At 40.7% G+C, this 121,591-nt stretch overlaps 5 protein-coding genes and 1 long non-coding RNA gene across 13 annotated transcripts; 1 reads left to right on the top strand and 5 right to left on the bottom strand.

The window, feature by feature from the left end:
• Window positions 1-4,973: 4,973 nt before the first annotated feature.
• Window positions 4,974-10,839, bottom strand: pdrg1 (p53 and DNA-damage regulated 1). The gene is made up of 5 exons (XM_071494793.1): window positions 10,696-10,839; window positions 9,449-9,524; window positions 8,602-8,676; window positions 6,277-6,357; window positions 4,974-5,613 (listed from the first exon to the last, which is right to left on the bottom strand). The coding sequence occupies exons 1-5, from the start codon at window positions 10,777-10,779 to the stop codon at window positions 5,531-5,533; spliced, it is 399 nt and encodes a 132-aa protein (XP_071350894.1). The 5' UTR covers window positions 10,780-10,839; the 3' UTR covers window positions 4,974-5,530.
• Window positions 10,840-12,956: 2,117 nt separating this feature from the next.
• LOC139630039 (uncharacterized) lies at window positions 12,957-16,522 on the bottom strand. Of its 2 annotated transcripts, none has more exons than XM_071493076.1 (4): window positions 16,284-16,522; window positions 15,914-16,001; window positions 15,501-15,568; window positions 12,957-15,419 (listed from the first exon to the last, which is right to left on the bottom strand). In XM_071493076.1, exons 1-4 carry the CDS (start codon window positions 16,394-16,396, stop codon window positions 14,075-14,077), a joined length of 1,614 nt encoding a protein of 537 aa, XP_071349177.1. In that variant the 5' UTR covers window positions 16,397-16,522; the 3' UTR covers window positions 12,957-14,074. The 2 variants fall into 2 exon arrangements, with proteins under 2 accessions (XP_071349177.1, XP_071349178.1); XM_071493077.1 differs by having other exon boundaries at window positions 15,914-15,998.
• A 4,508-nt stretch (window positions 16,523-21,030) lies between these two features.
• LOC139630038 (cytosolic 10-formyltetrahydrofolate dehydrogenase-like) lies at window positions 21,031-45,662 on the bottom strand. Of its 2 annotated transcripts, none has more exons than XM_071493075.1 (23): window positions 45,474-45,662; window positions 39,911-40,049; window positions 38,647-38,881; window positions 38,406-38,571; window positions 35,897-35,998; window positions 33,491-33,580; window positions 32,457-32,594; window positions 29,681-29,806; window positions 29,497-29,588; window positions 28,990-29,137; window positions 28,765-28,884; window positions 28,046-28,173; window positions 26,835-26,985; window positions 26,628-26,698; window positions 26,080-26,185; window positions 25,907-25,994; window positions 25,694-25,787; window positions 25,505-25,604; window positions 24,395-24,493; window positions 23,385-23,550; window positions 23,167-23,272; window positions 22,851-23,050; window positions 21,031-21,545 (listed from the first exon to the last, which is right to left on the bottom strand). In XM_071493075.1, exons 2-23 carry the CDS (start codon window positions 40,035-40,037, stop codon window positions 21,490-21,492), a joined length of 2,709 nt encoding a protein of 902 aa, XP_071349176.1. In that variant the 5' UTR covers window positions 40,038-40,049; window positions 45,474-45,662; the 3' UTR covers window positions 21,031-21,489. The 2 variants fall into 2 exon arrangements, with proteins under 2 accessions (XP_071349176.1, XP_071349175.1); XM_071493074.1 differs by lacking the exon at window positions 45,474-45,662 and adding an exon at window positions 41,151-41,287.
• Window positions 45,663-75,324: 29,662 nt separating this feature from the next.
• LOC139630213 (Krueppel-like factor 15) lies at window positions 75,325-90,757 on the bottom strand. Of its 2 annotated transcripts, XM_071493418.1 has the most exons (4): window positions 90,562-90,749; window positions 87,618-88,770; window positions 87,299-87,524; window positions 75,325-77,099 (listed from the first exon to the last, which is right to left on the bottom strand). In XM_071493418.1, the coding sequence occupies exons 2-4, from the start codon at window positions 88,528-88,530 to the stop codon at window positions 76,931-76,933; spliced, it is 1,308 nt and encodes a 435-aa protein (XP_071349519.1). In that variant the 5' UTR covers window positions 88,531-88,770; window positions 90,562-90,749; the 3' UTR covers window positions 75,325-76,930. The 2 variants fall into 2 exon arrangements, with proteins under 2 accessions (XP_071349519.1, XP_071349518.1); XM_071493417.1 differs by having other exon boundaries at window positions 87,299-88,770; window positions 90,562-90,757.
• Window positions 89,755-97,186, top strand: LOC139630214 (uncharacterized). The gene is made up of 3 exons (XR_011693132.1): window positions 89,755-90,007; window positions 92,477-92,650; window positions 96,039-97,186. It is a non-coding gene; the product is annotated as an uncharacterized lncRNA (long non-coding RNA).
• Window positions 97,187-97,320: 134 nt separating this feature from the next.
• On the bottom strand, window positions 97,321-109,297 carry LOC139630212 (zinc finger protein ZXDC). Of its 5 annotated transcripts, XR_011693130.1 has the most exons (12): window positions 107,236-109,297; window positions 106,648-106,800; window positions 106,227-106,305; window positions 103,059-103,189; window positions 102,718-102,888; window positions 101,490-102,277; window positions 100,936-101,023; window positions 100,646-100,812; window positions 100,346-100,447; window positions 99,444-99,946; window positions 98,885-98,935; window positions 98,000-98,087 (listed from the first exon to the last, which is right to left on the bottom strand). XR_011693130.1 is itself a non-coding variant. In XM_071493414.1 (11 exons), the coding sequence occupies exons 1-11, from the start codon at window positions 109,226-109,228 to the stop codon at window positions 98,001-98,003; spliced, it is 3,810 nt and encodes a 1,269-aa protein (XP_071349515.1). In that variant the 5' UTR covers window positions 109,229-109,297; the 3' UTR covers window positions 97,321-98,000. The 5 variants fall into 5 exon arrangements, 3 of the variants coding, with proteins under 3 accessions (XP_071349515.1, XP_071349517.1, XP_071349516.1); XR_011693131.1 differs by lacking the exon at window positions 98,885-98,935 and having other exon boundaries at window positions 97,321-98,087; XM_071493414.1 differs by lacking the exon at window positions 99,444-99,946 and having other exon boundaries at window positions 97,321-98,087.
• Window positions 109,298-121,591: the final 12,294 nt, after the last annotated feature.

Genomic DNA, 121,591 nt, shown 5'->3' with positions numbered 1-121,591 from the left:
ACACAGGGCATCTCAGAGTGGATGCATGGACATCCATGAGTACATGAGCCCTGAGCTGCCATTTGCCTGACTGTTTTCTCTGATAACCTACGATCCAGACAACTAATGACTAAAATCCTTCATCTGGTTCGAATACAAAGTTGAAAATGAGCAAGGTGTAAAAAGTGTATCTTAAAATGTAGCTTAAAACAGGATGAAAGTAAATTTTTAACTTTTTTCAGTCTTTATTGAAAAACATTCAAGGGAACCCTAATGCTGACACATGCACATAGGCGATATGCTGTCATTAAAAGGCGACCATATGAAATGGACCTTAAACATGATTAAGATCACTATTTCTCTGGTTTGAGATTTGATGGAAACATTTGGGGTGGAGGACATTAGGAATGGAGAACTTTTTGGACTCTTGATGTCAATAATCCATGCCTTTAGAAGCACTGAAAGCTGCCAGATCAATTAATAATGACTAGGTTTAATGTGATAGGGGTGACATGAAGAGACATGAGGAGACAAGGCCACAAAACATGATCAGCTGACTGGTTTATATATTGTCTTAATAAGTCACACAGTACACAGCACAGAATTTCTCAACCTGATTTCTTTCTTTAAAAAAACATAGTTTAATTGCAACTAAAACAGAAACTGACATTATTCACTGTAACCAAGTTACTACAGTGTGTAATCGCATCGTCCCATTTCCAGTAGAGTCTTATTTCTCCTGATACACTGGTTTCATGTGTTCATGTCAAAGCCCTGATGGTGGAGAGGTAAAAACAGCTGAGTTTCAAGAGCAGGATGAGACACACACAACAGTTATGTTCAGAAGATCATCACAGAGCGTTGTTAGGTTGCATCAAGATTTTTTTTAGCATTTTTTTAGATTGTTAGATTTCTGGATTGTTTTCAAGTGTTCATTTGCAGAAAAGTTTATTCACTCAGTTATTTTGGCATGGGTGTCAGCAAAATTCATTTAGTCTGTATACTTTGGCACTAAGAAAATCACTAATGAACTGATAAACGTTGAACAAAAATACACAGCTGCTCTTTAACCCAGTCTGCTCTGAGGGAGTGATATGGCGCATGTTCTGTGTATTTCTCTTTTAATTGTTCTGGTTATTAACTGGTTGTTTTAGCTGCATTTTTCAGAGCAAACTTAAACAGAGGAGGTCAGTGTCGGTAAAGTGTCTGTGTTATGCTGTTATGCTGGCAGACTGACAGATTTCATGACCCTGCTTGTTTTACATTTTAACAGAATCACCGTGCAATTCTTGCTCTGCCAGGAAATACATTTCTGTGTTGAGTTTGAGTGGCACATTTTACTGTAGCTGGCGTGCAGTTTGTAATAGAAGAAGGATTGAAACCAAAGTGTGTTGTTCAGCAGCCTGTGAGGTGAGGACCTCACAAGAGATTCTAGCTCCCTTCACTCTGCACAGCTTTCCAGTTAACTTGGAAATCTGACCCAGCTGTGGTATTTACACACAAGCCTCAGACTGGTGGAGAGGCACAAACTCTGGAGAGATGAGAAGAGAAGTCCGTGGCAAGCTACAGATGCACAAATATAAACTTGATGCAAGAAAGTTCAGATTTGTCTGACTTTGACCTGAGCTGCCATGATCTCTGTGGGCAAAGCCAATCACCACCAAGCACTGAGAGATGGTCCTCCATCTTGTCTTGTGTTTCTGAATTCACAGAACTATACAATAGCAAACACAAAATATGTCTGCCTGGCAAAATATCAGCATGCAGATTCATCAACCATGTTGTTACAAAAACACTGTTTGAGTCTCTGAAATTAAACTGGCAGCGACATTAGCATTGTAGCTAATACTGTTTAGTTAAGTGCTGTGGGAGTGTTAAATACTGTACCAACCAATGCCAACCAGTAAAGTTTGTCAAGCAGCTTTTTCTGGGGCTGAAAAGTTAAGCTATCATGGAAGTGCTTAAAAACTGCAGTTCTTTGAATGGAGTCTTTCCTTTGGCACTACATTTTTCTTGACCTCTGAACTACCGTATTCCTACGTGCACTGCAGCCGCAGGTCAGCTGAGTGAATCAGAAAGAACTAAACTTCACTTTGTTTTGAAGTTAAAGCGCTGACTATGCTTAACTTAAGCAACCCCACGTCAAATAACCCGAAATATCACTTAAAGATCTTTCACAAAGGAATGTGCCATCGTGACTGTGATTTGGAGACAGAGTTTTAGCCATTCTTTTACCCATTTTCTACTTATTTTGTCGCCTGGAGGAGGTTTGTGTCTCACTATTTAAAAAAGCATTTGCAGAGATCCTTCATCTCAGTAAAGCTTGTGTTCTACCGCATCCCAAAGGTATTCTACTGGATTGGGCTGAAGTTCACTGAACTCACTGTCAAGTCTTTTGAAACCAGTTTGAGGCAACTTTTGCTTTGTGACATGGGGCATTATCTGAGTTCAGATAGCCTTTGTGTCACCTTAAACCAGTCTGGCCAGTCTCCTCTAACCTCTCTCACCAGTAAGGTTGTGTTTACTCCACAGAGCTGTTGGTCACTGGGTGGGTTTTCAGACTCTCTCCTTATTTCATCATGGTTTGAATTCCCATTTACCTCTGCAGCTCTGCAACAGTACGCATTCTGAGGTGTCATAAACAGACAATAAATTACAGTAAATCATTACTCCAGCTCTGCGAGATTGGGATGACATGTGAATGACAGTGAAATGAGATCTTTTCTCTAGAGAGCCAATAAATATTTCAGTCTTGCAGCAAGAAGGAACCATAGCCATGCACACATACACAGCTAATATGACAACAAAACCTATCCACAAGTGGTTTACTCTTGAGTTTTGTAATCAATAACAGAGAAATTAAAGTTCCCTCCCAAAGAGTGACAGCTGTTGGAAGTGTTCATAATGCATCTTGTTAATCCAACTGTTACAGCAGTATCACTGCTTTCTGGCACACACACAGGTGTCAGACCTTCAGACTGTGATTGATATGTTAATGTAGCTCAGGCATAATTAGAGCCATATATTGATACATTATATACATCTGTCAAAACCCACTTTAATTACATATAGATGTAGATTCACCCCTTTTGGGTGTCATTAATTTTACTCTCTTACCCTCGTAGTTTAGTGAAGGCGAACAACATCACTGTGTAATCAATCATCATTTTATAACGTCTCTATTTATAGTTTCCCAGGGGGAAGACTAATGCATGACTGTGAGTATGTAACCCTCTTAACATAGCACCGTAGCATGTCTTGTTTGGTATAATTGTCAAGCATTTGAGATGATCAGCAGGTTCCCGTCCTGTGACTCATAAATTCATCACTCAGAGCTGGTCCCAGGTCTGAGAGAGGTGGCACGCAACTGAAGTCTGATAACTGAGCCGCCACCACAACCTCCGCGCACACAAACAACCTACTAACATACCTACTCTGTGACTGTGTCCCTCCCTTTCTCTTATTGCCTCAGGCCGTTCATGTCTTCTCATGCTCAGTGGCATTTCAGACTGAGGTACCAGACCACAAGACACCTATTGACAGCTTATTCTCACTCGTGAGAGCACAGTGGTTGTTAATCACCCTGATTGTGACTAGGGATGTACGGTATGTCTTGTTTAAAAAAAAAAACACATTTACACAGAGACAACTAAAATAAAAGATGAAGCACCATGGCTGTACAGAAAATGCAGCCAAAATGATTGAGATATAAATACATTTATTCAAAGATTCATAATGTTCACACACTGAAAACATTGACATCTTACAGAATACAAATAATTTCTACTATTTAGCAAATCTTCCATGTGTTTGCTACATTGAGGACAATGCAGCAACACTTCCAGAGAATTTAAAGACTAGTGGTGAGGCTGGGGGGGCAGATGGTGAATCAAGGCTGTGTCTCTGCTCTGCACTTTCACTGTACTGCCATCTTGTGACCACGAACCAACTACATAGCCCAGTCTGACTTTTCACTGGACCCCAAACATACAGGAGGTCAGCTCAAGCTATTCAGTCCTACTGTTCAACCCCACAGAGCAATTTATATTTAAACAAAAAAAATGTTTAAAAGAAAACTATGGTTACTGGTTAGTCCTCTGTTCTGTTGGTTATTACATCGTACTCAACCGGAGTAACTGCTGAGATCTGGGAACATGGTGACATTGCTAAAAAAGAGTCCAATGGTACAGGAAACATAAGTAAGTGTTGTACGTAACACTCTTTACACTTAGAATGAAATTTGCTTTTCGGTTATGCTATCTGAAATTTATGATTTGGAACTTCATGTGGACATGGCAAGCAGTAAGCTTGCTATGTGTGACAACCCTGCCCACTTCATTTGTGGCTCTTAGTGGTTTTTCTCTTTTTCCCTACCTGCTTAGGAGGCTGGGCCAGAAGAGATGAGCCACATCTGAGCCCACATTCTGAAAGTTATAAAAAGGGCTGGAGAAATCAGATTTCTCTCTCTCCTCCCAGCCAGCAGGACTGTGGGTTTGATTTTGGTTTAGGTTTTGGGTTAGCCTTAGTTTGTTCCTCTGAATATATATATTTCACACTGCCACGCATTCATGCACTCACCACACCACTGATCTACTGACTTACATGTGTTACCTTGGTTCTTTTTAGTTATAATAAATTCAATTTTGCTTTAAACCTTATGTATCTGTGTGGTCTCCCTTGTTTTGTCATGAATTGTTGAGCCTGTTCATGACACTGGGACACTAGCAGTCAACGTGAAGCCAGTGACCACACAGTGCAAAAGCTATGGTTAAAACAGTCAATGACAAAAGAACTATAACATTAAACACAGCAGGACAAAGACTCTGGTCTGATTCTCAACATCACTGTTGCTCTGGGTACAATGTAACTATATTGTGGTAACAGTCCTTTTAACATCTGTAGTTGTGTTACACCATTGTGGGAGAGTTGTGATCAGGACTGTATTAATATTGCATATATATATATATATATATATATATATATATATATATATATATATATATATATATATATATATATATATATATATATATATGTCATGAAGCATTATATCAAGTATTTTCTTGGCGGGATTAACAAAAATAAGCTGTTCCTGTATTCAAATAGCCATGAGCCAGTTACAGTTATAGCCCATTTGTGTATACTAAATTCAGCTACTAGACTCACATTGGTCTCTCACTTGTTTGCCTGGTCTTTTTATCCATTTACAATTTCTCCATTGATCCAGTAGATCAATATCATATAAAATCACACAGGAAGTGATACAGAATCTTGCCAGCCCTAATTTGAGTGAACATTCACCAAATGATAGGACAGAGAAAACCTAAATGCTCTTCCTACATTAAACTTACGTTTTGTATCTTCTACACTGAGAAAACAATTTTTGAACAAGCCTGCATGAATAGCAGGTTTGAAGATGTCAGCTATATGGATGCTTATTGCTAACATGCTAACATTATAGTACCGCAGTGGCAGGTGAAGCTCTTAAGCAACTTGTTAACTAACAAGTGCTCTTGTCCAGAGAACTATGAAGAGGTTTGCAGATCTGGTGTCATCTCTTTAAAAGGCTGTTCACAGCTTTGATTTCATCAGTGGACAGAGGCGACAGGTTGTAGCCTCTCAGCTCAGGTTTACCTGCAAACAGACAGACAGACACATATCAAGGTCGCCTTTTAGAGCGGCTGCACGTCATATTCAGTGTGGTGACAGACCAGTTTTGACTACAGCTATAATGAAGTCCTAAGGACGAATCGTTCACAAAATGGTAGCATTTAAAATGTTTCCACTTGCATTTTATGGTATCAAAAATTGCCATTAATACTACATTAGAGCTAAAATACAAACCACAGTTACCTTGAATTTAATCAGACCTAACAAACTGCACAGTGAGCTTTGTCAAATTCTGCAAATGGATTAACATCAAATACACTAGACACACAATAAGCACAGTCAGTCAGATGTTGACAGTTTACTGGAAGAGACTCAAAATGCAGCACAGTGTCTGTGTCTCTGGTCTATTCACCCATTCTTGTTTTCATATATGTTTTGATGAGCTTTTACTGGTAGTAGTTGTGAAAGAAACTAAAAATACTGCACAATGTCAAACACTCTTTAGTCATGTTGTTATGGTTCTCAGACTTTTATAAGGTCAAAGTTATGAGTTAAATCTTGCTGTTGGGGACTTTTGGTTCTTGAAGAGTTAAAATGTATGATTTGATTCCTGTGTCATGTGACTCTCTGCAGTTTGAATGAGCTTGTTCCACGCGACTAACTGCACAGACAAAGCGCTCTTCATACCTTGCATCTCATTGAGACGATTGACTTTAGCTTTCAGTTCTTTGCGAAGGTCGTTTATCTCCTTCTCCAGCTGCTCCTGGTCTACGGATGAACAAAGACCAAAACAGATCACGTGATACAACTCAATGCAAAGGTTTTTGCTGATTTTGAAGTGAAAAGAAGTGAATACAACCACTGCAGCCAGCAGACATTAAAAGTGACCTTTTTTTTTTTAAGTTCCCTCTGTGTAAAAATACTCTGCTGTTATTATTTTCCCTGTGAGTTGATGGGCTTGGTTAGGTTATATGAAGTATAAAATCCCTGGCTGTCTGAATCCATTTCAGTGTGTAACAAGATGGTTAGCAGAGGAAACATCACAGACTCAGCATTTTTAAGAGACTGTGTCACTGCAGTTCCAATGTGGAAAGACACAGTTATGGCACTGACTGCTGTTTTCACTCATGATATGTCTTGTATTATATAAAAAACATCATATGGACATGTTTACAGGGTTAAAAACTTTAAATGTTTAAGCATGGTTTCTTTTTATTTCATTAACATACAAAATAGAAACAAATACACAATGGTTGTGGCTAATGTAACTGCATTGGTATCTTCTATTTTTTTTGACGATGAATTTTCTAACTCCTCAAACTTTTTGGTAATACAGCAACCACGGGATTCTTTAAGCACCTGACTGAGGTTCTGAAAATGAAGCTAACTGATGCCTACAAAGCAGAGGAATCTATAAAAGATATCAAAGTGTTTCCAGTCCCAAATGTCTGTTTGGCAGTAAAGGGGAACTGTGGAATTAAAGGACTAAGATGACTTTCAGATAAACTGCACATCTGCTGAGCAGAAAGCAAAATAAAATCCCAGTAGGCAGGAAGGTTCAGCTGAGATGAGAGTGGGGGAACGCTGTTCCACTGTGACGTGTGGATGCACAAACACGGTCTACATGGAGGAGTCATCAGAGGGAAACTTTACCTGTCACCTCATCACAAAAGTCAATGTCTCAAGTATGTGAAATGATATGTGGATAAGCTAGATTCATTTTAAAAACAGATGCTGTGGACAGATGAAGTTAAAACTGAGTTCTTTGGGGCACCAGCAGCTCACCTGGTTAAGCGTGTACTATTGATTACGCAGCTATCTGTTAAAAGTCCCATATTGTACTGACCCATCTGTTGCCTCTGACAAATAAGTAGTGCACCTGTGAGTTTTTAAGTTGTGTGTATGGGCTGGATAAGCTGCAAAGGAATTGCCCTTCTGGGGATTAATAAAGTTGTCTGAATAAATTAATCTGAATATTAATACTGTGAAAGTATCAAAGCCTCAGGCCATAGAGAAATGCACACAGCCTGTATTCAGAAACTGAGCCTTAAAACCAGCCGTCAGGACTTCTGTATCTTTGTGATGTCACAACAAAGCAGTCACTGCCCTCAGCCATTGGTTTCTCTGAGTGTTTACATGAAATCTGCTATATTTTTCTTTGATCACTCAGAAAACAGTCAGCCAATCACAAGGGGGCCTCTGAGCCTATCTTCTGATTGGCTGACTGACCCATTGTTACTAGAGCTCCAGAGAGAAGCCTGAGAGAGGAGATGTAGAACTACACTGAGATGGTTTTTGGTTTTTAAAACCACAAATATATGTTCTCATATATATCAACGCTTAAAATAAAATACAGGAAAAGTGTAAAATATGGGACCTTTAACATGGGGTTGTAAACATTATGATTTGTGATTGTGTGTCACATCAAATACTGCATGGATAGAGGGATGAATGTATTCAACTAAACATCCAGAAACTGACACTGAGAAGAGACTGACTTCCCAAACAGACCTCAAAATCCACAATGAAATACTTCAAATAAACAAACGCTGAAGCTTTTGAAGCTGCCTCCACAGTCCCCTGACTTCATCATTGAAAATCTGTGAATAGATCTTAAACAGCATCCTAAACACACTTCAGAGTTTGAAGTGATATGCAAGACAGAGTGGGTGAAAATTTATAAATCAAGAAAAGAAAAATTCTTAACCGCAACAAAAAGTGTTTGCAAGCTGTGATATCTGCCAACAGGGGGGTACACCGTACCCCAATCCATTTATTACATTTATTTTATTTTATTTTATTTTTTTAACATTTGTGACAAACAAAGTAACAATGCATTAACATTTGGAGAAATACTCATTTTAAGGTTTGCTGCAGGGGTTCTATTTACGTCTTTTTCCTTCAAAGATCAACAACACATGGAATCTGCATATGAGAAAAATAATTTATCCTCAGTTTGATAGTAGAAATATATCTGCCTGATATATTTCGATATTAACTGGTGGTTCTTACCTTTCTGAATCATCTCTCTTGTCTTTGATTTGGGAAGTTTAATGAACATGTTTCCAAAGCAAACCTTCACTTTCTCTGCAAATGACAGAAGTAGGAAGTCTCATTCCATGTACAGTGCATCTAAAACCAGCATTCAAATTATACACCTGACTCATCTCAAGACACTAAACTGTTGTTTTCACTGTGGAATTACTGTAATCAGTGTTTACATAACCTAAGCCAGTAGAGTGCTGTAAGCATTTTACCACTTTCAGTTCCCTCGACCTGAAGTCTATGGGGTTTTTTTTGTTGATGGGTTTTTGGGTAGAGAGCTGAAATAAGGTCTGTGGGTAACACAAGCAACACATTTTACTCTATGACATAGAATAGGTCTGTTAAAACCTCAGCTGTGGTTTCTTTAAGCTTTTATGTCTCTCCAAAAACGGCGGTTGCTAACGAGTGTCTAAACAAGGCTAAATTAAACATCATCACGCCGAACATGATAAACGATCTACTCACCAGTCCGCCTCGGTTGTAAATTACTCGTAACTTTGTAAGAAGAAAGGCTTTCATAGAAGTAAATCAAACTACAAGTTGTAAGTTTAGTTGTGTTGATGTTAGTCATGTGACTGTGGTGTAGTTCATACATAGCCAAACATTAGCTTTTTATTTCTGGCAATCATAGGCTTCAAAAATCATCTGTAAAGATTATCTTGCTGAAAAAAGGGGTAGGTATCATAACCTTTGTTTTTCACTGAGTTTATTTTCTACAGTATTCTAAAAATTTGTGTAAAAACCCCATTGGCTTTTTGTCGAGGGAACTACGGTGACGCTAAGCAACGAGAGCCCAGTAATAACCGTCACTCACCTGAATCTGACATTTCCATTTTCAGTGCGTTCAAGGCCTCTCTGTTCCTGTTCCTCTTTGCGTCCAGGTCCACAATCTGAAACGTCATCAGACAACATGATTTCTCCACATTAGGCAGGAGGTGATGTTACAACATCAATATGCTTTTTCATCATGGACCCTTCACACACCCTCCATAAATGATTTGAATCCCTCCTATAAAATCTTCAGTAGACAGTAGACCTGCTCAGGGCTTAGGACTTATGACACTGAGTGAACTGCAGATTTTATAGGAGGGGTCCAGATGGGGACTTTTTGTTGCATCTCTCTGTCCCTATCTCCTGAAAAAGATCATTAGTTCCAAGATCTATTAACATTATAAACATAATGTGAAGAATAAGCATGCACATTAACGCCTGCAAGCATGCTACTCCTTGTATAGGCATGACCACACTTAAAACATTTCTTTATAGAAAAAAAAGTTTATATGCATACCTTATGTTTCTTGTTGTTTTACCTTTACATCCTTGCAATTTTATATCCTCCTCTTTTTAACCTTTTTATCTCAGTGTTTGTCCTTATGATCTCAGATCCTTATTTGCATTTGACTTTACTATTTGCTTTTTTCTCCTTTCTTTATTATTATTTTTTTAAATTTATTTATTTATTTATTTATTTTTATCATTATATTACATTTTTTTCAGTGTGATTTCTCACTTGTGATCCATGCCAAAGATATATCTCGTTTTCCGTCCTGTAGATGTGACAGGACTTATTCTTTTGGCTCCTGTTTGTCGATAGCTGATCACTACACAGTGAATACTGAGTTATCAGAAAACCTCAATATTCAGTCTTAGACTTGGAAAGACCGACTAAAGAAATCCTCCGTTAAAAGTGACATTTTCTGTCTGAGGGCAGTTAAAACAAAGATTAACTTTCCCCCTCAACGTGAAACAGCTAGTAGTTTGGTTTAGTAGTAACTAAATTGGTAGCTAGGCTTAACAAATCCTAACACATTATATTCCTCTCGAATATTTACAGTATTTACGGAACTACTGGGCTGTATTCTGTTACTTTGAAGAGGCGTTGCATTTTTTTCGGTTCAGTGTAACGTTATTCTTTTCCCATTATTACAGTTACCACTGTTGCCTTGGCTGCTAGCTTGGCTGCTAGCTTAGCTGCTAACACTCTCAATTAGTTCTGTAAGCTGATATTTCCATCCTGCTAAGTGGTCGTGCTCTGCATATTACACACAAGTATTTATACACCTGTTGTTTAGTGGTGAGGACATCCTCCGCTCCTTCCTCAACTTCTGTCAAATACTCCATCACACGCTGGGATACAGCGTCCATGGTGGCTGTGCGCTATGAAAATACGTCCGGTCTGAAACAACGACTGGAGCGGATACAAGTGTAACAAAGCACTTGCAGATTATATGAAAGTGAAAGAAACCTTTCTTGATCTATGCTGTATTCCCATAGTGTATATATTTCTTGTTGTTGTTGTTGTTGTTGTTGTTGTTGTCGTTATCATCTCATGTTCCACCGTCTCCCTCTCTCCACACTGACTACAACTCCCAGTTTTGTGTTTTCCTATCAAAAACAGAGTGCCGTTAAGGTTGTTGTGCCTAATTCTCAGCCTGCTCATGTTTACTTGTTCTTTTCTATTGTTCCCTTTATTATGATGACCTTCTACTTTTTTCTGTATTTTGTGCAAGTGTCTTCCCTTGGTCTCTCTGTCACAGTACTGCTGCCACTTTTTGCCTATTTCCTTCCAAATGATGCTCTTTCCCTCTGACTTTGACAATCTCACATAAAAGTCCACCCTTGCTCTCTTGCCTCCTTTGCTACTTTATCTACTTTTTTGTTTCCTGGTATTCCTGGTATGAGCTGAAATCCACATGAAAACCACCTGTTTCCCCTGATTGGCTAACCTTGTTATTGTTAACAATATTTCATAGCACAGGTCCTGATGATTCTTGGCTGTTCCTGTCATAATAGATAATAATGCTGACACAGGGTCACTACATATGAGTATTTTGCTTGCTTTAACATTTTCTGTCCATTGTACTGCTAAAAGACAAGCACACACAGTATATACACTCAAGTAATTTGAAGTTCTTATCTTTATCTCAAGCTGGAGGCTGGGGATCACCACTGCTGCACCTGGCGCCTCTGACTGTGAATCCTTTGATCCATCTGTAAAAATCTGTAAATGCTCACTGTAGTTTCTTTTGGTGTGATGATGATACTCGTTAAATAGATCTATTGTTCTGTTCCTATTCTTTATACTAAGGAGCTTCATATCTACAACTGCACATTTCATTTTCAACACTGGTCCTTCAGGCCACAGCACTGTTGAACAGAATTCAATTTCTTTCACCTTCAGTTCTTTGGCAGTACCCTGTCCTGTTTTTTACCCCTCTCCCAGCAATCCTCTTTGTTGGGTGACTATCACTGTGCACAGTGTAGATGTCTAGTAACAAAGAAACATGAAGTATATCCCTAGGCAATATTATAAGCTAATATTAACCTTCACACCTCTGTAAGAAAGGGAATCTATTTTGATCTGGATCATATTTCATAGGTTCGGAAAATGCACATGTAGCCTTCAGTGTATTGAGACATTTTACATTATGTGATTTTCATCCCATGTAAAAACAATCATTTCACATTTAATATAACATTTAAAACAGCATTTCACTAAATAAATTAACATTTAGCGTTGTGGCTTTTGGAAATATATTTTACATGTGAAAACATGAAATTCACATGAATTTTCTAATTACTTGTTTCACGTCACTTGGACATAAACTGGATTTTTTCATTCAGATTCCCTGAAAAACAGGCCTTGCTTGAGTCAGTATATATATATTTCAGTGTCAGCTTTGCAAAATATTCCCAGATTCTTCCTCCAGAACTGCTCAGGCTCAGTTCAGCTGCATGGTGACCGTGAGTGAACAGCAAGATTTAAACACAGCTGCTAATTTTAAAGTGGAATGAGTTCCAAACTCTGAGCTGGCCACTCCCTGGTCCTGTACCACTGAATGAATTTGTTCAGCCAGCTAATAAAAGGTCCCATATTTCACTCTTAACAATGTTTTATTTGAAGTGTTGATATTCATAAAAAAGATATATATTTGTGGTTTTAAGAACCAAAAACCATCTCAATGTAGTTTTACATCTCCTCTCTCAGGCTTCTCTCTGAAGCTCTAGTAACAAGAGAGTGGTGAGCCAATCAGATGAGTTGTGGAAAAAGTTCTGGTCCTCTCTTCTGATTGGCTGACTGTTTTCTGAGTGATTGTATAAAAACTATGATAAAGTGTCTTATCTTACAGCCTTATCTTATTAAAAGTGAGGGGGGCAGCAGGTCCTTCTCATATCTTGCATTTCCACAAATGTAAGTGATAAACCAGTCAACAAAGAAATCAGCCATAAACAAACTTGTGAGGAAGACAGAAGAACAAGGCCTACACCACAATCTTACCACACTTTTTCAGTGACTTTGAAAAAATTACACTAGTCAGTCATAACTTCTCAGTGACATTTAATAACTTTCATGATGCTTTCCTTTTTGTTGACAGACCGAAACAAGAGTGATGGCTCCAGCGTTCACATCACTAGTAAAACTGGCAGTGTTGAAAAAGCTTTCGTACAAACATTATACATAATTACTAGGTTAAATCAACACAACTTTGTTAAGACCTAGTATATGACTGGGCCACGCTGTAGGCTATTTAACTTCTGCCAAGGGTCAGCTGGTTTCAGCTCTTTATCTGTTTGCTTCTGTCCTACTCTCCGTGCTCACATATACAGTGTTTTAATACAGACAAATACACAGCAAAACAGCTCTCATATGCATGTTTTCATACAACAGAACAAGTTTGAAATAGTGACTAAAACGTGGTTCATTAAGACTACATGTAAACCTGAAGTCACTTCCAAGCTGCTGCTCTGCTGTTAAAAATCCTGATTTTACAACATCTGACAAAACCACCAAACACATAAGTTATAGACAACAGCTGTGTTGGGATTTCAGCTGTATTTATTGTAAAATGATCACTCAGAGAGAAAGTTAGAGACTCACTCACATCAGCTGCCGTGTGATCCACATAAAGAGGTGTGTCTGTGGAGGGGAAGTGGGAAAAGTCACTTGATTTGCCACAAGGTTCTATCTTTAAAAAAGTTGGGAAATCTAGCAACATAAATGCTGAGTTGGCAGCACTGCTTGTTTGCCCGAAATAATTTCAAAAGAACAACAACCAGTGGTGTAACTTCATCACTCATTCAGTGACATTCACGTTTATAGGACTTTGCATCGCTGTTGCACTACAGCCAAAAAGAAACGAGAAGATTTTTTATAAAAAATATCCATGTGCATGAGATTTCTGTATAATCAACAGTGCATGTAAATGCAGGATTAGTTTATTAACTACACAGCACTGGATTCAACATAATTATGTAAATATAATTAGCTGAGACAAATAAAGAAATCTGGCAAAACATCACCGTCTCTAATGAGAAATGTAAAACAAACCTGCTAAAATCAAATGAGAAAATAAATCATATTGAATCATAATCAAACCTCCAAAGTGATGACTGCAGCTGTGGTGTACAGGTCACACTTACAATGCTCAAGTTCCTGTTATCAAACAAATTCAAACTGCTTTGGCCTGTCTGGCCTGTTATCAGGAGAATAACTGGACCCTTGTAAATTGTCCATTATTGCAGTGACAGCATCAGGTTTTATTTCTGGTTCCTTTAACTCAGCTGTCCTCTTTCGCTCAGATCCTCTTCTCCTGCACTCAGAACCACTCCGTCTTTTCTCTGATCCATTTTGTTGTCTTTCTGCTCCTCCTCTTCTCCTCTGCTCTGAACCACTCCTTCTCCGAACCCCCCCTGTCCTGTGGTCCATCAGATCCCCCCACGCTCTGAAACAGTCCCTCTCTGTCCTTCCAACACATGAGTCCCTGGCAGTGGAATGAGGTTTGGTGTTAGGACCTTGAACCGGGTTGCGGAGGTTTCCTGAGGCTTGCATCCTCCTCAGGTGGCTGTTGGCCCTCACAGGGCTGCTGAACCTCTGAGCCTGCAATACTGCGCTACTGTCTGATGACTGCACCCGGCTCTCGCTGTAGCTCCTTTTGGGGAGCGACATAGGCCCCCTGCGCTCCAGCATGGGACTCAGTCTGGATGGACGGGTGTGGCTGTGGGTGGAGCGGCAGCAAGACGTGCTACAGGTTGAGTGGCGGCTGCGGTACAAAGTGCAGGCACAGCCGGAGAGCAGGGTAGAGTGACTGGCCAGGGAAGAGAGGAAGGTGAGGGGGAAGGCACGCTGACACTGGAGGATACACTTTGGGGAGCTGAGGCGCGATGAGGCGGCAGCAGGTGACCTGTGGCAGCTGGATACAACATCTGTCACAGCTGACTTCCCACTCTCTTCCTGGACAGACTGGATCTGACGCCACTCCAACTGCAGCAGCCTCTCCAGGTACCTTTCCAAAGGTCCCACTGGCCTGGGCCGAGGGGCCCCCACGCCCTCCGTGTTGTAAAAGACAGCCAGCTGACTGAGGCTCCAAGAGTTAAAGGGTGGAGGAAGGAAGTCTGGGAAGTCAAAGCCACCACGGCCCCGTCCTCTGTGCCTCTGGCTGCGAGTGAAGCAGTCTTCAGCCTGTGGGACGTCTGGCCTTAGCTCAAGCTGTGGCGGACCCCGACCAGAGGACAACACAGGAAGTCTCTCAGACTCAGACAAGTCAGTGTCGCTGTCACCTTCTCCATGGCCACTCAGACTAGCTTCCTCCAGTTTAGGTGAGCGTCTCTCCAGCAGATCAGGGCTTGAATCAGACCGGCTGTGGCGAGGGAAGGTCGGTGTGTGTCTGCTCCCTCTAAATCCTGTGTGCTTCTGTTCTCTGTGGCCAGAACGCTGAACCTTTGGCTCCACCCTGTCCTCTGCAGGGGGCCTTGGATGGGAGTTTGGCTCTAAGGTTCCCTGAGCACTAGACCAAGAAGAAGATTGTATTATCCAAACACTCAGGCAACATGGAATGACATAACATTTGCACAAACAGCAGTCCCACCTGTGTTGACAAGTGTTGCGTTTGGTCAGGGGGATGTGAGGCTTCTGCTTTCTTCTTTGTTGCAGCCTCTGTGATTGCAGAGAGACACTGTTACACCTGCTAGTTTCTACTTAGTACTTATTACATGTCCATTCAACACTTAAAACTAAAGGTGGAACTAACGACTATTTTCTTGATTAATCTTATCTCTGAACTGTCTGGAAATCGAGGAAAATGCCCTTCACAGTTTCCCAGGTGACATCTTTAAAATGTTTTGCTCAAAACCCAAAGTTATTCAATATATAAAAATTAGAAAAGCAGCTAATCTTGATATTTGGCATTTATGCTTGGGAGATGACTGATTACCCACCAGTTGTTAACTTTTCTAATTTAACTACCGAATGAATCCACTCATAGTGTCAGTACACACTTACTCTCTCATGATGATTGTTTTCTTGACTCGGGACCGTGTGCTGTGGCTGCTGTGGCTTCCTTTGTGACTGCCGTTTTCCCATTTTGCTGCTTGAAAAAAAAAACATGTATTATGAATTAAGTGCAACCACTGACCTACAAAAAACAACCAGAAGAAAATACAAATGAAATATAGAAACAATGAGACTCTCCGTGGTCTCCGGTGCCGCCGACACGACGGTGTCCTTTGTATTTCCACGCATGACGCACAAATACATAACGTGTTGGGACCACAGCGCAGGGATACACTCACTGGCGGCAGTGAATCGGCAGTGAAACAGGCGTCCCTGCTCCCACCATGATCGAGTCGTAAATAATAGAAGGTGACGGTACCTGGCCAAGTTAGGCCTGTTGTTGCTCCACGCCGCCTTCTTCCGCTCCCTCTCCCTGATAAAAACCCTCTCCACGCACTGTTGTGGCGCCCGCTCCTGCAGAATTGTGCCCATCCCAGCCAGTGACACGGAGGATGGGCTGTTGACGCGAACACGGGGATCGGAGGGTGAAATGAAAAAAAAGCGCAACGCTGTCTGTCGGTGGAGATCTGCTGGTGATTCAGCCGCTGTCCAGCAGAGCGCACACCAGATCCACACAGTGCGATCTGCTGAGGATGAGGAGGAATAAATGATCAAACAATATACGTACGAGTCCGCTCCCCATAGAGCAGTTTATATAGAAATCTGAAGATTTTCATTTAAATAAATGTCTGTTAGGTCACTAACACCGAATATAGAATAATATGATGGTGACTGAGCCTGTGGTCCATCGCTTAAAGTATCGCAATATTTACATAGATTTTTTTTAATTACATTGCTGTATTAAGAAATTGATATCGGTCGACATTCTGTAGGAAGTTGCTGCTAATGTAAACAGCTGCAGCTTCACATTGAAAGCAGTCACAGGAAATGTGAAAAAAAAATGTGAAAAAGTGTTGCATATGTTCAGTCAGTCGTTCATCAGTGTCTACAAAACAAGGTCTGTAACAAGGTCACCGAATATCGTTCCCATCAGCCTCAGCTGCACTTTGTGTTTAGCACTAATTATGAAATATGAAAATATCTGTCCATATTTATCCATCTTAAAAATGAACAGTATGACCTCTGCTGCTGGTGTGACTCAGGATTTTCTGTCATGTTTGTGTGTGAATGTGAATAATTCACCTCCTCCCACTCACGGGTATTATCATCTTTTATTTACACTACTATTGTTAGAGTGATACACTGTGAGCAGAGCTGGACACTGGGCAAACACACAACACAACACATACAACAAGTTGTGCACACAGTGTAGAAATATCCTCACTATAATGGTTTCAAAATGCAATTAGTCCTGTAGGAAGGACTCACGTGCTCTGGAAATGTAAAGCAAATGTTGGAGTGGCAGTAGAGCAGTTACAGGGGGCGGTAGAAGGTTGGTTCTCCCAAATTACAACAAAAATGCATGCAGATACTTTTGAGGTTTTTTTCCCACTTTCTTTTTCTTTTGATGGACTGAGTCTTTAATAGCCAATGTAAACCTGCCATTGTGGTTAAAACTGTAGATTTCCAAAGGCAGTTCTGTATTTGGTTTATGACCACGTAGAGAAACTTCACTGCTTTTTTCTTGTCTGCCTCATTATACAGGTGGTCCAAGATTGAAATCTGGAGTTGTGCATTTAAGTCAACAAACAAAATGTCTTCAGGTTTATACTGCAACTAAAAACATTTCATTTTCATTATTTTTATAAAACCTAAACAGGACGAAACTGATGAAATATTTGTTTGTATAGTCTGCTGTTTTAATGTGGACATGCAGTACTTTTCATTATTATTGTCATTATTCAGAAACTGTCACTATACAGATGTAAGACAATGTGACACAGTGCATTAATTAAACTGAGCACAGTCATGTTACCATATAAAAACTCAAAGGTCAAGGTCACTGTGACCTGACAAAAATGTTTTTGAGCATAACTCATTAGTTCATACAGTAATTATGACACAATTTAACACAAATGTCTAATAGGATAAAATAATGGAGTGATGACATTTTATATCCAAAAGGTCAAAGGTCAACTTCACTGTGATATCAAACTCTCACTTAGCCTCATAACCCTTTAAAATGATAATACACCAACAGGCTGAAGATATTTCTTTTGTGAACTTTTATCCCAAAAGTATAAAGTCAGTGTTGTCTGAGTTTAAGGCAGGTCAGCAGGGTCAGTGAAGTAGGACTGGAAAGATGAGAGAAATAAAATTCTCACAGACAGAATTTTACCCAAACTGATGTTTAACTGGTGTTGAAAATGAAGCATTTTCTGACATGAACACTTGTTCGTCAGGTGCATGTGTTTAGGAGACTACTGTTCTTTTTCTGCCCACTTTGAAAATATAATTATAATTTGAAAATGAACCTGGCTTTGTCACATAATTGATTTTACTTAATCATTAAAAGTGCAGTTAAACCCTGCACTGTGTACAGTTTCAGAGGACACAATACATGGGATGCCTTCATTTCACAGTAGTGAATGAGGCTGACTCTTTTTCATTATCCAAAATCTGCCAATTGTTTTCTCAATTATTGGTTTTGTACATACAATTTTATAAAATAGTGAAAAAAACACCTGTTATGGTTTAATAATATTTCACAGCCCAAAGTGATGACATCAAAACGAAGCAAAAAATTACTGAAACAATTAGTCATTTATCAGAAACATTGGTGACATTTCTGTCAGTCAACTAATTAATTCAACTATTTGTTTCAGAAATTTGTAGTTGTAGGAGGAGTTATGATTCCATGCATCCTGTTGATTTCTCCCATATTTGTTTGAGGTGCTTGTCTCGTCATGCTCCTCATGACTGTGTCTCTGCTGGTCTGTGTCTGTACGTCTTGATCTGATGCAGAGTGAGATTCATGTATTTGAAATACACAAAGAGGGATAAAAAAAAAATCTGAAGAGGTCAAAACTCCAGGAACACTTGAGGTATAAAAACCATGTTTTTTAAACATATTGAAACCGATTCTGTCCATTAATGACATGGGAAAAAGTCATCCATGCCTTTTTCACAACTTGTCTGGACTATTGCAGTTCTCTTTACTAAGGCCTCAAGCTGCAAGGATGGTGACTGGTACAGAAAAGCACGAGCACATCACTTCAGTCTTAGCCTCCTTCCACTGGCTTCCTGTTCACCTCAGAATTCAATTTAAGATCCTGCTTATCACCCTATAACCCTTAATATTGTGTATTTGGTGCTTGTCGTTTTCTTGTCTTTGTTAGTGAGAAAGAAAAGCATTAGTCAAACTCAGGTTATGTCTATGATTGGATAATCTGACAGCTCCTTGCTTATAATCCTGTTGAATCCCTATGAAGTAGCACTAATGTTTTTTTTGTTTGGTTTTTTTTTGGCCACTTGCGGGCATCAAAACAAGCTGTATATACAACGTTGTCATATTGACACTTCATCAAGTTGTTATGATAAACATACAGTATTAGCAAATGACATGTAGTAATGTAAGCATTCATTTGGAGTAGAGTTTCTGGCCACCTGAGGAATGGAAGTCCAATATTCACTTTCCTTTCAGCTCTGATTTGGTCTCTACTGGCTGCTGGCCTTCAAAATATCTGGCTCTTCATCTGCTACATGCTCATTTACTTTCACAAACCAGTCAGTAACAAGTTCGTCAGCACTGTTCGCCTGTTGTTTGGTGCTTGGTAGGTTGTATACAGTAGGTTTATCAGGTTTATTCACCTACACAGCTTTCCACTGTTGTTGGGAACAAGGTTTGTTTGAGTGGTGAGAGTGAACAGTAAAAGCTGAAAACTCTAAAACAGCTGAGGGAAACTGCAGAGCTGTGCTCAGCACCATGAGACATGCGGTCACTTGATCCATTGTTAGTAAAAAATATTGATTGCTGCAGCTTTAAAGTATTTTTCACTGTCTGTGTTGAAACATTGCTTCATCCACCTCCTCACAATACATTAACCTAGATGTTACTGTATCCCCCATCCAGTCCTTAAAATAGTGGCTAAAGACCTCCTATGAAAGAACCAATAAGACACCCTTGTTTTTTGTTTCTTGTCACAGTAACACAAAAAGAAATATAACTCATCATATATCATATGCAGTAGCGATGATTTCCCTTAAGCACATTGTGTTCACTGTGTCCCCAGTCGCCCAGCAGGCCAACATATGGTGTGCACTGTCAGGTGATGGTGAAGGAGGTAACCCTGGACTCAGCATATACAGGACCTCAAGAAACACTGGCATCTGCCCCGGACCCTCCACATATAAGCACATGATCCAGGCAAAGATGATGTGACCACTGTGTGGTTTCAGTCCCCCGCTAAACACTGTGTTTTTTCATATCTTAAGTCATGTTTTTAGAATAATCAGGACTGTTTGAAAATGAAGATTAGCTGTAGTCAATACATCAATCAGTCATGATATGTGGAAGGCTTGTAGTGCACAGTGCAGCATTGTCAACAAGCCATTAATGACTCCATGACAAGGGTATTCTGTTTGTTTATGGACAATAAAACCATCACACTGACGAGCAGAGCAGCTTCTAGCACAGCAGAAACTTGGTGGTATCAACGGACACAAGGCAAATTGGATCAAAACTTCCTTCATTCTACAACAATAAGATCCCATCTCTGACTGACCCAGACTGTTTTGCTTCACACACACTCACTGTAATTGTAATTTCCTTGTACAATTTTGTTGCATAACAGTAATTAGTTTGGATCTTGCAAAGGGGAAGGATGTGTGAACTGTGTGTAACCAACTGATTCAAGTTTTAGAATCTAGAGTTTACATTAGTGGTTTGTATTAATAATTCAATAAACATACTTAAGCAAGATCCAACATGATAATGCACAAAAGTGCTAAAAGAAGATTAATCTGCCAACTAACACACTAACCTCCCATAGACCTGTTTTTATGCTCAGTTAACTGTCCCCTGGCTGCAACTTTGTATTTAACACACAGGTATGAGAGTTAACGCTCAGGAAGTGTATCTTCCAAAGTGTTAAAACTGTTCCTTTAAAATGCATCATGAAAAACATGTCACAACAACAGCAATAAAGAGGTCCAGAGCAGTGGGGTACTCAGAAGTTTTCACTGTTAACCAAAACTGATTAGAAATGTTACATTTCTTACGATTTTTCTGACCTAATGTAAGCCATATTACAAATAATTCAATCATTTAATCGCTTTCCATTTTCTACCTTGTAACTCAAACACACTGATAACAAAACTGTCTCAGAAGTTACTTGCGCTACCTACAAACATATCATTTGCATATTTCCGGACACTATTTATTACAGCATAACTCAGGTGTGTGTTTTGGGAGGACTGAATGTTGCTGTGTTAGACAAATCTAAGGAGTTAAGGCTTTCATTATAACAGTCTGTAGTCACTAGAGAGAGAACGGCTCTTAGGGCATGACTACAGGTGTGAGCTGATTTCATTGAGATGACAATCACTCCATGTCAGTGTCCATGCATAAATCACTGCACGCAGGAAGCTGATGTCCTCATTACTTCTGTCCTCTGTGATGGAGCTTAATACTCAATGGTCACTGCCTTTGTCTTCAGGTATTCATTGAGAGCGTCTTGTCCTGTTGGAGTAACAGAGAGACTGACAGTAAGATATTAAGGCAGGCTGGTGCATGCCGTCCTGATGCTGGTAGCTTTTGTGGTTCTACTTTTAATGTAACACTCACTGACAGAAAATGCTGGAGGGATGATTCAATTATTATCAGCTCAAATTATGATGAAAATAGTGAAAAGGTCCCAGCCTTCTTATATGCAAAGGTGAAAATGGCAGTGGTATATGTATTTCTTGTTTCAACAATAAAATTTAGCAATAGTAGCAGTAAAGCTAATGCTAGATAATGATGCTACGGTAGCTGCTGGACTTGAACACAGATTGAAGGCTATGAATCTGAACGGTAAACCATCAGTGGTGGAAGAAGTATTCACATCCTTTACTTGAGCAAAAGTACCAATGCAGCCACATAAAAATATAAGTAAATAGGTACTAAGAGCATGAAGTAGTTGAAGTATTGCAGTAAAAGTATTGGTGTGGTCCCTCTGACTGATAAATTACTATGTATGACATCATTAGATGATTAATACTAAAGCAACATTAATGCGTATATTGCATTTTACTGCTGTAGATATTTAATGTTGAACTACATCATGTCCTGTGGGCAGCGCCAAATCGCAACAAAAGTTATCTCAAGGCACTTTCCAATTGGAGGAGGTCAAGACCTCGCTTCCAAGTATAGGAGAGAAAGACACCCAACAATTCCCAATTAATAATACTGGACCAGTAGACTTAGTATGGAAGATCACCCATCATGCAAAGCAATATGAATGTGAAATGTCAAAAGAAGGAGTAAGAATAATAATAATAATAATGAAGATGATGATGTTCATAGAATAAGTGTCAAAGTAAATCAGCAGCCTCTGCATTTTAAAGTCTGTCTTACTCACATATTCAAATGAACATTGAAAAGAAAAGGTTTCTCTCTGTAATATTGTAAGGTCCTGACCTTACTCTGTAAAGGGATGTTATGATCTGGCGCTACACAAACAAAGATGAACTGAACTGAACTGAATTAAATTATTGTTTAATGTAATCATTGATCTTATCCAAACTGACTCTATGAGATCCCTCGAGGTCTTAATTCCCGCCTGAGTGCATTTTATCAGCTTTTTCAGCCCTTTCAGTCCTCCCACATTTCATATGAAGATAGTGGCATAGTCATATCTACCATAAATCACAGTTTATATGATCAAAGTCTGTGAACAGCTATGGAGGAGGATATTTAGATTCAGCCAAATCCCCCACTGAGTTAATACATACATGAAACATGACAGCAGTACAGCTACATAATAACAGCAGCAGGTTTTCTTACCCAGATCTTTGCCAAAACCAGACTGTTTGAAGCCTCCGAAGGGCGAGGCCACATCGGTTTTGTTGTAGGTGTTGACAAAAACTGTGCCGGCATTGAGCCTTTCACTGACGTACAGAGCTTTGCTGATGTCCCGTGTGAAAACACCTGATGCCAGGCCGTACTCTGTCGCATTGGCCCTTCTCAGGACATCGTCCACTTCACTGAGAGGGGGAGACAGAGACGAGACATGGCAGTGGGAGAATCAGAACAGAGAAGAACAGACTCAAGGCTAGTCCTATGATGAAACGCAAATTCTGTGAGCTTCTGTGAGCCTCACCCGCCCTTGAACTTGGAGACGATCATGACAGGGCCGAATGACTCCTCTATAGCGATGTACATGTGGTCCTGCACATCAGTGAACACTGTGGGCTCAAAGAAGAAACCTGGACGGAAACATGTAACAGGACAGCATGTTATATAGACCCACTCATCCGTCATATCAGAGATGGACCACACTGACTGGTTGAAATCTGAGACTGACTTCTGTAGTCGTACCTGGTCGCTGTATCTGTTTGCCTCCACAGACCAGGGTGGCACCCTCCTTGACGCCGGTCTGACAATACTCCACCAATTTGTCCAAGTGGGCTTTGTGGTTCTGAGGACCGTGGTCAGTGGAGCGGTCCAGTGGATCACCGATTTTCATCTTCTTGACCTCCTCAACCTGAGAGTCAACACATCCAAAATTTGTCCAGCTGAAATTACTTTAAGTCATGCAGTTCACTTTTTTTTTTTCATAAAACATTAGGGAAAAAAAGGTCTTTGGGGAAATATCAGAACTGCTCCGTTTCCAGCAGCTGAAAGAGCGAGTCAGTGGCAGGCTGAAACTACGACTAAACAAACTTACAATCCACAGAATGAATGTGTGTTGTTACTTGACAGTTTTATTGGTCTCTCTAAAACTGCTTGAAGACACAACATCAACGGCAGAGGTTATTCTGCGGTCCAGACAGGTCTGAATACTTTCTTAAGTGACTGCATATTAATTTGTCTTTGAAGCATATAAACTAAAATAATTTATTTTAGTTTGCAGGAATTTACTTTAATTCTTAGAACATTATTATGATAATGGTTATTATTATTATATTGCTGCTCTTTCCCATCCTGCCTGCTTCTTAATTACATTAATTGATTGATAGTGCAGAATACTGCTACTGGCATTTGTACTTGTTCTCTGTTACTGTCTTTTGGACTGGGTCTAAAGTGGATAGTTATCCACAAGTTAATTTGGCTTGGTGATGACGTCTGGTGCAGACGGGCCCATTTAGAGACCGATAGTAATGATCATATGAGCATTTAAATAGGATAAAGACACATTCACAGGTGCTGCAGCTGACCAGGTAATTATCTATCTAGCTAATCAGCAACAAGCTAAGGTGCAGGACAATGTGTGTGTAAGTTAGACAAGGAGGAGACTTCAGCAGGAAGCTTAATGTGAGTTGTTGGCCAGAGTCTGTGGCTCCTCAGAGGTATGGGAGAAAAAAACAAGAAGATAAAAAGACACATACCACTTTCTTCACAAACTGGTCATGAATGGTGTCTTCCACAAACAGTCTGCCAGCCGCGATGCAGTTCTCTCCCTTATTGAAGAACACTGAGCTCATGCCCTGGAACACACACACACACACACACACACACACACACACACACACAGTAGTTTCACCTCTGTATCTATTTAAAGCTACAATATTTAAGGTCCCACTGCACCGTGCCGGCCGAGCTGATATACCAGCTAGACATATTAGAAAACAGTTAAATGGCAGCTTTAAAGAAGACCTATTACGGCTATTCTTAGTGTTCATCATTTTATTCTTGGTGTCTGCTAAAATAGATTCACATGCTTCACTGTTCCAAAAACACATTATTTCTCTCTTCACGAGCTGGACTGGAGCAGAGACAAGTCGGAAGGAGGGAACAGGGAGAAACTGAAGAGAAGTGCTGCAATTCAAGCAGCTCATCAATGCAACAGACTTCTCATGACAATATTCATAACCTGGAATACTTTTATAAAAAACCCTTTAGACTGTTGTATCTGAGCACTCTTTTAAGGAATGTAAATACTGGAGGAACAGACAGACAGTTAGAGTTCACAACCAAACATAGGTAGTCAACACCGCTTCATCGTCCTGCTGGTTCATGATGCTGGACAGGCTGGGAGTCTGAGGCCCCTGTTCGGCCACATTAAGTGTAAACTACAGAAATAACCGCTGTGAAAATAAGGCATCTAACTGTGCACAGTTTCTGAGGCAGTCCTCGTTGAAGTGCAGGGCTCACAGTAAAATGTTTGGAGCCATGGAAAACATGAAGTAGATTTCTCCAGGCATTCAGAACACTGTGTCTTTTCAGCATGGCTAATAGAAGTAGTTGCTGTGCCTTGTGTGTGGGCATGCCAAGCTCGCAGCACCAAGAGACGTATTGCCATCAGGAAGTACGGACTGGAGCCCCAACGAGGCTTCATACAAATGAGAAAATTGGGTTTTGCGCTTTGGTGGGAACTTTGAGCCCTGCAACTCTGTCGACCATTTACGTGCACAAAAGGCTATAGAACACACTTAAAGAGAGGGAAAAGCACAATAGGTCCCCTTTAAATGTGTGCTATCTGACTAAAAAACTCTTACCATGCGCACAGCCTTGTCCATGTCGCAGTCACTGAAGATGATGAGAGGGGATTTTCCTCCGAGCTCCAGAGACACTTTCTTCACGTTACTGACTGCACAGCTTCAGAGGAATAATAACAAATATACATAAAGATGAGCAGCTATGTTAGAATCAGTTCTGATGAGGTCTTGTAAATTTAGTTTACTCACCTCTTCATGATGTGTTTCCCAATTTCAGTGGAACCTGTGAAGCCCAGTTTACGGACATCAGGGTGGTCAGACAGACGCTGACCCACCAGAGCACCTGTCAGAAAAGGATGAGGTCAATAACTCACATGGCCTCAGCCTCGCACAAAAGTTCCTTTCATGCTTTGATGAGCTGATTGTATTTACTGCGTATGGTTAATCTGGGGATGATCTTACCTGACCCAGGCAGAATATTAATGACACCTTTAGGCAGTCCTGCTCTTGCTGCCAACTCAGCAAACTTCAGAGCCGTCAGCGGAGTCACCTGGAAACAAACAAAACATTTTTAATCCACGATCCATGTAATCCATGCATGAAAAGAGCCTGACTGCCAGAGAGTGGAGGCTGACCTGAGCAGGTTTGAGGACGATTGTGTTTCCAGCTGCCAGGCAGGCTGCTGTCTTCCAGGCCAGCATCATCAGAGGGTAGTTCCAGGGAATCACAATGGCACACACCCTGAGAAGAAAGAAAGGGAGGCTTTTACTAATGACTCATAATGACTAATCATCTTTCTCTCTTCATTTTTGTATTTACATTATATGGGAAAAATACATTAGAACAAGTATGTAGCATTTCTTGCTTCTGATCAACATTTCTTTCCTAGGATACAAATTATATTCATCTTTATTGATCCATATAGAGAAGTGTATCCTGTGCATTTGACCTGCACAACTTTTTAAGAACACTGGTCAGCCACAGAGCTGCACTCCTGCCCAGCACATGGAATCTAGTAAGTTATAGTTTTACAGCACACTAAAAGTTGTGTCCAATAAGATTTTTAATATATAATCTCAAATAACATGTGTAATGTAATATAATCATTTTCCATCTACTCAACATGTGATTAAACAACATGTTAGTGATTTATCACACAGACATGTCAGTGACTCATTCTCACCCTATTGGCTCCTTCTTGGTGAAGGTGAGGTTACGATTGGGTCTGGCCTGGTTGATGGGGATGGTGCTACCCTGTGGAAAGAGAACATCATTTATTTTGATGTTATTTATCCATATTCTATTCTTTAGTAGCCATATACTGCTATCGTTTGGGCGGTAGCAGTCATTTATGAATGACAATGGCAGGCTTTAAAAGCTTGTTTCTTACTTGGATCTTGTCACACCAGCCAGCAAAGTAGCGGAAGGTCTGGATGGACATGCCCACGTGAGTCTTGAGGGCCAGTGTGTAAACAGCTCCGGAGTCGATGGCTTCGATGGTGGCCAGCTCTTCCTGGTGCTGCTCCATAAGGTCAGCCAGCCTATGCACAGGGAGGCAGTGGGTCTCTTACATCATGAAACATACTTGATAATGTCAGAATATAAGACAGGGACTGACAGTGGCACAGAATGACCAGATATGCAGCTAAATATAAATGCAAAGCAAAAATAATACTAAATACTAAATAAATACACTTTAAAGCACGAAGAGGCCTTTATGATTCTGTTTAGTTAATCCAATATGACCACATAAAGTACATATGTCTGACTTGCAGGCAGGTGTCTGTTCAGATTCAATTTATGTTCAGTCCCCTGACATCTTAAAGGCACCCAGTGGAGTTTACATTCACTGGTTCTCTCAAAATCATCCTATGTGGAACCTTGAGCTCTAACAAACATATTAAATTATTTTCCTATCTATTTATCTTATAAAACATCTTTCCATATTTTGAAACCTGTACTGTTTTTATCATGGTTTTCCAGCTTTGTCTGCTAACAGTCTTCTCCACTGTCTTTCCTGGCATGTTGCGACATTTCTTGGTGCATTACCACCAGAGGAAATGTGTAACTGAATGTGGGATGTGTACTGAGCATGTCCATGAGTCCTTGTGCTAATGTGAGATACAAACAAAATGGGGATCCGCAAACCATTGTCACATAACGTTATTTAAGCTCCGTAGTGAACCTTTAAAAATGGCTCCAGTCAACTGTTAACCAACCGTCGTGGCCAGATGAGCCTATTGACAGGCCTTGTTGCAGGGGGGGCTGTAGCTAAAACATTTAATCCAAGTTGGATTCTCACACAGGATACAAACACAAAACAGTTAATAATCTATGACTCATCTTGGTTAATGTTGTATTTACTACTGCAATGATATTATCCAAGGTTAATGTAAAACTTAGATTTACATAAATAAGTAAGTAAGTATTTCTCTAGAACATTAAATATTCATGACTTAGTAAATAAGAGCCCTGTCCACTTCAAACCACTGAGAGTAGCTCAGAGAAATAAAGAATTTGAGATACTTTTTATGTGATGTATGTCTGTGTGTTCATGTAGGAATCCTGTCACTCAAAGTCAGAAGCTGCAGAATTACTGACTTGTAGATGAGTCTGCCTCTGTCTCTGGGGTTCATTTTTCCCCATTCTCCCTCTTCAAAGGCCTCCTTAGCAGCAGCCACTGCCTTATCCACGTCACTGATCTGGGCCAGAGACACCTCACAGATGGCCTGTAGGAAAGACACAAAGTGGAGCTTCAACTTGAGAGGCAGTTCACATTGCACAGTGTAAATATTTATACAGTATATATTTATATATTTTTTACATTTTCTATATTTTTTGCACGACATTCCCCACATCTTTATTATTATTGTAAATATTCCACATCTTTGTTGTAAATATTTTATTTTAATTTTTTCAATTTTACCTTTAATTTTACTTTAAGTTTATTTGTGTTACTGTTTCGCACCAAACACAACATTCCTTGTATGTGGACAACATACTTGGCAATAAAACTGATTCTGAATCTGATTCTTCCTGTGGGGTCAGTTCAGTAAGATCACAACGAAATACTGGTAATGATTTTTCTTTTTTCTTTTTTTTATTTGAGTAGCAGTGATGGAGCCTTCTGTGTTTTCGATTAAAATCTTGCTGAAGTCACTCTGTAAAACCTGCATTATATCAAAGTTAGTTACAGCTGAAAGATTTGTTGACCCTGGAAAAATAAAGATGGGGTTTAATAAAAAACATTCTTGGCCTCATACTGTAAATGTGTTTTTTGTCATCATTCTCCATCAGTTTTTTTTTTTTTTATTCCTTACTGTGCCATCAGTCGGGTTGATTGTCTTGTAGGTCTTTTCTCCCTCTGCATGGACAAACTCTCCATTGATGAACAGCTGATGAGGCATTTTTATGGTCATATTGTTGATGTTCTTCTCCACCTGTGGAATTAAACAGTGTACATCAGCTTGGTGTCTTCCCTTGGTCAATCAACAGTCAGTGTCAGTTGGTTACTACAGTTCTCTATGAATTTCGATTGCACCTACATAGTCAACAACCAGTTCCTCTTCATTGTCCTCCCCCCTGAGCTTCCTGACACACATCTGGATGAAGTCCTGGAAGGTGGTGTTCATGTAGATGTCCTCATTCTGCAGCTGGCAGCTACTGGCCTGAAGCTTCACCTCCTCTACGAGCCTGAAGAGCAACAGGGTGAGAGTGATGATGCAGAAGAGAGAAGAGGAAAATGAGGAATTGAGAGTAGACAACAGACAGAGAAGCATCGAGCAAGGTAAAGCAATATGATGGAGTGATGATAAGTATCAGGAAAAAAAAACATAACTTTTCAACTTTTTATTTGAAGTTGGAAGCACTAAAATTCTGACTCATTACTTTCAGATGTTTGTAATTATGGTAAATATGGTGATCTGAGAATTAAGCTTTATACTGTACAATTGCAGTTCTGGTTAACAGCACCACACTTTAACACATTGTAATCTAAAATAAAAGAGGAACAAGAACAACAGTCCTATCTGACATGCTTTATCATTCATTACCTGACCACATCCATTGAAGCCGCTCCAGACTTGAAGAAGTCAGTAGAGTCTTCAATAGAGCTCACATTAGTCAGGATGCTCTGCCACACTGCCTGTGAGGGAACATAGTTAAAAGTCAGCATGAGACAAAACACACATTTGGTTGTCACCTTCTCCGTTAGATTTCTGAGTGAGAAAAACCTACCCTCATCTTTTCAGCAAAGGTTTTCTCCTCCTCATTGAGCTCCACAGCAGCACTGCTCCCTGAGGAAAAGTACTGTGCTGCAGAGATCATCTTCCCATCCTCAAACTGCAGATTCTTCACCAGCAGCTGCAGAGACAGACAGAGAGAGAGACATGGACAAAGAGTATGAAATGATCAGAACAACTCAACAAAAAGAGGGATACCAGTTTCATGCAAACACAACTTAAACAAAACATGACATCAACAGGGTTATAGTCTCACCCTGTGTTCATTTACAGCAGGAGTGCTGGAAGAAAAACATCTGTATTTCAGAGCTAATGAGAACTTATCTAACACCTTACAGTGTGCATACATGATAATTTCTTATACATTTGAGTGAACTGCAGATGTGTACACTGTATACAGAGTCCTCTTTCCTGAGCTGTCCAGAGTCTGAAAACATAAATAATATTTACTGTAAGGTGTAATAGAGAGGGTAAAGCTGACATGGGGATTGTTTGTTTGTTTTTTTTTTTAATATTATTTTTTTGGCTTTTTCATGCCTTTATTGTATAGGGCAGTTGAGAGAGACAGGAGATGGGGAGGCAGAGAGAGGGGGAATAACACGCAGGAGAGGGCCGCCCAACATGGGATTTGAACCAGAGGCACCTGCAGTGAGAACTATAGCCTCAACACATGGGGCAGGTGCTCTACCAACTGAGCTAAACACCACCCCAAATGGGGATTGGTTGTGAAATGTGTGAATAGGACATTGAAGTTTTGAGAGTGTTGCAGCATATTTATTAAAGCAGAGACACTACACAGTATTTAACAGCTGCAGACAGACAGCTGACAGTTAGGTTGCAGAATGGTCACGCTTCAGTCATTCAGCGTCTTTCTGACAGAAAGATTAACCACTGCTGCACTAGACATCTACAGACTCATACAGATACAAGACTACCAGCAGGAAGCTTACCGGACCAAAGTAGAGGACCAGAGTCTGCAGCGGCTGCTGGATTTATTATACAAACCAGAGATTAGACTGCACAGGGCAGGTATGTTTGTTTGTGCTTAAACTCCGGTCAGTAAAACACATCAGAAAACACGTATGTTAGAGTTGGTCAACAGGTTTGTATTCACTTCATTCAGCAACATTAGCTACTATCTCCTATTAACTATTAACTATCAACAGGCAGAGTCATGTGAGAATTACATTTCTGGTCAATTTCCAAAATAAAACTTCATGAAAAATGTATATACCACATCATCTTGGCCCTGGATTAGAGACTGACAATGTTTGGGAAGTCGTGTGGGATTTTTTGTTCTTTTTTATTCTCTTCTGTCTGCGCTGGCGGCCACCTGACCACTGCATGACGTGTGCGAATTGAGGAGGCCTGCTGGAGCCACCAGAAGTCAGAGAGGCTGCTCACTGCTGAGCCCATAAATCTGACATTACAGCACTTTATTTCCCTCTTCTAGCTCACTAGCTTTTCGCCACACACCTGTCTGAGCTGCTGAGTGGAGACTCGAGGCTTCTCTGAGCACAGGAGTATTGTTGTGGGAGCGGGATGTTGTCACCCTCTACCCTGGATCACTAACAGCAAGACTAATTTAATTATTAACATTAACAACAACAGCGAAGGCTGCACTGAAGTGGAGGAGTCGATTAAATGCACTTATAAAGCATGTGTTAATTAATTTGTTTGAACACTCTTGATGGGATGTCCCATATTCTGACTGCATTTTGGATCTCTCTCTCTCTCTCTTATCGTATGCGGTTCACAAAGATTGATTGTGAGAGAAAGTGAAATCATTGACCTGGAGGGGATGAACAAAGTTACACAGTAAACAGACCCTAGATCCATTGTGTGTTTAATATAGCTTAAATAAGCTGGGCTGTTTCATTTGTGAACCCAAACTACAAACACTGTGGAAGCAGCAGTAAACTGCATTTGGAATTACAAGATGATGGGTCCACCCACATGGGGCTAATGCCATGTTCATGTCATATCAGGGTCTCTATAATTGTAAGTGTCTGACTTCATGTCAACTTCCAAGTCAGAATTACACCTGGGAAACCCTGATTTCTCTGAAAGCTCTGATGTATCTGACTTGTCACTTACATAAATGCTTGAAAACCAAACAGATGTGGTCGTCTCATGTAAGCCAAATGCCATCAATTTATGTAATTAAACCAAAATACAGTGTTACAAGAGTTGACGTGCTTTGTTTGTGGTAGGATATCAGACAGTAGAAGTCAAATGATCTGTCACATGAGAGCGCGCAGTGGCCAGAAACCATTTGCCTGTCCCATCTGTGGAACCAGATACAAAGTTAAATGTCACAATGAAAGAACACAGAAGGACTCACACTGGGCAAAGGTCTCACAGCTGCTACATCTGTGGAAGAACAAGAACTTTGACGAAATAAAATACAGTATTAAATTGGCAAAATTACTTAAAGGAATAGTTGAATAGTTTACAGAACATTGATATGACTCATGTCTTTGCATTAAGGATGGAACTGCGGCTAGAAAGTGTTTAGCTTTGCATAAAAAATGCAAGCAGGGGAGAACAGCCAACCTGACTCTGTTCAAAGTTCAAGAAAATAAACCTACCAACATCTCTAAAGGTCAGTAAATAGCATTTTGTACCTTTGTTTAATTTGTCCACGAATAAGAATGCCAAAAACTGTTCATTTACACTTCAGTTACGGGTTATAACTTTCATGGGGTGACAGTAGCCATGCACTGTGGCTTCTTGAAGTCTTGTTGAAGAGTAACTGTTGTTTGACTTACTGCATTGCCATCATTGCCAAACAGCACCAGGCCTGCCTTGGTGACTATTCCAGGCCGGCTGGCTCCGGGGATCTCCAGGGACTGACCATTAGCTGTGGTGCCTTTATCCATCAGGGTGGAGCCGTAGAAAGTCACTTTCTACAGGAACAGAGACACAGGGCAACACAGCTTTGGTGGAGAAAATATCTAATTGAACTCATCAGTTGCTCTTTCTTTGAAATAATGGAGATAAGATAAAATAAGACACAATTAAATGGTTAGTTCAATAATGACAGGTGTGTCAGACAGATGTCCTCCCTCTGAATAGAAACAAAAGGTGTATTTTATGATACTAATAAAGTGAAATATAAATAAAATAAATAACTTTACTTATCACTGCATAATGTCACTCTTTAATTTACACTGGCATCTAATTTCCTTCCTTAATTGGTAGCAATATCCATATCAAAGTCACAATCACCTGAAACAGCATCTTTCAACTATTTTAGCATATAGTAAATTATGTGTTTAGCAAACTTGTAATGATGATGGTAAATCACCAGAAACAAGTAATTTCTCTTCTTATAATCACACCCGGCTTTATTTTATATTTTGTGCTTTAATGAGGGATGCCTGTCCTATCAGGCATTTTTTGTACACCAGGGGTTTCGGACACACTGGTTCACTATGTTGATGATTATTCAAGAATATAAGAGCAGAGTTTGTTCTGAAAGGATGTTGAGCTTTGTTTTTGATGTACAAGCTTAAACCACAGTTTTCTCAGTCGGCAAAGTCAGTCTTGAATATTATACTATGAATTATATATACTTTTATAATCATATATGATATTAGAGCAGCTCTAAAAGTGTGTTACATGATGATATCACAAGCTGATCATTCGTCTAGATTCTACTTCAAAATTATAAAACACTTATTTTTCATGCTTGAAGATTTACTTAATTGTCCATGTCCAGTGATAAGAGCAGAAAATACAATTGCTGTAACAACTGAGGATACAAAAATACAGTTCAGTGTCACAGACAGTGTGCTGTTACCTGCCCATCAACCTCTGCCCAGGCCCCGGGGACTTTGTCGTTTCCTCTGATCCAGTTGTGGAGAGCGTCAGCAGTTTGGTTCCAGTCAATCTGTCAACGAAGAGCAAAAACTGTTATGACCCCCTCTCAAAAATCTGAATGATCCTCATGTTTCAGTGAGCAATACCAAATGCTGACCTCAGTTAAACATTTTAACTGTTATTATTTGCCAACAAATGCCACAATTTCTAGAGAACACACTCATTCATCATACCCATAACCAACCAATACCAACATAACTATATAAAGTATATTAAGATGCTATATATAATTATAATATGTTTTATGTTAGCATAAATGTGTAGCGTAATATTACAACCAATATTTTCAGCACCTTGTTCTGAATTTTTGTTGGGGCAGGCCACCAACAGAAAGCAGTGGCGGGAACCCTATTGTATTCACGAAGATTTTATTTTTATTCTTCCACTAGTAGAAGTGGTACCACACCCACACACCCAACTCACTCACGCACTCATACGCACACCTACACATACACACTTTGCACCCACACCAGACATAGGGTGGGGAGAGGATGGCTTGATGGGCCCCCCTGTCTATCTGTCCCTGGTGCCGTGTGAACTGTGCGGGGATCCTGCCACGTGGGGGAAGAAGATCCATTGCGGGGATGTCGCGGGTGGCCCTGGCGGGGGTGGGCGGCCTCCTCTTCCTCTCAGAATACCGGGCCACCGCGGCGGGGTGGGGTCTTTCCCGCTGGGTAGGTGGGGGCTGGGGGGGTTGGGACCTCTCCGGTGTGTGGCGGGCTCTCCGCCGGGGGTGTGGGCGGGCCTTCAGTTGCTGGGTCCATTTGGCTATGGGTCCGGCCTGGTTTCGGGCCACCTGTGCCTTTGGTCCGGGGGGGGCGGTGTTACTGCAGCCCCCACATCAATTACCCACCACATCCAATGACAAATCGCTACACACTTGCATACACACATGAACACATACACATACATACACACACACCTACCCCTTCCCTCATACACACACACACAGACAGTTTCACACACACACACACACACACACACACACACACACACACACACATATATACACATACGCATCTAATGGTTAAGAACTAAAGAGTGACCATAAATGTGGATATTGTTAGCTATTGTTATTGTTACTGTGGTTGTTTTTCTGTTGTTGTGTTGTTGTTGTTGTTTTTCCCCCGTCTCCCCACTCACCCATTTTCCTTTTCCCCATATTCCCTCTGTTTTCCTCTTCCTGTCCACTCTCATTCCTGATGCGGTCCGGTTGTCTTAATAAAGCTAAAATATGCGATAGGAGGAGTATCCCACACTCCTCCTTCGCAGAGTAAATCTGCCCCAACAACACAAGGCATCCAGACCACTCATACTGCTTGCCAATGATATTGGAACAGGACAAAAAAAAAAGAAGTGGTACCGCAGCAAAGTTATGCAAGTGAAATTTTCAAGGGGAGGTATAGAATGTCAAAAATGTCACATGTCAACTCGCAGGTGGTGCTGTGATGAACCTGAGGGCAGGAGGGCAGCTTCTTGTGTCGCTGATATTAGTGGAGCTATCTTATGAAATGATAACATTCTGATGAAAACATTGTTTCATTTCATAGCTGAATTATACAATAAAAAAAAACAAAAAACACGAGGATATTTATCACCCATGTGTTATCAATGAAGTTAGTTTTTTTAGAAAAGCCTAGTGTTAACTGCAGTCGGTTTCTCTCAATACTGCAGTTGTCTTTTCTTAAGTCCTTATGAAGTGTCCTTCACATCTTTCCTTGACCTCATTGACATTTTCCATTGAGGTCAAGGAAAACTGGCTAGGAAAGGAGATTATTCTGACTTTTCAGCGGCAGGCTATATCTCCTCAGTGGCCCCCTCCAATTATTGCCACTTGTGGCTGAATTCATTATTATGAATATGTCCCTTTTACCAGGTACTTTAAATGTAGCTGCAGCATTAAATGTCATCGTAATTTTCAAGGAAATACATTTTTTCTCACAAATATGGAATTATATACAACAGGGTTTTAAAGGTTTTGACATCAATGTGGGAAACTACTGCTAACATGCACTTTCTGTGACCTCACAGTTCCTCAGTCACAAAAAGTCTATTATGGTCAAATGTAACCTTTAAGGTCATTAAAACTTTAAGCAACAGGTGAGCATGCATTACTTTCACTTTAAAAGCCTGTGTTCATCAGGTCTGTCTTTGTTGTTCCCCTTAAATCAATTCATGTCTGTTTAGAAATCATCAACACAAAGGACTCCACAACTGCACTGTGGTACACTGATGAATGCCACACACTCTATGCAAACTCAAGATACATGTTTTTTAGACTAAGCATCAGTGGGAAGTGATATGTCCAGATGCGCTTTTCTAGTACCTTAGCATTTTCTTTCTTCTGGATGCACTCATATGTGGCTCCCTCCTGTGGCTGGGTGATCCTTGGTGCCTTCCCTTGTGCAATCAACCTCACTGCTTCCACCTGAAACCAGAACAATGTAGTTCAGTTCACTGAGGCAACACATCTGTGCTATCTGCATGGACTTTGCCATCAAAGTGTTTGTCCTGTTGGGAAATGGGCTGCTGGAATCTGAAGATAGAGAAGCAGGAGGATCCATAACATGAGACAGTGATTTAGTCACGTGTTAACTTTTCCTATGTGTCGTCAGTAAAGATTTTTCGAGGGAGATGGTAGGGGCGCATTCCTGGATCCACCTATTAGTGTTGTTATTAAAAAGGGAGAGAGTTGCACATAAATTGGACCATAAATGACCCCCCCCCCCCAGTAGTTTTGAATGCTACTTCAATTCATATTTATTTTTCACAACTATCCATTTTGCAACCAAAAATCAATAGACTCAAAGTGGTGTTGCGTTATCCATCACGTTGAACATAACTTTTGTTAATGTTTGATTAGTTATCCATTAATCTATGTGCTGACTGATTTCAAAGTCTGCACTGCTACTTTACCCAATAATATAACAAAAAATAAAAAGCAAAACTTGATGTTTACTATGATAAATTACACAACTTGTTTTGAGAATTTGTTGATGAGTAGAAACCTATGGCTGGTCAGATAAACTAACACATTTTTTTTTTAAATGTGACTGGACATTAAGTTTGAGTAGCTCTTGGAAAATTGTTAACTGAACTCATAGACTGTTCTCCTGTAAAAAAGTAACCACAGGTCACCTGTGCAAGCAACTTATCATGACCCATAGTAACCTCTACCGGCGGTAGACAGGAGCAAAGTAGGAGGTTGGTGGCAAAGTATATATAGAAACAGAGTCTAGATCAGGCAGAAGTTGGGGTGGATGGATGGTTCGACAAACCACAGGACTGTCACACAGGAGACCGCTGTTATCATCTGATACCAATAAATTCCTATGCAAATTTCTTTATCTACAACCTTACTTGCATATTTATTATTTTAACTATGACGATGAAGGTCCTCTAACCTTAAGGAAGAACTTATCTTAACCTATACCTTGATCTTTTCCGAAATGTAATCAACTAGTTTGCATGACAGGGTTGTATTTGGTCATATTATTGTCGCCATGAAGACAAAGGTCCAGTAGGCCTGTCATTAGTATGGTGCTCCTGGAGTGAACCTGACAGCCAAGTGGTGAGGGCACAAACCACATGGGCACTAGTGCTGAGCAGGTGGTCCCTGGTTCGCCTTGCAGGAGGGCAGACTCTTTCCTGCATGTCATTCTCCTGCTCTCTGTCCCATTTCCTGTCACTCTCCATTGTTTTATAAAAATAAAAGCTTACAAATGCCAAAAAATGACTTGGCTCCTGAGGGTCATATCCATGGGCTAGGACAAGCAACTGATATGGTTGTTCAAACTAGGTTACTTGTTTGAACTTGCTATTTCAAAAGCTGCACTAATCAATATTTTGACATCAATGATGTCAATGTGTAACTCATATTGACAAATTCAGTGAGAATCACCACCTGAGTCAGCAAGTCTCTTCTGCTCAGAGTGTTTTTGTGTCTTTAAGCTCATTGTTTTGGTTTTTGGTTTTACTGTTTACTGTTTTGATTCAGTCCAGCTGTTCTTATCAACCTCAATTCTGGACGCAAGCAGCTGTTTTCAGTGAAGAAGCACAAGTAACCCACTGTGCACTAACTGTCCAGCACCAAACAGCAAACAGAGAAAGTTACTAAAGACCTAGTGAATATAGTGAAGCACTTTGTGGAGAGTGAATATTATATATAATATAGTTAGATTTGCTCCGTGGCCAAAAACATGATTCCAATTGAATGCTTGCATGCCTGTTGTGTAAATAGGCAACAGTTGGCTAATAAAGTCATTCATAGTATGTTACATGTGTGTGATTTTCATGTTGCTGTGGAGTTCCTCCCTCAGTGACCAAAACAAAAAGAAAAACATGATAACAGTTAATGCAACTTTAAATGTCTATTATGTAAGACAAGAAACAAAAGTGCAGCTACATCAAACGGCTCCACAAACAGACTGAGCTCTTGATTTTAAAATGTGTCACCTCACAGAGTGCCAGGTGACCTCTGAGGAGAAATAAAGCACGTTAAAGTTTAACTATGGCAGGTGAGAGCACAGACAAAGGTTTGTAAGAAAGCCACTCTCTCTTATCTTTACACTGAGAGGGTCTTTGGTGTGGGTTAATCTGAGACGTGATTTAGTTTGCAGTGTTTTGTGGTTACACCACACACACATACTTGTGCATCATTTACAGTATGTGTATGAAATGTGTTTAGAATATGCATGTTCACCTCCATGGCTCATGTCACTCTTGACACGTTCCACTTTAAGCAGCGAGCTTGGCCTGCACCAACTCCTCACCACCTTCATTTAGCTTATGATTGTTACACCCATAATACCCTAATGCCCCCTCACCATACTTACTGTGCCTTTGACACCTTCTGGGAAAAGGAATCTCTTGTAGATCGTGTTGACGGTGTCATTGGGTTCAACTTCACACTCCCTCTGCAACAGGATTGGTCCAGTGTCCAGTCCATCATCAGCCCAGAACACTGTGAACCCACCTTTTTTGTCACCATGGATCAGGGTCCTGTGCGGTCAGAGACAACAGGTTAAAAGACTGGACATGTCACCACGCCTCCCACATTCTGATGGCATCAATCACCAGTTGATTGCAGAGGCACCCCTGTGGAGAGGCAGCAGGGAGGGGTGGTAGATGATGGAGCCATGTTTGGGGTGGTCGATGACCTCCATGGGTATAAACTGGGAGCAGAAGGGCAGGACATTGAGCTCGGCACCCGTGGCCTTGTACTGAGCCACCACCTCTGGGATGGCCTGGCCCTTTACACGCCAGCGGGGGAACTTGAAGACGGCTACGCCATCCTTCTCGGCCTCAGCGGCTATGGAAAAAAAAAGAGAATGATTCTAAGACTTTTATATTGTGCTGTGCAAACATGCTTTTAGTAACAAAGGTACACAAAAACTAAAATCAAAAACTTGTCAGTTCATTGCCAGAGTAGTGAGTCATGTTGTGAATTTTAAATGATTAATCAGTTATCAATTCTGGTATCTTTAAACTGTGAAATTTAAGATATATATGGAATATGGTCCTCAGGACAAATGTGATCCCAAATTAATGACATTCTGCAAAACTGTGCAATGCTTTATCACATGTGGGATGTAAAATTTCAAACACTGGATTTTCAGTTTCACATCCACGTTTCACTCTCTGCAACTTAAGAGGCCGTACGTCAGATTTCAAAATGTTTTCAGCTTCCAAGGGAAAGCGTGACAGAAAACAACAACTGACATGAGACCAAATGAAAGCTCATGAAGATGAGTGACAGCTGCTGTGGTAGAATGTTGAACCCTACCTCACTACTAATCCCAGTTCTTGCATGGGCTGTCCCCATGAATTATCTGTGTAGCTGCAGCGGCCCTGACATGTAGTTACATCTTTGCAGGCGTACCACAGCTACAGCATGCAACAGCTACAGAGGCTGTGCCGTGGCCATGGGTATGTTGTAAACGCTTAAGGCAGAAGTTTAAATAGATCTTAGCATTTTTATTGTTGTTGATTGTCCTGATATAAAGATGATGATCTGATGCTATTACATATACAGATAACATGCTGCTGATGACACACTGAGCTTGGACACCATTACTTATGATGATGCAACTCTTGCAGGAGAGCTTCTTAGATTTTTTTTTTCTGTGTTTAGACAACCTATGTGGCAAAACCAGTGGTGTGACAAGTCCAAATTTCATTCGGCACCATTATGTGTTAATTGCTTGGAAACTAATACTCAGTATGACCTTGGTGACAGAGGAAAAACAATATTTACATTCCTAGTTCACTGTAACTGGTGCTGAAGCCATGTATTTATGGCAAAGCCAAGTGGGGAGGTCCCAGTCAGTGAAGTTCTCACCTAGTGGGTCAGCCTTGCCATCCTTGTCAGGGATGGTGAAGACTCCTACGATGGTGTGACCATCCTTCCTCAGCTCCTTGTACACCTCCTGGCCGAACAGACTCTGACCAATTACTGCAATCTTCATCCTCACACCTCACTGTGGAGCATTAACACACACCAGGACAATTAATATGAGGAATCAAAGTACATGGATTACAGCTCATATAACAATAAAAACAACATTTGACATAAAAAGTTAGGGCTTCTAACGTTCAAGGTTATCTTGCAATTATTGTTTTATACCTGCAAGTACTTTGCACTAACATATACACTGACATATACTATAACTGAATAGTGTGAATATGTTGCAGTCTTTCTTTCACCGAAGTACACATGAACTGTATTCAGTCAGCAGACTGACTTCAGAATACACAAGGTTCAGACAGGACAGAGCACATCTGAGCTGACCTGACCTGAATGCATTCCAGGATCAAGCTCTGTGAGTTTGGGTTCTTTCGAAAAGACACAAAGAAGTTTAAAATACACACACTTTATGAAAGCATGCACAAGTGTGTGTAGGTCCAAAGAGCAAATGGAGCAGCTCTATGTACTCAGTCTGCAGATTATTAGGAACACTTTTCTAGGTCTAATGAAACAGCCCTGCAGTAAAAAATAATTGATAATTTAAAATCCATCTATCAGAGTTGCAGATAATTATTAGATAGTTATTCTCAACATAAAAAAACACTAATATGATCACAATCATAAATATATACGTATACAATACATACACATCACATATTAAATACAAAGTACAGTACGTCCTTCCTTGACCAAACAGTAAAACTGCTCTGTAACCGTGACTGTCTGACAGTTTATTGACCCTGAGCAGAGAGGGGCGGGGCCCGTCCTCCACTGCAGGTGTTGGCCAATCACACGCACAGAAAAGTTGAACACGTTTGACAGCCCATTGACAACACAGACAACTCAAGTTATGAAGATTTACTACTAACTAACATTAACATTAACACTCATATGTAATCGCCACCACACTTCACAGAGCTGTGTGCAGCTGTAACGTGTTGACAGGGACATCACTCTCCACTAAATGTTGATGCAAACGTCAAGAATCTCCTGCTGCAAACACAAGCGATCGGTGTGTGTGTGGCAGAAGAGCAATCAGCAGTACATGCACATGAGTAAGCTCTGGTCCAAAGAAACATGAAGCAGTGGGACAAGCTGAAGTTTGAGCGCTTACCACCGCCGGCAGACCCAGTGCTCCTCTGCGTGCCTGGAGAGAGCGAGCGGGCGCAGGATGTGCCTTTTAATTTCCTCCCATTGGCCACACACGCAAGCGGCCCAGTTGCATAACACGCAAACACTGCACAGTGATTGGACAGTGCGGACTGCGAGGCCACAGGGGTCCACCTATCAGCTGCTGAGGTCTCTACGCGAAGCCAATCACGCGGAGACGGGGGAAATGTCAACTGTGATGAATCACTTCATCTTTACAGTAAGGGTGGATCTGTGTGTTGTTCCTGCAATATGCTGATTCAATTCTAACCTTTTCATTTAAGATTTCAATTTAACTTTACTTTGGCGTTTTTGCAAATGTGGCACAATACGAAGTTGTCGGTGAATCTTGAATTTTTTTGTCCATAATTTTTGTTTAGAAATAGAATTTCTGCACCACAGTAATTCTATTTTAATTCAAATTCTATAGGTCTAAGTTCTATTGTTGAAATGATTTGATTACACACACTGTTCCCAAAGAAATCCATGCTAAATAAATAAATGAAGAAATAAACGTTTTTGTATTTTGTCTTTCACATTCCTTCAATACTTTCTATGAATTTTGAATTAATTAGTTGGTAAAAAGAAATGAAGGTTAACGTAATTTAAAACTTTAAAAACGAAAGTAAAAGAGGGAGATATATGACTGACAGACTGAATGGATACCTTTATTGGTTTAATTGAACATATAAATAAAATCAAACACAATGAAAACAACCAATCATAGTCCACACACGGCACACACCCAATACCGCAGACAGAGGGACAACAATACAGCAATCAGCAGCACAGACAGACCTACTTGTGCTACTGGTAAACTGCTCAGTGCACAGCACTGACTAAAAGAGGTAATTGCTAGTTTTAGCAATTAATGTGAAGTAGCCTAGAGATGTGTACCAATCTAACACTGTCTCTATTTTATCTAAAATTACCCTGGTGCCAAATGGTATCGACTCTTCTTTCTGGGAAATGTTTGAGGAAATTATTACAGACCTGTGAAATAAAGTGTACTAATTTATAAGATTCAAAAGACACAAAATAGGCTGATGAAAGTAGGTCTTGTAAATTGAGCTTGGCTCCTCCTGAAACCTATGTTGCATTACTACAGTAGAAATACTTTTATATGGCGTATTTGTTTAGCACCAAATCATGAGCAGTGGAGAGGAAAAACTCCCTTTTAACAGGAAAAAACAGCTATTTAGTTATATTGGGTAATGCAATCATAACTGTGTCTCCACACTGTCTTATCTTTGTATTGTCTTTAGACTCATCAGCTGTCTAAACATTAAAGTAACTTCTGCAGTGAGACAGATGCTGGAGCAGTCCTCAGTTACAGCAGATCATTTAACGGCCGTAAACTCTAAAGAGGTTCACTGTTGTCCAAAGATTAAACTATGACAAAACTTTCTGATCCATGATAATTGTTGCACAAACTGTTTGTTAATCTGTTGGAAGTCCTGGCACCACACACTAAGTCAAATGTGTCTAAGTCTGTTAAATGTGTCTGTTAGATTACTGCCATAACTGCACACACACACACAGACACACACACACACACACACACACACACACACACACACACACACACACACACACACACACACACACATACACAGACACACACACACACACACACACACACACACACACACACACACACACACTCACACACTCATACACTAATGGTATGGTTGAGCAGAAATACTGAATGTGACCACTGAGAAGACACAGACTCTTAATTTCACTAATTCACAGATGAAGCTGAATTATTAAAAAGTCAATAAGCATTTTTGAGGGGTGATGTGGTTTTTGATGCTGTTCCTGTTAAAAATAGTGAGAAAGGTCAGAGGACAGGGAAGGTCATAAACTATGATTCATGCCAGTTTAAAGAATTTTTCATGTAGAGCTAAAGAAAAGCAGTGAATGTGCCTTTGACAGCAGAGTTTGACTCAGCAGTAACACACTAAATGCAGTGGTGCACGAGACAACAACCTCCAAATAAACAGGGAAAGCACAATGGTACAAAATCCAGCATCTTGAAATTCTTTAGGAGCAGATCATCATGATCCAGTAAAGGTAAAAAGATGTGTGTGTGTGTGTGTGTGTGTGTGTGTGTGTGTACCAAAGATTTATCAGTACTGGTTGGTTCTGGTCCTCAGTAATCAGTCAAGTTAATGATCCACTCAGCTCACAGTAACCTGACTCTCACACTAGCACTGCAGACATGGTGATTGGATGGTTTCAGAGTATGTGTGTGTGTTTGTTTATGTGTATGTGTGAAAGCAACGTGTGTGTAAGCAACATTTATGCTTAAATTTTGGTATTATTCATTTTTTTGTAAAAAGTATTTTAATACCACGTCATCTGGTCATTTACTGTCTAATACTCGAATACTAATGAACTGTGTCAAACTGGATCTCATTATAGGAAGTTATGCTTTTGTCATTCCTGTTTTCACACACAAGAGGTCACACTCCACCATAAAACAGAGCTCAGGCTGCAGATCCTGGATCAAGGAGAGCACTGGTAAATGCTGTACATTCAGCTGGCAATTTATTTGTCACACCTAGCTGAAACTACTGCAGTCTAACACAGCAGCCGTGTAATAAATCACACCTTCCTGACGGTACAAATGTTCACTTTTCACTGACATTGTTTCAGAGAGTTATTGATCATTTTATAGAGGATGTAGTTTGTAGTGCTGTTGTACCGTGTTCCATTATACAGAGAGTTGTTTCTGTTATTTAGCCAACTGATTCTCAACAGGGGGGAAAAAATAATAGAAACACACAATACACTTAACTGCAGCCTCCAAAGTGATTGACAAAATAGTTTCAGCTCAAACTGAACATTGTAACTGTCATGAAGGTAGAATTTATTGAGTATATTAGACTGCATCAATTGTGGCTTGGTGCACCTAATAAACTGGTTCATGTCCATGAACTAATTTATTGATTAAGGGATTACTCAAAATTACAATTTACAGTATGCTTTAAAGAAGTTTTATATAAAGAAGTGACATATATAGTACACAACATACAGTATTTAGCTTCATATGCAATCTATTTTTTTACATATATTTTATAAATACAACATTATAAGAAATATAGATAGCACAAATACACAAAAATATGACATGAAATCTAAACACTGCACACCTGAGATATTAACATATGTGATAATTGGATCATAAATTCAAAGAAACAAAATTGGAAAAGAAATAAAAATAAAAATAAATGGTCAGCCCTGATTATTATAATCATGCTCATAATTTCCAGGGTTGGTTTCGACCAAATCACAAACTATGTGTTTTTTTATCACACACGCTCATGTCATTGCAAAGAAAATACAACAGCTTGAAGACCAAGCTTCCTCTCAGTATCTATGGTTCTATCTCATTTACCTGTTTTATTGGGTCGGTAGAAGCAGAAATAGACTAGAGCAAGTAGAAATGGGACATATATGATCTACAACCTGCTAGCTAAGATCTATTGTGGGTTGATTGAAAATGCAGCCAGCTGCTGATGATCTATTTATTTGTTTGCCTTTTTTAATTTTCTCTGGGTTGCTTTATTTCAGTATAATGATTTGTATAACTAATCATTGAAGTGCAGGAATAAATGCACAATTATTGTATAATAACACAGTTTGGTCCCACAATAGGGTGATCAGTCAACATTTTACCTCAAAAACAAATCATATATTATGATATTGGATTTGACCTGTGGTGCTGCAGGAATTTGACCCCACAGATTCTCCCTGTTATGTAACTGAATATGCACACACAGTGTTCTCTCATAAAGCACACCTTCTGTCTTCTGTTTGACTAGTATAATCAGAAAAACACAGATAAGAATAAATATCTCAACCAAGTCTTTTGGAAAATGTCGATTTTTTTTTCCATCAGGAGAAACGTGTAATCACAACCAGCCCAGAGCTATTTTCACATGACTAAACATAGCTACACTGTTACACTAACAGATCAATTTCCACAACAGTGGAGCAAACTCTATCTGCTGATGACTGTGTGATATTGTTAATGGCTATAGCTAGTTAAGAAGGTAATTAAACAGCTAGTAAGGGAGAGATATGGACTAATGTAAAACATCACAAACTGAAGAAACATCTTTTGAACTGCCAAAAATTAGACTATTGCTCATGTTCCCCCTCCATTTCTCTGTGGGTTGACTGTACATACGACATGTTGGCAGTGAAGGAGACGCTTTGTACCCTGTTGTGCAGCCAGGGGCTCCACAGATCCATCATGCAGATTATAATTATAACTTACGTGCGCGCGTGGGTCGATCCTGATTGGTTGAGCATTCTCTGGTGGAGACGCTGTGTATCCTGCAGTCTGAGTGTATTTTCACACCAAACTCAGACAGCACACTGCTCCACACTGAGATTCACTGGCTATAAATACATGCTATGTGGAACGTGTCCTCCATCAGCTTTCCTGGAATAACCTGAAACACACACACACACACCCACACACACACATTCTCTCTTTCATACTATACTTGCACACAAGCAGTGTTGAAATTTCTAACTCAACAAACATCAACTCAAGCTTAATTTCTCTTTAGTCAACAATCGCTCTCATTGAATGGATCAGTGCCAGTTAATAACTGCAGCATTTGAACTATTCTTGATGGCGATGGGGACAACACATACTTCAGCGAGTGAACATGCATGAGTGAAGGAGTGCATTATTTTGGTACTCTATGTGTGTGTATGTTTGGTCCACATGTTTGTGTGTTGCCATCCCGTGACTTTCTGTCTAAAGCCTGGTCCAGGCCAGCCATGTTCACCTTGGCACTGGCTGCTGTACTGACAAGGCTGGCAGTCACTGAAAGCACCATGAGGTATAAAAATAATATACAGCCCATTTAATAAAAATTCTAGGACATTGCCAGGGGTTCAGACCAACAGCTCATCCAGTCACAAGGGCAATAGAGACAAGGCTGGGTGGTGAGGGTGGGTAACTTCAACTCGCACTGAAATGAGATGAGACAGTAAGAAATCCTTTAAGTAAAACTGCTGAGTGAAACTCTTTGTAAGCTGCACCAATATCGCACATCCAGGTCGGTTTACCAGTCAGACTTAGCCAGTGAAAACAGTCATATAATGTCTTCTGTGGCTCCCGTGGAGCTTCGAAAAGTCGGACAAAATAACCCTGATGATGTCATCACCTGGCTCTCCAATTGCTAAGTTTGTCTGTCTGCTGTGGCCGACACTGATACTGCGAGGGCAGTGAGTGAACCACAACAGTAAAATTATGGGACAGACAGCGAAACAATGAGCTGCAATTTTTACATTTTCCCATTGTTTTCACATTGTCATTTGATATATTGTTTGTACAAAAATATATACTTTTACAGGGGCTTGAAAGTATTTGGAACCTACTGAACATAAGAATCATGGTGGAGAAATTCCTATGAATGTTCTTTCTGTGACTCTGGGTCAACATTGGGTTCTGTTGTAGCTGCCATGAATCCAAGCTGACTACAGCTCACCATCCTCCACAAAGCAGAAAACTACAAACTTTATAACTTCCTTTCAAGAGGGGAGTGTTTGGTGCTTTATTGGTGGTATTCCTTTTGGGGTACAAATTTTTTTGCAACATGTTTTCACTTCCTAGGAGAGGATACACCGGGTCACCTCAGTCAGTCTGATACATGTCTCCTCAGTGTACCCTCTCATGTCCCCTCTTTGCTGAGACTGTGTAGAGGACACTGAGCTGTCAACCTCAGCATGCGTGGCTCTCCAGAGAGCTGCTGAAGAAACAGCAGCCAAGCATTCCTGGCCTGCATGATGACTGTTGTTGAAACACTTGGCCTTTGCGATGCAAAAATAGGGACAATTACGAAAATACTCCCCATCCCATCATTACTCCCTCAATTCTCTCTGTGTTGCAACAAGCTAAGCTCAACCAGAGGGTTGCTCAAACAACTCTAGTTGATGCAGCTAAATTTACTGTACAAATGATTTCTATTTACAACCTGTATAAAGCCATGCCGTGTGAGTAGGAGCTGGTTCCACAGGAGAGGAGCCTGACGGCTGAAGGCTCCGCAATATTTTCACTTTTCACAATATTTTCACATTAGTGTCTTTATTCACTTAAACTCCAGAACATAGACTTTTATTCGAGACCGGCTTGTATTAGATTCAGGTCTTTATTTCTAAGTCCCTCTGTTTGACAGGTAAGTGGTATTTTAGTGTGAAACCTTGATTTCAGATGCTCCCATTTGCTGTGTTATGTTACATGTTAATACAAACTCAACAATTCCTTAAAGCCCTCTAGCATTTCAGCGAACCTTTATTTCTTTACAGGATGTTTATTGCTGTGCTGCATCAAGAGTATTGTGTCATATTTTCTGGCATTTTTGTTGTTTACATGCTATTCAGATCTACTAGTTCTTTTTGCAGTTACTGAGGACTTCAGGAAGATTTAGCAAACTCTGGAGTGGTGGTGCACTGTTCTACTCTGCAGCCACACCTGAACAAATATGACCTTCATGGTCAAGTCAGCAGAAGAAAAGCTTTCTTGTGTCCTAGCCACAAAAACCAGCATCTGAAGTTCACAAATGAACATCTAAACAAGCCTGATGCATTTTGGAAACAAGTCCTGTGGACTGCTACTTTGAGCATGATCGATCATATAATAACCATATAAATACCAGCAAATTCTGGAAGCAAACATCACACCATCTGTAAAAAAGTTGAAGTTAAAAAGAGGATGGGTCCTACAACAAGATAATGATCCGAAAACACACCTCAAAATCTACAATGGAATACCTCAAGAGGAGCAAGCTGAAGATTTTGCCATGGCCCTCACAGTCCCCCAACCTAAACATCATCTGTAGATAGATCTCAAAAGAGCAGTGCATGCAAGACGGCCCAAGAATCAGAAATAAAAATGTAATCTTGCCGAAAATATATATCAAGAAATGTTTAGAAATTTACCTTTATGCATTTTGGTGATCAGTTCATCATCTGCTCACTTAACTATTCACAGCAACAGACATTTTAAGCAAGGGTGCATACCACTGTTAAAGTAACCAAACAGTGTGGTGCATGATGGCTCACCTGGAAGAGTGCAGGTTTTAAAGTCTTATATTTAACCACAGCAGTCCAGGTTTGAGTCTGATTAAATCTTAACTCTTTTATCTTGACATTAACCCAGTCAAGAGCAGAATGTTAATATCTCACCCACTGTGAGTTGCTATGTAGCTGGGGACCCTTGGCTGGAACCCAAAGCAGGCAGTCTGTTACCTTCGACAGGGCTCTGGGATCCTTCAGGAGGCATCGTCCGTTACCAAGGTGGCGGTTCTGCCAGTGTCGCTGTGGTTTCAACTTTGGTGAGGTCTGCCAGCAGACTGTCTTTCTTGGGCACTTCATAGGCTTCTCTGCAGGCCTCTCTGCAGGCGGTCATGGGCAAATTGTGTTGTCTGCCTGTGTCTCTTGCGGGTTGATGAGAGATAACGCTTTAATTACAGTACCTAACTTTAGATGTCTTTAGAGGAGCATTAGCATTAGCCAGATGACTCTAAAACTGGAAAAAATTGTCAAAAATGAAATCATAGTAAAAAATTTAAAAGTTACAAAAATTTTCTGAGGCTCCTCTCCTGCTTGATTTGGTTGATTCGGTTGGTTTTGACTTGGTTTATAAAAATAAAAGGTTGTGCATGCATGTTATTTGGAGCACATGGCAGAAGACAAAACAAAGAACACATGGACAAAAATGACAGTACAAATGGCAGAATGACACTGGGCCAAAAGGAGTGACTGTAGTGATCGCAACAATTTTATTGCCTGGGGTTAGGGTTAGGGTTATGGACAATACAAACGTGGATTTCAAATTACATCCTTCCAAACCTCAAATTAATCATAATACAAGTGGTTAACTGATCAAACAACATAACAAATGTTTCCTAAAGCTAATAATAGATAAATGTGGGTTACACAGGAGTCCTTTGATCATAATTATCATAATAAAAACACTGTGAATATCTGTTACCGTGTGTGAAGGATGCTGACAGTATAGTCATATGAAAGATATTTCATGTCTTAAAACCTATATGTTACATTTCAACTATTCTGGAGAATAGAGTTCTGGGCTTTACCTATAACATAGAAACATTACCTAAGTTACAGAATAGAAGAGTTGGAGAGTTAATTTTATAATTTGTCACAGATCTTTGTCTAAAAAGAGTAAACTGCTGGTTAATACTGTCTTGGATTACAGAGTCAATCAAGAACTACTCATTGTTCTTTATTCTAATTAGGTTTCATTATTGCCAATTAAACAGAAGGACTTTTTTGTTTGCATATGTCAGCTGGTTGAAAAATGGAAAATAAAAGGATCTTTTCTACTAATGCAAATCTTTTCTACACATGCACAAACTTGAATTTTTTTAGGTTTACAAGGTTTGATTTACAACTTCAAACCTATTTGTGAACATCACTAGCTCAAAGTCACTTTGACCCTACTTTGAGCCCACATGTATGTCCCATATCTGCTTTCTAACTGTTCTTACAGTATATCACAGGCTACTGTGTTGTTTCATGTGGGTGCAGTGTCATCCATCATGTTATCACAAATACCCGTCCTCTGTTTGCATTGACACACAGAGGAAAACAGCTTAATAAATCATCTACCACACTCCTGGTTGGAAGTTGTGAGTTTACAAAGCCTAAAATAACAGCTGGACTGTGGTCAGCTGCTGGATTATTTCAGTCTACATGTCTGTGGACGGAGGCTTTACTCAGAGCAGTTTTTGGACTGGAATCTGGTCTAAAAAAAATGCGCTGGATCTAGCCTCACTGTGATGTGTTCTTTCTGTTTATTTGCTTGGCAGAGCCCATGAAACCAACCCAAATTTCCAAGCCCCAGATCTGGATGTTTCTCCAGCTCACCTGGGGCTTCTTTTCTGACCCAGTACTCCACCACACTCTTAGCACATGTTTGTTACTGACACTGAATGTATCATGAATCCTGTCTGTTTGTCGATCTAAAATGGGTCTCAGATGATGAAGAATGTAGTTTGAAGTTGGAAAGAGTGCAGTGCATTGTGCAAGCTGTGGGTGTGTATACAGGGCCACGCTGTAAATCAACACCACAGCATTAATTGCTGGACAGGGATTAAACGCTCAACCACCTGCAGAGTCTATGAAGTGTGAAGTCTGGTGGGTCCAAAGAGGCAGAAGTTCATTTAACATCTGTGCACATAAATGAGCCTTTGGGACACGAAGTGATTTGCAGCCTTCCTCTGGACACACTTTCTCAGAATCTTGCGGAGGCTGGAACAAAGAGGGACCATGTTTGTTGTCAGTTTAGCTCTGTTCTCACATGAAAGCAGTCTGGTGGATTTATGGCACCTTAGCACAGGCAGCCATGTGCTGGAGGCATGCTGCATCATGTGGATGTGAACACTGAGCAGGCTTTCACTGCCTTGGCTTCCTATTTCACATAGATGAGATGCTCATCGAGTCCAGCTTTGAGTTACCTGTCCTCTGTACAGAATGACCCATCTGCCTCATCCAGTCTGATGTGTCATTTGGGAGACTCATTCAAAGCCTGTCTCAGTTTCAGTAAGTCTGTGGCCCCACAGCTGGTCGCAGTCAAACCTTGCATGAATGTATGATTTAAGGTAAAGATTCAGGCAGTGTGATATATTTGACAACAGTTTACGTTGTAATGCATCTGACAACAAACCTTTCGCTTTATTCACATATAAACACAGATCCAGCTTTCTTCACTGAGCCAGTGTGCTGAAGTGAATTCAGTCTGAGCTGAAAAGAAATAAGGAAACCATTACATTTACATTCCCTACTACATACAGTATGTATGAAGAGCCTGTATAGATGTTTGTTACTGTAATGCACATGTGCCTCAGGACTTAAGCTTTAAGAGATTATTAGTGTGATGTTCTTCAGTTGATACACAAGTAACCAATATAGTTTGTTGTTTTGTATCAACAGAAAGTAAAAAAAAATGTATGCCAACTGTCCAACTGTGACCTTGAAATGCCATTGTCACTTGAACTTCACAAAGGAAAAACTGAATTTAGTACTTTATTTTTTATTTTTCTGGTATCTGTCACACTCACATTCCAATGCAGTGTTTCATTTAAAACAAGTCCTTTCGATGAGCACATGATGCAGAGAGGTGTCTACAGGGCTGACCCTCAGGGCTGACCCTCGCTATTATTTCATTAATTGAAACAAATGGCTGCTGCTTATTTTAAGGCCCTGTGGTTCATGTGCTCTCCACAGTGCATTTCTTTCTTACTCAGTAATATGGATGACTCATCTGTCTTAGACCAATTTCATCCCTTCAGGTATGGATGTGAAACAGCAGAAGGAAAAAAACAATGTGTTTTTTTACCCTCACAATTTGATGTTGGCATGCATCAGCTGTAAATATAGTTGAGATGCTTCAAACAGAGATTCAGCCATTACTTCTTTTTAGGGCATGAGCGTGGAAGAAACTGACACATTAAATGTAAAAGTGGTTAGTACTGAGAGAGAAAGTTATATTACAAGTGATCAGATACAGATTGAACAGACACTCCAATCATCCAACTGATTCATAGGTCATCTCTCCCAAAGCCTGTCATTTTAGCCCACACTGAAGACAAAACACCAGATGTGGCAAGATCAAGAAACTTAAAACTAAAGAGTTTGAAAGAGTAGATTTAAACAGATTAAACAGAACCTTCCTGTCTGAACTGTGGAACTCTCACAGAGTGATTTTGTGGTGTTGCAGCAGGCTTTGTACTACAAATGTTTGCACTTTAAGCTTTCCCTTCTCCTGGCTCCTGCCAATTGCTAGCCATGTTGCCTGCTTCCAGCAGTTCTATAGATCATGTAGAAGAGTACTTTATCTGACCTCGTCACTCCACACAGAATACACCTTTAAGTATCATCCATAAGATATTCATGAAATCAAGTCCCCAGTTTCTGATTCTAATTGTGGTCAGAATTTCTTAACCAACAGCCATGCATTAAAGTGTTTATGCATGACAAAGCAAGACAGTGATTTTTGGGTAGAAATGATGGTAACTCTGAAAAAAAGATCCAACCTGAATTATCCTTTAAACCTGTTCATAGAACAATTAGGAAGTAACATTCATTTCTAACTAATTACAGGTAGTTTACAGGCATTTACAGGTGGAAGTTATGGTGGAGGTGGATTTTAATGCCAAACAAAGAGCACAACGACTGTGGAGATACTTATAGTGAGTGCATAATAAAGCAGCAGCTCCATGAACACCATAAAGAAACAAAAGTGAAATTAATTAGAAAAAACATCAATCCTTGATTAAAATGGCTGCTTCAGAGAACACATCTGGAATAAAAACAATAAAGAAACTGATTATCTGTGGAAGTTATATTTCATATAGAAATAATAAATGAATCAATTTACATTCACAAAAATAAGTGCAAACAGGAATGCAGACCTTACACCTTCACTTAGGTTGTACAGACACAAGAACAAAGAGTGGGAAGACTGGGCAGGTAAACACTGAAGAAAAAATGCTGCTGTTGCCTCTAAACTTGCAAAAAGACAAGATTCTGACTGTTCTTTGTAAAAAAAAAAAAAGTCAGTCTGTCAAAATCCAATTTTACATGTATGAATAAGTCACTGATTCATACATTGTTTATGCAAATGAATGCTGACATGTGCATGTATCAAAGTGCATTTACCAGTTACAAACTCTTCTCAGTGCCATCAATCACACAGTACAAACAGCCTTGCAGGGTAAATGTCTGGTGACAAGACATGACATCATACATCAGGTTTCCATGGTGAAACGTACACAAGGTACACTAGTCTATACAACCAGCAGATAATACACACACTGTTTTCTACCAAGCAGACTGACAAGCTGGTCTGTCTGTCTGTGGAGTGTCACTACAGACCAACATAAACCCAATTTAGTAGGAGTTTTTAAAGCAGCAATTCATCATGGTTGCAGGTTGAGCTTGGTTAGCTGTCCCCAGTCGCAGGGCCGACTGCATGCATAAAGGGGAAACAGGAGAGTGGTTATCTGCTGGGACAGAGAGCCCAGTCAAGTGGAAGACAAACCACAGGGTTTGATATCAGTGGTAGTGGGGACGATCCCACTGCTCGGGCTCAAACAAACATTGTTGATGTTGAAGTGGCACAACAAATCTCCATCTGTTTCCTGAAAAGGCATCTGTACATTTAAACCAAATAAGTGACTGTATAGTATTTGCTGGGGAAAGCCAAGTCTGCCTGCGCCCTCTCTAAATATGCTACTAGAGATCATGCTGAAGCCGGCCGCCATGGTGACCACACACTCTCTTAAAAATCAGGAAGACACAGAGAGGGTCCAGAGGAGGAAAGGGGGAGGGTGAAGAGAGTTGGATCCAAATCTTAGGAACTGATGGCGAGCATATCTTGCATCTGTCATTTTGGATAACTTAAGATCAGTGGACAACATGCTAACTTATCCATTTACGTTAGCATCCCTAATGGAGGGACTTTCATGAGTGTAGTGTTATGTGTTTCACAGAGACATGGCTAAAGGAAGAAACTCTAGATCCCATTGCTTCCTTTGATGGCTTTTAGATGGTTCAGGTGGACAAGAATAATCTGAGCAGGCTTATTTGTTTATTGTTAAAGCTTCAGTAGGCAATCATTTTTGTCTTATTGCTGAATGTGTCACTATATTCTGACAGTCGTACATGAAGCAGGTAATTTTGGAAAAAATCTGGCTCCTCTGGCTCCACCTACAGTTTGTAATGCAATTTACAAAAATCCACCGCTCCCAGTTCAATATCACCAATCAGACCCTGGTGTAGTGTTGGCTGACTGTCAATCACAGCTCATGCACACGCTGCAGACAGGTTCACCCACCCCACCCCCACCCCCCACCCCACACTGCCAGATGCGCCTACTACACAGCCCTGGCTTCTGCCCGCCCATCGGCATGTAGAAGCAGCTGAGGGGATGTGCTCTTCCTCCGAGGCCTGTGTCTCGGTCTCAAAACTCTGTCCACATCAACAGGTAAAATGTTACATTTATCCAAGTGAGTAAAACACTGCAGTGAATGCTAACTGTCACTCATCAGTAACCTAGGCTCTGTAAACAAGCTGTACTTTCAGAAACATCACAACCTTACTATTATCCCAAAGTTGACAATTGCTAAATAAGCGCTGTGTCTTGACTAAAGTTTGAAGTCAATATCTAACGTTATCTGACAATAGAATAGGCTAGTTGTTACTTCCGTGTGTTCCATACTTTTTGGCGTCTCTGGTTGCCGTGGATACAGTGCTCATCCACCCAAGCTAAGATGCATGCACGCTCTCTGGCCTGCACTACCCTCCTCAGTAGCCAGGGGAGGGACTTGGGAGACAGTTTTGGAGCTCAGCGGAAAGTGGGGAAGGGACCTGAAACTTGTGTCAGTTCAAATTTTCTGTCTAAGTCCTGGATTTTCGCAAACCTGCCGACTGCTGCTTTAAAGTGGGACCAATATGTGGTGACAAAGATGACCGACAAACCCACCAGGCAGACATTAAATTAGTTGGTTGATTAAATATAACTTTATGTTAAATATAATGTTGTTTGTCATATGGGGGAGTCCACACCCACTCACCAGGACAGTTACTTTATTATATGATGTATCCAGATCATAGATGAAGACAAGATGATTTGAGGTTTGCTTGAATCTAACCAAAAATATCAATCCATGTTCAGTATAGGAAGCTGATAACAGAGACATGTAGTCATGCTAGAATTTATCTCCTTAATCCCATTCCCCATGCATGATAGATAGAAAGACCTATTGACTATAAGGACACCCACACATTTCCTATTGGTTTGCCTTTTAGAGGAGGCTCCAACTGCCCACACTGCACTTCAAAAAGCAAAAAAACAACCGAGATGCTGAAGGAGGAAATACTTAATCTGGAGGAAAAAGTCTTTGACTCTTTAGCTCCCCCTACCTGTACATATGCTTGGTTTACAGTTTCTGCTATCACTGCCATGTCGGGACACAGACCTGTTAAAAAAACAAAGGTCAAGAAAAATGTAAATAATATTTGTTGCTAGCCGTTACCAAAAGTATCACAGTAAACCTAGGACTTTTATTTTGAACGATTTCATTAGGGCTGCAGCTATCGATTATTTTTGCAATCGAGGATTCTATCAATTATTCCATCATTGAATCGAGTTATCAGGTAAGAACTACTTTTGTCTCATTAAAGAACAATAGAAAATATAAAAAAGGACTAATTAGTTTCCTTTTAAGAAAAATCAACATTTTTATTGATTACATTGCATTCAGTATAATCTGTCAAAACTAAACCCATGCGGTGCATTAAAGTGCCATATTACATTCTCGGTTTCAAAGAAAACATTTTTGAAATGCAAAAACAAATACATAAAAAATAATTAAGTCATTTCATGTTGTCAAATTGCCACAAGGCAAAATAAGACATAAATAAAAAAATGAATAAAATAATAATACATTGCCTCTGTGAGTTGGTACAGCTTAACTTTCAGAACTACAGGTTTTAAACTAACTACAGCTCAGGAACAAGGTAAACCTTTACTGTCTTATTGGAACACTTTGTGGCATTTGTGAGGCCAAAAGGTGAGGCCAAGAGGATTGTGTCTCCTGGATGAGGCACATAGTGTCTGTGTGTGTGTGTGTGTGTGTGTAAGCCTTTAAAGGAGTATGTTGTGGTTGCAATGAAGAAAAGTGAGCATATCAACATGCTCAGAACTGAGGCTTGCCCTGCGCTTTAATGCAATGTTTCCTCCTTCAGAAAACAGACGCTCTGATGGTATGGATGTTGCTGGAATACAGAGCAGGGACTCTGGATGGGGGATGTCCTCCAAAATACATCAAGACCTCCTTTGGTTTAACTGCAGCTCCTCATCTTCGCCATCATAGGGCTGGATTCTGATGATGATCCCAGTATATTGTTGAGAAATAATATTACACCCTTGACATGTGTGACTGGGTCATCTTGTGCTGTACTGGAGGCTCCATGTTCACTTCAGTTGGGCTGAGATCAGATAACCAAAACTTAATTCAAGAGAGACTAATCGTGGATGTTTCATTCACCAGTTGTTGTCTGACTCACACTGAGTGTGTGGCCACACAGTGCTCACTGCTGCAGCAGAAAACCAGGAGGGCATCGCCAGGAGCCCCACCTCCTATTCTTAAGATACTGTTCCATTAAAAAATCGTCCTTTACAGGAAAGTAGCAGAGATCTTTATAAAAAGATTTAAAAAAAAAAAAAAAAATCAGGTATCTCAACATGATAGAGAGGGATAAAGCATAAAACATGTGGGATGTTTGCCTTATTTCTTTATTCAGACCCAGTTTTAATTCCCTGCTACAAATAACAAGCTGACCAACAACCTGTCTCTGAGGAAAACAAAGATTTCTCTTAGCGCTCTCACAGGAGGTGGGACATCGAGGAACACAGCAAAATTAAATGTTTCCTCCTGATTTGATTTATACAGAAAACTTTGCTTTGCATTGTCATGTTAATATCAGGACCAGCTTCTGTTCCAGCTTTTCCAGAACCTTTTGTGAATACATGCACACACAGACTTGAGGCACAGTCCGTAGCACCATTTACAAGGTACTAAACCCATATCTGCCGTATGTGGCGTTTCCCACTCATTCCATCGGTCCCTGCAGTTCGTTTCCCATGAAAGCTGAGCGAGATCCAGGGACTGTCCTCACGCTCACTTTCACTGGTGCATTTCTCCCTCACATTGACCTGTGGCTTCCTCCATGGAGTCAGTCTGGGGCTTAGAGAGGAAAACACAAACATCATTATAGGTCCAATGTTGTCCAAGTCCTGAAGTGAACTTGGAGGAAAAAGAGCTCCTTTCTTCTCAGTGCCTGATTGATCTGCAGGGACTTTAAAGATGTGGCACCTGGAAACCTGGGAAACAAAAGCACCTCGATGCCTGAGGGCCTCCTGCTGGGCCTCTTGAAGGGGCTAATGTGGTCACAGCAGTGAGCAATGAGGCTTAATTAGATCTAAGAGGCTATATTTCCACTGTCAAGTTTTTTGGGGTTTTTTTGTTTTGTTTTTTACCTTTTACCTTACCTTCAGTGTTGCTTGAATCTGTCACAGTGAATTTACATTTTCCATGACTGGTTTCAAACTATGAAGTTGATGCAGGTGGCTAAGAACCACTAAATATATTTCAGTGAAGCTGACTGGTATTTAATGCAAATGCAGAATGGCCACCAACATTTATACAGCACTTTACATTGTGGCTCATAACTGAATGAAATGACAACATGAGTTGTTTCAGTAAATGCCCAACAGAAACACATGTTTATGTTTCACTGGAAATATTAGAGATTTTCATTGTGGTCTCAATGTACACATATCTACCAGTAAAAAGTGTTACAACACCTCCAGTTGTTACTGACATTTACAGTGTTTCTTACATGAAAGCATCGAACAAATAACTAAAGATTTGTTTAAAAAAACAAAACAAATCATGAAATCTTAAAGCCTCATTTTCAGTCAGATTCTTGACTCATTCAGTACTCAGCATTCTTTCTACAATGGAAATGAAACATTGTATGGAAAGTTTGTTCCAGTGCTGTTACAGAAGTTCACTTGTCACAAAATTGTAAAGGAACATTTCTGCAGCTAGCTGTGCTCCAAGTGCTTCCTTCATCATCTCCAGACTACAAGCACATGAAACTGGACAAGATTCTCCTCCCTTTCAGTTTGTGGACTTGCATTACTGGACCTGCCATATGCTAATATTAAAGAGGCCTTCAGCACTGCTGTCTCACCTGACAACCCAGCGTAAGCAGCGGTGACGGGTGGGGCACAGAGCCTGATCCAGATTTTTCAATGTGGAAGTAAGCGTAGATGTGCTTACAGCCTCAGTTTTTGATTTTCTTTCACTCTTTATGTGGGAAAATCATGTTAAACAAAATATTCATCAGTATTTTTACATAGTTTACATGTCTGGAGAGGAACTTTAAGAAATACGGGCCAAAGCATGTCAGTGACATAATCAGTGAGTTGGTTCACTCACAAAGATAGTCTGATGAGTGGTTGCCAGCCTTTTGTGCTTATTACCCTGTTTTTTATGGCAACAAACTTCATGTTATGTTCCGTCAGAGAGCCCAGAGCCTTGTAACAGTAAGGTAAGTCTCAGTTCTACAATTAAGCTATTTTCAATGTGCTTGTTTGAATAATAGTACTACATTCTATCAGTGCTGCCAGCAACAGTGGCCAAAAATAAAAATACATCTTCGCCAAAGATATTTGTAACAAGCAAAAAAAACTGTATGGGCATTCCTTCACACATTGCAGAGAAGAAACCCTTGTTTGTCCCCCTGGAGCCCCCATCCAACCTCAACCCCCACCACACACACACACACACACACACACACACACACACACACACACACTTTGCTTTCTGTTATATAACCAGAACCTCATTATCACACACATGGTTTTAAAGCCAGGGGTCCCACTTTCCCAGGAGCATTGTCTCTTACATAGTCTAGCATGTAACACACATACATGTACCATGGAGACAGAGATAGAGTGTGAGTGTGTGTGTGTGTGTGTGTGTGTGTGTGTGTGTGTGTGTGTTTGTGTGTGTGTGTGTTTGTGTGTGTGTGTGTGTGTGTGTGTGGGTGTGTGTGTGCATGTGTGTATGTGTGTGTGTGTGTGAGAGAGAGAGAGAGAGAGAGAGAGAGAGAGAGAGAGAGAGAGAGAGAGTGAGCTTTCCTGCTTACTTTCCTTCCAGGAAGCATAATGTGCTTTCTTTACAAACTCATGAGGTCACACACAGAACACAAACACACACCAGTGGCAGATAAATGTTCCTTTCCCCACTCTTTATCTCTCTCTCTTTCTCCTGTTGTATTTCACTGACCTGGATTTCCTAATGTCACATGTTGAAGTTGTTTTGTTCTCCAAATACCCTTGTGAGTGTGAAGTGGAGGGAGTGACAACAATGACAAGTCATACACACACGAACACACTTCAGCGTGACAACCTCTATTTTGGTCTTATATGAGCTGCAAACATATTTTCAGGCCCGAGAATGTGAAAGTCACACATCATATAGTAAAGGGTAACTCTCACTCTCTCTGTCTTTCTCTCTCTCTCTCTTTCTCTCTCTCTCTTTCTGTGTGTGTGTGCGTGTGTGTGTGTGTGTGTGTGTGTGTCTGCTGGCTCACTGACATCTGTAAGCTTAACAACACCAGAGCTGGCAATGTCATTGTGATCAGATGATCAGTTGCAGAATTAAGTTGAAGTGAATTTGATGCTGAAAATTATACTGTGATCTAAAGTTCAATAGTAATTTTTTCCTAACAAAAAATAACACAGTTTCATCAAACATGTGAAAACAACAGTCTTCAAGCATGTAGATATTTTGTCCTCAAACTCCACTGCCAGCTCTCCTGAAGTCGATCACTGTCTCCTTTGTTTTGTCCACATTGAGGGCAAGATTGTGAGATCTGCACCATGTGTCTCTACCTCCGTCCTATATGCCAGGCCAGTTTTTTCCTAATCCATTATATGTTGGGCCAGAACATAATCAAAGGCTAATTTTAAGAAACTGATTGATAAACATGCGACTTAAATTTACTTTATTGTGTTGCCACAGTCACATATATGCGTTTAACTGCTTCAGTGTCCCCAGATTTAAATGCAGCATTCTGGGCTTTCAGTCATGAACAGACTTCCCCATTCAGCCAAGGTCAGCCAAAAAAGGACGATTTGATGGTTTTATTCTTTCAAAGCCTTGCCTGTCACTGTATTTCATTCACCTTCTATAAAAATAAAGACAACGCTACATCCACACACAGATTTACAGTGTCCCACAAACTCCATAACTCCTCAGTGATGTCAGTCTCTTAAACAAAAGTCAAATGGCCAAAATGTCCCAAAAAGGGGCTACTAATGTAACCAAAAGGATTTGTGTGTGTGTGGCTGTGTGTGTGGCTGTGTGTGTGGGTGAACAGTTGGTGGCAGTAATTTGCAAAGAAACATAGTAATGTGCCAAGAAAGGCAAGTGAGAAGAAGACTCATAGCCAGTAAACACTGAGGTGTGCAGGTTGGGTAGGTGGATGAGTGTGTAACTTATCTGACTACCATGCTGGAGATTTGAGTTAGCATCTTGTCTCAGTCCGTGATGCCTTTTTTCCACAGTAATCACAGCCTTTCCCTAACTGTAAACATGTGTATTCACTTTGTATTTGCCATATTCTGATATTGTAGAAAGAATATGGAGCATTTAACTGCAGCTTTATTTTCATTATTGATTCATCTGCTGCCATTCATCATGGTAGTTCTACACTGAATATTCAAAAACACCATCACTGAATGGAAAATGGTACTGGCAGAAATTATATAATCTATCTGACATTAGGGTTAAGAACTGAAGACTGCTAAAACCTACAAAGCCTAGCAAACTACATATAAGGACTAACTTTCATTAAGATACAGGGATTTCTTGGCAGACAGAAAAAAGAGCACATTGAAGTGGGAATATGAACAAATGCCACAAGAACACAGACTTACTGGCACCTGTCAGTAAACAGTTACGCTGTAACATTTGGAAAAGACAGACAGTGCGGATGAAAAATGTTGGTGAAATGGTCATTCATTTAGTCATTTAGCAGACGCTTTTATCCAAAGCAACTTACAGAAAGGGGAACAATCAAGGTTAAGTGCGATAAGAAGTGTTAGCGCAGCAATAAGTGCTAGTGAAGATTTGTCATGTAGTGCTAGGAGAGAAGGTGCTCTCTGAAGAGCTGGGTCTTCAGGAGTCTTTTAAAGGTAGAGAGGGACGCCCCTGCTCTGGTAGGAAGTGGTAGTGCGTTCCACCAACGGGGGACAACGTGAGAGAAGAGTTTGGATTGCCTTGAACGAATGGGTGGCAGAGCCAGGCGTCGTTCATTAGAGGAGCGCAACGGTCGTGAGGTAGCATATGCCTGTACCAGGGCATTCAAGTAGGTAGGTGCAGTACCAGAGACAACTTTGTAGGCAAGCATTAGAGATTTGAACTTAATGCGGGCTGCAACAGGTAGCCAGTGGAGCTCGATGAGCAGCGGGGTGACATGTGACCTTTTGGGTTGGTTGTAGACCAGGCGCGCTGCCACATTCTGGAAGTGGTTGCACTGTGCGGGCTGGGAGGAGGGCATTACAGTAGTCTAGTTTTGAGATGACCACAGCTTGTGTCAGGAGTTGAGTAGTATGTTGAGTTAGGTAAGGTCTGATTTTTCTGATGTTGTAAAGTGCATAGCGGCATGAGATGCCCGTGTTAGAGAGAGTAGAGAGGAGGATGCGATGGTTAACTGTATCAAAGGCTTGCTTGTCTTAGCCTCGTCCATCTTCACCGAGGGCAGCTGAACGCTACGGTTGACGCTTACCCTGACGCTTAAGGGACCACCCCTGTTTATATAGTTTCATGGAATTGAACGCGGCTGTTCTCGTGTATAGGCTGATTGCGACTAGCGTAGACCGCCCTCTGTCGTTGCCGTGAATGGTTTTTCAATTGAGGTGCAAATTGCTCATACCTGAGTGTTCTGATCACCTGTAGATGACCGAAACTCGCAGCTCTTATTGTTCACTTGGCCTCAGTTGTTTACAACGCACAGAGTTGAATTCTGAATGATTCCAGAATTCAGAAGGATTCAGATTTAGACTGCCACAGAAATATTCAGAGATATTCAGACCGCCCCAGTAATGTAATGTAATGTAACTATGCTGAATACTCTGACCGCCACAATCAGTATAGTGTAATGTTTATACTTTTTCTTAATACTCTGACCGCCCCAGTCAATTTAGTGTAATGCTTACACTTTCACTCACTCAACGCACCAGAAGGACCTTGTCCCACCAGAAGGACCTTGGTGAATGGAAAAATGGGGCAACACAAAGTGCTTCCAAATAAAACTGTTGACAGTGAAGTATGTACATTATTAGTAACTGGGACATTCTTTGTGTGGACACATTGTTTTCTACCATATGTTTTTGTGATTTGGTTGCTAGTGTTATCCTTGAAGTGCCAACTGCGTCATATTTTGTCCCAAAGTCAGTGTCAGATGCTCCAAAGTGAACACTGCACAAGGCCAGGACTCTGGCAATGCTGCAACCTCAGTGGCTTTATAGGTCCTCAGCAGTAGGAAGTCAGCCACAGCATCTTATATACAGCCCATAATCTCAGAGTCTATCACAGACAGAGACAGAAACATTATAGACTGACAAAAGAATAAAATATGTGTGATGCAGAGGGATGTTGAGCAAACATACTACTATTCATTAGTATTTGACACCTGTTAACTGACACTGTGCAGTACACAACTTTTATTTTGACATTAATGAATTCATTTTTCACACAGGGAGATTTCATGCACCACTTCTGTTCCTTTTCCTGTGTGAAGTGTTTGTGTGTGTGTGTGTGTGTGTGTGTGTGTGTGTGTGTGTGTGTGTGTGTGTGAGTGTGGTTGGCTCAGTGCCAGAGTGTCAGTGAACACACACATCAGCGTTTGTAAGCTTGGTATCATTGTTTGTGCATGATTGGATGAATCATCGGTCATATTAGAACTCTGAAGAGGAAACACAACAACAAACCGCAGTCTGAGGAGCTCTGAAAGATATTCTTGCCATCTTCATAAGGAAATTTGGTACATGAAAGGTACTGTTAAAAGTACCAAAACAGTTGCATCTTCATAGCAGCCAGTAGTCCCTCCCTCATAGGATGCCAAATTGTCCAAACAACTGTGGTTTCGGCCACAAGTCAATAGCTTGGAGCCTTGTGAGAAACCCAGCTGCCTCACAAGGTTACTCCATGAGGCATGTGGCCACCATTGTAAACATGTCCTGGATTTCTATGGGTGTGCATGTGTGTCTGTGTCTGGTTTATATTTGAGGTTCTGTTTTGACCAAACCAAGCATGACTGAGTGCGGACCCCATGAAAAAACCTCAGGGCCAAAGAGTGATTATTTAATTCTGTATTGTCATTATGTGATGGAGCCGTAGCCTGTTGCACTGGTGGATGATTCATCTCTCGATTTGTTTGGTCTGGTTGCCACGGTGATGCACAGGGTTTGGGTCACGTGGGCACTGGGGGATGATTGCCGTAGGTGATATAGGGAGCTGGTTCACCTGCACTGGGATTGGAGAGAGGCGAGTGTGGGTAGCCGCAATTTTTGTTGACCGCTTTTGTTCAGTTTGTTGTTAAGTTACACACCACCAGCATGTACGTTTCCATCTTTTAGGCGAGTGTGTAATTTGTGGACCGCTGATTGTAGCTGTGCTGTTTTTATTAAATCATTAAATAACTCACTTGGACTCAGCGAGCTTAAATGAACCCGGCAGCAGCGCGTCATACAAGACAGGCCCTCACCTCATCCTCTCGGACGACTTTCACAGGGACAGGCAAGTCGTTATATTATGTGCTTCACTATATGGTTGATATGTTTTTGTTGCTCAAATATTCTGAGTGAATATCCACTTAGTAACAACTCCATTGCCCTGTCTGGTATTGTGTTCTTGTTGGCTGTTTGTAGCCAATCTGACCTTAATTTCAGTTGATGCACTGATGATGATACACTGATGATGCATTATTCAGCATACAGTCAGCAAAAATTAGGCAAGTTTGCAGAAAAGGGCAGTCAATACTGACTAAACTATACTATTCTTATGCGAAGACATCATAGAGACAGATGGTAAGATCTCTTTGTGGCCATTTTGCTGCTTAAATATGTAATAACGTGGCAAAATCCTCTTGCTGAAGGAAAACAGGCAATAAGCTTTCAAAGTGTCCCATCCAATGAGTGCTTTGTTTTTCAGGGTAAATTTCAGTTTAAATTTACAATAAGTGATTTATTTATTAAATTCCATGACATCCTAACCAAAATAACAGTTGCCTATTTTACTACACAAACACTGACCATATTGTGGACAGTGGATTTATCTGTTTTTTCAATGAAAACATTTCTGCCTGCTGTTGCTGAAAACACATCGTTGGTTGCGAAAAGTAACTTTACAGACCTTGTACTACACAAAATGGCCCTGAGGCTTGGTGATGTTGTCTCTATGGACAGTTGGGAAACTGCTGTAGCTGGAAAGCTAATCATTATCTCGCTAACCTGTGTGGACAGGCAGATGCTGATCGGTCATGAACGGTCCTAGAGGTCAGTTCCTTCTCTCTACTATTCTGATAACTGGCTCTTGGTATTTTGTTCACTATTGTACACCATTCTGTTTGATAAAAAGTTCCTGAAGAAGAAAAATAGAACTCTCCAAACTACTGAGGGTGTTAATGGTCATTTAGCAAATTCATTAGCTTAGCTTGGGCGCTAACATGCCAACAAGCTCACATGGTTTATTCTAAGGACATATTTGCACCATAAGTTATGATAGCTTCCTTTATTTTGGACTCACTGGCTCTCTGTTACCCCACAGATCAGCAAAGAAACAGCTTTTTGTCTCATGTTCCTTATTGATCATAACAACAATACATTTCATAACACATTAACAAAGACATTGTGATACATTTCTTATTACCACAAAGAGAAATAGCACCATTCATAGAATTCAAAAGAGCAAGACAGCTTGCCATTGGTCAACGACATGAATTCATGTGTAGGGGGGTTCACTAAAGTTGGGCTCTACACGTAACATTTACATTCATTAATTTAGTAGGTAAAGAGGTAGAAGCAGTAGATAATTATGAATCACTAAGCTGGTGTACTGTTCACAGTGGCATGATGTTTAGCATTGACAATGACTATCTTCAGTTCAAAGTTCAGTCTCTTGGTGGTTGAAACTCATATTCAGATCAGCATAAAATTAGGTCTGATGAAACTTTACTAAGGAAGTTCATGAACCATTTATTTGCTATAGAGCTATCACATCATTCTGTGGCTTTCAATATGCTTTTAACCATCAAGTATAACATGTGTATTACAGCAGAGCTGACAAGGGTGCTCTCATTAACCAGAGAACTTGGAGATTAAGACTAAACTATGTTTGAGTGACGGAGCTAAGGAAGAAGCAAAACCACTATTGTTATAATTTGAGCTATTTTTCTTTATATTTGTAGTGTAGCCTCATCTATCCCAGCTCGAAAGACCCGAGGACAGGAAAGGTAGAACCAGGAAAGTGCAAATATTACTTTATCATAACAACACATTCTGTGTGCTTTTGTGTAATTCTTGATTCCCATCTGATTCCTTACATATTTCTTCTTTATCTATTGTTTGAGTTTTTAAATGTGTCTTAAATGTACAGCATTGAGCCATGTCCATGGAAAATTTCTGTTACTCTGTGACAGACAATAAAGTTAGTCAGTGTTGGTTGTGACTGTATGAAAATAAAAAATAAAAATAAAAAAAAACTGGGTGTGGAATTAGTCTATTAACTGCTACTGTATATTAACTGCTACTAGAACAAACCGACCCAAATCTCCAACTGAACTGCGTACAGGTGAGTTGTATTGTGGGTAAAGTAGCACCAGGAAAGAAGACTACAGGGTATAAAAATGATGAAATCTCTGGTTCTGCTGCATCAATCCTTTTTTGAAACTGTCCATTGTGAGTCTGATAATGTTATAGGACTGCAATGTTAAATTGGTGAAATACTGTTGGTGTATTCATAGTTTACCCATTTGTTTAATCTTCACCCTGTTGGTAAGTTGTTACTGCACTGTACTGGAGTGGCTCATCTGTGAATGCTTGTGAATACATTCCATCTCCTCAACCCCCAAAAACTCCTTTTATTTGATCAGCAAATAGACCTTTAATGATATGCACACATGACAGTCAGCATTCATTGCATCCATCCCTGCAAACACATTTACATAGATATCTTTCAAACTGGAAAACATCTCTTGACAGCTTATTTATATTTCCTCAGTTGATATAGCATCTCTGCAGCCTGACGTGCCATCGCATTAATAAAAACATCTCCCATGAGGCCTCATTAGGGTCCTCTCTGCCGTACTAATAGGACAGAAAGGGGTTTCTCGCTTTGTACGCTGGACTACACTGCAACCTCAGGCAGGCAGAGAAAAAAAATGTCCCAAGAATAAAGGCCTCTTGTCTGATTCCTGCTTTGCTACTTACTGCTCACTGTGCCACTGTTCATCCATTAAATGCCAACCCGGACACAACAAAGCAAATGCCAAATCTTCCTGGTCCACTGGGCCTGGGAATCTGGCAGCCAGATTACACACTCAGAAATAGAGGTACAGTTGTCCACTTTTCAGAGATGTACAAGAAGTGGCACATAATGGGCCCTCGTGAGAGCAGATATGAAACATTTGATCCACTAATAAAGACATTTCTAATTTATTTTGGTACAAATTTGTATCAGGTCAACATGAACACACTACACAATAGCAATTCCCTAGCATTTAGTAGGCCACAGTTATGATTATTGTTATTATTATTATCATTATTTATATACTATTTGGCACTGAATCATATTTTTGATGTGAAACAATTTTATCTCAAGGTTGAAAGCATTACTGTTAATTTACTGAACAAATGATCAGTTTGTTTGGACGACATTTGTGTCTGTGTCAGTGTGTTGCAACACTAACCTACCCAAATGTTTAGTTTAAGCCATAATGAAATTAATTGCAGGTATCATACTGTATGCGGTTCAGGCAGACAAAACACAGACCCATCACTGCAGAGATGATGGTACATTTCACTGTAGCAGTGAACCATTTACACAGTTAATGTTGGCTGTTGGTGGTGATCATATCCTTGTTGCTGCATAAGTGACTCCAAATGGTTGTTTTGGGCAACTGAGTAGAAAAGGGGGTAGGATATAAGAGAGATACCATGAGCCTCTGAGCATAATACCCTCTCCTGAGGCCTGTACTCCAGTTCAACATATGCAGGAGAGTGTGAAGGGGAGAGAGAGAAGTCATTGGTAACTGCTAAACTAATGAAACTAGCAGATCTGAATAACATCTTAACACCAGAACTAGAAGCAACCAGAAAATGCAGCACAGAAATAAAAACCCTGATAAGAAATAGCAGGTTTTTGTCCACTGGAATTCTGTAGTCAAAAAAACACAAACATCTAAAACATGAGAAGAAAAATCTCAGTTTAAAACAGTGATTAGGTGGGTCCCATATGGTACCATTACGTGGGTGCTGGTTGGGTTGGCTTGGTTTCCAGCACTGATGAGCAGCACACTGACTGGATTAGGAGAAAAAGAGGGCACTCTGGGAAATAAAACAAGGTCATCTTTTTGAGTTAAAATCAAAGCCCTGGTTCCATGTCAACAAGCATTGTGGGTGGCTCAGAAATCAGAAGACGCAGTGTTAGAATGAAAACACTCAAAACAGAACCGTAGGAGGTCCTTGTATGCCACTTTTTCAGCTTGATGAACAAGAGAGATGTGATTGTTCCAAAAGCAATGCATGATTTTTCCATTTGTCTCAATTTCCATGTCGACACAGTGAACTTAAGAGCAAGAGTGCCTAAACAGTGCTGCAGTGAAACTATAGCTCAGTACAGCAGTCGGTGTGCTCATAGCTCTGCTAAACAGACCTCACTATGCAAGTACTAATCAAGTAAGCATGTCATAAGTATGCTCATTACAATATCTGTCTGCACCACATGTCTTTATTATCTTATTATTATAATTATTATTTTATTATTATTATTATTACTGTTAGTTGTAGCAGTTGTTGTTATGTAGCAGCTCTAGTAGCATATATTTTTTATTATGGTGTACTCCACCAATCCTTGAACTGATCTGCAGTGAGTTGGCATATTTGCTGATGATTTGTGCTCTAACACACATCATCAGTTATGTAAGGGAAAGACAGGGAGGTATTTCCTGTCTTGGTCTGTGTGTGTGTGTTTAAGAGAGAGAGAGAGAGTGAGAGAGTAAGAGCAGAAAAGCTGCTGACTTGGCTCGAAGCTGCATTTTTTTTTAAACAAACCTGCTTCTAGGAATATAGTTTAGGGACTAAGGAGAGTCGCGTGCGTGCACGCACACACATTTTCTCTCTGCCTTAGTAACAGTACATAGTAGTTCATTCAAAGAGAACCCCCACTGTTTACTGAAGTCCTGCATCTTTCTGTGCAGAGAAGTATTTCATAATGATGCATAACATTCAAAACACTTTTAGGGCTTTATTTCAACAGTCGACAGCGCATTGGCTGAAGCGAATTTAGGGGAAGTCCATATTCACTTTTGCTAAAAATGGTCACTACACCAGATACATGGTTAAAAAGGGTTGTTCTTAGTCTCTTAATTAACTGTGTTGCTCTTAAGGCACAATGTTGGATGGACTTTCAAAGTGTTTGTCATGCTGAAGTAATTCCTAGCTTGATAGCACTTAGCATCCATTGAGAGCTGCTGAAGCTGAAGTGGCTGCGTGGGAAGTGGCAGACGCAATGAAAAGCTGTATTTTATTGGATGAGGTAGGCCCATCAGAGTAAGATCGGATAAGTGAATATGTGGAGGAGGAAAAAAAAGCCATTTTCTTTACTCGGAACATCACGCTTGTTGTTGTGTTGTCTTTTTTATTCTCTTGTGGATGGTTGTTGTTTGGCTGCAAGCACCTGCCTAATTTGTTTGCAGCCAAACAACTGCCTCTCTGATTCTTGGTAGCGCAGCCACCAAAAATCAGAGAGGCTGCTCACTGCAGAGCCAATAAATCATTAGAACCTTATTTCACTCTTTTCAAACTCAACAGGTTTTGGCCACACACCTGTATGAGCTGCTGCATTGCAGTAACTAATCAATCAAATCATCAAACAAACTTCAATTGTATCGCACTTTTCATACAAATCCGTGTGGTTCAAAATGCTTCACATATGAATGATAAGCTAAAATGAAAAGGACAAATCAAGTAAGAAAGCTATCTATGAGATACAGACTAGAGGCTTTTCTGTGTGCAGCCACCAGCTGGCGTCTGATGACTGCCTGTACAATAGCTACAAAAAATAACCTGGGTTATAGCACATCACCACAGAAAAATTCTCAGCCTGTGGGAAAAACTGTAAAAATACCACTCAATGGAGTCGGAGTTCCCTAATGGGATTGGGACAGGACAGGAGTGTTTTTGTGGTAGTGGGATGGGGAAGGAGTGAAAACCCACCCCAGTGTCACCCTCTATAATACCACACATTAAATAATCAAAAATGCCTCTTTTGACTGGCTCCACAATTTTCCAAGAATTTCAGGAAAAGTGCACTTGAAGCTGCACGAACCAGTGGACTTGCTCATGGAACTACAGTGTGCCAAGGAGGACAGCTGCCTCCTAGCCCTGTGCTACCTGGATACTGCACGTGGTTGCAAAACTGCCCCGGGGCCTTCAAAAAAGAAAAATGGCTCCAGGAAACATAAAGGACATGTTACACCATTTGAATTCTGCACCAGGGTTGTATGCTCATAGGAATTACCCCAGGTTTGCTGTCCCATGTTGGTGGCTCACCTGTTAAGCTTGAAAACCCCTTTTTCAAGAGCACAAGGAACCTCATTTTGGTTTACAAGACAGATTTCTTGACAAGCCTTAAGTGCAGTCTTGCGACCCAAACAAAAGCTGTCCCATTCATGGCAAGCCACACCACCTCAAGCTACAGTATGCAAAGCCAAAAAAACAGACCTTTCTGTGTTGTAGCCGAACCACTCGCTTAGTAGAGCAACTGCAGTTAAACTGGACTGAGTGCAAAGCACTGACCACAACTCTGCTATGCATCCAGGCCCTGCACCTCAAGTCATGGCCCCCTAAACCTCCCCACACAATGGTGAGGAGGGAGATGAAAGCAGAGAAGATAAGTTTTAGGCATGAGACGAGTCAGCCAGTCACGTTCTCAGCTTTACCTTGTGAAAATATACTACAAAGGTCTTTTGGAAAAAGCTATCAAGGCCAAGTCATCCTGTAAGACAAAAGTAACCAGTCACTAGCAAGATCCAGTCTCCTTCTAATGTGCAACAAATGACCCCGTAAGAAAATGAATGGCATATTATTTCTAGTTTTGTCTAATTTGATAGAAAGTAGGTGTTAGGTGTTATTATTGACCTGTAAAATAAAGTGTGACCACCAAAGGTGTGTTCGCTGTCTAAATTGGGAAATTAGCAGACAGTAACATACAGTAGCATTTGTTTAAAAAACGATAAAAAATAGCAAATTTTAATTGATGCTATTGTCCTGATGATGATGACGATGAAAAGTTTTTCCAGAAAGAGGCGCCATTTTTGGAAGAATGATTGATTGACAGGCATGTTTCACCTCTGCTGTCATCATCAGCTGCTTACCTGTGTTTGTTATGGCTTTGCTTATCACAGCCAGAGCTGGGGTCCTGAGGGGGCCCTCTGGAACACTTCCTGGTTGCACAAATATTGAACAGAGTGCACAACCATCAGCAGGTCAGTGGCACGAGGTGAATTAAATGCATGAAGCTTAGAGTGTGAAATGTGTGCGTTTACACACTAAGCAGTGGTTGAAAGTAACTAAATACATTTACATTTAATTGAACTTTTTGTTTGTCTTTTTAGTTTTGTTCTGTTTTATACCTCCACTCCACTACACTTCAGAGTCACGTCATTTTATATATATATATATATATATATATATATATAGCCCCAAACTGCTGCTTTGTCTCTCTATGGATCCTGTTTGTCCTTTGATCCTCTACTGACATAAGGAAAAGGATTTATAGGATATAGGGAATGTTCCTTGTGGCTTCAGAGAGAGGACAGGGAGAGAACAACCATCAGTTCAAAATATTATAACGTCACAGAAGACTTTGTTGTTCTCTCACAGGCCTCTGAAATAGTCTTTGTTGACTGAACATTGAATCTCTCTAATGAATTTCATTTAAATGAATTCAAATGAGGCAGTGAAAACAGGCCCGATTTAAGTTTTCTGGATAAAATTCTGATGCCTACCTCATAAATAATACTGCTAAACGTGGATAATTTCATTCTTCAGTTTTGAATACCATTTTATCATTCCAGTTACATCTCTAAATTACAGGTTTCTGTTTCTAATCTGTAAACATTACTTTGCTCTTCATAAAAAATATTTTCTTGGTTTCTGCTTAAGTGTAATGTCTCTATAACATCTGTTATGTTATCATTACATTATCCAACTTCACTTTCTTACAGTGAAAAAAAACATCACGCTCAAAGTCTTTGATTGGATTATTGCATGTTTTGACTGGTCGAGGTGAATGGACGAGTTTCCATGAATTGTTTCCATGACTGTATTCTCCAAAAAGGACATTCTGCACCAGTAATGCACATTCCTCATATGGATATCTTTATTTGGCCCTTGTTGCAGTCTTTTAAATGTAATTGAAGACATAACCCGTTCACTACATTTTTGTGTGGAGGAGGGGTTCATTTAAAGAAGAGGCATTCCTATCAGAAACATATGTTGCTGTTGCTACCCCAGTGAAAAATAAGTATATATTTTGATACTTAAACTATACTTTTCGCTTACAATGTGTGTTAAAAGTTAGAACAAGTACATTTGTACTTGTGTTGAAGCACACTAACAGTGAGTTTTTTGATATGTCTCTAAAGTACATAATTAGTAAAAGAGTCAGAAATACAATAGAAGTGTATTCAAAATAAATTTTCCACAGCATATTCATAAGATAACACAACTTAATTTGCAAGTTAGTGCATCTTTTAAATATATTTTAAGTACATAAAGTTATACTTTGTTAAGTGCATTAATTTAATGTTTTTTAAAGGCTCAACTAATGTAATATTTAAAAAAATATATTTTTAACTATTGTATTCATTATAGTTCAATCGTATGTTTATAGCAAATTCACTCCAACATACATTTTATTATAATTCTTAAAAGTATACATTTCAAAAATTATTTTTAAATGTGTTAAAAGTAGATTTTTCTTCAGTGTATGTTTGTACTTTTAAAGTATAACTCTGAAAAACTTAACTGAAACTGCAATTAACTTAAGCTCTGCTTTAGCATACTTATTTAAAGTACACTATTTATTAATGTGATCCTGGATGTGATTAAATATATTGTATAAGTGAATTAATGTCTGTACTAATGTAAATGACAATTTTTTCCAAAAGTTTTTTGTTGTATATATTGTATACAGAACTCTGTAAAATTACAGATATTATCTGTGAATGAACATCCCAGCTGTTACAGTATTATGCCAATTATTCTAATTTAGTGGCTAGTGTTAGCACTAGTGGCTGTTACCTGGATTATTACCTTGATTATTTTACATCTGCCAGCCATATAATTTTGATCAATTCTGAGTTGAGGATGATAACAAAGAACAAAAACCTGGACTATGGTCACGGAAGACGGGTCTGACAGCATCTGATTGGTCACCTATGTAAAGTTAACTTAACTTGTATCCCTCAAAAATGATGATGATATCAGGTAAGAAATCATTTTCCCTTTTATTAATTTATGTAGCTGGTCTAAAAATATTTTATTTTAGACAAATATGTACAAACAAATACTGATGAATACATCATTTAAAATGTTTAAAAAGTATTATATTAAAATCAGAGTGTTTACAGTTCACTGCCAATTTGTCATTGTGTTAATAAAGTTCATTGAAATTCAAATAGTTTGTAAGTAGATTCATTTTAACACAACTTAGAGTCTACTCATTTTAAGCATGTAACAAATAAACTAAAGTATATGAAACATGCTTTTGAAAATACTTATTTATGTCTATTTTCTTTTACTTGGGTAATTATACTGAAATTGCAGTATTCAACAACACACACACACACACACACACACACACACACATGTGTGCAATGGTCTTTGTTGCTTGCAATTACGTGTTTGCATTGAATTACATTTTTATGAGTGGGTTTGTATCATGCACACGAACAAGGACACACGTGGGTGATGCGATTTACATTCCTGCCAATGGTTTTGGTTTTTTATGCTGGTGGTGGTGACGCACCAAGAAACAGCAATACACCAACAAATGCAGTGAAAGGGAAGACTGCTACAGTAAACATGGAAGTAAACAATGTAGGATTTAAATTACTAATGGACACACATCACTTACTCATAGCACATCCATCCATCCATTAGCTATATGGCTTATCCTTGTAGGGGGTGGAGGTGGTGGAGCCAAACCCAGCTGACGTTTGGTGAGGGCGGGGTACATCCTGGACAGGTTGCCTGTCTATTGCAGAGCTCACATATAGGGACAAACAACCATTCACACCTACAGGTAATTTAGAATCTCTAATCAACATAACATGCATGTCTATGGACTGTGGGAGGAACCAGTTTGAATGCAGAACCTTCTCACTGTGAGGCAACAGTGCTAACCACTGCACCACCGTGCCGCCACCTATTACATCCAAATCGTAAATACCCACTGTGGAATAAACTGAACCATATGTGCAACCTCTCTAATAACATCATATTCTGTGGAGGTGCACGTGTAGCACAGATTCTGTAAATGTTGGAGCTTTTTTATTGTAGTGATTTACATTTGGCTTCTTAACATGAGTAGAGTTGTCACTCACTAACACTGACAGGGAATTTCTGGTGATTGGCATACGCTTTTCCATCATCAACATCAGGTGATGCCCTATTTAACCTTGTTTGGACATTAAACTTATTCTATTCTTAGTCTAGCACCATCAGCTCCCAGTACCCAAAGTCATTAATGCACAAAACTGAATTAAAAAACAGTTTTTATGTGTGAAGTGACCCATGCATTACATGCCATGTATACATTTTATGCAGGTCATTGAATTCCAGCCAGCAGGGATAGCTGAGACTTGATCACAGACTCTGACTCTTGCAAGCACACACACATACACAGATCCTGGCACACACTCACACTTTTACCCTTGAGAAATCCAGCGCTGACAGAGCATGTCAAAATCTCCCAGCAAGCTAAATTCAGTGACCATATTGTGCAATTGTTCCTCTGAGGTTCTCTATTTGATGATGATCATCAGAGTCAGAGTGATTTCAAAGGTCCTGATTAGACTGACCTTTTTTGATTGGGGCCCCAACAGACTCCAGAATCAACTGGCCAACTGTGTGACACTTGTGTTAGAAAAGATAAAAGTTGAAACTTTTGTAAACTCCTCTGTTATTTTGGAATCAATGTGTAATTTGATTGTGGGGGGTAATGATCTGTCATTACCATGGTTATGGATTGCTTATTAATTTAGGGAAGATTAGGAAATAATGACAGTCATTATTAAGAGAAACTAACATTGGCTGGTGGTGAGTAAACAGTCACTGCTGCACCGTAATCAACCTACTTCAGTCTTTGCCTCAACAACAGTTCCCTCCACCAATCCACTTCCACCCCCCTGGTTCATGGATGGAGGAGCGGTGTTTACCATCAGATGGCTCTTGGCAGTTGACAAACCTGGGCTGTCAGGGGCCAGTCCTGGGATGGGGTACTCTGTGGGGCCAGTTAGTCTGAGTACCTTGTGTCTAGACTTCCACCTGTTTTCTCATGGTGTATTTCTGTGGCAATGACCTGGTTTCTTGTATTTTTGACCATGATCTAGTCTAATCTAGCGTATGACTCTGATCTGTGAAGTAAACATTTTTGATTCTACTGCCTGAGTTTTGAGTTGTGCATTTGATATTTTTTACATTTACTATTTATTATTTTTAATTGTTATTTATTTTTACATTTGACATTTTGCAGATTGTCTGAACCTCAGAACACTCAGTGTAACCCAGAACAGTTAAACAGCACCACAAATTACATTATGATTAATATCAACATCTTTTTAAACAGGTTCAATAAAAACTTAACATTATAATCCTCATCAAGGAAGGATTTATTGGAGGCCTGTTGTATTATACTGCATTCAACTGCTACAATTGTTGTACTGCTATGATAAGCCATTTCCAATTTGCAGAACTGGGGTCTGATCCTGTGCCAGGTTTTGGCTCCCCAGAATCTAGGATTGCCACCGATCCTGTACGTCTACATTTGAAAATGAATATCACCATGTGTGATGTTACACTCATAACATGTATTTAAACAGTATGGAACATACTAATAAACTTACTAAAGAAGCTGTGGCTGGACAAGTGATTGACCTCTGTTTAAAAATGTTACATCACTCATATTACTGGTCTGAAAGTACTTGATAAAGTCAAGGTACACGTTTGTTTCTTTTCAGTTTTATTTGTAAATGCACATTGGATAGAACAAAGAAAAAAATATATAATATATTTGTATGTACTGAAATGTTATGTACACATTTAGATTTGATCTAGAAATCTTCACAACCACTGATTTGATTTAAGATACGTTATCGAGAATAGTCTTTGTGTCTTTCCTGGATGCCACCATGTACACATCTGCATATTTACATACATTCATAGGATGCGAAAAAAACAAAACACCTGTGTTCACACAAGCATTAAAAATTCAAACATTTTATGTAAGGAATGGTGTACAATATTGTCTGCTCTAGCTCGTTGTCACTTTTCATACATGAATTATGCATGGACGGCATTGTCACACCCCTGCATATTCACAGTGGGGTGTGATACGCATAGCAAAAATGTTTGAGAGTAACGAGGGTATTAGAAAGTGTGTCATGACCTCTAAAAGGTTGATGTGACTACATTTCCCGGAAGCTCATTTTCCTGGTAGTTCAGCACCATGGTGTGTAGCTTTGTCCACTGATGTCATCTCAATGTAACGTTAACTGCCAGCTGAGGTCAGAGGCTGTCGATGTGTCTCTCCAGTAACAGATGATGTAGATTTGAGGCAGCTTTTGTATCAAGTTGTCAGCAAAGTAATAGCTCAAATAAGAATAGCAGACTGAGACATTCAGCTCTGTGGCCATGCACAGAATGACATTTATGACACCTTTATATATGGATCAGTACAGTACAGTAAGGCCAGAAAAGTGATAAAAATAGAACACCAGTGAGGTGGTGCATATGATAGCTTAATAAAATAACAACAAACACCACTTAACACTGATCAGAAGGCAGATTTTAAAATCACGTTTCTGTAAAAGTGTGAAGGGGGGGTCCTGCAAGCTTATTGTGAGATTTCCCTTATTTTCTTATGCAATCAGTGGTTCATGTTTATGTAGTACTACTGTTTTCTACCAGGCCATCAACACCAAGTTGAATGACAAATATATTACCCACCTTTTCTGTCAATGAACTGTGGTGCGACACAGCAAAAACTAGGACAAAGCTATCAGAGAACCCTCATAGGTCTTTGGACCCTCAGAAGAATAATTATGACTCTGATAGTAGCTGACGGGGATCCCACTGAACTTCAGTCAAACTTCCTAAACATTGCATAAGACAAGGAATGTGCAAGATATTGGCAGCTCTCAGGGAAGGTAAAAGGCGGTTTTGTCCAGGTAGAATGGACACACAGGTCTATTACCAAATCTTTCAAATAGTCCAGACTGAATAAAAATAGGTTCATCACCTAAGAACAGAACAAATGACATAGTGCGACATACCAAAGTGTCAACACCAACCACAACCGTCATCTAATCACAGACAGGATGGTAACTGTGGTGGCATACTTTTGTACAATAAATTACAACAATCACAGATTGCTGAAATAATAAAAAAGACAGGCGTTCTTCCACTCACACTGATTTTGACTTGATGAGGGCCCAGAAATGTGTGCTCACAACTGTGCATTTACAGCCACATCTCACTCTTGTGGCTCATGTCTGTATGAGAGTGATCCGAGCACTCCCAGTAACCTCTGTGATATCAGCAGGGGGTCAGTTCGCTGAGCGAACTGTCCGGCTGCTTCGTGGAAAACGATGGACTTTGATGTGTTTTGACAGGTGGTCACTGCGGGCAAACTTCTTCTCACATACAGGACACTGGTAGGGCTTGACCCCCGAGTGGGACCGCCGGTGCCGAGACAGCTCATCTGACCGTGAGAACCTGGGAGAAAGAGGAGATGTTTTATATCTGATTAACACAAATCGAGGAAGTCAGAGGTGTGGACTTGAGACATGAATCTTATAATCTTAGACTCAACTTGACAAAATGTTTTTTTAAAAAAAAAAAAAAAAACCACAGCTTATGATTTCACTTTAGCCTTGCCCCCTGACTTGGAATTACATGATATCTTCCCCAAACCCAAAGATTGAAATCTAAATAATTTAGAAAGTATGCAATGAATCAATGTTCATTTGTCCTGGCCATAGAAATATTTTTATTCAATCAAAAAGCTGCCAAGGTACGTTTGCAGTGAACATGAGCACTTTATCATTTACATATATTAAAACATTCAACCTACAACAACAGATTCTTTTTCAGCCTTTTTCTTTTTTCAGAAGCAGCTGAAGCAGTTGTGAACCGAACCCCTGACATCTCCTTTTAAGTTGATATGGTGAACTCATTGCAGCTGCTTATTTACACATGGGGGCAACAACCCTCTTTTTGCTCTGTTTTTGGTTTCAAACTATTCCTGACGAAGGTATCTCTCCCTCTTGTTACAATATGTTGTTCGAATATGTTCACCAGCCATTTTTCTAACTCTGTCTGCTTTTCGGTGCCGAGCGGGTAGCATACAGTAATTTTTGGTGGTTGATGGCTGAAAAACAGCTGCCTACTGTGAGTGGAAATAATGCTACAAAAGTTAGGAGAGTGGAAGACAAAACTGCAACACTGCAACTGCAACCACAGCATTTGTTGTGGGACACAGAACTAGACAAGATCTGCAAAACAGAGGGGAGTAGCTGCCTTAAGTGATAACTGTCTGTAGGTTCATCACTATGATCGAAGCCTTTCACATTACATTACATTGTTACTATAAAAATGGACAAATGGATTCAGTGAGGAATTCAGATTCAGAGCTAAGATAAAACAAATTGAAACTCAACTCTTGCCCCCGGGGTAACAGCAAGTTACACCTGATCATTTTTATTCAAAATATTCTAAATGTATTTGAAAGTGATAAATGAAATTGAAAAAGTGATGAAACATTTCTGAAAATATACCAAGGCTTTCCATAAGGATATGGAGCAGCCAGCTAATGGGGAGAAAGTAACCAGCTAGGGTGGTCTGGGGGCAAGCCTTCCCCCCGGGGAAAAATTTGTCCATAAAGGCCAAAATTGAATGGCCTCTGGCACATTCTAATGTAACTACTCCATCATACACTTATCTTAATTACTGCATATTAATGAGTTTGCCTCCCCAAATATATAGTGAGTTATTGTAATTATTATAACACATTTTTCTAATTCCTGTAGCAATCAGGTATCTAAAACTAAATCACAGACTGCATCAATAAAATCTCAATGCTACACATTTCCATTTAACATGGCATCGGTTCTAAATTGAATTATTCTTCACAAAAATTACATTTAAAACTTAAATGAGGAATGCATTCATTTTAATATTCTTGACCAACTGACCAACAATTTTCTTCTTTAAGAAGCTTGTTGATTTCCGCTACACTCTAGCTTCCTTTTGGTGGCATCTGTCCTCTCCCTTTTCCTCTGTTGATACTTCACATATAAAGCAAGTCTCTAGGACAGCCTTCTTCCACCTGCGCAATATTGCTAAAATCAGACCCATTCTATGTCTAAAGGATGCTGAAAAACTAGTTCATGCATTTGTTACCTCAAGACTGGACTACTGTAACTCTTTATTGTCAGGATGTCCCAAAAATTCAGTAAAAAGCCTCCAATTGATCCAGAATGCGGCAGCACGAGTACTGACAGGAACTAGGAAACGAGATCACGTCTCTCCTGTGTTAGCCTCTCTGCAGTGGCTCCCTGTAAAATCCAGAATCGAATTTAAAATCCTCCTCCTCACCTACAAAGCCATTAATGGTAAAGCACCATCGTACCTTGGAGAGCTTATAGTTCCCTATTTTCCCAATAGGACACTTCGCTGTCTAAATGCAGGTCAACTTGTGGTTCCCAGAGTTTGTAAGAGTAGAATGGGGGGCAGAGCCTTCAGCTATCAGGCTCCTCTCCTGTGGAACCAGCTCCCAGTGTGGGTTCAGGAGGCAGACCCCCTCTCTACCTTTAAGATCAGGCTTAAAACGGTCTTGTTTAGTAAAGCTTATAGTTAGGGCTGGCTCAGGTATGTCCTGACCCATCCCTTAGTTATGCTGCTATAGAGCTAGACTGCTGGGGGATTCCCATGATTCACTGGGCGCTCTCTCTCTATTTCTGTCTCTCTCCCCCTCTCTCTCTCGATGACTTCATGCCATTAACTTTGTATTTTTTCTCTCCCGTAGTTTGTGCTTCTCCTCTCTCTCCCTCTCTCTGTCCTCATTCTGCAGGTCTCTCTGCCTCGGGAGCAGCAGGATCCAGATCCACCACTACTCATCTTTACTATTAACCACTGTTATCTGTCATTATTATTGATAACACCATTACTGACACAGCTGTTCCTGGTCTCTCTCTCTCTCTCTCTTCTCTCCCCTCTCCTCCCCCTCCCCCTCTTTCTATCTTCTCCTAAACCCAACCAGTCGAGGCAGACGGCCGCCCACCCTGAGCCCGGTTCTGTTGGAGGTTTCTTCCTGTTAAAAGGGAGTTTTTCCTCCCCCCTGTCGCCAAGCGCTTGCTCTTTGTGGGAACTGTTGGGTTTTTTTCTGTAACAAAGTAAGGTCTTGACCTTACCCTGTAAAGTGCCTTGAGATAATGTATATTATGATTTGGCAAATAAAATTGAATTGAATTGAATTGATATGCTCCACGCCTAGCAGGTATCATTTATCAAGATGATTCACTGCTGCTGCTCTGTTGTTCTGTTCAGGAGGAAACTATTCGTCTTGGCTCCTCTGAACAAACAACAGATATTTGATGTGACAAAAACATGTATCTTTAGAGTTAACACTGTATGTGTGCACTAAGGACATTTTACAGGGCGGAACTTGACAATTACCTATAATGCATGATGTAAGAAGAGACATCATCCTCACACTGTTAGTTTGTATTCAGTTCTGGCAACCTCTCTGTTTTTCTCAGGTTTCTCATCAAGACAATTTAACAGCATAATTATCTGTCATGAGCAAGATTCACAATCTGATGCCACAACTTTTCTGTATCTCACTTGGACAAGCAAAACATCCCTGCAGGGTTGGCACGTGAGGCAAACACTACTTGGCTGGAGCTGCAGGGATAACAGCTCCAGGGCTTCTTTCCAGCAACCTAGTTCTCTGAAACTGACTGCCACCAGCCATGCTCTGCATCCCAGATGTTGCTCTGCTTACCCTGACAAGGTGATGAATTGCTACAATTGTACAGTGTAATTAAACAACAACACTTAAGGAGCTGCAGTAAAAAAGAAAAACCTGTTGTACCGTGTGCTGTCATATGTAGATACACCAAACTCACTGCTAGGGGCTAGAGTCAATTTGCTGCAGTCATAGACATGATTCAGATACATGCAGCATCACACTGCAGGGAGACACAGCCAGTAACACCATTCCAAACACACCCAAAACACCTACCCCATGCTTACTAGTCCTTTAAAACAGATCATCATCACAGGCTGGATGAAATTTAAATAAAACAAACAGCAGAAATAATCAAAATAAGATGTCTACAACACACGTTCATAACAGTAAGAGGTGTAATAAACAGAGGATCGGTCACTCAGCTGAGTAAATTTCCCTTAACTTTCCCCTTAATTGCCGAATCGGAAGCAACGAATCGGAAGCTAACTGAGTAGCCTCCCCATCATTTTAATGTCATGATATGTTGACTGCATATCAAGAATTATATCATACGCAGAAGAAACAGGAAATGACATGCAATTGTCATTAGGGACTCTTTCCAATCAAAAACAAGAGGTGTTGTCCCACCCTTTCCGTAATCTGAAATGTCGTTTTGTTTTCTGAAATGTTGTTGTGTTTTGACCTTCAGGGCCACCATAATACAATTGCTCAGTGAATGGCACCATGCTAAGTCATAATTATTTGTGTCTGAGCTCTAGCATCCAAGTAAAGGACCAGTAGGCAAAATACATTCTTCATTGGAGGGCGACTTTACCAATACCTATCCACACCTATCCGATCTATGCCACACAGCATTGATTACGGGCATGAAATTGTGGTGCTCCATGAACTGATGTGTTTACCCCAGGCAGATGTGAGAACCCTGATGACAACACTAACTAGGTAACTTAAGGTGATAATACTGTTTATAATCATCTTAAATGATAAAAACTGTGCTCCAGTTCTTGTTCCGAATTAACTGTGCAACCTTCTGGCAGCACAAACTTTGTTTGGTATCTATACCAATGTCATCACAACTGTGATGTCAATTCACTTCTCTTTTTGAACATGAAACATCACTTCACAGAATAAGAGCGATTGAGTTGATGTCCAATAAATGACATCAAATACAGACATGGCTACATTTACTGTCCTCAAGGAGCAATTATGAAAAATGGTCAAAACAGTTGGGCGTTTAAGATCTTTATTGTGCTACACACATTGTGCAGTCCAAAAAAAAAAATTCAAAGGGGATGGGGGTCAATAGGGGCACTTAACTCATATGAGTTTAGATCTAGCCACAGCAAAAAATAACTAGACCTATGTTATATATTTTTTTGAGTAGTGTACTTACATTATCCCATTCTCAAACCAGAGAAATAGTGACTTTAATCATAAGGGCCCATTTCATTTGGTCACTTGTCAATGACATCATATTCCCTTTCCTGCATCAGCGTTGTGGTTCCCCTGAATGTTTTCCGATAAAGATTTTTTTTCTCTCCCGTAGTTTGTGCCTCTCTCTCCCTCTCTCTTTCCTCATTCTGCAGGTATCTCTGCCTCTGGAGCAGCAGGATCCAGATCCACCACTACTCATCATTACTATTAACCACTGTTATCTGTCATTATTATTGATAACACCATTACCTATACAGCTGTTCCTGGTCTCGCTCTCTCTCTCTCTCTCTCTTTTCTCCTCTCTCCTCCCCCCGCCCCAACTTTTTCTCCTCCTAAACCCAACCGGTCGAGGCAGACGGCCGCCCGCCCTGAGCCTGGTTCTGTTGGAGGTTTCTTCCTGACCCTGAAAACTGCCTTGAGATAATGTATATTATGATTTGGCGCTATACAAATAAAACTGAAATTGAATTGAATTGAATTGAATTGAATTGTGGTTGCTTGCTGAAGCTCAAAATTGACTTTCATCCTGTTTTAAGACACATTTTAAGGTTCTTTTCAACTATATATTGAAGTATATGGATGAAGGATTTTAGTCATCAGACATCTTGATCTGAAGTTATCAGAAAAAAGAGTCAGGCAATTGGCAGCTCAGGTCTCATCATGGAGGTTGCTACATCAACTCTGAGATGCCCTGTGTCCGCCAAAGAGCGCTGGCAAATCACTAATTTTTAAAGTGAAACTGCTGTATTCGTTGTTTCTTTTAATCCCCTGGTCTGTTTGTTATGGCTGATTGGCTGCTGGTAAAAACCAGTATAGAGTGGCAGAGAGAAGGGGAATGACATGTAGTTATGAGTACCGGCCAGGACTTGCCTGCTTGGTGGATTAGCACCTATCCACCTGGATGTGTTGTTCACCTGAACAATCAACTGGACTGGACTCACAACACAAATGCACTTCATGAAAAAGGAAAGAGCAGGCTGTATCTGCTGCAGAGACTCAGGTCCTCTGGGGTGCAGGGGGGCACTCCTGAAGACCTTCTATGACTCTGTGGTGGCATCAGCCATCTCCTACGATGTAGTCTGCTGGGGCAGCAGCATCTCTGTTGCTGACAGGAGGAGAGTGGACAGGCTGATCAGGAAGGCCAGCTCTGTTCTGAGCTGCCCCCTGGACTCAGTGGAGGTAGTGGGTGACAGGAGAATGGTGGCTAAGCTATGGAGAACAGAGCTTGTTGGAGAACACCTCTCACCCCATGCCGGACACTCTCACAGCACTGAGCAGCTCCTTCACAGTGTGTAAAGGAAAGATAGAGCAGGTATTCCCTTCCAGCTGCTGTCAGATTGTGCTGTCAATCTGTGCAATATCCACAATCTGCTGCCACTGTCGTATATTTTTGTAAATATCTAATTGTACATATTATTGATGACTACAGACCCATTGCCCTGACCTCTGTGGTCATGACATCATTTGAGCGCCTTGTCCTGTCCCATCTCAAATCCATCACTGACCCACTCCTGGACCCCCTGCAGTTCGCCTACAGAGCCAACAGGTCTGTAGACGACGTCGTCAACATGGCTCTCCACTTCATCCTCCAGCACCTGGACTCCTCAGGGACCTATGCCAGGATCCTGTTTGTGGACTTCAGCTCTGCCTTCAACACCATCATCCCGGCTCTGCTGCAGGACAAGCTCTCCCAGCTGAGCGTGCCTGACTCCACCTGCAGGTGGATCACCGACTTCCTGTCTGACAGGAGGCAGCACGTGAAGCTAGGAAAGCACGTGTCTGACTCCCAGACCATCAGCACTGGATCCCCGCAAGGCTGCGTTCTTTCTCCTCTGCTCTTCTCCCTGTACACCAACACCTGCACCTCCAGCCATCAGTCTGTCAAGCTCCTGAAGTTTGCAGACGACACCACTCTCATTGGACTCATCTCTGATGGCGATGAGTCTGCCTACAGGTGGGAGACTGAGCGTCTGGTGACCTGGTGCAGGCAGAACAACCTAGAGCTAAACGCTCTGAAGACAGTGGAAATGATAGTGGACTTCAGGAAGAGCCCAGCCCCACCCACCCCCATCTCCCTGTGTGACTCCCCCGTGGCTACCGTGGAGCATTTTCGCTTCTTGGGAACCACCATCACACAGGATCTCAAATGGGAGCTAAACATCAGCTCCCTCATCAAAAAAGCTCAGCAGAGGATGTATTTCCTGAGGCAATTGAAGAAGTTCAACCTGCCAAGGACTATGATGGTGAACTTCTACACCTCCATCATTGAGTCCATCCTCACCTCCTCCATCACCATCTGATACGCTGCTGCCACGGAGAGGGACAATAACAGATGCAGCGTATCATCCACTCTGCGGAGAAGGTGATTGGCTGCAATCTTCCGTCCCTCCAGGACCTGTACGCCTCAAGGACTCTGAGGCGTGCAGGGAAGATTGTAGCTGACTCCTCCCACCCTGGACACAAACTCTTTGAGACACTCCCCTCTGGCAGGAGGCTGCGGTCCTTCAGGACCAAAACCTCTCGCCACAAAAATAGCTTCTTCCCATCTGCTATTAGCCTCATCAACAAGGCTAGAGAGCCCCACTGTTGCTGATCAATTGCACCAATCACCAGAAAAAATTCCTTGTATGTGAAAACATACTTGGCAATAAAACTGATTCTGATTCTGATTATTATTATATTTGTATCTATTATTTATCTTTTTCTTAAGTATCTGTTACTGACATTTGCAGTGTTTTCTCTTGCACTGTCCACTTTGCTGCTGTAATACTGCAAAGGTCCGCACTGTGGGAGTAATAAAGGCTATCTTAATCCTAATCTTAACCCTCTGGTTTGTTTGTTTGTTATGGAGAAGATAATAATTCAGCTGCCGGTGAAAAAACTCCACAATGACTGACACTGAAAGAATCCAAACCAGGATAAGCTTACGGCAATGGTGATAAAGACAACAACTCCCATGATCCCACACTATTCCATCCACAGTGAAGAGTGACATAAAATGGGACAGAGAAGGGGAATTACATGCAGCAAAGAGTCCATCGGGCAGGGAGATGAACTGGGGACTCAACAGCTCAGTGCATTTGCACCCTCATTGCGTCACCCCCACAATAATCCTTCTTTCCATATTCCAAAAAGAACAATAGTTACCAGTTGTTAGTACTGACTTACTCAAAGCAATTATTGTTTATAGCAGTAGTTTAGTGCAGTGATCACTGGAGCCACTGGTCTGCTGGGGACATGAGGGGGATTCTGATGTTTACTTTCTACCAATATTCAGAGCTAAGCTGACCAGCAAAACCATCTAAACTTGAAACATTTTTGGAAGTCTACCTTACTTGAAGAGAGTCTTTGCACTGTAAATTTAGTTGAGTCTGGGCTGACATTTGAATATAGAGAACCACAATCAGTTCATCTTTCTATTTAGTCATTCCCTCCCTCTTCCTTGTGAGGAATCTTGACTGATTACTCTCTTCCCTTTTATGCTGTATGGCAGCTGGGACGTTCCTAGCCCACAGTCATGGTTACTATTCAACACTTTGTGGTTTGTTCACTCCACTTCCCCACCGCTGTTCCCTTCAAGCGATTGAAGTTAAGTGATTTTCAAAACTGAAAATCTAATTTTCACATTTTCTTGCTTCTCCCAGACTTTTCCCAACCTTTTCTTTTCCTTTTTTACTCCTTCACATACAGTGAGTTACACACACACTGGTTCTCTCTCTCTCTCTCTCTCTCTCTCTCTCACACACACACACACACACACACACACACACACACACATACATAGATCCTGCCTTTTGTGCACAGACAAGAGCCCTTTGTTAGTCAGAACACACAGCCTGGATTACTACTGCACACATTTCTGCAGCTCCCCCTGTGTATTAGGACACACTTGTGCAGCATTACAAGGATAGGTGGCAGGTTGCCAGGTTGGTTCTATAGTCAAATAGAACCAACCAAATATTAGTTAATATATTAATGATTGCTCAGTACCTGCATGCAAAAGGAAGGTTTACTGTATGTGAAAAGAGAAGGCTGCTCAAAGACTGATCTCTGCAAGCTGTAGCAGTTAGGAGCTTACTGGTTAGGGTACTCTTTGACTAATTTGTTCATGCACAAGTAAATATGAGCATAGAGCTGCAGGATATGGACAAAATTACATAACTTGACATTTATGCCAAACATGTCAATAGAGATACATTAACACCAGCTAGAGGTGCAGTATAGGACTTTTTTTTTCTAAAACTAACATTTTAAAAATTAGTGTTGTCTTGGTTAAAGCAAAAGTTTAAGAGATAATCACAAACTTGTATTTTGTTATTTCACACTATAGATGTCAGAATCATGGACAACTTAAAGCTGTTTGTTGTCGATTAATAATATATAATATTTTGTATGTCTTCATATATATACTGATGACATACAAGTTCTCTCTCTGCCTTTCACCATTACACATAGCAGGTCCCAAATTAGATCTTGCAGCTTTATACTTAGCATATACAAATACAAACACACACACACACACACACACACACACCAACACACTCACATTGCCCCAGCAACCGCACAGCAACAGGAGGTGCCCATGTTGTGCCCATGTGACTCCAGCCCATATGCTCCATCCATAAAAAAAGACGTCCCTGCTATTCCTGCACATCCCAGATATCTCACTGTGCCTGTGTGTGACTGTGTAAGCAAACCTCCACATCACATCATTGCAATTAACACTGGGGAGGCTTCAGCCCTTCAGCTCCAGGGCTCAGTCACAAGAAAACAGGATGAGAATCTTTGTTCGACTTTTCTATCACAGATCCGTGTCTCACAGCTGAAGCATACTGCTGGCATTCCACACGCAGAAACACAGTGATAGGGTTTGATGTAGCCATGGGAGGGTGTAAGGGGTATGGTGCTGAAGACCTACTAATGCTAGTACCAATAGATGACCCTCATATTGACTGGTCAGTTCAAGTGTCAGTGGGTTCGACTAAGCAACATGGCACATGCACAAAAGAAGGCATGGCCCACTATCATATAATTACTGCTGCTTCCAGATAGACACACTAAAAAATGGGGGCTAAAACATCCAGATGCATGCTAGAGTGCTCTGTCATTGCTCAGTTCTGCATAAACAAATCTTTAAACAGGTTTTAATAAACTAATCATAAATGTGTGTCAATCCAGTGTTTCCCCACAAAACTTATTTGTGACAGGCACACAGAGAGGGACGGCAAAGAGACAGACAGGGGCAGTACTTACTGAATTAAAATAGTAAAAAATAAAATCAATGTTGATATCTAGGCTGGCTGCCACAAATAAATCAATGTGTGGGAAACACTGGAATCTCTTGGATTAATCTTCTAAGATAACATAAAAGGCTGCAGTGACTAGTAATTTTGCATCTGCAAAGATCATACTGTCGTCGAGGTGAATGTTTGATGTTGTGAACCCGTGCCCTGCATGTTTATACATATGTAGGAACACACCAATTAACACTTCCCCCCCCAGTACCCACCTCCATCCACAGTCCTGCCAGTTACAGGCAAAAGGTTTTTCCCCCGTGTGCCTCCTCAGGTGGGCCTTCAGGTGGCTGCTCTTGGTGTACATCTTGCTGCAACTAGGAAAAGTGCATTTGTGCATTTTGATAAGATCTGACACTGGATTCTTCTGGAACTTTTGACCTCCAGCAAGAATCCCTGATCCCTGGCTGGCTGCGATGTCTCCAGGCCCAAGAGGTTTGGCTGCAATGGGGACAGGAGCAATGCGTACAAACTTGGAGGAGACATCAAGATTAGGGGAGGGTAGGATGTGAGGAACCAGGGTGAAGGTCTGACCTTGGATGTTGACCAGCAGCTGTGCAATTTTGATGTCTGAGGCTCGGGGAAGATGTGGGGGCTGGGCTACTGGGGTGATGGGGGCCACTGTGGGTTCCTGCTTGATCTGTAGGGGTTGAATTTGTAGGATGACTGGCATCCCACTACTGCCAGTGCCACTGTCCGAAGGTTTGTTGACTGATGCATTCTTGGCCTCTGTGCTGGATTCATGTGTGGGTTTAACTTTGGTCTCACTGGAGGCAGCAGTGGGGAGGTCAGCAGTGCTGGCAGTGGGGACATTTTTGTTTGAATACTTGGGTTGTGGTTCAAACTTGCGCTCAGAGAATGCCTCCGTGCACCACTTGAGGCCAACTTCTAGACCAAGCGCTTCTTCCAGTCCCACCCCCAACCCTGGGCAGCTGTCTCGGATCTCCTGCTTCATCGTCACCACCTCCATATTCTCCTCCAGGAACTCTTCAATCTCATCCAGAGTGGGCTGAAAGCCCCCAAATGGTTCCTCTGTCTCCACATTGGACCAGTCGAAGTAATCAATATTTTCCTCCTTTACAGGCCCATGTTTGGCAGGCTCATCTCTCCATGAGTCGCAGAGGAAAGTTGATAATGGTATTGGTGCTACAGACCCTGCTGAGACACTGTTGGCACCTCCTAAAGAAGCCTGGGACAGCAGGTGGTCCAGGATGCTATCCTGGCACTCAGCACTGGAGTTGCTGCCATAGCTGGAGCTGAGTACCTGGGAATCCGGGCTGGAACAGGACCGAGGGCTGGACAATTCACTCAAGTCATCCTCTGAAAGTGGTGATGGCATCACCTGGTAGGAGCCCAGATCTGTCACCATGTCAAACAGTCGGTACTCTGGTGTACAACCACTGTGAGGAAGAAAGGTCTCCTCGCTCACAGGGAAGTTATCTACCATCCCTGGCTAGTGCCAAACTTCAGTTTCTTGTTGGACTCAGAGTTTGTGTTTAGAATGATTGGTGAGAGATAAATTCCTTGTGCGGCTGGAAAAGTCAGGCCAAACAAACCCAGGTCACCAAGGTCACACTTCCCACTCGGGTGAGAACTCAAACACCTGGCGTTCTCTCTCAGCCTGGAAAAAGTACGTGTGAGGAAAATACTCTGACAATCCAAGGCCTCTAGCCAGGGCACAGTATGTCTATATTAAAAAAAAAAAAAAACAGACAGAGAGAAGCTGTTAATCTTAATCTCACCTCCTGTTCAAATTCAAAACAATATGGCCTGACTTTGAAAGAAAGAGCTTTAGATGATTATATAGCTTTTGGAACATTCATGATAAGATTCCATGTCTTCTGTAGCCTGTACCCATGAAATGCTAGTCACAGTCTGACATTTCACTGCTGCTATCATTTAAGAGTAGCCGGGTCGAAATATTAGTGACATCACACAGTGAAAAAATAACTTCATAATTTGCTACATAACACAATGGATTTACTATCCTCCAACCTAAATGATCATATAAGTCATCTGTCCCATAGCAGTGTACCAGCGGCAGGCATCTTTGTCGTCATGGTAACAATGATATGACCTGTAGGAGTGTACCAGCAGCAGGCCTACTAGAACTTCATCCCCATTGCAACAATAATAAACCCATGCTTAAGGTTGTGGAAAGGTTGGATTGGATTGGATTGGCTTTATTGTCACTGTAACAGTACAAGTACAATTGGTCATGGTTTGGTTAGATTTAGGCACAAAAACTACTTGGATAGGTTTAGGGAAAGATCATGGTTTGATTTAAAATAAGTAAGGTATAAATTCTTTTGTTCTGTGATGTTGTATTATTGTTTATCATTATTATTATTATTTATATTTTATACTGAGATTTTAATATGATGTAGTGGTTTCTGTTTGCTTTCTTATAAATGTATGTATCACTCTGCAGTTTCACATATTGACTTCATGGTCATCTAGTAGCAGTTTTTATCACTCTTTATGGTTACTCTTTAATTGTTTAACTTCATGGTCTTCATTTCCTTGTTATTGTAATAGGATTGTTTGACTGAGAAGGATTTTTTTTATTTTCAATAATGTATTAAGATAGTATAAATAGGTTATTTTCCCTTGAACAGGAGGCACCGGTCACTTCCCCCCTCTTCCACCCTCCCGCCTCTATCTCCTCCTCCCTTTCCAGGGGCCCCTGTATGATCTCAGTGACCGAGAGTAATCCCAACCAGAGGGGGAAAAAAGAAAAAAAAAATGTTAAAATTATCAGAAAACACCGCAGGGGGCAGTAGGCAGCAGCATGGCTCCTCTGTTGCATGCATCAATCACCTGCCTGCTTGTTTTTATTAGAGTGGACTCATAGTCACACCATTGCCAAAAGATGGAAGGACGAGTATTTTACACATCAGTCACTGGATGCAGAATGCAGGCTGGTGAGTTATCGTCGCCTTACTATATGCGTTTTACGTGCCACATTTCTATTCATTGCGCATATGTTTATGGAGAGGTAAGCCTGGACATCATCTCTTAATGAGTGCAGTCTTATGCTGCCAGAACCTAAGATTTGTAGTTATAATTATGTTTCACTGTGAATTATGACTAATCTAAATCATAACACAACAACATCTCATCTTTCATTTGCATAATGATCTGCTGCTGTGCATTTTGCTGACGGGAAACCTATAGATCCCTACACATGCGCAGCTGTAAACAGGACATCAAAACTAAAAATTCATTCATTTACATTCTGTTGTTACGCTGCCGCAGAGCTACATCCGAACCCCACAGTAATCCACAGTAGTCGGTGGGACTGTGTTGTGCTTCCTGCCCGTCGCCTGCGCAGTTTACAGAGCAGGAGTTCGCTGCGTCTTCGCTCTCAACGTAAACATGTTTTGGTCCAACCCCGCTGCAGCGTGTGGCCCCGCGGAGAAACACGCGTGTCCTGCAGCCCTGCCCATTAATAGAAGACATAAACCTCCAGACTTACCATGTCCGCTCAAAGGAAATACACGCCCCGGGCAAACGGCGTGGGGAGGATTGTTTTTATCCGTTGCATCCGACGGCGCAGTCATTCCCCACGGCAGGATCTGCCCTTGAGACGCGCCATTCAGCAGCAGCAGCAGCACTCGACTGGACTGTGCTCTCATCGAGTTGTATTATATGACTGTCACATGACTGCCAGTGTGTTACGGGGTTACTGTAGTAAGAAATAAGAGGCTGCTGCTGAAGGCTCGTCCCCGCTCTGCAGCCTCATTGGAGGATCGCGGTGGGATAGGGGCGGGTCGTCCGGTCTGTTTTGTGAGAGCTTCTGCTGCGTGGAACAACATGTGGGGTGCAGAGTTGTAACGGTCACCACGATGAAAAGCCACTGCAGGCAGGGGTGGGTCAGCTGGATTGCGAGGTGTGGTGGAGGAGGAAAGCACCTGTCATGTTTTCGTGAGGCTTCATAATGTCAGCGTCTTGATTTTGTGATTGATTTTGACACATGTAACACTGAACTATTCATTTGTTTGTTTTGCTAGAAGCAAACAAAATAAATAAATACGTGCCGGGAGACAAAAGTAATGACAAGGATTTATAAGTAGGTTATAACAATAAAACAGGTTAAAGTCGTTTTTAGTTTTTGCGCATTATCCTATAGGACAAGTGACAGTCGCATCACAGCTGCAGGTCTCTGCTCACCACTGAAATCACATAGTGCTGTCTTTCAAAGCTGTGTTCATACACAGTTGTGAGACTGCAGGCTCTTTCGGGAGAATACTGCACTGAATTAGCATTGCCTTGCTATAACAGTATCAAACTCAATATAGAGAGTTTTTTTTTTTGCTGTTTTTTAATCACAAGTCAAAGAGTGCAACTCACATCTCGGTATTTCAATGAGAGATGTGAGTGTGTTCTGCCAGGAGTGGCTGTACTCAAGCAAATATGAGGAGCGGACTAAAGAGGTCTGGTAAGCTCACTTCTATTTCCACACTGCCAGCTTTTCTTTCCTTTTCAAACCTCTCTTCCTCTCACTGTATAAAACAACTAATATAACTAAATATTAACTAATTAATCTAACACAACACTACCACTAAGACCTACAAAATTAAAGAATAAAATCAACCCCTTTTTGGTACAGTCCTCACACAACTCAACACAAAAGTGTATAAGTTATTGCAGATTCATTTTGATTGTGAAGGGTTTTCTTTTTTCTGGTTACTCTCTATAAATCTGTTGGCTGAAGTTTGACTGAAACACTCAATTCTTGGTCTTGACTAAAACTAGACTAAAATGTCAAGTGTTTTTGTCGACTAAAACTGAAGTGTTTTCTGTTTTTATAGTTTTTTGTTATGTTTCTTTGACTGAGACACGATTAAAATGTTATAGCTAATTAAAAATAAAAATGGTGAAGTTGACTTAGTATGACTTAAACATGGACTTTTTATCCAACTAAGACAAAATCTTAAAAGTAGCTGCCATAAAGACAAATGTGCTGTTTTAGTGTTTAGAATAGTCATAAGTTACACATCTATCTTTTACAGACTGTCTAAAGAAACAGCAATGACTGGACGACTCTTATTCTTGCACGATACATAAATTAAAGAACTGTCTCACATTGTCAAATGTGGAGTGTCCCTGAATAAAAACCATTTAATCCATATTAATCAAATTTGATAACACATTTTTCTAAATGTAATGTGAACAATTTGGAAAGGATCTTGTAATGTGAGGTTAGTAGAAATGTTGCTTGGTAAGACCCACATAACTGTGGATCCTAACCAGCTTTCAGCAAGATAGTGACCACTTACCATTTTGCCTAGCTCAAAGATTATATGCTTGGTCCAGAGGGATGGAAATTCTGCAGATTCAAGGATCAGTCACTTTGCCCTACTTCTTCCTCTCCGTCTCTGTCTCCCCAGGGATGTGTACAAGCTCACGATATCAGATGGTAGATGTTGAAATCTGATTCCAGTTTCTCCTCAGAGACGCTACAAGCCTGATGAGGAGACAGCAGTGTTGAAGAAACCGTCTGAATGTAAATGAGCAGGACACTGCATGTGAAGTTTCAGGACAGGAATGACACATCACTTCATGTAATTACTCTTACACCATTCTATTTTCAAGTGTGACTCAAGTTAGTCACACTAAGTGGTAAAAGAGGAACTTGATTTTCTTGATCCTCATTTATTACATATTTTCTTTTTATTTACAAAGCTTGTTTTGAAATTCTCTCATCTCTTATTGTATTACATTGTAATACATATTATATGTAGATGTCACACAATATATGTAGGTGTCACACACCTTATTAGACTGTACACTTTCCATGCCTGTTCCTCATGCTGTAAACATCCACCGCCTCTCTCAGACCAACGTAACTGTCTTTACCATTAGGCCTAAAGCCTTCAACTCCCACACTCATCGTCCTTCCAGTCAGAATTAGTGACAGATCCGCAGGGCCGTCCACACGAAAAACAGTAACTATCGTTTTAAAAGTTGATGGCAGAGTCCACAGTCTGTTTCTTCTGAGGAGCCTATTTTATTTCAGATCATCATTGTGTTTTATTTGCGTTATCTTTTTAATTTAGATATTTGACCTCATTCACTAATTCTAAAAACAATCAATATCATTGCCTCCCCCAAATCTCCCGCTGTTCCAATTTCTTCAGTTGATGACAGCAACAAATTTCTCTCCTTCTTTGTTGATGAGATAAAGAACATCAGGACATATTCCCCAGGGTTCTGTCCTGGGCTGGAGCCAATCCCAGCTGACACTGGGATAGGGCAGGGTACACCCTGGACAGGACGCCAGTCTCTCACAGGGCTCCGGAGAGACACAATAAGAAAGATATTCTGTAACGTCAAACTTTCTCTCCAAGCAATCATTTTATAAGTAAATACAGCTGAAATCCCAGCAGCCTTTGTGTTTGGTGATTTTGTCAGACAACATCATGGTTATAAAATCAGGATTTTAGCAGCCGTACAACAGCAGCTTGGAAATGGCTTGGAAATTAATATGTCGTCTAAATGGGCAACAAAATTCAGTCAATATTTCATACTTGTTCCATTGTCTGAACAGAAAATGGAAAAACATGTAACTGAGAACAGTTTAATTGGGAATTCAGCTCTATTAAAATACTGTATATGTGAGCACAGAGAGTACAAGAGAACAGGATGCGATGATGGCAGTTGTTTACAGCAGTTCCACAACAGTTTTCAACAATGTCCTGAATTTTGCACATTGACCATATGTGGTCCAGCCATAGATCTAGTGTTGTTTTAAACCTGTCTATTCTGCTGAAAACGCCTCAGATGGATGGCTGATAATGGTCCACAGCTGACAAAACAGAAGTGTTTATGGAAAGTCTTGGCTTAGCTTTAAACCTACTCTCTGTCATCATAATGTACCATCACAGTAACAGAGTGCAGTGCCTACGGATCTGTAATATGAACGTGTAACTGTATTATTTGTGTCAGCCTCTGGCCTCATTCTGACCTTTCAGTGTTGCTGCAATTCCTGGTAGTCACCAGCTGAGGTGGATAGAAGTCATTACTTACTGCCTCTGTGAAATACAGTAGGTATTTGTAAACAGCAATGCAATATTCTGTATGATGTAATTTACTGAGGTATAGTGCAAAGTTCAAATGCATATATTAAACACTGACATTTTGTCATAGGCCAGAAATATGTCTCTGGGCAAATGAGAGGGAAGAGTTCTAACAGGCAGACAGTGGATAATGACACAGACTCAATCTTAACTTAACTAAATACATGAATAAGCTACTGGACAATTGTGAATTTCCCTATAGGGGTGTTTCTTATCTTCTCTTATCTTATCTTGCATCAGTGAAAGGCCAAGAGGTAGCTAAACTAGATACTACATACACAGAATATTTGAATAGGGCTGATTTTCTAATAAAACTCTTCTCATTTACAAGTTCTTCTGTTTCTGTTGTCAGACAACAGACCAAGTTCGTAATCGTGACTGAAATGCAGTGCATGAGCTGCTGCCCGACAGCTGCTACCATCTGATTTTACAATTGTGTTGCCACCTAACAGAATCAACAAACATATAAATGAAAGACCATGCTTTCAGTTATATTTCCTTGTAAAATGATCACTCAGAGAAAAACTTAGAAGCAGCAGAATATCTTTTTGTTATTTTGCACAGTCTCTGCCTGTGGTCCACAACAGTTTTACACTAGGGCCTGCTGTATTTCCTCAAAAAGTGACCTGGGCCTTTGTTTACCTTAACTGCAGAATGTTTCATCATTTACATTACTGTAATTATTTCCTGTAATATGTTGCCTGGATAATGCCACTTTCTAAGTCCCTGGAGGGTTTTTAGGCAATTATGCATGATCTAGCACTTTCCACCACTACCCAAAGCTTAGGACCATGGGTAAGGGTCGGAACAAAGATCGACTGCTAAATTTAAAGCACAACCAAAAGTCTGTATAGGACCTGCTCAGGTTGTTAGGAAGCCAAATCCCAAATACAGAGACTGAATTCACTTGCCAGCTAAAATATACATTGGCACATTGTTTATGAACGTGCTAAGATCTGACAATCAGGTGCTCAAGTCAATATTTCAAGTATGTTTACTATGTCATTACCTCAGTTTTTTGTTTCAGAGTGTGTATATTTGTCTATAGTAGCTATAGTAACTTAGATTCTTACCTCATACAGTTGTCATATCAGTTACTGCTTTTACCTGCTGAATATTGGTCATTCTGTGACATTCTGTCATCTGGGTCAGAAAACATATTCTAAATCAGCACCAGTTAGTGTTACACTCTGTGTGTGTGGATGTGTGCGTCAGTTAGCATACATATTCAACTATGGTTGTTATTACCAAGCTTTCACACCCAAGTGCATGTAGTGGGGTCTAAAGGTTAAGGGGGCAGGTAGCAGGTTGAAACAAGGGAAACAAGGAAAACAAATGGTTACAGCAGCAGCATTAGCATTCCTAATAATAATTTCAGGCTAACAGCATAAAGTTTCTTATCATTCATACTGTCCATATAAATAATCCTAATATCCTTTTGTGGTTTTATATGCCAATACATAACTACGCCGGTACATATGCCAATACATGTGACCTGGACGCCCTCTGGTGGTTCACAAACAGTACTGTACAAAGGGGCATGGCTTTAAGAAATTAATTATTACTTTTTGTAGCAGAACTTTGTGTATTTTCTTCTTTACTATCCAATGAATTATCTATAGACACCACAGATTCATTCTGGCTCTGTGGAGGCACCCAACCCCTAGGTTGGGAACCACTGGATTAAACTACAAAACCGGTACAAAGTAGTTCAGACCAGCTTCACCTCGAGTGGCTAAAGCAGTAAAATGGTTTTACTCATAACACAGCACATTTACATTGTTTTGTTATTTTTACCTGTGTAAAGGATCTTAATACCTCTGCCACTGAGGCTCTGTGTGTGCAGATGTTTTTATTTTCTCTCCTTTGGTAGATGCCTTCATCTTCATTCCTGAGCACGTGGAAGAAGACTGGTCTGAGGAGACAAAAACCCCAAACACTGTCCCTCAAACACCAGACACAGCTCATCACCTGGCTAATACCACCCCCGAAGCATTGTGGGGGCAGCTTCGTGCTATGGTAGTGCTTCTCAGCGACAGGGGCAGGAGACTGTGACACAACCTGACTGGGACAATGGTTCATCTTTCAACACCACAATGACCCAAAGCATACACCCAAAGAAATGGCTTCAGCAAACACGTGGACTTAAATGCCATAAAGCTGTGGAGAGACCTGAATATGGCAGTTCACAGAGAACTTACCCAAGAAGACCCAAAGTTGTAACTGTTACTACAAAGTACTGATTTTTTTAATTAATCAATTTGTTAATTGAGACTTCAGTGTTCCATACTTTAAAAAATTGCAATCGTATCCAAAAACAGGCTATCAATTTGTCATTCTGGGTTATCGAGTGTAGTCTGAAAAATGGCAGTTGTATTCATTTACAATTAAATCTACAACACAAAATGCAAAAACTGAAGTGATCTGAATATTTTCTGAAGCCACTGTATCTGTTCAAGATGGAAACACATATTTACTACATATATCTTATTTTCATGACTGCAAGACTTTAAAGACACTGCACAAACTTAATGTCCCGGAGAATAAATCACCACAATGACACCACTGATAGTTACTTGTTAAATATAAAAATGTTAATGCTGGCAAGTAATTCTGTATTCAGACATATGTTTTGGGCACTTCGATGATCGTAGCATCCCTAAACAAGGCTTTGCTTTTGCACAATCGGCCTTTTCTTCCAAAGCTATTAAAGAATGGAATAAGCTCCGTGTCAATCCGAAAACCTGTATATATATAAATAAATAAACAATAAAATATTTTATTTTTTTACATTTTTCTCTCATGAAGTTTAAAAAAAGGATTTAAGGGAACCAGTTTCATTAGCATTAATTTGACATTCTGATTATCAGTTTTTATAACATTAGACACATGTATAAACTGTTTTGAAATCTGTTTTGTTCAGATGAAGCGTGATATTGTGCGTCTGCTTGGCTTATTTGTAATGGCGATGTTACATTTTGCTCCGTGTTTCACTGCTGCCCTCACTTGCCCAGGGGCTGCTGATGGAGATCAGCTAATCTGGAACAAGCATCTCTTCTCCTCTTTCGAGTCGTGTAAATTGTTCAGCATCCCTGATATAAACAAACTTGAGAGAAAAACAATCTTAATTAAAGTGAAATGAGGGCCTCTCCAAAAACTGTTCAGATTGTGCTTTAATTCTTTAATTCATCTGTGTTTGGCTCTGCCATTCTGTAAACCCACAACTAAATAATAAATAACAAACATTAAATTATTACAAGAAGGTAATAACTAAGTACATACGTATATAAACACGAGTCATGTTTTCAACATGAACTTGGTACTGCCATAGAAAAATAAAGCTAACAAAACGTAAGAAATCAAAACAGCAACAAATAAAGAAGATAACCTTCCGGTGGAGGTGTGCACAGTGTGAGGTGTCTGTAAGGCAACTGGAGCATAGATAGCACACTGACTGTGCATGAGTAGCAATGTGGCACCATGGAATAGACACCACTACTGTTAACACCCACAGGACGCAGAAGAACAGGGAGCCTCTCATGATACTTTCACATGAGAGTGCTCTCACTTAAGGGATCAACATAATCATTTTCTAAAGAAAGTATCCTCATATCCTTTTCTCAAGGTGCATTATCTGTGAAACCATGTCCACCCCCTCCCTAAATCACACTGACCACATGTTTACAAAGACTTTCCAAGTCCACGGAAAAGACAGGTCAACAGTTTGATGGAGTATAACATCTCAAGGTGTGTTTGTTGATGCAAACTGGAACGTGATGAGGTGCCAGAGAAATCCATCAATGCAGCAGACCTGTGACCTCCAACACTGTGGTGATCACTCCAAGTCCTGAAGGTTGATTGTGCTTCCTGTGAACTGGGAGTTGTCAGAAGCGTTGTCCTCCTCAGCCATCACTGAGGGTTCCTGTGAACATAAACACAGAGTTCAATAATAAATATAATAAAATAAAATAATACATTATAATAAAATAAACTTTATGTAGCACTGTTCAAAAACAAGTTCACAAAGTGCTTTACAGTCATAAACAACAGAAAATACACAGTACAATTGTTGTTTTCATCCAAGTAACTGCTGTACTCTGCTTCAGTGTCGCTCCCCTCATTTAGGTTGTCAATGTCTAAACTGTAACTTTAAAACCGTTTTTGTGAGCTGAGACTGCTGAAAACATTCTATGATCAACTGATCAAAGTAATAGTACTATACCAGTAGGACAGCCTGAATATAAATAAATTCTTAATGTCATTTTAAACTTTTAAAAGTGCGATGCGACTATTGCACATGCTCACGTTGCGATGACAATGCTGAAATAATATATTGCGCAACCCTAATTAGTAATAGTGATGGAGAGTGAATAACCAAATTCTGACAAAAAGTCACCGTTTGCTTAGGGAGGGCCCAACAACCCAAAAAAGACAGTAGGTCGGGAGCTAATGAATGAGAATAACTCTTAAGAGATAAAAATTGCCTTTAGCAGTAGGTGTATATTCTTGGTCAGCAATTGCCCCCTTGTCTAGATAATCTGAGACTATTCCAAAACACCATCTGAGACCCATTGGGCTTTTGTTGGCAATGGAAAAGGGTTTCATCAACATTTACATCCAAGTCAAATGACTCTGCAGAAGACGCACTTATTCTACGCACGGGAATGAAAGAGTGAGCACAGCTTCAAATACATTAAATCTTTAAAAACATATAATCACCGATCGAAGCATCTCACACGTAGGGTCTGACACTTTTACAGGAGCACAAACCTGGGGATAAGATGGGACAGATCCATGTTCTCAGTCCGAACAGAAAGGCAAACTCAACTGGCAGTGGAAAAGCCGTCAATCGGCTTTTATTAGCAGGTTTAGCCGCACTTAAAAAACCTCCTTACTTCATGTTATCAAACTATAGTTTTGGCAAGTCAGTATGGTCATCTATTTTGTGAATGACACAAGTCACTTTTCCAGATTGTTTCACTTTTAACCCTGTAATGCCTGACCCCAGAAATAATGGACAGAAAATTCTGATTTCTTGAATCTGGAACCTTTATTTGGCCCTTTCACAAAATTTGAAAAAAAATAAATAAATAAATTACAAAAAATTATTTGCATATAGGTTTTTCCAAATTTTATACACGATTTTACTACATACTAAAATGCAAAAAATTATGTAATTATAACTTGCTTCAACAGATTAAGTGTTCATGTTAGAATATTACTAAAAATTTCAAAGAAAATGTCACTGGAAAATCGTAAAAATCGCAATTTTCTTTACCTTGATCCAGTGAGTTGGGAACTATCTGAAGGTGGCCAACTTGGATTGTCCCATGTACTGTGTTTGAATTGTTGTAGTGATAAAGGTATCCACCAGGGGTTGGAAGACAAGTATCAGATTGGATACAAGAGGGTTTTGACTGAAGTTTTTACCATAAGGTGATGCAATAGGTCTCAGAAATGCTTGTATCAAATTTGATGCATTTGGCATTATAGGGTTAAGGAGACATGCTCTGTCTCCTAGAGATGAATCTGCTTTGGTGAGAAAAGTGCAAATCAATCCAAGAACAGCAGCAAAGACCATGTGAAGATACTGGAGGAATCAGGTACCAAGTATCTATATCCACACTAAAACAAATCCTTTATCAACAAAACCTGAAAAGCTGCTCAGCAAGGAAGAACCCACTGCTCCAAAACCACCACAAAAAAGCCAGACAACAGTTTGGATATGCACATCTTACCTTCTGGAAAAGTGCCCTGTGGTCCGATGAAACAATAATTGAGCTGGTCGGCCATAATGACCATCATATGTTGGAGAAAAAGAATGAGGCTTTTAAGCCAAAGAACACCATCCCAAAAGCAGGACTGAAAAAGTGTCTGTGAGCAAGGAGGCCTACAACCCTGACTCAGTTACACCAGTTCTGTCGGGAGGAATGGACCAAGATTCCAGCAGCTAATTTTTGCATGTAATAAAAAAAACAGTCAAAACAATTAAAAACAAAAAAGTGTTTATGTTGAAACAAATCTTTCCATGCCATGATTTTCATTTTCACATTGTTTGATTTGTTATAAAATATAACCTCATTGCATCACTAAGTGGCCTTGTATGCCTCTCACTACAGCTGCTGGCAGTGTTGATATGAATAAAAAGGCATCAGGAAGTGTAGATGAAAGCTCTCTCACCTGTAAAATGTTGACAGGCAGGTCCACAGTGAGCTGAGAGTGGGAGCTGGAGGGCTGAGAGCTCAGCTGGAAGGCAAGATCCCCATCACTGGCTGGGTCATCCTGCATGTACACACACTTTGATCAGCATGTCTTTCAACAGCCAGATGCCATCAATGCAGCTGATTCCTTGTCGTTTAGAAAATGGTTCTCTCAACACAGGTCAAAGAATTATTCTAATGTCAGGTGTCTAACATCAGAGCTACACACAGACTAACTGGGAAATAAACTGTATTGTAATCAACTACCTGGGGATCTCACCTGCAGCAGCTGAATCTGGACATACTGTGCCCCGGTGACAGGATCACGCAGAGTCAGGCCCCCATTGCCTGATGCAGCTCCTTCACCATAACGGACACCAGAGGGAGCCAGCGTTGCCGGAGAAATAGCTGCCTTTGCTCCTTTGATTTTTCTCTGGCTGGAACTCCCTGAATTGGGCAAAGACAACATCACTATGAATCGCTGTTACACAGTCACTCCAGTCTATGGTCTTCATCTAGTCTGAATGAGGAGCATTAAATAAAGACTTGAAATTGGTCAATGAGTATTACCAGAGGAGGCTGATGGGCCTCTTTGCCTCTTCTTCTTCTTGGCCAGCTGGATGGCTCTGTAGTCAGTCCTGGCTGAACCTCCACTCTCCTGACACACAAAATTGGTCAACATTAGGTTCCAACCAGTTATTATTATCTGCCAATTATTTTCCAGATTATTGGTTTATTGTCTGCTCTATAAAATGTCAAAAAATAGTCAAAATGTATCGATCATAACTATGCATGCTAAGAAAGCCAGTAAATGTTGACATTTGAGAGGCTGGAAGCAGTAGAGTTCTTGCTTAAAAAGTGAACAGTTGATCGATTATGTACCAAATAGTTACAAAATGATTTTCTGATGATTCAACTAACTAATAACCAAGTCATTGTCTCAGCTTTAGTACAGTTCACTTTATCAAGCCACAGTGAAGCTAATAAAAGCAGATAGTTGTGCCATTTCAAAAAAATTCCACCCTCTCATACCAAAGAATACAAAAAGCAAATGTTGTGCACTTCCTCCAGAACAGGACACTCTGCAGAGATTGCGACTGTATCTAAAAGACTGTGTGACTCACTAGGAAGGTGCTCGGTGACACAGCGTTGACTTCTGGGTCTTTCTGAGGACTGAAGCTGCTGCTGTGAGTGGGGAAAACAAACTGGGTGAGGACTTTTCCTCCTTCTGGAGGCCCCAGCACCTCCACACAGCCCAGCAGGGGCCCCACCCCACCCTGACCACCAACCTCCACCACTGTGGACGGTGAAGCTAGCATCTCGGCCACGGGAGCCACAGTCAGGGGGGCTGTGGCCTCTACACTCAGGACACTAGAGGCACTGAGTGGGTGTTGTAGAGTGGGATCCACAGAGGCACCAGCCCCCTGCATGGTGAGAGCCGTGAGTGTTCCCAGGGCCTCTGGGGTAACTGTCTGCACATCATCCAGGTTTAGGGTGCCCTGTGGGGGCAGAACGTCACCCGCTGTTCCATCCAGAACATGGTGGGGGCCCATGTCAGCACTGGCTGCTAGGATAAGAGGGTCCACAGTCTTGGCCAACATGTTGCTAGTGCTGGTACCAAGCGTGGTCCCAACAGAGGAGGGATCGATGGTGAGGATGCCTGAGTTGACCAGGGAGAGGTCCATTGTGAAAGTGCCATTAGAGCTACTGCCGCCAACAGGAATCCCCACTCCGATACCTGTGCCTGGAGGTGCAGGGCCTCCGGGCACAGCAGAGAAAAGAGAGCTGAGGTCCAAGTTGGTCAGCTGGTCGCCCCCGGCAATACCAGGACCAGTAACTGTGGTTGAGTTGGAGCTGATGAGCTCACTACTGGGAGTCAAGGTGGGCGTGGTCTCCATTTGGTTCAAAACATCTGCGATGGATGATGAAAGTGAAAAGCAACAGATTCTATTAGGAGAGGGACATGCAGCATACTTAGCTGCACAATATGCAACTGACAGTCATAAACTGAGGGTGATATAATTAAAACATTACTGAATGTGACAAATAATCTTGACCGACTATGATACATATGGAACACACACACAATTTCTTCCTCATCTTATTATTGAATTGTATTATCCTTGACGCTTTGGCAATGTGTTCACCTGAATTCATGCCAATAACGCATACAGAATTGAACTGAATTGAGAGAGAGGTACAGAGATTGATTATCCATCTCCCAGAAAGGGGGAGAAAAGTCAGTGTGTAGTGTCAGCAGTATTGGCTGCAGGATATTGAGTGTTGTCATACATGAAGAGAAACAAGCACTGTAGTAAATTTAGACAATAAACTATAAATGTAGTTACTAACCAGGACTAAGGTGGTGGTGTTTAACCATGTGGCTCTTCAGACTGCTGCGGGAGGAGAAGTGCTTGGAGCAGTTTACCACGGGACAGCGGGTCCTCAGGGTGCTGGTGTCCTGCTTATGCTTCTTGGAGTGGATGTACAGGCTGCTGCGTGCTGAGAACTTGGCATTACAGCCTAAAGAAAAACATACAGGAGACAAATATCATAACATGATTACCTGTTTAGAAATCTTCTCCCCATTCACTTGGGACTGATCAAATAGTCTGTTGTGATTAAAAAAGAACATGTGCATGTGCATAACCACTGACTTACTCATACATTTTCTTTCTGGTACCTGTACCCACCTTCTGCATGGCATTGGAAGGGCTTGGTGCCCAGATGGGTGATACTGTGACCCTTAAGGTGCTCTGCTCGTGTGAAGGACTTTCCACAGCCCTCCTCTGTACAGACAAAGCGACGGTCATCATCGTGTTTCCTAATAAACGCAGAGAGGGAGACTGGTCGGTGAGAAATTCCCATACATCATTATAGGTGTACCGGAGGTGTACAAAGAGTGGGGTTGGAGAACGGCACTGATCTCACCAATTCAGTTTTGAGTCAGAAAAGTTCATTTTAATATGATTCAATTAAATTTGACTTGATTTAATTCTTGATGATTCAGTAACATCGGATATACCGAAGTTCTCAGAATTTATCCAGGGAACTTACATTTCTTCTATATTCAATAAATGAGAAACACTGTTGTTTCCCCAGATATAAAACTGTGGACCAAGGATTTAGTTTCCTTGGCAAATTAAAAACAACCAAAACATATACTTTGTAGGCTTACATGAATGAAACACTCAAGCAAAAAATAGCAATAACAAAAAACCTGCACCATTTACAAAGGCATCATCAGAATATTGTTTAAAATAGTTTTATTTCATACAGCTATACATTGACTGTCAGTAGCAAATGCTTCAACTAAGTACAGCACATCCATTTTAATGACTTTACTTTGAGGGCAGACAGGGCAGAAACTCTGCACTGACTGTGTTGACAAGACAACGGTCTGTATCTGCATACAGCGTGCTAGCTGGTGCAAGCTAGCTGGTAGTTACAGAGGCCCTGTTTAGACCAGGTATTAACATGCATCTTCATTGATCCAGTCACAAGTAGTCACCTCTAAGTATGTCTGTTCACACCTGGCTTTAAAATGCATCTCCACACATGTCGCTAGTGACCACTTGTGATCGGATTTCACTTTCCCGCTTCATATGCAAATAAATAGGTATACGGTGTGGTACTCAATCAATCTGACAGATGTGTCTGTTATCAATGTGCTTCTGTGTATGTGCGTGTGTGAGAGAGAGCAAGTGAGCAACAGAGAGAGTGGTCCAAGCGAATCGTTACGCTGTGCACAGCTCTAAAGTAAAAAAGTGAAATAAGTATCATAACTGTGGCAGGGGACGTCAGTGTGGCCAGGACGCATTGCATTCACACTGCTAAAAGAAAGTGGCCACAAGTGGCCCAAACCACCCCCAAATGTGGTTGGAGTGATCCAATGTCAAATAGAGATGGGCTTAATCCGATCCTATATCTGTATCGGGTCCAATATTGACATCATTCACTATTCAGATATCGGACTGACAGTTCCGATCCAGATTCCAGTCCGCACCCTTGCGCTGGACCATGAACCTGCCACAATGTAACATGAGACAGGTCACTGATTCAGATTCGATTCCAGATCTTACCGTGAACCCATGGCAACTTCAGCGTGTAACTGAGTGGGCAAATAACATTAGCTGCCTAAAATGTCATTTGTTTTGAAATATTTTAGCCTGGAAAGGCTGAAAAGCAAGACAGCTACTTGTAATGTGTGTAAAGCCAGCGTTCCGATACAGTCGCATTGTACAATACAACCAGTTTAATCAAACACCTGCAGAAGTTTCACATGAAAAAGTACCAGGAGTTCATGCTAGCCAAGGGACAAGGCGACACCACTAGGCAGCAGACTCTCGCTGATGCTTTCCAGAAACGCGATAAACCTCCAGCAGACGACTCAAAGGCTAAAGGGATTACAGAGAAGTTGCTCAACTTCATTGGACTCGATGACCAACCACCATCTGTCATGGAAAATGTTGGATTTCGCAGCCTGTTGGAGCATTTAGGGCCCAGGTATAATCTGCCATCCGGAAAATAAATTTCAGACATGGCTCTACTCTTACTATACAATCCTCACAATGTTGTTACCGCTGCGATTGTCCTAACACTTGACCTGTTTAGATGATGCAGCCAAGCGTATTGTTGACGTTTATTATAAGTTTATTATCAGTTTTACTTTTCATTTCATTTCGTTTTAATTTCAATGCATTTATGTATATTTTTTGCTCTTCTAATAAGAAGTGCTGTGTGGTTTATTTTAGCCACATGATGTAACCTTAAACAACACAATACAAACAATAAGAATAATATTAAAGTAAAAAGAGCTCTTGAATCAGAATCTGTATCGGTATCAGCAGTTGTGTATCAGAATCGGATTGGAACTGAAAAAATGTGGATCGACCCATCTCTAATCTCAAATGTGTCCTGAATGAGTCTTGGGTGCGCTCACACCTGAACTGAGAGCTGTCCCGCTCGTGACTGAATCACCTGAGACGGATGTAATACCATGTCTGAACAGGGCCAGACTGAGTAAAACAGATCCCTGCATGCAGTGGGTCTGTACAGACTGCATTTCTTCACATCACAGTTGTAACTCAGGCTGGCCAGCTATCTTCTATGTTACTTTTAACTTAAACCTTTTTAGCAGTTTTCAGTGTACAACATTTTAACATTTAGTGCAGATGTACACATATATACACTCACCTGCCACTTCATTAGGTACACCTGTCCATTTGCTTATTAATGCAAATATCTAATCAGCCAATCACACGGCAGCAATTCAATTTAGGGCATGGAGACGTGGCCAAGACGACATGCTGAAGCTCAAATCGAGCATCAGAACGGGGAAGAAAGGTGATTTAAGTGACTTTGAACGTGGCATGGTTGTTGGTGCTTTTTCTTTTCTTGGCTTTTCTTTGGGACGTGGTGGAGATTCGCATCATGGATGTGCAGCCAACGCCAACACACACACACACACACACACATACACAATAAACATATGTTGGGCGAGCAGGCAGGATCAGTGGTTTGTGGTTGTTACATGCTTTGGCAGTTCAAAAACACTTGTACAAATAATTTAGGAGAAAGCATAAGTACATGACAGCTTGCAGTAGTAGGCTGCAGTACTTCCCATTTTTTTTCTCCATGCGTTGACATGTATGAAAATCAAAATCAAATGAATGCTGTAAGCATACTACTCGATTAGTATAAACAGATTATTTAAACAGAGTTTGTAATTTAAATAGAAATTATTCTGTCCCAAGCATTTTGATCCACAAGCAGTTTATAGATCGATTGATAGATATTATAAACATAGACATACATGCACTCATATGGCTCTACTCCTTATTACGTATTTGACAACTTACCGTTTGTGTCGGAGCAACTTTGACATGCTAGTGAAGGACCAGCCACAGCCCTCCGAGTCACAGACAAATGGCCGTTCACCTGGAAACAGTACATTGTTGGTACCAGCGCACATAAACTGAGGCTATCACCAAGACACCATGATGCCCTCCTTTTAACCAAAGTAACCTATGCAGTACAGTACTACTCTCATCTGAAATGAGTGAACAGAGAGCAACACATTCACAGCCTCATGTGATTGGGGAATAACTAATTCTTAAAAAAGCCTCAAACACCTCTGTAGTCTGAAGGCTAATTGCTGTAGTGAGCATTCAGACTACCGTCTGACCCTGTACCTTTAGGTCCACTTAAAAACCATTAGTGCCTCCCTTGTATAAGTAGAGGGACACTATGGCAATATCACTGACATTCAAATCTGCTTACCCGTGTGACTCCTCATATGGATCTTGAGGCGACAGGCCTTGTCGTATGTCTTATCACAGCCTGGGAAGGTGCAGGTGAAGTGGCCCGTTTCTCTGAAGTGAGTGCGGTTATGGGAGAAGAGAGCACTGAAGGTGATGAAGGTTTTCTCGCAGCCTGTAGGAAGACAATGGTAAGATGGAAGTGCATTTTGTAACAAGAATATATAAGAGTTTCCCATATTAAGTTAATTACAACATTGGGATTTCAAAGATTCAATTTAACGTATTAAATTGTGGAACAAGGATTTAAGTGAACAATAAACAGGCTGCACTAACACCAGCTAGTAAGTGCTCTGTCTGACATAAGGCTCCTCAACATAAAATAATTTGCCTCGCTCATCTCTTTGGAATAAAGCATTAAACTGATGGAGTAGGTGAACATGACTGTGATGTGTATGGTTTTCTAACATCACCTTCCACATTAGCAGCTCCAAATGTTTTGTGCAACTTTGAACAGGCTATCCTACGAGTTGACTGGCTTCGTCCATTGTGCGGTTGTATATTATAAAACATGCAAAAAGTGGAAATTGCAAAATGAGCTTGGTGTTACCTGGGAATTCACATTTGTGGGGCCTTTGCGGCTCAAAGTGGACCCTCTGGTGATTGGTGAGTCGTGCAGCACTGCGAAATCTCTCACTGCAGATCTCACAGATAAAGGAATTATCATGCTCATGAACTTTGACATGAGCTTTAAGGTTGTACACTGTGGTGAAACGCCGCCCACAGCCTTCAAATTGGCAGGTATGTGGTCGCTGCTTGTCATGTGACTGGAGATGCCGTTTTAGTTTGTAAGAGGTGGCAAAAGCCCAGCCGCAGCCCTCCACAGTGCACTGATAGGGGCGTGGATCTTCTGCATGGTTCAGGAGGTGCACCTTGAGTTTCTGTCGTGTGTCAAATGTGCTGGAACAGCCAGGTTCTGGGCAGCCAAAAGAGGTCACAGTCTCTTTCTTAGACCTTATTGGTGGCATAGACTGGAAGTCCTCATTTTCACAGTCTGCCACTGTGGCTTTGGGGGATGGGATGACCAAATCAGCCTCTTTTCCAGCACACAGTGCCCCTGCCTCCTGTTTGACAATGGAGCAGGAGTCCAGAGAAGTGCCCAGCTCTGATAATGAGCAGTCATCCACCAGAGCCAGCTCTGAGTCACTCACGGACAACCCCAGTCTGGGTTCTTTCTGCTGGCTGACACTGGATACTGCCAGCGTGCTGATCTTCCCGATGGATTTAGTGCCACTGTCATAGTTCAGAAGAACAATATCCTCATGGTCTTTCATGCCTAGGTGCTCCTTCAAGCTGACCATGTCATCCTCTTTGTGTACATGCCCCTCTGGTGGGGCAGCGAGAGTCAGTATCCCGTTTTCTATGGTCACAATGATGCTTTGGTTGTTTATCGTTATAGTTCCGGAAAAGGTTTCACTGGCAGGCGGACTTGTGGAGGCCGTGACCGGGTTTGCACCGTCCTGCAGCCCCGTTGAGTCTGAAATAAAAGCCATGGTATCCATGGCTTCCACGATGCCCGAATTCCCTGGAATCAAGGCACTGCTTTCATCATGATCGGACTGCGGCGAGAGCTCCCTGACCAGTTTACCTTCATCGTTTTCGGTGCAAATCTGGCCACAAATCTTCTCGCCATATTTGTTTGTCAAAACTACGTCTTCGACAGTGTGGTGACAAACATTCTGTTTAGCATTCACCGCGACTGAATTGCCTTTGACCAAATTGAAAACATGCTCCGTTTTTTTCAAGGCCAGGGCATCAAGACAGTTCAAGTTGTCACTAGATTCACAGAGAAGTACGTTACTGCTGTTTCCAACCTCCATGGAGCCACAGGGACTCGCCTTAGAGCTCTCTTGCTTTTTACCTTTTATATTATCGCCGTCCCCAGATGACACATCCGGTCGGTGTTTGCTTCCCTGACCGCTGCCATCCTCTTGAACGACATTGAATACAACATATAATTCCTGGGTGGTTCTGTCTGCCGTGCTGACGTATTCCGGCGGAGCAGCGCTTCGGCCGGCCAATGTAGGCTGCTTGAAGGCGCCGTCCTCACGCTGCTGCCGTAAAACTGGAAATGGTAACGTTAGTTGCCGCTGTGGCATCGGTTCCTCTTCCCCTTCAAACAGAGGGAGCTCCATTTGCATTACCGTGTCCACACTTTCTATCCCATATTTCCACGCAGCTCTAAGAGACTCCTGAGAACCAAGTAGCGCGTTAAGCTCGTTCTTCTTCCCCGTGTTCACGTTATTAAGCCTATCTCTCGGTGAACTAGTTTTATTGGCTGGTTGCGATTTGCTAACAGGCAAGCTAACCGTCCTGCTGCCATTTTCCGCCAGTAGGCGAAACGGTGATGTCCTTGGCCTGTTGTTGTTGTTGTTGTCTCGTTGTAGTTCGGGCAGCTCCAGTTGTCCGTCCGCTTCATTTTCGGTGCAATTATAACGATGTGTCGATCCCGTCGTCGATCGAGGAGAAGACGAAGTGGTTCTATGAGGGGCGCCATGTTGAGAGTGAATGTTTTGGGCATCAGAAAGCCCCTGAATTTCCATCTTGGTATCCCTGTAGCAGCAACACAAAAAAGGCCCGCCCAAGTGGCCGGAGGTGATCCACTGAGCCACTACACAGTTTACAGCAGGCCGAGTGGTGCCTTCAAGTCCACCGTGAAAATGCTGGTGGGGCGAGCAACTTAACTGATCTATAAAGCGTTCTTGCCTATTTGTCATCTACCAAAACGTAGTCTTATGTAAAAATTGTCTGAATGATGACACATTTTAGGGAAGTGTTTTAATACCCAAATTTGACATTTTTACAATGGCCTGCAATGCATAAGGTATGCGGTCTTGGTAATTTATTGGTAATTTAAAAACAAAAAATCAGTACATCAAAAATGGTCCTTTTTTGTTTTGTTTTTGGAAATTCGTTTTATCGTTATTTACTTTGAAACCAAAAACAGATTTTATTTTGTTATTATTTTTGATTCTAAACGAAAAACGAAAGCACGTTACCTACTCGTTTTTTGTTTCCAAGCAAAAGCGACAAAACCAAATAAAAAAGTTAAAAAAAAAAGGTCCAAGCGAAACTTTCAGCGAAATGACTGACTAATTAAAGGCTACGTTATTTAAAATATTTTTATTGTTTTGTTCTTTTAATTTAGACATGAAAAATATTTTATCCTAAAAATGTACTGTACATTATTTAGATTGGTAGCGTGAGTTAATAGGATATATATGGAAATAGGCTGTATGCATAGACTATATATAAAAAGGTTGTATGGTCCTTTCCAAATAGCATTGTCGAAAGTGAGCAGCAGAGGTCGCCCCCTGAACAGACCATTGTTCCACTGCTTCAGGAGAACAGCGGTCAGACCATAGGCTGTATGTAGGGTAGACTCAGCTGTTGGTAACTTTTCCTGTTGCCAGTAAAAACATAGAGAATGATGGCCTCAAAAGATAAGGGTGTGAGAAAGGAGGGGGACTTTAGCTCTCTTCAGCTCTAACCAGAGCTGGGAAACAGGCACATCATGTGGCTGTGTGTAATGAGGGCTCTCTATGGGGGCACCCTGTTGAAGGGCCTACAAACCAGCCTCCAGGGGGCTCACTGTGACACAGCACTTCATGCCAAAGAGTGGTTGGTTTTAGAAAAACAGGTGGCTCTCCCACCCAGAGGCTGATATAAAAGAAGAGGTTTGGGTACTGTGTTTTTACTTCGGGTCCGGAGCCAGCTCGGGTTTATCTCTTATTTCTAAGAATAAACTCTATTGCACTGAACTCTGTCTGTTTCCAGTGGATTTTTTGGAACATTTGGGGGCTCCTATAGATGTACATTTGTGCTGAAAAATAATTTCATGAGTGTGTGTTTATGTGCTGCAGTGTCACAATATGTTGTTCAATGCATGTTCACATTTGGTGTTGACTTGTTGACAAGAGCTGTCGTGAGTTTGCTGACAGTTTTACTGTAAATATATTTTTGCTAATGACATGAAAGCATCTCCAAAAATTAATGGAAGGTATTAGCCCCCGAGAAGTCCAGGTAAGAGTGACAGCTGTGGATGATTGTAGGTATATCCATGTCATTACTGTATCTGAAGTTAAAAAAAAACAAACACGTGTAGTTTGCTAAATTATCAGTATAATGTCACTGCACTCATAAGCACTTAAACTGAACTGCACTTGTTCAGCAAACCATGTCTACTTTGCAAGACGCCACTGCAACTATTATTGTAGCTAATGTTATTGTCATTATTTCCATGTTGTGTTGAGATGAAAATTAAACCTAAGAGCAACGAGGTCATTAGAGATAGGGAGTTGATAGTCCAGCTGAGCTTTTGGCAGCTCTTGGGTCTGTCCCTCTTAGAGGAGGCAACAGACCAGCCCCAAGGCAGCAGCAGTGGTGTGACCTCCAACAGAAGGTAAAGTGTAGCACAATATGTATCTTTTACTTATTACAGCCTGTCACTCAGTCTGCTGCTAAAGCCCTGCACTCTGTGGCCTTAGACTCAGCCTATGGTGTGATTACCTCTGTTCCTCCTTTCATTTCACTTAATCATGCTTTGGTGGGTCACAGTCTACCTCACTGAAACCCAGTTTAGTGGCTAGGAGGACCCCTAGCCCCTCTCCACCTCTATCCGCTGTGAGGACCCAGTGCCCTGCTGTGAACACTAGCTATGGAGTAGCATCTGTTGTAAGTCATTTTTAGCGGTGCCTTTTTATTTATGCAATGAAGTAATATTTATTTGTTGTGGTCTTCTAAACAGGATGAGTCTGGAGGAATTCAGCTAGTCCCTGCTAGGTCTACAGCTTCATTCAGGTTGTCAGGAGAAATGAGCAAGAACCAGTGAAGAATGCACTGAATTTCCAGTTGTACCTCCTGGAAGGTGGAACCAGGATCAAGGGACTGCTGCAGTGACCAGTGAGCTGCTCCCTCCCAGGCTGCTGCCACCATGCCACAACCCAGCGGCATGTTCCTGTTTTGTTCTTTTTCCTTTGGGCCCAGCATGTTTGAGAGTGCTGGGCTTTGTTGTGTTACTTTGATATTTTAGTTTGGGATTGGAGATCACCAGTACACCTGTTTTGTTTTATTTTTTGTTTTTTTCTGTTTCAATTTCTAGTTTAGATTAGATTTTATTTTTGAGATATAGTTTGGGGTGGGAAGCTGGGTATGACAGTCCATGGTTTCTTTCAGCTGGGATCTCCACCCCTCCTTTGTTTGTTTCTTTGTATTTTTAAGTATGCAGTTTTGTTCATAATTAAGTGTTTGTTTTTTGTTTTTTGTTTATAAACCAGAAGTTCATGGTGTCCTGTATATATGTGCCGGCCTCTGGAGCCCATCTTGTTATTTAGGGAGGCCATAACAATAGCTAGCTATAAATGTTCATACTCACCTCTGCGTTTGTTCCTGTTATTGTCTAATGACCCCCGCCCCAAACCAAAAATCTATAGTGACACACAACTCAGAAAATGAACAAAAAAGGATACTGTAAGCACCACATCTCCCTACCAAGAGAGGAAATTAAACTCAGATGTTCAAATAATTTAGGAAATTTTAAATGTACATTGTTGTAACACATTCCAACAAATAAGGACACCTGGATTTACTCACAAAAAATGTACTCACAAACTGAACCAGATAGATTTATTAATACAGGACACTAAAATACCATTCACCTCGCCCACTGAGAGGAAACTCTCAGCCACTACCACTGTTTTAAATATATAAAACACCATATAATTGAGATATCCAGACAAAAATCCTTTTAACTCCCCATACCCTAGATGGATATAATGAAAATAACTAAGTATAATCCCCTTTAACAAACTGCATGCTTCCACAGTACATACTTACGGTACTCGACTGACGGCACGCCATTTATGACGTCACGGCGGTAACAGGGAAATGCGATCGCGGGACATAAGGCGCGGTGAAAATGAATTAAAACAAACTTCTTCTTCCACCGATTGCTTTGATTTTACTTTTCTAGATGACATTATAGGAGCGTGGCAGCATGAAGAAGACACTTTTCAGGAATTACTGACATACTGAATAATCACCACCCATCTATCAAGGTCAAACACAACCTAGACCCTGTTGAATTTCCTGGACACCACCGTCTTCTTTGAAGATACTGACAATAACAGCAGAAAGTGACTCACCCAAGTATATTTTAAGCCTACCGACACCCACGCACTGCTTCATAAAGCCAGTTTTCATTCCAAATATACATTTAAAGGTATTGTTGAATCACAAATCATCAGATTCCATAGAACAGCATCCTGGGAAACAGACCTCCAAAATTCCATCTCCATCCTTTTTCAAGCCTCAGACAAAGAGGATACTGTAAATGTTCCTTAGATCCATAAGAAACAGTATGCTACACTAGCATCTCTCGCTCCCACTGGCTCAGTTAACGGTTCCTCAACTGGGGTGGCTGGGCGACAGCACCAGGAGAGGGACAACACTGCAGGCCCGGAAAAACTTGTCCCCCAGGTCGCAACCTACTCCAAGCCTTGTTTGCCAATACAAAATCAGTTTAAAGAATAACTGTGAGAGGATAATGGCCAACTATGAGACATTCAGAAAACATAGATACATCTCAGTTCTGAGAAAAAACCAAAAACCTGAAAGATAAATTTTGTAGACAGCAGGTGCAGACGCAGAGGCAAAGTCACTGGGCCTTCAAGCACAAGAAGTACCTGTTTAACCCACATGGGGAGCCAGCGCTCCAATTATAGAGTCACCCTCCACAGTCAGAATCTAGCGTACTGAAAAGCTGTCAGTGTTGCTGTCTCCTCTGTGTGGGAGAGACAGGAGAAACAGTTCTAACCAAATGAAAACAAAACCTATACGACATTAAGGAAGGCAGACTGAACACCCCTTTGGTCACACATCTGTATCACTGGTATACCAATGTGTGCTGTATGGACGGAAAGCAAGAGAAGGAGACAGGAAAAGTTATGGGTAGAAAAATTAAAAACAGGGTTAAAGTCCCCATTGGACTTAATTAGGTTTAAAGAAGGTTTAATGATTCTTCAGGTATGAATTGTGAAATGCCTGTCAGAGAAAAAGAGAAAATATAACACCAGCTGCAATTTTAAGATTCTTTTTGCTTCATTTTGAACTGTTTCTAATCAGATAGACTGCTTGAATCCCCTTTTTTTCTTATCACTCTTTGTTGTTGATAATATCATCTTTATTCCCCCATACACTTACCTGCCATCTGAATAAGAAACTGAACTCTCCAACAACATTTAAACTTATTGCCACCTCCAGTATCCAGACCCATCTGGGCCCACCAGCAGTATAAACAAAGAAAAAGGTGTGGGAGAATAAATATTTAATTTCTTCTTGTCCTCCTCTTCTTTTGTCCTCTTTGTGGATATTATATTATCTGTGTTTTTTTCTTTTCTTTTCTTCTTTAATTATATTCCAAGCAACAGCACTTATTTAGACCTACAAATACTGAGTTGGCTCAGCTAATACATGATTCTTATTTTTGATTTACCATGCATGACCTTATTATGATTTTAATATCAGGGTTTCCTCAAAGTCTTCTCTTTCTCCCTTTCTTTGTGTGTGTTGAATACAATGTGATCTACAATATACAAATCACCTAATTGTTTGATATCCATGGTTTGATGGGGCCCCACAGTACAACTTCTCTTTTCTGACACTTCAACCTGGGAAATTGTAAGGTGTTTATTTAGTTATTTAATTATGTATCAATGTGTCAGATGAAGTAGGAGGAACAGGAACCGAGTCCTCCACCCCAGTGGAGCATAGGAACAGGTCATGGAGTGTGGGTGATGACGACAGTGCACTGGACCCACAATTATGGCAATTTAAGAACCATCATCTCTTACCTAACCCAACCCTAACCCCTACCCCTTTTTTGATTTAAACTGCTGTCATCTGTAAATGCTAAAAAGAATTATAATTCTTAACATATTCTTACTTTAAAATTAAGTTATTTTTCATTCAATTTTTTACAAAATATTACTGCAAATTAAACACTGCTTCATTGTTTTTCTACCTACAGTTTTTTTAATGTCATGATTTTACAGCAATTCACTATTAATTTCACTGACACTTTTTACAGTGCACAGTCTGACCGTAATGGCGCCATTTACAACATCTCCTTTCCAGGCCCCTCTTCAGCAGACATCCCAGCTATCTTAAAGACACCTATCATTTTCTAGAAATAGCCAGGTCCATGATACTACTATCAAATGCAATCCTCTTCGCAATTGACTTCAACAGCCTTTGTACAAACATTAATACAAAAATGAAGAAGAAAACGGTCAATAACATCTTTAAAAAATATCTAGAGCAAAAGAGACCAGATGCAGAGATCCTCAAACTATTGGAAATGTTCCAAGTGTAATGATTTTGAGTTTAATGGAAAGCAATATCAGCAGGCGGAGGGGACAGCAAGGGGACAGATATGTGCCCTCTTACATGAACCTCTAAATTTGCCGGTGGGAGCAAAAAGCACTCAACAAATCTATACCTCTTATCCATACAGGGATGCAGGGGGGGTGGAGCTAATCCCAGCTGGGTACACCCTGGACAGGATGCCAGAACAACCATTCACACTCACATTCAGACCTATGGGCAATTTAGAATCTCCAATGAACCTAATATGCAGAGCTGCCCTTGAGCAACTGGCTGGTTCGACTTTTTAATGTCTTCATCAGCAATGAGGTTCAGCTGCTGTGGAGGTCGGGAAATAGCAATCAGCTTTAAGATCTCCATCACGCCCCCTCCAGTGCAGCAGCCAACCAAAAAGTGGGTCCCATGCAGCCCACTTTGCATAATCTTTCTAGGGAACAGAGTTATTTTCCGGGGTGGGGGGGTGGCACCACAGCTCCAGCCGTAACAATTTGAGATTCTAAAATGATATTATAGGAGCTTAGCAACATGGATAGGACACTTTCCTGGAGAGGAGCCTGATAGCTGAAGGCTCTGCCTCCCCGTTCTCCTCTTAGAAACTCTAGGAACCACAAGTAGACCTGTGTTTAGAGAGTGAAGTGTCCTGTTAGAATAATAGGGACCTATAAGCTATTTAATACATGATGGTGTCTGACCTTTAATGTCTTTGTAGCTGAGGAGAAGGATTTTATTATCTAATCTGGATTGTACAGGGAGCCAATGCAGAGACGCTAACACAGGAGAGATGTGATTTTGTTTCCTAGTTCCTGTCACTACTCGTGCTGCAGCATTTTGGATCAATTGGAGGCTTTTCACTGACTTACTGGGACGTGCTGACAATAAAGAATTACAGTAGTCCAGTCTAGAGTTTACACATGCATGAACTAATCTTTCAGCTTCCTTTAGAGACAGGATGTTTCTCATGTTTGCAATATTGTGCAGGTGAAAGAAGACTGTCCTGGAGACATGCTTTAAATTTGAAGTAAACGACATGTCCTGGTCAAAAATGACCCCAAGGTTTCTGACTGGGGCCAAGGTGATGTCATCCAGAGTCAGTATATTATCAGATCATGTATTTCTGAGGTGTTTGGGGCCAAGTACAATAACTTCAGTTTGTCTGAATGTAGAAGTTAAGAAATTACAGGTCATCCAGGTTTTTATGTCCTTAAGACACACCTGAAGCTTGGCTACCTGGTTAGTCTCACCTGGCTTCATAGATAAGTACAGCTGGGTGTCATCTACATAACAATGGAAATTTATCTTGTGTTTCCTGATAATGTTCCCTAAAGGACGCATATATAGGTGAAAAGTATTGGTCCCAGCACAGAACCATGTGGAGTCATTATTTACATGAACAAACTGAATCTACCTGATAAGTCTGATTCAAACCACCCTAGTGCAGTTCCTTTAATGCCAATGACGTGTTCCAGTCTCTATAACAGGATCTTGTGTTCGATGGTGTCAAATGCAGCATTAAGGTCTAATAGAGTAAGTATAGAGACAAGTCAATTGTCCGATGCTGTGAGGAGATCATTGGTAACCTTAACCAGGGCTGTTTCTGTGATGGATCTAAAACCTGACTGAAAATCTTCAAACAAACCATTCACATAACTGGTTTGCAACTACAATAAAATAAAAAAGTTAAAGTGTCATCAGCTTTTAAAGCCATCTGAAAGGTGCTATTCACCACAAAACATTTGGTGGACCACAATAGAGCTGCAGCTGGATAAGCAACAACACCAGGATGTTATCGTTCATAATGAAAAGCAAGGGGGAAATGGTGTAAATTTGAAACACCTCATCAACCGAGTGGTGTTCTTGGGCAAGGGGGATTTTGCCATTTCAAGGTCACAATGAAGGAGCAGACTTAGCAAACAAGGGGAATTACCTGGAGTTGGACTTAGTGGCAGTGGAGCTGCGTACTTACCTCGACAAATCAGCAGTTTTCAGCAGCATGTCACTGATGATTAATAATGACCTGAGCAGCACTAATGCTAGCGTCATGACAGACAGCATGACGGACGAGGTGAGGAAGGAACCTTTTTTGGCTATCGTGTTAGGTGAAACAACAGACATTAACAACATAGCTCAGATGTCATGTGTGCTATGTGATGTCACTGAAGCTGGGGTGAAAGCATCTTGCCAGGTGTGATGATGTGACAAAGGACAAACAAGTAGAGGTCTTAGCTGTACACCGGCTGGAGTTCTTCTGGGTTGCGGTGTTGTTGACAAAGTGGTATCTGTTTTGAAACGGTTGCAAGCAGAAGCGAATTCTCATTAAGTATGCACAGTGGCAGAGAAGACCAGGGAATTGAGGGAGGTAAGATAACAATGACAACAACAATATTTATAATAATAATAGAAGAAAGAAATTGATAGCATGGGGGAAAACGCACACATAAATGTGAAGATAATCTCAACAAATAATCTTAATGTTTGTTGGAGGTCTATTTATTTCCATAAGATAAAAGCCATGTAACTCTCTTAGGTGTCGGTGATCACCACAAAGACATTGATCATGACAAAGTGCATTGTGCTGATGACTACATCATCCTCCTTGCCAGTTTGATTTCTGTTTTTGTCTGAAAACCTTCCACACCATCTTCTCGTACTTGGATGTCGTCTTTGGAATTCTCCAAAACAAAGGTTTCAATATCCCGTTCTGCCTGTTCAGAGTGGATGAGCTACATAAGACGACTGAGAAGGAGAAAGAGAAGTTCAACAGGGTCTACAAAGAAACAACCGCTTTTGTGATCACAAAAAGCTGGTGTTCATGTCCCTTTTGGATCTACAACACTTCAGGAATTATAGTTTTCTAATGCTACCTTTTCAATTTTGAGGGAAAGCTATGGTGTGTATTTCAACCAGCTGCACCTGTACACAGAACTCACACTTGTGTGCGTGGCATGTCATTGCATGACATTGGAGGTAGAAGCCCAGCTGACATTCACCAGTTTCTCCTCAAAAAAGAACTGAAAGACATCATGGCACAAGTCCACACTCTCACATGTATGTTGCTTAAGAAATTAGCTGTTTTTTTGTTTGTTTGTGCTGGTGATAACTCTGACTTTCTCTGCACTGTTTGCTTGTTGTATTGCTATGGTTGGACTACTGTCTTAATTTTTGTTTCAGGTGACTTTTGTGCTGTTATAGGAGAGGACACAGTAAGCTAGGCTGGCTTTTTTCTAGGAGGGTATGGGGGAGTCAGAAGGCCAAGGTTTAAGACTCTCTTCTCTCTGGCCCTCACTGTGGGAGCAACAAGACTGGTGCCCCCGAGGATAACTCCAATTAATTTTAGAGTTATTATTTAAATTCAATATTTTTAATATTAATACTTTATTGATTTTTGAATAATTGATAACTACTGACACACAACATATTAAATTACACTTTCAATGTTATGTAACTGCGAAACAAAAACAAGCTAAGGTGGACCTGTTTTACTACCTCACTACCTGTTACAATTTGAGCTATGGTTATTGTATCTTACAGTTGCAACACATGCCAGAGTCAGTGTGTGAGCGGTGCTGAATCAAAGATCAGGTTGTCACCACTCATAGAAGGGTTCATCCTTTGGGGAGCAGGCTTTTACACAGCCAAGGCAATTCATCCTGTGTCCCTTTGACATATGCAATTGCATTTGCACCACCTCTTATGTTTGTATTGTATGTTTTACTTGTATTTATCCTTTTTTCATGCATCCAGCAATTCTGGATTCTTATTGCCAGTAATATAAAAAGCTCAGCCTGGATCATTTTAAAGAAGACCTAATGGACTGTAGGAGTGCCTGTGATTAACCATTGTTAAAAAGATATATTTTCACATGAAATTGCAATCTGGTGACACTTGCTAAGAGCTGAGTCTCAGTTTTCACACCTGGGTTAGTGGGGATACTGGCCCTGCTGCTTTCAGGTTTCTCAGACATTAATATGATCTTTACCACTGTCATTCTTGTAATCTTACCCCCCTCGGACAGTGCAGTGGGAACCAGGCAGAGGAAAAATGACACCCATTCCCAAAATTCTGGCCGAAGTCTAAATCTGCTGCTACTGAAAACACACCATCAAAAACAATAGTGTGACACCAGCAATTGTCTGGTGCGTTCCACAAAAGAGTGGGCAGCCATAGTTTCCAGTTCTGGGAATTTGTTACATAATACATTCAGCTATAAGAAAACCAAGTACAGAACAGTGTGTGTGTGTGTGTGTGTGTGTGTGTGTGTGTGTGTGTGTGTGTGTGTGTGTGTGTGTGTGTGTATGTGTGTGTGTATGTGTGTGTGTTGATGTTGGAGTTTAAATGTTTGTTTGAGGGCTAAGACTTGGTTTGAGGTTAGTGTTAGGTAAGGGTGGGAGTTAGGCATTCACTTGTGAAGAGGCTATGGAATGTATTATGTCAATGTCGGGTCCCTGCAAAGATAGAGATAAAAGTGTGTGTGTGTGTGTGTGTGTGTGTGTGTGTGTGTCTGTGTGACAGTCCTTGCCTAAGGGACCAAATTCCTCAGACTATACCTTCATTGTTTCTACAACATAGTAGAAAACTTTGCGTTAACAATTTACTGTTCATGTTAATTTAGTGCCGATGTAAACATTCAGTGCATCATCAGGTATCTTTACTTTAGTCTATACATTCAATTCAGCAAAAGTGCTGAATTGAATACATAAACTAAAGTGGTTTCTGATGAGACATCAGTCACTCCTGTCAGTTAAGTGGTGAACTGGGCTTGTCCTGCTATTGTTTACATCCAGTAAACTGACACTTTAATTACTTCTTGTCTGCTCATAATGTCTTCCATTGTGTCAGTGACTGGTTCAGTTGCTTTGGAGGAGAGTTTCTTACATAATGATGTCATGTTCCGACATTTCTGTTTTTAGAGAAGAATTCTTTTTTCTGGCAGAGCACTGAAATAAGCTTATCTAGAGAGATTCAAGATGTTGTCAATGAATGACATGTTCAGTGGTTCACTAAGTCAGAGCCGTTTGCTGTGTATTGAATCAGATACTTTACTCAGGACACTGACTTGTAGTATATTCACTTGTGTAGTGCCCGAATGTCCACAGGGTAGTGTTGTCCCAAATCAGACACTACTGTCATATACTCACAGGAAATTGGAGAGAAGCATCCAGGTGCTTATAGTGAACTGCATGCTGTGCCCTAAAGTTGTTTAAAAATGGAATTATACCTTTATTAATTGTAATGATTAAAAAGAGATACCAGAAAAGCATTTATTGGCTGTTAGACACTACCACTGAGCTCAGACTGTTAATGTGTGTTTTAATTTTACTTTTAAATGTATTTGTAGATATACACAACAACTCCATCTCCAGTGTTTATTACCTTCAGGCTTGAAAAGTGCCGGTGTGGCCTGTTTGTGTGTGTGTCATACAGACAGACGTTCCTAAAGTTGCCTGATGTCACCAGACAGTCAGACATTAAGCCCTAGCTTGTTACGTATTCCCCCGGCCTTTTGCTCTTTACTACCAGAACAATTGTACTATCCTGACGATCAGCGATCTGGACTTCAGCAGTACAGTGATATAGTGACCACATTCTTCTTTGATTTTACATTTCATGAATAAGTAATGTGCTCACTCAAAAACAAAGTTTTTATGGGACACTGAAAGTGCTACACGCCTTATGACAAGATTACAGATGAGTTAAACTTGGAGTAATATAACTTAATCCATAATTACTTTCAAATTTAGAAATGAAAACAAAAAAAACTATTAAATGAAAAGTAGTTTGGCCTCAGACTAGTCAAGATGGTTTGCAGACTCTCTGTTGGTTTATAATCCTTCACAAGCTCTTAGATCTTCTACTAATGAGTTCTTAAATATATATGCACAAGAAAATAAAAAAAAAATCCCAAACTATGTAATATCCAACCAAGACCTATGAGAGATGCAGGCTCCCTGCACATTTTTAAATCACAGCTGTAAACCCCTGTAATTAATTTGGCTTTATATTTCATTATTCTTACCGGTTTCTATGTTTTACTTTCTTGTATATATGTTATAATCTACTGTCTTTTTATTGTCTGAATATATATAGTTTAATTTTTTTGCCTTTTCATTGTATAAGTTATGTATTTTCATAATAAGCATACCTGCATTAATAATTGCTGTGCATGCAGTAAGGAGTTCCCCATAGAGAATGACTGAGAATTCAATGACTACATTTCACTGTTCCTATTACTATTATTATACTATTATCTCTGAATTCTACAGTTTTGTACTAAATAAGCAACAACAAACTGAATGTAATCAACTAAATGTGTTATATTTATATTTGTATTGTCTATTGTTGATAAAATTTTAAAAGCATTGATCATATCAGTCAAATTACCTCTGACTTAAAAGGGCCTATGAGTGATTATTAATTTTTTTTAAGCTTCATTAAACAAGGACAGTCTCAATGAAATTGAGAGTCTCTTTTTAAAGAGTTCTGGCCAAAATAATTAGTGATAACAATGAGTTTTAGACCAACAACAT

This window comes from Trachinotus anak, unplaced genomic scaffold (genome assembly GCF_046630095.1).
Source record: "Trachinotus anak isolate AG129_WGS33_773 ecotype Australia unplaced genomic scaffold, CSIRO_AGI_Tana_v1 ptg000013l, whole genome shotgun sequence".
NCBI lineage: Eukaryota > Metazoa > Chordata > Actinopteri > Carangiformes > Carangidae > Trachinotus > Trachinotus anak.
Note: the sequence above shows the minus strand (reverse complement) of the source record. Positions and strands in the feature narration are given on the sequence as shown.

Coding starts and splice junctions, on each gene's coding strand:
- LOC139630039 (XM_071493076.1), bottom strand. CDS start 16,396: ATGGGCACAATTCTGCAGGAGCGGGCGCCACAACAGTGCGTGGAGAGG. Junction 16,002..16,283: donor AACAGGCCTAACTTGGCCAG/GTACCGTCACCT, acceptor TTTTTTTTCAAG/CAGCAAAATGGGAAAACGGC. Junction 15,569..15,913: donor AAAACAATCATCATGAGAGA/GTAAGTGTGTAC, acceptor CTGCAATCACAG/AGGCTGCAACAAAGAAGAAA.
- LOC139630038 (XM_071493075.1), bottom strand. CDS start 40,037: ATGAAGATTGCAGTAATTGGTCAGAGTCTGTTCGGCCAGGAGGTGTAC. Junction 29,138..29,496: donor GCTTCAATGGATGTGGTCAG/GTAATGAATGAT, acceptor GTTGCTCTTCAG/GCTCGTAGAGGAGGTGAAGC. Junction 23,273..23,384: donor CAAACAGATACAGCGACCAG/GTACGACTACAG, acceptor GTTTCCGTCCAG/GTTTCTTCTTTGAGCCCACA.
- LOC139630213 (XM_071493417.1), bottom strand. CDS start 88,530: ATGGTAGATAACTTCCCTGTGAGCGAGGAGACCTTTCTTCCTCACAGT. Junction 77,100..87,298: donor TGGCAGGACTGTGGATGGAG/GTGGGTACTGGG, acceptor TCTTTCTCCCAG/GTTCTCACGGTCAGATGAGC.
- LOC139630212 (XM_071493414.1), bottom strand. CDS start 109,228: ATGGAAATTCAGGGGCTTTCTGATGCCCAAAACATTCACTCTCAACAT. Junction 106,306..106,647: donor CCATATGAGGAGTCACACGG/GTAAGCAGATTT, acceptor TACTGTTTCCAG/GTGAACGGCCATTTGTCTGT. Junction 100,448..100,645: donor TCCAGATTCAGCTGCTGCAG/GTGAGATCCCCA, acceptor GTGTACATGCAG/GATGACCCAGCCAGTGATGG.
- pdrg1 (XM_071494793.1), bottom strand. CDS start 10,779: ATGGACGCTGTATCCCAGCGTGTGATGGAGTATTTGACAGAAGTTGAG. Junction 9,525..10,695: donor TCCTCACCACTAAACAACAG/GTGTATAAATAC, acceptor ATGACGTTTCAG/ATTGTGGACCTGGACGCAAA. Junction 8,677..9,448: donor AATGGAAATGTCAGATTCAG/GTGAGTGACGGT, acceptor TGTCATTTGCAG/AGAAAGTGAAGGTTTGCTTT.